Here is a 144,179-nt window from a genome sequence, read left to right on the forward strand (position 1 = left end):
TGGCACTAGGGGCATATACCTGGCACTGTGGGGGAATATCTGGCACTGGGGGCATATGTGGCACTGGGAGCATGGCCCTAGCAACAAGCACTACCCCCTAGCAACGAGCATGACACCCAGTGCATGAAACCCCTGGCAACGAGCATGACACCCTGAGCATGAAAACCCCTGGCACCTTGCATGGAACCAAGAGCATGAAACCCCTGGCAACGAGCAGGTAATTTAAAAGTAATTAGAAGCCTTACTGTAGAACTTAATGTGTAATGGGCATTATGGTGTGTGGCATAATGTATCACGGACATTGCGGTGTGAGTCATAATGTATCAGGCATTACGGTGTGTTGTATACTATATCATGGGCATTGTGGTATGTGGTATAATGTCTCAGGATCATTGTGGTGTGTGTCATACTGTGTCACAGACATTGTATGTGCTATAATGTATCAGGGGCATTGCAGTGTGTAGCATAATGTATAACGGGCATTGCGATTCCTGTCATAATGTGTCACAGGCATTACGGTGTGTGGCATAATGTGTCTGGGGCATTACAGTGTGTGCATATTGTGTCATGTGCATTATTGTGTGTGGAATAATGTCTAAGGGCCATTGCAGTATGTGGAATAATGTATACTGGGCATTACTATAAGGAGGAAAAATGACAAATAATGTAAAGGGCATGAATCAGGATTTTTTTTTCTTTCCTGTGGTGGCCAACGTCTGGGCGTGCAGGTTGCAAAACTGGGGTATAAGGTAGTCTTTTCCTGCAATGCCACGCCCTCCACGCAAAGCCACGCCCATTTCGACAAAGGCACACACCCTTTTTTTCTATCTTTGCTAGTGCCAATTACGGGGGGGGGGGGGGGGGGGGGGGGCGCCGAAGGATTTTTTGGCTTGGGGGAGAAAAATTTCTAGTTACGCCACTGCTCCGACCACACAATACGGACTCCCGGCCAGTGACAACAAATCGCCACCAAATCCGCCTTAATGGACAATATTAAATCTATGCCCTTAACTCGCCCCAAATCATTGCCTCCTAAATGCAGGACAATACAACTGGGGCAACCCCAGCGGTGCTCACGGTGAAAAAGGAGCGGCAACAAATCACCCCAAAGCATGCCCCTGACACCTAACCAATGCAACTCCCTAGACCCAAAAACATCAGCCGCCCGAAGTGCCATGGGATGCCTCGCCGCCCAAAAAATATAAGAATGGCCAACCAGCCACACATGCTCCCCAAAATCAACGACAGCTGAAAAAGAAAAACACCCTAACATCCATAGGCGTGCGCACGGGGGGTGCCTGGTGCGCACAGGCACCCCCTAATGTGCGGCACCCCCCACACGCCACGCTGTCTCCAGCACAGTGGAGTAGTGATCGCTGTGGTCCGCCGCCGAGCCCAGCTTGCTGCTCTGCCTGCACTGACTGAGGTGCCGTGCCCGTGCACCTCCTCTCCCTCTGGCCCGGATAGGCAGTTCATGTTGATCTGGAAGGGGTTTCTCTAAAAGTGGGCTTGGCCACGGGGGGTCCGTGATTAGGCCACACCCCCAACTTTCCCTGGTCTCGACGATCTGTGTGCAGCCCTGCCTTCTCCTGCTGGTGCAGGTGGATATCTAACAGCAGCCATCCCATGAAGCCAGCCAGGAAGGAGAAGGTAAGGTTCCTGTGTCCGTGTATTTGACAGTGTGTATTAGAGTGTGTGTATGTGTTTGTGTGTGTCAGCCGACCCGAAAAAATAGGGGTGCAAAGAGTACACCCGTGTTCTGAGGGGTCCCTAGGTTCTGACCCCCCCCTTTTCTATCTCTGCTGTAGCAGCCATACATGATCCATGAGGAGCATTAGTAACACTGCTCCTGGCTGGAACAGTCGTGACTGGAACCGCAGCATGACAGAAGAGCCGCAGGAGGAGGCAACCATGCACAGACTGCAAGACTGCCAATTCCACACAGCAGCTGTGGGTACCCTCCCCACTCATGAGGCAAGTGACACAGAGACAGTGGGGTAAGTGCCAGAATATTTTCACTATATTTCCATTCTCATTAAATCTCTCTCTCTCCCTATCTAATTGAATGCGCAATGGAAAATGCTGCGCTATATAAGAAACTGCTTATAAATAATATAAATATCTTTCCCTTCCCCTCTCTCATCCCCCCTTTCTCCCTCTATATCCCTCTCTTCCCCCCCCCCTCTCTCCCTCTCTCCCTCCACCTAGATATCCATATAGAGATATGTCTCTATACTCTCTCTCCCTCCCTCTCTTTCTATGGGGCCCATTTATCATGGATTACATATTGAATGTGATCTGGGCGGGATCTTACCGCCCAGGATCGCATTGCAATATGCGATCCTTTCGGGTGACCGCGATGCACTGAGGCACTTCTAGCGGAAGGTTCTCGGGGAATCCAGCCGGGTCTACTCTCCCCGATCTGTAGGCTACAATGAGCTACTGCAGTCAAATATTGCAGTAGCTGCAGGGAACAATATCGGGAATGCGAATTCCCGATATTAATACTGTACATTGGGCATGCTTTGCATTCCCGAAATTGGTACATTGGGCAGCATTGCATCCCCCCATAGAAATCTATGGGGGATGCGGCTGCGGGCAGAAATGGAGGGATCACTGTAGGTATCTCCGATACCTGCTGCGATCCCTCCTTTATACATACCAGGGAAACAGTACTTGCGGCTAACCCCCCAAAACGGGTGTTTTTCGGGGACATAGCCGGAAATATGTTTTGATGAATGGGCCCCTATGTCTCTCTCCTTCTCCGTATCCTATCCCCCCTCTTTCTCCCTCCTTTTCTCTCCCTCCCTCCTTTTCCCTCACCCCTCTCTTCTGGGGGGGGGGGGTCTCTCTCTCTCTCTCCCCCTTTCTGTCTCGGGGGTCGAGGTGCCACCTGACCTGCAGTCATTTACTTCTACCACTGTCTACCATTATGCCTACTGTGTGGCATAATATGAATTTCGGCTCATACTGTGTGGCATAATGTGAATTTTTGCTCATACCATGTGGCATAATATGAAGTTTGGTTCATACCATGTGACATAATGTGAATTTCAGCTCATACTGTGTGGCATAATGAGAATGTGGCTCATACCGTGTGGAATAATGTGATTTTGGCTCATACTGCGTGACATAATATGAATTTTGGCTCATAGTGTGTGGCATAATGTGAATTTGGCTCATACTGTGTGGCATAATGTGAATTTGGCTCATAATGTGGGGCATAATGTGAATTTGGCTCATACTGTGTTGCATAATATGAATTTCAGCTCATTCCGTGTGGCATAATGAGAATGTGGCTCATACCGTGTGGCATAATATGAATGTGTATCATACCTTTGGCATAATGTGATTTTGGCTCATACTGTGTCGCATAATATGAATTTTGGCTCATACCGTGTGGCATAATGTGAATTTTGGCTCATACTGTGTGGCATAATGTGAATTTGGCTCATACTGTGTGGCATAATATGAATTTTTGCTCATACTGTGTGGCAAAATGTGAATTTTGGCTCATACCATGTGGCATAATATCAATTTCGGCTCATACCGTGTAGCATAATGTGAATTTTGTCTCACACCGTGTGACATAATGTGCATTTCGGCTCATACCGTGTGGCATAATGTGAATTGTGGCTCATACCATGTGGCATAAAATGAATTTCGTCTCATACTGTATGGCGTAAGGTGAATTTGAATCATACTGTGTTGCGTAATGTGGATTTTGTCTCATACCGTGTGGCGTAATGTGAATTTTGGCTCATACTGTGTGGCACAATGTGAATAATGGGCACTACTGTCAGTAGCTGGTGACCATGGGGACATGTGTGACAAATGCTGTTGTCTTACAGAGGAGGAGTCTTATGGCATAGAAAGAGGCAGATGTGGCTGTGATGGCACATGTGTATATTTTAAACTGTACTTGTGTTATATTAAAACTCAAATGTTCGGCCCCCTATATCTCCTGTATTTTTCAGAATGTCCCACTCAAACTTAGGGTGTAGGTGCTTACGGGGTGCAAGAGGTGAGGGGAGCATATGCACCTAGGCGCACAACCCTCTAGTTCTGCCTCTGGGTCAGGGATAGGTTGGGGAAGTGTAAGCAGCGATAGGGTGCAGCGGCAGCTAGGACTCAAGGTTATGCCTTACCGGACAGTCAGTACCGGCCGGTGGTCGCACTATTATGTATCATTTTATTTCTCTGGAGTGTATTATATCTACTTTATTATTAGGAACTAGGGAGAAATTACATTAAGCCATGTGATTTTACTGAGAGAATGTAAAATAGTGCTTGACATGTCCCTGGGCGGTGCTAGACATGCCCAAAAGGCGGTGCTAGACACGCCCAAAAGGTGGTGCTAGACATGCCCCTCCTGCGGTGCACCCCCTAATAAAATTAGCTGCGCACGCCTATGCTAACATCAGAAATTTGAACACAAAACATAGATAAATGCAATAAACAGAAATAACCCAAGTGAAGGAGAAAACTCAAAAAACCTCCCGTGGACCTTAAGAGAACACCCAATTGAAATTAGGCCCCCTCGGAGGAAAATGTAAAAATTCATTTCACACCCTCGATTCCTGAACGGTAAGCGTTCAAAAACCGACGAGTAAACAAGTTTTTGGGTTAGCGCAACAGGCGCACCTAAATCTTATCAAAACGAACATAAGACTTATAAGAGGAAGCCTTCCAACGGCCCATCTCCCGAATAGCCGCCGGGGATGAGCCCGTAGCCGTGGCATGGGTAGCCGCCCCAATCCGAAAGGAATGGGTACCGAAGTCCGCCCCGCGCAAGCCTAGCGCCTCCAAACATTTCCTAAACACTGCAGCAAATTGAAACTTAGTCAGCGGGCCAGCGTGCGCGTGCACCAGCAACTGGTCGCCCCCCGAAGGCCTCAACCGGAGATACTCCTGCGCCAGCCGCAGTGGGCAAACACTTGCTTCCTCCCGGGCCTCCAAGGACACCCAGCGACCCCGACCTGTTTGATCTGTCTTGGACCGCACAATCCTACAGAGCAACAGGCCATCCTGCAGGCGCACATTCTCGTAAAGCATACCGGACTCACAAAATGACTTACTGCACGCCACTAACTTGCTCACTCGGAATGCCCCAAAGAAAGCTAGGGCAAAAGCACATCTAAATAGGGCCACCTCGAACGCCGAGGTCGCAATTTGAGGCAGCACATGCAGCAACTCCGTTAGAAGCTGCAACGTCACGGGTCTACGGGAGTCCGCAGGCGCCGGTCGCATCCTAGCCCATCCTTTAAGCACTCTGGAAAGGACAAAAGACCCGGTGGGGTCCGTCATCCCGAGGAGCCGAGAGTGGAAGGAAATGCCCGCAAGGGCAGAAGACATGGCCGCTTTTGACCTACCCCTTTGATAATGTTCCCAAACAAAGGCCATCAGCCGGGGACTCACCTGCCACACCGTTCCTACTTTGAAAGGCCGACCAATCACGCCAGGCCGCATCATACGCCCTGAGCGTGGAAGAAGCCAACGCACACCTGGCCAGAGCAGCTAACCCAACTCGACAATCTGCCAGACAGAAGGTGGGCATGGTAAACCCTCCGCCGCCGCTCCCGGAACCAACGTCCCGAACTTATCAAACTGGAACCGAGACAACGCATCCGCAATTCCATTGTCGATTCCGGGAACGTGTAGGGCCCTGAAATTAATATTGCGCCGCAAGCAAATTAACACCAGATGTTGCAAAAGCCGCAAAGCCTGTGGAGAGGAAGAACGCTGGTTATTTATAGCGTGCACCACTCCCAAGTTGTCGCAGCGGAACGATATGTCCCGATTCGAGAACTGGCAGGCCCACAACTCCAGGGCAACTATGATCGGGAACAACTCCAGCAAAAGGAGGTTCTAGGTGAAACCCCGTGCCACTCAAGAGGACGGCCAAGCAGCAGCGCACCATGCCCCGGCAAAAATGCCCCAAAGCCCTGACTGCCCGAGGCATCAGTGAACAACTGGAGCCAACTGTTGGAACAACAAGGTGGAGGCCACAAAACCTCCCTGTTCAAGGACACCTGGAAAGAAACCCAAATCCGCAAATCATCCCTGATCTCGCGGGAAAGGTACACGGTGTGATGCTGCCGGACCGTCCCCGCCGTGGCCCGTTCAAGTTTGTGACAGAAAACCCTACCCATGAGGATAATCCGGCACGCAAAGTTGAAAGAACCCAACAAAGACTGCACCTGCTTAAGCCGAACCCTGCGCTTGCCCAAACAATCGTGAATTAAACCCAACAGCTTACGCACTTTATCCTCGGGGAGGCGACAGCAACCCGCCACCGTGTCTATTTAAATTCCCAAATAGCTAAGACAACTGCAGGGGCCCTCACACTTGTCCTGCGCGACTGGAACCCCCAAACTTTCGAACAAGGACCTGGCCACCGACAGAATATCGCCACAGACCGAACTTCCCCCTGGGCCCATAAAGAGAAAATCGTCAAGGTAGTGAGCCACCCCGGGTTGCCCGGAGGCGGCCTTTATGCACCAGTGCAAAAACGTGCTAAATCTCTCAAAATAGGCGCAGGAGACCGAACAGCCCATGTGGAGACACCGATCCACGTAAAACTCGTCCCCCAATTTGAAACCCAGGAACCGCAGGGATTCCGGGTGCAGGGGAAGCAGCCGAAATGCCGATTCAACGTCTAATTTTGCCAACAGGCCCCCCGGACCACAGTCCCGCACCAAGCGCAGAGCGTCATCAAAAGACTGATAACACACCCTGCACACGGCCTCGGGAATGGAGTCATTAACCGAAATGCCAGGAGGATGCGACAAGTGCTGTATCAGGCGGAACTTACCCGGGGCCTTCTTGGGCACCACCCCCACGGGGGAGATGCACAAGGAGGACATAGGGGGAAAAGCGTAGGGCCCACACATGCGCCCCAAGCCGATCTCCGCGTCCACTTTCCGCCGGACCTCATGCGGGAATTCGCGAGCCAACTTCAAATTCTGTCGCGCCACCACGTGCATTGAATCCGAAATGGGCAGGCGAAAACCATGCCGAAAACCCGCCAAAAGGAACAGCGCTGCCGACTTGTCGGGGTATAAACTAAGCCAGCGCTGCAATTCGGGAACTCGAATAGGGGAGGGGGCCTTACTTACCGACTCCCCCGGCCTCGGCTGGAGCGGAGGGCTTACCGCTCGCGCCGAGGCGCAGTCTTTGGCCAGGTGACCTGCCCCCCACAACTTACATGAGTGGCGAAAACGACAATTTACGCTCCTGGTGCATTTTCCCTTGTTGTAGGCAAAACACTTGCCTTTCCCCGGTGAGCGGGTACCCGAAACCCCGGCCGCTGACCGCGGCGTCCGGAGCGGGCTTGACCTGTTGTGTGACCTCCAACCACACCTCGACATCCTTAAAACCCGCGGGCAGAATGGGGTTACCATCCTGATTACGACGGAATTTCTCGTCGTAATCCCGCCAAGCGGAACCCTTGGATTTTAAATACATGTCATGCACCAAAAACAGATATTTAACCAAACTGGGATACTCTGCGGGCCGCGATTCGGTGTAGCAAGCTGTAAAAACCAAAAACCCCGCAACCACTGGTGAAAATTACGGAAAGCACTCTCCCCAATGCCCCCCGGTTTCTTAGCTGCGTCAAAAGCCTGCCGCATCTCATCCGTAAGGGTGAAGATGTCAACGTACTTCCCCTTCCTGATTTTTTCCCGCATCCGCTTGCGAACCCCCTGGGTAATGGCCGTGTTGGCGCAATGCACCATCTCCGTATAGCGAGGGGGGTCAGGGAGAACCGCCGGCGCAGTCACCTTTCGCGATTCCTTAGCCACGCGCCGCGCAATAAGTCTAGCCAGTTTACGTGGGCGCCGCGGAGACTGCTAGAAGAGGTGGAGGAAGTGCCAGAAGAACAATGGGAAGTAATAGCGTGCTCACCTGAAGGACCCGAAACAGCATCGTCCATTGCACCCGACTCCGGTGGCGGCGGAACATCTCCTGTCGGTGCCGCGGCCCTCTCCGACCTCCGGCCCCTCCGCGACGAAGACCCGGAACTTGCCAGCACCTGAGAGGAGGAAACAGAAGGGACAACAGGCGCAGGAGAAACCAGCGCATCAACAGAAATGGGGGTAACAGGCGGGAGGGGGGGCAAAGCAAATTCGCTCGGCGGAGGGGGGATAGCGGGAAGCGGCGGGAGAGGACCCCCAACGGAGGGGGATGAAATGGCGTGGGGAATGCAGACCCGACCCCCGTCGCGCCACCAACGATGTAGGCAGGACGCCACGCGGGAGGTGGAAGGTTACCGGCCGACCCAGGAAATCCCGACGAAACAGGATGGAACGGAGTAGGTGCGGGGGGCGGCTGCCAAAAGTGGGCAAACGGGTTCGCCCCAGCCGGGGAGGATCCGGCATACGAGCCCGCAAAGGCAGGGGGGGACCGCAACCCGGGGGCCACCGACCGACCACGTGGGTTGGACGCCAACGGCCGAACCAGCAAAGTACGGTGAACAGTGTGGTGAGGACGGAACCGGGAGGCCTATAAAAGGCGTTCCGGAAGACGTGGGAAACCCCTGCGCAGGAGGCCATGGAAGGCCGCCGGGGAAAAACTGACCCCCGGCAAACCCGTGAGGCGCGGCAAATGACAAAGGAGGGCCAGGCAGATGGAAAGCCGCAGCAATGGACGACTGTGTCGCCACCAGCTGCACCGCCCCCACCGGGCCGGGGGGGGGGGTGCCTGGAGCCCGTCGCCCGGGGATGCCGATGCGGGAAGATGCGCAACGGGTGACAGTGAGCCCAGCAAAAATGCTCCCGTTGCGGGATCCCCAGCCAGGGAACCCCAGCCCCGAAACTGCATGAGGGGTGGGCACCGCAGAATTCCCAGCAATCCCCACCCCCCTGTACACCCCAGGGCCTGTCCTAACCACCCCATCCCCAACCCTATATGCGGGCGAAAACGCCCCCCCCCCCGCACGGAGGGGCCCCTCCGCATCCGCCATGGCCTGCTGAACCGAGTGCACAGGAGCACCCTGCAACCCCCCACTGATATATCCCCCTTGCAGGAGATGCCCCCCCTCCCCCACCGCAGCCCGGCCGCGGAAGCCCGGCACCACGTGGGCGCCCGCGCCGCTGTTCGGAGCCGTCGGCGGGGAGAGAAGGGGAGACACGGCGCTGACCACCGCACCAGGCGAGGGAGCCGCCCCCGGCCCACAGAGGCCGCCGGGGACGCTCGCGACCGCAGGCCCCGCCGAGCCACGCACCACAGCGGCATGTGCACTGCGGGCGCGGGCCGCAGCGGCCCGACCCTGCCGCCGCCGGAAGCAACCTCCGGGGGGCCGCACTACGGGAGCCGGGAGCGAGGGGTGCTCACGGCCTCCACGAGGCGGCGGGAGGGGGGAGCGGAGCGGTGTGGACGCGGCATAGCAGGGAGTAGCAGAAATACACAGCACAGCTTGATATCACTATATAAAGGAAGGAGCACAAGGGGGGGGGGGCAGCACAGAAACAATATAAAGGCACAATACAAAGTAACCTGTGGCAATATACTCAGCCTTCCTGGGCCATACAATAAATGGCAAGAGGAAATCGGAGGCACATGACCATGCACTATATACTATCCTGAGACCAACCCCTTAAAGCTTGACGGACAACCCTCTGATCCAATAGGAAAAAACAACCGGAAACCATGATCTACCTAGCAACTGCTTAGTCATAAAACAGCCAATCACAAAAAATTGGGCTCTTATATGGCCTCAGGCTTGTGCAGCCTTCAGCTAATCATAACAACATCACTTTGTGAGGAAATGAGAATTATAATAAAAATGTCTTATCATTTATGGAAACCATGTGACCAACTGGGCAGTTAATCATCATCATGCTGTTATGTTGATGGGCCTATTTTTATCTTGGGCCTGGAGCTGTAGCGCCATAAGCCCCATTGTTAATCTGGCCCTGACAGTATGTTAGACCTCTTGTGCTGCCTATGTTGGGATACTTCTACAAAATGTTACAGGACCACTTTTAGGGGAAAATTTACTAAGATGGAAGTTCTATTTAAGATGGGATGTTGCCCATAGTAACCAATCAAATTCCAGGTATAATCTTTTAGAAGGTGATAGATATATGAGAAGTAGAATCGTATTGGTTGCTATGGGCAGCATCCCATCTTAAATAGAACTCCCATCTTAGTAAATTTACCCCTTAGTTACCAATCCGCCCCTGGTCTTAGACACAACTGCAGCAAACAAGAGGCAAGGAAAGCCGCCATTGTGTACAATCGGCCTCTTCAACAGACCCCACCCCCTCATCAGAAAGCACCCGCATTAGGGCTGCTTCCATAAATTTCCCGGGCTGGTTTTCCATCCCAATCCGCCCCTGCCCACATGTCCCTAGTTAACGCAATATACTGGCTGATTTAGATGGATGTAGTCAGTTAGCAAAACATTCTTTTTATTTTATATAGTGCAGGAAGGAACATTTATACTGTATATAAATTGCATTTCGGCTAAGTGTGTCACACTGGTGCTGTAACTTAACTGCAGCACCTTGGTGCACAATATGGGCAACATTAACCCTTGGTGCACAGAGCACACTGGTAGTTTTTTTTTAGAGATGAGCGGGTTCGGTTCTCAGAGAACCGAACCCTACCGGACTTTGCCTTCCGAGCCCGGATCCAAGTCAGGCTCGGGTTTTCCCTCCTGACTCAGAAACCCGAAAGCGGCAAAACGTCATCATCCCGCTGTCGGATTCTCGCGGGATTTGGATTCCATATAAGGAGCCGCGCGTCGCGGCCATTTTCACTCCACTCTCGGAGAGTGTATAGAGAGGAAGTGTCCTCAGTGTTCAGTGTCTGTGTGTTGGGGCGGGAAAGTGGGGTGGCAAGTGTTGTGCTGCTCAGTCCAGTCCAGTGTAGTCACTCATTGTATTGTGCTGCATCAGTCCAGGCAGTCACAGTGTTGGTGTTCTCTGCTGCCATATATCCAGTTTAGCTGTATAAGTGGTGCTGTGTTGTGCAGACCAGTCCAGTGTAGTCAGTGTATTGTGCTGCATCAGTCCAGGCAGTCACAGTGTTGGTGTTCTCTGCTGCTATATATCCAGTGTCCTGTGTCATCAGTAATTCCAGTGATGATATACGCTGCTGCTATATGTGCACTGCTGCAGTATAACAATTATAACAACAACCTGTTGTGCTGCATCAGACCAGTGGTAGTGTCCTGTGTCATCAGTAATTCCAGTGACGATATATGCTGCTGCTATATGTCCACTGCTGCAGTATAACAATTATAACAACAACCTGTTGTGCTGCATCAGACCAGTGGTAGTGTCCTGTGTCATCAGTAATTTCAGTGACAATATACGCTGCTGCTATATGTCCACTGCTGCAGTATAACAATTATAACAACTACAACAACCTGTTGTGCTGCATCAGACCAGTGGTAGTGTCCTGTGTCATCAGTAATTTCAGTGATGATATACACTGCTGCTATATGTCCACTGCTGCAGTATAACAATTATAACAACAACCTGTTGTGCTGCATCAGACCAGTGGTAGTGTCCTGTGTCATCAGTAATTTCAGTGATGATATACGCTGCTGCTATATGTCCACTGCTGCAGTATAACAATTATAACAACAACAACAACAACCTGTTGTGCTGCATCAGACAAGTGGTAGTGTCCTGTGTCATCAGTAATTCCAGTGACGATATACGCTGCTGCTATATGTGCACTGCTGCAGTATAACAATTATAACAACAACCTGTTGTGCTGCATCAGACTAGTGGTAGTGTCCTGTGTCATCAGTAATTCCAGTGACGATATACGCTGCTGCTATATGTCCACTGCTGCAGTATAACAATAAACCTCCTAAAGATAGTGTGTGGACCCTTATTCAAAAGTAAAGCATTCAATACCTTTAATACCAAGAAATAATGACACAGAGACTTGAATTTGGCAGAAAATTGTTAGCTATTTATTGTACCCTAACCATTAGAAAAAACCTGCAAAGTAAAATTTAAGTTAACGTGCCGATTCAGCCGGCATATGGTGGCAGAAAAAAGAACGGCTATATTCAACTGACGATAACCTCAAAAAACATTAAAATCCAAACGATCGACTTCCGGTTCCGGGACCCATGGAGTGAGTCTCTCAGCGCCGGAGCTCCGTCCTGCCGCCCGCTGCAAAAAACCTTTTCAAGGCTGCTACAGCCTCCACACCGCCCAGACTGCCCCCGGCGAGACCCGCGATCACGATGGATTGCTTTGTGACACCCGTAACCGCGGCTACACAGGCCCCCGCTGGCGCACCCACGAGGCTGGAGAAGCGCCGCGCGGGAAGCAATATGGCGCCTGGCGCCGGACCTGAAGTCACCACTCCTGTCTCCAAGAAAGCTGCGGCGGAGGGGACTGAGTATGCAGGCTCACAGGTATGCAGGGATCCGGAGGCTCCGGTAACATATGGAGACGTTGTGGCAGCAATAAAAGCCACTATGGCCCCCCTGCTTTCACAGGCTGTCAGTGATATAACAACACAGCTGCAGCACTTGCAGCAGAGGGTCACACACACTGAATCTCAACTGCATGCTGCAACACATGACATAGAAGGGCTACACCACTCAGTGAAATCTCTAACTACAGAGAACTATCAGATATGGAATAAGTTAGATGATATGGAAAATCGCGCAAGAAGAAATAATATCAGACTTGTGGGACTGCCGGAATCACTTAAAGGCACGGCACTGGCTCATTTTGCCCGTGTTACCCTTCCCGCAATTTTGAATATAGAACGGGAATGCAGTGATTTAGTAATTGAAAGAATTCACCGTGTGGGTCCTATGCCCACCCCCAATAAACCGCGCCCACGTGTAACTCTGTTCCGCTGTCTGAACTACCTTCATAAATTGGCATTCTGGTACGCGTCTCGCAAAATGAGGGATATCCAATGGGAGGGTAACAAGCTTTTCATATTCCAGGACTATTCAGTGGAACTGACCCGGGCCCGCAAAGCTTTTTCCCCTATTTGCACTCAACTTGTTTCAGAGGGTCGCAAGTTTGGCCTGTTATACCCCGCCCGCTTGCGCATTTATGAAGGTACCTCCCACAAAGATTTCCTATCACCTGCTGATGCAGCGGCCTACCTCCGTAATATATCCAGAGAAGACAGCGCGGACATTTCTGATCTCCCTTCAGCGACAACTTGATCATTTCCTGCTGAATGTCCACCTGCAGTTTAGTCGCTCATTACGCATGGACTGCCTTGGTTTATTTTGTTAGAGCAACAATGACACACGGGCACTATGGTAGCTGTCACTACTTCACAATTGCTTTGCCTGTTCTTGGATGCAGTTCTGGACGATTTTCTGTTTCTTTCTTTTGAAATGTTCTTACCTACGTGCCTACTTTGCAGATACAAATTGAAAAAGCGCTATGTTGGTTGGGATATACCCCATTATGCTGCATTATCATGGTTATACAGCCGTCTCCACTACATTAGCCACAGGTTGTATACTATATACTGCTCACTGCATATTGCTTATATTATATCATAATATTATAATGCTTCTTGGAGCATTTGGTTATATAGCTCAATTACTAGGGGTTTCTGGGTGGGATTTGTTTACGTATATCGCGGTGGGGAGGGGCTCCTCCTTTCCTGCTGGTACACACCACTTAATGCCGGGGTGCGGGACCGCTACCACTGGTAGTCGCCCATGCTCGTTGACCGGACGTCACTGGTCACAGAAATATTGGCTATTTATCAAAGTATCCTCTTCTCAATTGTATGGCCTGTTATGTACTACTGCTTTCTATTTCCATCTCTTCTTTTCCCCTCCTGTTTTGTCTCTCCCCTCCCCCCTCTTTCCCACCCCCCCCATCCTCAGGCAGGTGATGATGCTCATGCCCCTTATACAGACAGTTTACAAGTCCTCTGTTTTGCCCTTTCCTCTGAACTATGCCTAATCTGATAGTGGGATCTTGGAATGTCGGGGGCTTTAACTCCCCAGCAAAGAGGCGGAAAATACTCCTATATTTAGGTAAACAGCACATAGACCTGGCATTCCTCCAAGAAACGCACCTAACTCCAGAGGAAACGGCAAAATTGAATGCTCTGAACTGGCGGGTTTTAGGTTTCAGCTCTTTCAATTCTAAAGCCAGAGGGGTTGTCATATTGGTGAAACGGTCTATGACCACTGAAATCCTGACCACAGTCACTGATCCTGAAGGTCGTTATGTGATAATGTCTGTTTAGCTTAATGGTAGAGTTTACACACTATGTAACGTATATGCACCCAACATTTATTCCAAAAATTTATTTCAATCTTTACTCGCCAAACTAACCCCCCTTCTCACAGACCCCTTAATACTCTGTGGCGATTTGAACCTTATCTCTTCCTCCTATTTAGACAGCTCCCACACACCGACAAAACCTCTTTCACTACCCAAACTTGGGGTCCCTCTATTAGCTGACAGCCTACAGACGGTAGATATCTGGAGAGCTTTACATCCCACAGAGAGGGAATACACATGTCTCTCAGCGGCCCACCACACGCTATCTAGGATAGACTATATTTTACTGTCCCATTCCCTACTACCGAACGTATCAGATTCACAAATTGAGGCAATCTCCTTATCGGACCATGCCCTAGTTACTGCAACGCTCCATTTCCCAGACATATCCCACTCTCCCAGATTGTGGAGATTCCCCTCCTATCTCGGTCACTCCCTGAAATTCCAGCAAAGATTGGAATCCTCTTGGGAGGCCTATAAAACTAACAACGCATCCCATTTAGAGGAAGATCCGATTCTATTTTGGATGACTGCAAAATCGGTTCTCCGGGGAGACATTATATCCTATGTCTCAGCCACCAATAAAAAATATGCCTCTCAATATTTAGAGTTCCAGAGACCCTTGTCGACAGCCTATCAGCAATACAAATCTTTTCCGACCCCTCAAAATCGCCTTATATACATTGAAGCCAAAGCCCACTTTGATGAATTCATGTCCTCCATGGGTAATAGGTATTCATTCTCGGTGAACTATCGGGATTGGTGCAGGAAAGAGGGGTTTGTGTTCCTGGAACACTGGGCGGACTTCTCAGTCAGGCGCCATCTCTTTTGTCGTGACGGATTGCACCTGACTGAGGAGGGGGCAGCGGTGCTGGGGGGAAGGATGGTTAGAAGGTTGGAGGAGATTTTAAACTAGGAGCCTGGGGGGAGGGTTTAGCTAGAAACTACGGGTCATGCAGTGAGAATAGTGGGGACGGCGGTAGTAAACGAAATGGGGGAGAAGTTGGGGGGAGGGTAAGAGCAGGCAGTAAGGTTACTAACATGGGTACTAAAAGGGATTTTACCAAAGCACTAACCAATGACGATTACAGGTCATCCTTGCCACATAAGGTGAAAGATGTCCCTAACGCAAGGGAAAATACTTATCTTAGTTGTATGTATGTAAACGCCAGAAGCATTACTGGTAAAAAGGGTGAACTAGAAATACTTGCAGCAAGCAAACAGTATGATATAATAGGCATTACTGAAACTTGGTGGGATGAATCTCATGATTGGACAGTCAATCTAGAGGGCTATACACTGTTTAGGAGAGACAGACTAAATAAAAAGGGTGGAGGGGTGTGTCTGTACGTAAAGCCGTTTTTAAAACCTAATATATGGGAAGATCTTCAGGAGGGGACTGTAGACACTGTTGAGACATTATGGGTAGAAATTGCATGCGGGGAAAAAGGAACAAAAAAGTTAGTATTGGGTGTATGCTATAGGCCGCCTGGTATCAACGCATCTGATGATGAATTGTTACTAAAGCAAATTGAAAAAGCAGCAGGAGTAGGAGACATAGTAGTGATGGGAGATTTTAACTATCCAGAGATAAACTGGAAAAACGATTCATGTGATACTGCTAGGGGCAGTATGTTTTTAAACACACTAAATGATAACTACCTAGTCCAACTAATTGAGGAACCAACTAGGTACAATGCAATCTTAGACCTGGTATTAACAAACAATCAGGATTTGGTATCGGGTATTATAGTAGGGGAACCCATAGGAAACAGCGACCACAATATGGTCACATTCAATATCAGTTTCTACAAACAGCCCTATACTGGCTCAACTAGGACTTTAAACTTTAGCAAAGCCAACTTTGAAATGATGAGGGTATTTTTCAGGGATATTGAATGGGAAGGTTTGTTTTTAGGAAAAAATACTACGGAGAAATGGGAGGTACTAAAATTCCTACTAGCTAAATATACACTCAAATATATTCCTATGAGTAGCAAAAAAGGGAATAAAAATCATAAACCGATGTGGCTTAACAAAAAGATTAAGGAACTTATGGGCAAGAAAAGGCGAGCATTTAAAAAATACAAATCTGACGGGGATGCAGAGTCATTTCAGCACTATAAGGAATGTAACAAAAATTGCAAAAAGGAAATAAGAGCGGCTAAAGTAGAAACTGAAAAACTAGTAGCAAAGGAAAGCAAAGCGAATCCCAAAAAATTCTTTAAATACATTAATAGCAAGAGATTAAAAAAGGAGAGTATCGGCCCTTTGAAAGACAAGTTGGGAGTCTTAAGCAAAAATGATAATGACATAGCGGACACACTAAATGAGTTTTTTTCAACAGTATTCACTAGAGAGGACCCAATTCAGGGACTGACACACAATCTCAATAATGACAATATCACACTGATAGGTACTTATTTAAGCGAGGAAGTAGTCTGTGACCGATTAAAACATTTAAAGATTAATAAATCACCAGGGCCCGATGGTATTCATCCAAGGGTTCTAATGGAGCTTCACTCTGAACTGGCAAAACCGCTATCTTTGATCTTTGAGGATTCAGTTATATCAGGTATGGTTCCCAAAGACTGGCGTATAGCGGAAGTAGTGCCTATATTCAAAAAGGGAAGTAAAGCTGAACCAGGTAATTATAGACCAGTTAGTCTTACATCTATAGTGGGGAAAGTATTGGAAGGTATTCTAAGAGATAGTATTCAGAAGTTCCTTGAAACCAATAAGGTCATTAAAAGGAATCAACATGGGTTTATGAAGGACAGATCCTGTCAAACCAACTTACTTGGCTTTTATGAAACAGTAAGCGCAAACCTAGATCAGGATAAAGACGTGGATGTAATCTTTTTAGACTTTGCCAAAGCGTTCGATACTGTACCACACATGAGACTTATATACAAGCTACAAGAATCAGGGCTAGGAAGCACAATATGCACTTGGGTCAAAAACTGGTTAGATAATAGGAAGCAGCGCGTTGTGGTTAATGGATCTTTTTCAACTTGGACTGAAGTGCTAAGTGGTGTGCCGCAAGGCTCAGTATTAGGACCGCTATTGTTCAATATTTTCATTAACGACCTAACAGAAGGTCTAGAGAGCATGGTGTCAATTTTTGCAGATGATACCAAATTATGTAAGGCTATAAATACAGAGGAGGATGCCGAGTCTCTTCAGAACGACTTAGTTAAATTAGAAGCATGGGCAGCCAAATGGAGAATGCGCTTCAACACAGACAAGTGTAAGGTAATGCACTGTGGTAACAAGAACAAAAATTACACCTACCTACTAAATGGGGTAAAATTAGGGGATTCTGTACTGGAAAAGGACTTAGGTGTCCTCATAGATAGCAAGCTAAGAAGTAGTATCCAAAGTAGGACTGCAGCAAAGAAGGCTAATAAGATATTAGCATGCATAAAACGGGGTATTGATGCTAGGGACGAGAGTATTATACTCCCGTTATATAAATCACTAGTGAGGCCACACCTTGAATACTGTGTACAGTTCTGGGCACCGTACTACAAAAAGGATATCCTGGAGCTTGAAAAGGTACAGAGGAGGGCGACCAAACTAATTAAGGGCATGGAGACGATGGAATACAAGGAAAGGCTTGAAAGACTAGGCATGTTTACATTGCAAAAGCGGAGATTAAGAGGGGATATGATCAACATCTACAAATATATAAGGGGACAATACACAGAGCTTGCGCGGGACCTGTTTTTGGTTAGATCAACACAGATGACTCGTGGACACTCGCTCAGGTTAGAGGAGAGGAGATTCCGCACAATACGGCGTAAAGGCTTTTTCACGGTAAGGACAATACGTGTTTGGAATTCCCTGCCCGAGGGAGTTGTAATGGCGGAATCTGTCAACACCTTTAAGAATGGGTTAGATAAATTCCTATTGGAAAAGGATATCCAGGGGTATGGTGCATAGTCATGCATTATAGTTACTATAAATAGGGATAAAATGCAATGGCTGACAGCAGCATCAGTCAGAAATTTTAGTCAAATCATCATGCATAGGACACCACAAATAGGTTGAACTCGATGGACAATTGTCTTTTTTCAACCTCAGATACTATGTTACTATGTTACTATGTTCTACAAATTTGGCAATAAAACGGGCAAGTTGTTGACGACACTCCTCGCGGGTTCCCGCCCTCCCATGGTCACTCATCCTTTGTATACCCCTGCTGGCACATTAACTACTAATAATCAGGAGATTTCTGATGTTATGAAAGCATTTTACAAGGACTTATATTCCTCTTCCTCAAACTCCACCCTTTCTACTCCTCCCACCCAGTCGCCATGGCCCAAGGACTTTTGGGATAACCTTTCTGCTCCCCAGCTTCATGCTTCCATGGCATCACCATTGTTGGCTCCCATCTCGTTAAAGGAAATCCGGAGTGTCATTGGACAGTTTGGCAGAGAAAAGGCACCGGGCCCTGATGGCTTTAGTGCCGACTTTTATAAAATTATTTTACCCCGGATAGGGGACACACTGGTGTCTGTCCTTAATGTGGTTCTGTCTTCTGACACTCTTCCCAAACACTTTAACACTGCCATCCTCAAAGTCCTCCCCAAACCTGGTAGAGACTTATCCCAACCAGGGTCATATCGCCCAATTTCACTCTTAAATCTTGATTACAAGCTACTTACTAAGATCTTAGCTAACCGGATTAAATTATTACTCCCTCATATCATACATAAAGATCAAACTGGGTTTATCTGGGGCAGACACTCGGAGATCAATGTAAGGAGGGTTCTTTCTGCCATTTATGCCTCCTCCTCCTCTTCAAATACCCCTTCCTCCCTTCCAGTTATTCTCTCACTCGACGCGGAAAAAGCGTTTGATATGGTGAACTGGGATCATCTTTTTTCCACACTCCTACAATTTGGCTTTCTTGCAGATTTTGCAAATCTTCTAAAACTTCTCTACACGGCCCCACAAACCCAGATATCCTGCAATGGAGTTCTCTCTTCTCCCTTCGAGATCCAGAGAGGTACCAGACAGGGGTGCCCACTATCACCCTTACTATTTGCAGTAGCACTGGAACCCCTGGCGATTGCCTTACGCCAATCGAGTGTAATTAAGGAAATTCAAATAGGAGATGTTGACCTTCGCCTTGCCCTCTTTGTCGATGATATGCTATTATTTGTTTCAGATCCATCGACCTCTATCCCAGAGATCCTTGGAATGATACAGGCATTTGGAGTTAGGGCGGGGTATAGGATCAATGTGGCCAAATCAGAACTTTTACCCTTAGGCCCCTCCTCACGTACTATTTCCACACTACTTCCGGATCTCTCATTCAAAATAGCCCTCACTAAGATTACATACCTAGGGATTCAAATCCCAGCAAACCTTTCCAGACTTTATGAATAAAATTTCACCCCTGTTCTAGCACGTATTACCGCACTATTGGATGGTTGGAAATTGTTACCTCTATCCTTGATAGGGAGAATAGCTGTGTTACAAAGTATAGTTTTCCCAAAGATATTTTACCTCATGCAGATGCTCCCAGTCCGCCTTACTAAGCATGATATTCAATATTTACGGAAAATTATGTCAAGGTTTTTATGGAAAGGCAAGAAGGCGTTCATTGCTTTGGATAAACTGATGGCACCCAAGTCCGCAGGTGGATTTGGTGTTCCTGATTACGCATCCTACTCAATGGCGTCTCTATTTAGATGTGCTGCTGACTGGCTGTTTGACAGGGAACTCTATACAGACTCCGCTCTGGATGAGGCACTATTCACTCCTTACTCCCCAGGGGCACTACTCCTGTCTAAACCCTCACTGATCCCGACCCACATCCTCGCTAACCCCCTTTTTAGGGATATCTATTATAACTGGCGCTCTTTACACAAGAAATTTAAATGCAATCCTGAGGAATCTATATGCATCCCGCTATGGGGTAATCCAGCTTTCCCCCCGTCCCTCCTTAACTCAAATTACCGACTCTGGAAAGAGAAAGGACTCTCAAACTCTTCCAAAGTATTTGACCCGGGAGGCTCCATGTACTCCTTCTCATCGCTCCAAGAGAAATATGACCTACCCCACTCTCATTTTTTCATGTATCTACAGACGCGACACTATCTAGGCTTAGCTACTCACATGTTTACTACCCCACAAGAAGCCCCCTTGTCTTCTAACCCACTACAGCTTTCGCTTAAAACACATAGAACAGGCCCAACACGCATTAGACAAATATATTCTATTCTGACATCTAGCACAACAGACTGTAGATGGGAGAGACTACTTAACCAATGGAGTAAGGATATACCTAGCCTGACAGCCCATCACCAACTCAGTGATCATTATGTTTCTAGCCTGAAAGCCCTGGCTTCACCTTACTTACAGGAGGTCCACCTCCGTACTCTACAGAGAGCCTATATTTCCCCGAGCCAACATGCTAAGTTTCACCCCACGGAAATTGGGGAATGTCCCAAATGTCATATACGTACGGCTTCCTTCTATCACATGTTCTGGGAATGTGGTCTGATTAAACGTTTTTGGAACAAACTTCTGGCTTACATTAATAAGCTTCTGAATATACATGTAACAGCAACACCCCTATCTTGTTTGTGTGCAAATTTCTCCGAATGGAATTTAGGAACTGAGAAACGGCGAACTATACCATTTCTCACTATTTTGGTAACAGTCTCAAAGAAAATTATTTTATCACACTGGTTATTACCCTCTCCCCCTACACTCGGGGAAGTTCATGGTAAACTTTTACAGATACTATACTATGATAGGAAATCGGTCCAAGTCAATATAGAGGTGGGGGTTAAAACTTTTTACAAGAAGTGGGGTCTCTATATAGAGTCACGGGATCAGTCCACACAAACCCAGATATTTAAGGTCTTTGAACAAACTGAATGGTTTCTACATAGGAAACTGTTAGAAGAATCTACCTCATAACCATTCATACCGTTTATGCTGTTCAGTCCTAGGGTTGAACTCCTCCAGACCCTGCCAGGAGATTGATATATTCACTGCTATTTTTCCTCGATTCAATTGTCGGGAGCATCTTTCCCTCCTCCCCCATTTACCCTAATGTATTTCCCTACCCCATCTTCTTTCTTCCCTTTCTGTACTTTTTTCTCATCTTCATGTGAAAACAAATAGATTTTTGAATGATGTTTTAATGGTTAGTTTTAGGGAACATCTTCCTGTGGGTTATTATGGTACAAATATTGCATACCTGAAACATGGGAATAAATGCCTTTTTTTTTTTTTATATATCTCTATACCCCTGTAACTTTGAGTACGAATTCTATTAATGATACTTCGGGCTTCAGGAGTGGTTCTTGGAGTTAGAGATTTAATGAATGTAAGATCATTAATGGCTACAAGATTGTAGAATATGATATAATCACTGGAGTATTACCTTTGTTCCCATGCTCAGATAAGATTGCATGTTTTCTTTTCGATACAGTTTGATGTACCTACCTACATGATGTAATTGTTTACTTCATCAAATGCTACCGATTTGTTCCTGTTTGACCTTATATTCTATGAAAATCAAAATAAACAGATTTAAAAAAAAAAAAAACCAAACGATCCTAATTTACCACAAACCATACATAGGTAATAGGTGCCTGACTCAGACCTCCACGCTGACTGCCCACCCGGATGGGTGATGACGCTGCCCCCTGATGGGTGATCTAGCAGCCTTAAAAGTCAATGGAGGTGAGTGCACCTAAACCACACAAATACTGTAAACAACTGCAACTAACAAGTCAAATTACAACCTGCCGTTCTTTTCCGCCAACAGCGAAAGACTCTTCCCCAGAGTCTTCGCACTGCCACCATACTCTCAACCTAACTCCTGCAACACCAGAAACAGATCCTCCAGGATAAACAGCATCCCCTCCTTGGACAGATGTACACCGTCAGGCCGAAAAAGGTGACTGTCACGAAACCGAATCCTTGGGTGGCGAACCACTTTCCCTCAGTGGGCCAACACCCACTTTGCCACCGCCGCATTCACCTTTTGCCTGGCCTCATCAATCGGGCGACCGTCCGCCACTCCTTGCCAACGCAACCTTGGCACCATCATAGAGAACACCAAAACACAATTGGGCCATGCTGCGGCCACACTGGCCAGATCCTACATCATGGCCCACCGCAGCTCCAAAGATGTCCTCTTCCCCAGATCGTTGCCACCTAAATGGACAACCAGCACCCTAGGGACTCCATGCTCGCTGACCTGACTGACCAATTTACTCTTCAGATCTTTCCACATCATCCCCCGCCAACCAAGCCAACGAACGCTATGAGCCCTAGGAAACATCTGTGCCCCCTCCGAGGCCAAAAACCTGGCTGCCCAGTAAACATAGGAGTGGCCAACCACCCAGATTGCCAAATCGTCTTCTACCCAACCTGAAGAGAAGGAAAGGAGTAAAAATCGGTTAATAAGTATCCGAACAGGAGTTTATTAAACGCATTAACCTGAAGGATCTGCCAACAGAAAAAATGGGGTTTTCGTGTCTTGCAGAAGTCACGGCCTAGTCGATCTAAACAAGCTTCCAGCCAATCGAAGCATAACATAAACACACAACGGGAAAAATCAAAATAATATAAGGAAAATAAAACAGGGGGGGGGGGGGGGGTTTAAAAATGGGAAAAACATGTAAGAACTCAGCTGGAGGTGAAAGCGTAAAAACCTGCTGAGGGACTTTGATTTGAACTGATCAGCCGAATTGTAGATTAGAATTCAGTCCGTCACGTCAGGCAAAAAATCGCAAAAGAACTCCAGACCCCCGCTGCCAGCAGCGGCGAGTAGCTAATCCCTGAGTAGGATGAACAGGGGAGGCAAACAGACACACTACACAAGGACGTACTTAACTTTACAACATGAACCTATACAACGACTAATAAAACTGAACTGTTAGTCAAACAAACAACTCATGGAACTGGGCAAATATATCGTCTGTAACTTGACGACTTCCATCGCCCCACTGCCTGGATTTCCGCAACGGAAAACCACGCCGACGCAGCCGACGTCGCCGCCCCGATTCGGAAAGAATGCGTACCGAAAGCAGCGGGTGAAAGGCCCAAGCTCGCCAGACAGCGACTCAGCATCCAACGAAACTGATATTTCGTCAAAGGTAAACCGTCATAATGCAGCAGCCACGACCCCTGCACACCGGGCCGAACTGCTGCATATTTCGATGCCAATCTCACCGGGCAAATGCTCCCCTCCAGAGACGGTACCCAAGTGACCCATCGCCCTCTACCTACTTGGTCCGTCTTAGAGCGACGCAATCTGCACAGCAAGGACCCACCACCACATCATCCAGAAGCATGCGCGAGTCTGCCCGCTTAGATGGCACTACCAGCTCCGAAACCCGAAAGGCTCCGTGGTAAGCCATGGAGAACGCCAACTGGAACAAAAGCGATTCAAAAATTGACGATGCGATACTGCCTACCGCATCGATGACAGCCGGTAGCAAGGCCGCATCGATGAGGCGTCGCCTACCAGGCGGCGTTGGCGCCACGCGCACCCACCCTTTCATCGCCTTTACCAGAAGCCCGCTCTTTGTCACGTCAGGGACACCCTTGATTTTATTAAAAAACGAAATCCCTGCTAAGTACCGGGACACCACCGCTCTAGACCTACCCGTGACAAAAAGCTGCCAAATAAAAGAAAGCATCAACCGATGCCCGCTCTTACCTTCTTGACTACGTCCGCGGACAAACTCTTCCCACTCGCTCCAAGCTTGACCATCGCTAGACCCTCCAGTCTGGTCCGATCACCTGCCAGACATAACCGGGACATTGAAACCCCCGCTCATCGGCCTCCGGTGCCTACAAACGAAACTCTCCCACTGACCGCGGGACAACGCGTCGGCAATTCCGTTCTCAAGTCCTGGCACATGCTGCGCGCGGAACCATACATTCTTATGCAAGCATGTCAGCAGCAATCGCCCAAGCACCCTCAGAACCACCAGCGACTTCGCCCTCTGGTTATTGATCGCATGCACCACGCCCAGATTGTCACATCTAAACAAAATGCTGCGATGAGCCAGACGATCGCCCCAAACCTCCAGTGCTACCATAATGGGGAAAAGCTCCAGCAGCAAAAGGTGCTCAGTGAAACCTTCGCGACGCCATTCCTCAGGCCACGAGGCCATGCCCCAAGATCCCTCTAGGTAGCAACCGAACCCAGAGGAACCCGCCGCGTCGGTAAACAGCTGTAACCTAGCAAGCCAAGTTCAAGAGGCCCAGCAAGGACTGCGCCTGCCTCAGCATGACTTTGCGCAACATCACGAACTGGCAAATAACCTTGCGGAGCTTCGCGACCTTGGCCTGAGGAAGGCGACACGAGCCTGCCACCGTGTCGATTTCAATCCCCAAGAACGACAAACAGGAAACCGGCCCCTCCGTTTTATTCTCGGCCACAGGAACGCCAAAGTGATAAAACAACGCTCGGATGCTGAACAGCAAGTCGCTGCAGCACGGCGAATTCGCCGGTTTCACACACAGGAAATCATCGAGGTAATGCGCAACTCCATGACCCCTTGAAGAAGACTCCACGCACCAATGCAAGAATGTGCTAAACCTTTCAAAAAACGAGCAGGAAACGGAACATCCCATCGGCAAACATTTGTCAATGAAATATTCCGCTCCGATCCGAAAACCCATAAAACGGAATGAGTCCGGATGCAACGGGAGCAACCGAAACGCGGACTCAACATCGATCTTAGCCATCAGAGCTCCCGGGCCGTAACTACGAACCAACTGCAGCGCCTCGTCAAACGACTGGTACACCACCAAGCAGTGTGCCGGCGGTATCGCGTCGTTGACCGGCGACCCTGATGGGTCGAAAGATGTTGAATGAGCCGAAAGGCACCCGGAGTCTTCTTGGGGACTACCCCCACTGGGGAAATGACCAAGTCATCCAATGGGGGCGAGCTAAACGGGCCCTCCATCCTACCCATTTGCACCTCTTTATCAACTTTCTCGCGCAAAACAGCCGGCAAGGCGCGAGCGGACTGAAGATTCCGGAGAGCCTTGACCGATACTTCGCACGCAACTGGCAAGCGGAAACCAAACTTAAAACCCTGAAACAAAAACTGGGCGTCCGTACTATTCGGATACCAATCCAACCATTTGGACATGGAGTCCAAATTAATTGGCGTTGGGGCCCTGTTGAGCGATCCCGCTCGCGCCGGGTTTTGCATAGCTTTGCTTTCCCCTCGCGCCTTTCCGATTTCCTTTAAAACAGTTGGAGGCCGGGTGGAAGCCGCCACATTGCAAGCACGAATGTCGAAACCGACACTGCTTGCCGAAGGAAGAGGTCGCATTATTAAATGCGAAGCACTTCCCCTTCGCGGGGGCCTGTCCTCCCCCGCGAATAGCAAACCTACCTATCCTACCCGGTCCCCCTTCCGCGCTACTCCCCTGGGCGGACGACCCTACGCGTTGCCCATCCGCCCCCGGATTCCGGGCCTCCTTTGCGGGTTGAGAAGCCCGGGTGACCTGGAGCCAGACCTCCACGTCCTTGCAACCAAAGTCAATAATCTGTAAGCAGTCCTGCTTCTCTCGGAACTTCTCATCATACATCCGCCATTCGATTCCTGACGATGTGCGCTGCATATCGTGTATCAAGTGCAGGTATCGTATGACGTTCATATGTTCCTCAGGCCCATCTTCCAGATAACACGCGGCAAAGACGCAAAAACCGGCCAGCCAGTTGTCGAAAGTACGGAAAGCTTCAGCTCCGATGCCTTTCTTAGCTGTCGCTGCCTTATACTCCTTCTTCGCGTCCTTAGTCAGCACGAACATATCCACGTAATCGCCTCTGCAGATCTTCCTACGGCAGCTATCCCGCAACCCCCTCAACACTGCCGTATAATCACAGTGGACTACTCCCGGCAAATCACGGTGCTTCTTGGCCCTGCGAGCATCCTCGCTAAGCCGCTTGCATCTCTTCCGCCTCTCCTGCTGCCCTGCCGCCCTCTTAGCGTACTTCGTCGCACGCTTTTTTGCCCTAGTCGTGCTACTGATGTCGGACGCTTGCGATGACAGGGATGAAGAAGAGGAGGAACTGAGAGAACTGGAGCGCGCACTGGAGCCCGACGCCGACTGCTCAACCTCACCTGACGCTGTCGACTGTTCGGACTGGGAGTCCTCCGGTGTGAAAACTTCGAAATCCTCCTCATCGCTCACGTCCACCTCAACCTCTCTGCGATCACCTGAAAAAGAAGACAAAGCACGGGACCCGGAAACCACTCCCGGGGCCTGCCTAGCACTCTGGGGCAAAGACGTCCCCACCTCGCGTCCACGCTCTGTCCGTACTGGACGGTGTCCCAACTGCGCCGCGGCCGCCCCCAGGTCACAGCAAGCGCGCGCTATTCGCTGAGCCGCTGACCCCGGCTGCGTACTGGATGCCCTCGCTTCTGCGCACGCGCCGGAATGCCTTGCTGCCCCCGCGGATGCGGCTGCGGCCAATGGGCCCAATGCCGCCACCACCGTCGACAGAGCCGACGCCAACTCTCCGGAAGCCTCCTGACTTCCCCAAAAGTCGCGGCCGGCACCGGCGGGAGCCCCCGCAGATGCCGGCGCACCTCTCCTGGCCCGTCGGCCGGCAGGCGCCGATAAGGGACCCAGCGGCCAATGCCCCGCCTGGCCTGCTGGTGATCCGCTGGCCCCCCTGACCACAATTGGCGTGGCCCCCCACCAATCATCTATCCTATCCTGCGCCTGCTGGCCCTCACTATCGCTGCTGTGCCTGCCACCGGCCACCCCCGTGCGTGCCCTCCCCCCGCAGGCCAGAGCTCTCTCCGTCTGCAGGGAAGGCACCTCTGCGGGGCTCAATGCTGCCGCGCCCTATCCTGGGATGCCGCTCCCCGCCGGACTCCGGCTGTAAGGGAGGCAGCAGGGGAGATGTTGAAACTGGCTAGTGATGGGTAGTTCATGAATGATTAGTTCAAAATGAACTAATCTTCAAAGTGAACTAGTTCGTTCAGTTCACAGCTTTGGCAAAGATTAGTTCATCAGGAAGGAGGAGTCAGACACAGACAGAATAGAGCCAGCAGCTGCATCAGGCCACTCACTGTCTCATTCACTTCACTGGATTTTCACTTGCTGAATCTGATGCTGTAAAATGAAAGTTAAAAGTACAACACAGCCCAGCAATACAGATCTAATAAAAACATATCCTCTGCACTGCCTAGCCAAAGTCTATGTGTGTCTGGGAGTGAGCATGTGTAGTCATGCTGCTCACCTTTCTGTGATACAATCACTGTCCTATTAGTCCAGATGTCCAAACACTTGCTGCTGCTTCTGGTACTACTGGCTCCTGAGCATACTGCTGTGCTAAACCTTCTGCTGGGTGTTGTGTATATGCTGATGCAGCAGCACTGTTGTTGTTCAGCTCTCACTCAGCAATACTCCAGCAAGGAAAACCAGCAGCAAGAGAGACCAAGCTAGGCTATACATCCCTATATATACTGATCCCTCCCCTCTCTACCATTGGCTGTACTTTTCATCACAGTTAGGTCCACCCCTCACAGGAGGTTTAACTCTCTCCATTCCTATGCTGTCATTTCGCTCTCCTTATAACAACAACCTGTTGTGCTACATCAGACCAGTGGTAGTGTCCTGTGTCATCAGTAATTCCAGTCATTCCTGTGCCGCATATTGGCCCTCATTCCGAGTTGTTCGCTCGCAAGCTGCTTTTAGTAGCATTGCACACGCTAAGCCGCCGCCTACTGGGAGTGAATCTTAGCTTAGCAAAATTGCGAACGAAAGATTCTCAAAATTGCGAATAGAAATTTCTAAGCAGTTTCTGAGTAGCTCGACACTTACTCTGCCACTGCGATCAGTTCAGTAAGTTTCGTTCCTGGTTTGACGTCACAAACACACCCAGCGTTCGCCCAGACACTCCCCCGTTTCTCCAGCCACTCCCGCGTTTTTCCCAGAAACGGCAGCGTTTTTTCACACACTCCCATAAAATGGCCGGTTTCCACCCAGAAACACCCACTTCCTGTCAATCACACAACGATCACCAGAACGAAGAAAAAACCTCGTAATGCCATGAGTAAAATACCAAACTTCTTAGCAAATTTACTTGGCGCAGCCGCAGTGCGAACATTGCGCATGCGCAGTTTGCGGAAATTCGCTGCGATGCGATGAAAAAGAACGAACAAACAACTCGGAATGAGGGCCCTTGGGCCTAATTCTGAGTTGATCGCAGCAGCAAATTTGTTAGCAGTTGGGCAAAACCATGTGCACTGCAGGGGGGACAGATATAACATGTGCAGAGAGAGGTAGATTTGGGTGGTGTGTATTCAAACTGAAATCTAAATTGCAGTGTAAAAATAAAGCAGACATTATTTACCCTGCACAGAAACAATATAACCCACCCAAATCTAACTCTCTCTGCAAATGTTATATCTGCCCTCCCTGCAGTGCACATGGTTTTGCCCAATTGCTAACAAACTTGCTGCTGCGATCAACTCAGAATTAACCCTATTGTCTCATATAACTCCCTAATGGAGAACAAGAATTTTGAGGAGAAAATAGGGTAAGATCAAGAAGAACCACTTCCTCCTAGTGCTGAAGCTGCTGCCACTAGCCATGACATAGACGATGAAATGCCATCAACGTCGTCTGCCAAGGCCGATGCCCAATGTGATAGTAGAGGGCGTGTAAAATCCAAAAAGCCAAAGTTCAGTAAAAAGAACAATTTTTTTTTTAAATCGTCTGAGGAGAAATGTAAACTTGCCAATATGCCATTTACGACGCGGAGTGGCAAGGAACGGCTGAGGCCCTCTCCTATGTTCACGGCTAGTGGTTCAGCTTCACATGATGATGGAAGCCCTCATCCTCCCGCTAGAAAAATTAAAAGAGTTAAGCTGGAAAGAGCACAGAAAAGAACTGTGTGCTCTGAGATGGTATCACAAATCCCCAAGTAGAGTCCAAGTGTGTTGGCGGTTGCGATGCCTGACCTTCCCAACACTGGACGGGAAGAGGTGGCTCCTTCCACCATTTGCACGCCCCCTGCAAGTTCTGGAAGGCGCACCCACAGTCCAGTTCCTGATATTCAAATTGAAGATGTCACTGTTGAAGTACACAAAGAAATGGATGTGCATTCACAAGGGTTGCGCAATAAAAGCAGACAAGGCAGCCTTACTAACTACACGAATAGGGACAAACACAAAATCCCTGAATACTCAATGAATACAAAAAATGTGCAGTAGTATTGGCGCTGAGTCCGTAAGATGTACCCTTATATTACTAAGGGAATATATAAATGAGATCTAGTTGATGTATGAAGTACAGTACATTTTATTGAACCTACATACACAACATAGAATGAAGTTTAAAAAATTAAAAATGCAAACTTAATGGACACGATACAGTACATATATGTGCAACTGGAGCTGGGAGACAGTGACTTGGTTAAAGTGCTGGTGCAGTAAGCAGATAGTAAGTCTCTCACCCTTTGGTGGCCCTGCGGTGGGCTAGCTTAAGGAAGCAATGCTGGTCCGGCGCTGATGTAGCCCGGCACCACCGCACAGGGCAAAAATCAGCTTCTTGGTCCTTTGCCAGGTGTTCACCGTTCCCAGGTCCAGTGTTCAATCCAGTGTAACAACGCGTTTCGGTCATTTATTTTAGACCTTTTTCAAGTTTGTGTTGAAGTACACCAGGATGAGGATATGGGTGTTGCTGGCGCTGAGGAGGAAGTTGACGATGAGGATTCTGATGGTGATGTAACATAGTAATTAAGGTTGAAAAAAGACAATTGTCCATCGAGTACAACCTATTTGTGGTCTCCTACGCAGTCTTATTATAGGACTAGTTATTTTTATGTTAGGACTAGTGTCAAAGTCAAAAATATTACATATAGAGAACATACAAACTACACACATTTAAGTCGCTATACTTGCAAATATGCGCAGCGAGCACAGCAATATATGGTAACACACGCATTTGCTCGGACATGGCACGTAGATGGATTCGGCGCTTGTTTCATACAGTACATGGTTATAATAATGTCGGGCACCAGACATCATGGAGATTTAGAATTGGCTGATGAATTGATGTCATGAATGTGTATTATTTGAACAGAACCAGATGCGCCCGTCATGTTTGGTATTGAAGCAAACAGATTGATGTGTGGGTTAGTTTGATGCTTGTTGTGAAGTTGTGGGACATTGCAGCGGATAGATATGATTATATGTATAAAAGCTAAGATCACTTTGTTAGAACAATGAATGATCAAGCCAACCCTTTTGCCAGTTTTCAGGGCTGAACCTGATCAGCATATACAAAGCAAGAGCGACCCCTCCCCCAGGGACTGGTCAAACAGGAAGGGAGTGGCTGGCCAAAAAGAGAGTTCAGTGGGCAGTTTGCTTGGGGCCTCTGAGGACAGATATACTGTAACTCACTCACACAGCTACCTTACACACAGCAAGCATGGCTGGATCATCACCAGGCTCCTTACAAAAGGCTAAGTATCATAATCTCAATATCTCATGGCTGATTGGCATAGAATAGTTTTAAATATGTGTTTGTGGTAAAGTAGTTGTAGAATGATTGGCATAGATTAGTTAGTTTGGAGATACAAATGGCTTAAGGTTAACGAGGTTTGGGCAGTTGTGTGATTGTTGGGTGTTTGTGTTGATACTCTGTGAAGTCTGTGATGAATTGGAACAGTAGACAATCTGTAGCATAGTATTTGTGGTATTTGTTTGCCTATGGTGATTTAAAATAGATTGTGCTGGTTTGTTATAATATATCTTGTTAATCATGATTACCACCATGCAGTACTTTTGAATATGTGCTTGTAGCAATGGCAGGCTGATACTTGTGGGTACCTGGTGGTCTGGTCTTGTGATAGCTCATATGCTCTGGTTATTGAGATACTGTGTTTGCTTGAAATTGTGAAAGGTGATTTAGATGGTTTGGAATTGTAAAATCAGAACATATGCATTGTTTTGAGGCTTGGACATTTTGGAATAAAATGGAGTCTCGTGTCTTCTGCTATGTGATTGTGGTGTAGCAGAGAGTGCCATGTGTTTGGACCTGCAAATCTAAAATGGCTGCTGCCAGGTGTTTTCCCCTCCCCCTTTCAACCATGTGTTGCAGTCTTTGGAATCATGGGAGTTTTCTCAAAATGGAGTCTAGCTTCCATCCCATGCGGTATTCAGCATTGACTAACTGCACAGCGATTGTCTCTCACATGTGTAGTTTTATCTGCAACCATATTGTCTCTTATTTAATGTTATAAGCCATTCTCTCTCTCTCCTTCCCCTTTTAAAAGTAATTGTGTCTTTATTGTATTTTATGTGTAGTAACTTGGTTAGATATTCTATGTTATTTTGGTAGTGTATAGCTTGTATTGTATTATTCTTTTTGAATGTTCATTCTCTCACTAAAGGCGTTAGAACCTTAGACCGGTATTTGATTGGTTATTATAAATGCATAAAGGTTTCTCAGAGCGTCATAGTCGCACATACAGCTTTTAAGCTAACAAGGTTACACTGCATTACATCTACACATTGTCACTGCACAAATGTTTACAGTATAAGTACATTCCTTAGATATAGTTAAGGGAGTACCCTTGCGGTACTTTTTGCGCCAATTGCCTACTGTGTTCTTTAACCTTTAACGTGTTTTTAATAGGACAAATATTATATACATTATCAATTGGCGGCTCCTCCGGTCTTCACATATCTGCACTAGGTAACTTCAGCAGACATTATCGGTCAGCAAAGAGTGGAAGGTAGTATCCCTCGTTAAACCGTTTGGAGGTCGGGGATACTGCAGTGCTGACCAGTTAATTGTCTGCTTCACTTGGTAAGAAGTGCTGAGGGAATTCGGGAACTGGAAGGTAGGAACAGTACGTTATTGTCTTTGAAAATCTGTTTTTTTTTTAATTTCTATTTGGTGCCAACTACACACGCAGATTGGATGGTTTGTCTGTTTAAATAGGTTTAAAATTATTTTTAATCGCTCTGCATAGCCTTGATATAGTTTTTTTTTTTAAAAACTCAGGCCTAGAATAACTTTAGGAGTTTGAATGATGACTTTCTTTGTGACAAGAAGCAGCATGGTCTGTCCACCATTTTGTGTGACCCTCATGGAGGTGAAAGGGGGAGGAGCAGCGGCCATTTTGGGAAGGTCAAAAAAATTTTTTTTTTCTTTCTCTCCCCTAAGCGGCTGATTTTCAGTTGACTCAGGAAATAATCAGCCATCCACTGTCAAAAAGAAATCATCATTTAATTAGTTTTTTTTATGCTTTTATTTAATCTATATCATAGTCAATCATAAGTAATAGTGATTGGTACTTATATGTAAAATCTATATGCGTGTGCTTACATCAATGTATGTTATTAGATTAAATTTAGAATTGCATGTTCATTTGTGTAAGTTTCACATCTCACCTTCCTGTTTGCCATTTGCATTGATAACGTGCTAAGAAAGATTTGTTGCTATTTGTAGTTAAAAAGATAAAAAGTAATATTTAAGGGTATAATTGTAAAAAGCACACACGCAGCTCTACCTAAAGGTACAAGGAGAGATTGGTGTGGTGCTCGGTAGACGATCGAGGATCATCTACATTGATAAACGTGTTAGTTGTGTTACGATGGATAAAAGACTGGTGTACACGTGTCTCTAACAAAGGGTGAGACTCGCGTGCGCAAAGGCCAACGCACGCAGCGTAAATTACGCAACGGAGCGTCTGGGTACGCCCAAGTAACTCAAGTCACACGATAGTGTTATTTTAGCAGGCGAAGAGGTGGCAACGCGATAAATAGCGCAAGTCGATTTTAGTGTCCGAAATTTAAATTAACAGATCCTTCTCCAAATTTACAACACATCTGGTGTAAAGGAAATTTCTGCGCAGAAATAGAAATAGAAACAAAAGTGTACATGTGTTGAGTGAGTGTTTGCATATAAGTTTTTTTACAATATTGGGGATTGAACCAAAGAAATCATCGAGTTCTCGTGAAGGTACATACGTATAAGTGACATACGTGGTGGCTAGGGAGGCATCTCTGGTAAACATAAAATTTGAGCATTAGAGTGTAGCGGACCAGGAGGTATAGCAGACCTGGAGGTCAGACCAGGAGGTCTTATAACAGACCAGGAGGTCTAGGTACAAAGAAGTCCGCTATAGAGACAAGGCACAACACCAAGAAGGGTTGGTGCAACACCCATATAGGCCATAAAAGCTCAGGCTGAAGGAATTTGCAGCTGCTGAATGTCGATTCCGTTGGTCGCTCCGTACATAAGATTAGTTGCTTATGTACTGAACGATTGTACCGCACGTAATTGTGTACATTAGTTAGTAATCTGACCTAGTACCATTAGAGTAAAGGGGTCACAAACGCTATTTGTACATTCTAACGTGATTTGTGTAATTTTTTATTTTCTCAAGAAGGGAAGTTCGCTGGTCACTCAGGAACTATCTGACAACCCCACAGTTACTGGAAAGGGTTAATGCTCTGCGGATCACACTCACATGTTCCAGTAAACAAAGGTTCATAGGGGCCCTGGGTCGAGTACGCCAGCACTATATCAGTGTGAACAGGTCGTATTGGTCGGCGTGGGCAGAGTGAGTAAGGTGCTCGGTAAACCTTACCGTCAACCTATCTTTGAATATTTTGTTTTTTTGTACGGGTTCGCTGAAGACCCTGATATAAAGGTCAGAGGTAGAGCAAGCAACACCTGCAAATTATGGGGGCCAGTTGTTCAGGAAGGGGGCGATCAACCTCGGTTCGGGTTGATTCAGTGAACCGACCAGTCGGGTCGGCAAGGTACGTAATGTGTGAAAAATACGGGTCACACACAGAAGTTTTATGTGATGAATGGGAGAGAATGACTGTACATGACGGGGAGAAATCCCCAAGAGTAGGCAGCTTTAGCCCAGAAGTGTTACAGAACCTAAGGAGAAGGATAGGTCTCATTAAATCAGTAAAGAGACGGATCAAACATTATGATTGTTTAAAATTGTGGCAACAGGAAAGTGAAATGCAAAGAGAGTTAACTGACATATCTGACCCTCATCTTGGGAGGAGAGACATGGCAATGGAGAGGATTATGGTTGCGGAGAAAGGCACAATGTAGTACAATAAAAATGCACTTAGCAACTGTATTATAGATGATAAGAATAATTGTAATAAACATAACAATGATAATTGTAATACTGTTAAATGTACAACTATTAACCTATGCAAGTTGCACCCCATGTTAAACTTCCCTCAGGAATACAAGCAAGAAAGTGAGCTCAGCATGATGTCGGCACCTCTTCCAGCAGCCATCACACAAGACATCCAGGTGGACGCGACCAAATCGGTAAAGGCAATAATCAAACCCCCTAACGGAGGGTCAGGTGAGGTCGTGTCCACAGGTACGTACGGTGTTATATATCACGCGCAAACAAATGTACCCTATATTGTAAGACCAACACAAGGTGATGTAATTGAATTTAGTCCTGTCAGGGTGATCACAGTCCCCAATGGGAAGACTGACGATCAGGGAATCATTCCCGTCAAGGACAGTGCAATGCGCTGTCCCTGGTCCCGGACCGAATTGAGATCAATCATGTCTGATTTCCCAGATCCTAGGAAAGACCTAAGTGTATGATCAAAGATTCACAGAAGGTATATCAACTCCCTAGACAACGACATAATCATGGTATCCAAGGAATCAGGGAGGTACAGGTAAAGCGGTTGATGGTGATGAGCATCCAAGCGTTTGAGGAGGCATCAAATCAACCAAGACCCCATTTCACTGACACTTGGAGGAAGCCCAGGGTTTGTGATCTTTGCAAAAGAGAAGGGCATTATGCCAGTAACTGCAACAGCCCACATAAAGTCAGACCCCCTAGACATGAATATGAGCATGAATATGACACACCAAATTATAATCAGGGATCATATAGGAAGAATTTTGGGCCACACCCATAATATGTAGTCAAGAAAGGTGATCACTAGGACGGATGGTAAGCCTGAGGTAACAGTTAATAAATTGGGAGGTCATTCCCTGAAGACACAGGAATGACCGGGTGAAACGTTGTAAATGTATCTGTGAAATGTTTCTTTTCTCTCCCCATCTCTGACGATTATTGATAGGACTCAAACATTGCATATCTACTTGGTCTTTGCAGAAGTCTACCAAACCCCAGCATGACCTATCCGCATCAATGTATTCTGGCCAGATACAGAGGGTGGAGTATGGAGGTGCTGGTGGGAGGGACTGCGCAAGGAAACCATTGGACATGTAGATATGACAGCCTGATGATCTGACAATGTTTTAAAATGTTTGAAAAATGTTTTTTTTCCCCTGTTGTTGTTCTCTGTTGATTTATGTGATATATATATATATATATATATATATATATATATATATATATATATGAACGGTTCTCTCTCTCTCGTTGTTTTTTTCTCTCTCTTTCTTCTTTCTCATGTTCTCATAACGTTACAGATGGTATGTCACACAGTAGTTAGACAAATGGTAATGCCAGATTTTTGCTTCTTACAGAAAGATCGCTGGTTGGGAAGGAATATTGTATCACTAGAATGTTCGTTTGGAAGACTGAGAGACAACACCTTTGAGATGACAGCAGAACAAGAAGAACAACAAGACTAGAGAACTAATTATCGTAACAAGTTTCTCTCCCCCTCAAACTGTTTTCCTGTACCCCCATTACAAATTTCTCCTTTTCTCCTCCTGTAAGATGGACTCGCCTCAAGAGACTGTGATCCGTGTTTTCATGTTGACCCTGATGTTGACCAGAGCAGTCTGTTTCGGTGAGAGTACCAGTGAGGTCGAGAAAGGATCCAGAATGGGTTTCTGATGACTGAGACGGAGGTGTAAATTTCCAATAGCAACACAACCACCAAGCAAAGGCGAGTACCGGAAACGATCTAGCAGCCATGTTATTTGTAAACATTGTGAAGGATTGTTAGCTGAAAAGGGAACTGTATCTGTAGACTCTGTGACAGTGTAGTAGAGGATGGGTGCATTAAGAAATGCCAATCCAGTTTTAACATCCACATGGACCGGCATCCATTGAGTGACTATCACTCCTTAGTGGGTAGTGTGTTAAATCAAACAGATTGTTGGGTATGCTCTCAAGTACCTCAAGGTCATAGCAAATCAGGGCTAGTACCATTTCCTTTAACGGTAGGGGAGGTACTTGAGCTAAAGGGTGGGAGACCGGTGGACAGGAGGTTTAATATCTCCAGCCCTCCTAGTTTGAAGCTCCACCAATATCATGTGGATAAGTCCCTAATATGTTTTAACATTTCCAATCCCCGAAAGCCGGGAAATTGGGAAGTGTCATGGAGTAACCAAACCATGACCTTTTCATATAGAGCAGATAGAATGCCAACAGATACAGAGCTTATACGCCACATAGCCGGTAAGGAAAAATCTTTCCGATATAGGTATACCCTAGGAAATAGGATCACGAGAGTTGGAGAGGTATCTCTAGGATACAGTGCACAGATCGTACAAACTGATAGGTGTACTAAACAGATGGGAGAATTAGGGTTAGGAGATTTCACATGGAAGATGTGTAATATGGTTATGTCATACTCTGTCCCATATGTTCTCCCCGATGATGCATATTTCATATGCGGGAGGAAGGCGTATAAGTGGCTTGCCCCAAACTCTGAAGGATTGTGTTATATTGGAAAAGTACTGCCTGAAGTAATGACTGTATCACATGCCAAAATGAAAGATATACACCGTGGTGCCCAAGCTCCTTATACTCACACTCATTACGAGCACGTCGTTAAAAGGCAACTGACAGAAAGGACAGAGCATCCGGCCTCTGATCTAATCCATGAATCCACCGGGATTCAGGTTCTACTTGCGCTAGATTTCACTCACACCGCTAGAGGAGTGATGAACTATAGATACATATCTGCGCTTGCAAATTTGTTAGACAATATCACAGAAATGTATGATGACACGTTTAGGTATACTGGAAGAGAACTTCAAGCTTACAAAACAGAACTGGTTCAGCATAGAATGGTTCTTAATTATCTCACAGCAGTGACAGGTGGATATTGTGTCACACTGGCAACGCAGTACGGCGTGAAATGTTGCACATTTATTACAAATAGTACAGAGGATCCGGTCGAGGTCATAGACCAAAAGATGGACGATATTCTCCAACTAAAGTGGGAATTTCGCAGGAGACACAATCTCACTCTTGCTGCTGTAGGTAATAAGCTGACTGGTTGGGTGTCATGGTTGAACCCGCGAAATTGGTTCTCTGGTTTAGGAGAATGGGCTCAAGGAGTCATAATGGATGTTGGGAAGTTTCTTCTATGTATCTTAGGTGTTGTCATATCCATTGGCTTGATATTTAGATGCGGTCAGGCTTTAATGAAGTGCAAACGAAGTACCAGGGTGATGAGTTTAAGGAGTGAGGAAACTGTAATTCCAATGGATTTGATTTATGACCCAAATGTAGAAACAATGATGTGATGAAAATGCGATTTCTACGATCCGTTTCTTTCACCTGTTTTTCTGGTTTTTCCAAGGTAAAAAGACCCACTTTTGACGAGGAATTTGATGATCCGGTATACAGACAACTGATGTATTAAAGAAGAAGTTTTGACAACCTTATACACAGATATTTGATGAACAATGCCATAGACCCCCAGTTTCCCTAGAAATTTTAAAATTACGCTAGCCCAACACTTTTGTAAGCCTATGGACATTGACAAAGCTTTTTGCCCACACGCCTTTTGGCAAAAGCACAAAGAAGACTGCATTCAACAGACACCGAACAAGACTTCAACCGACAAATGTTCATTAACCTGACATAGAATACCACTGCATTCACCGTAATTATGTCTTTTCTTCATCTCTACAACCTTCAGGTAATTACACACATAGGCGATAGGGAATACAGGCACAGATATCAGCAATCACATATTTCCCCATTCATGTATCATCAACTAAAATGTGCTCCCCCATTTTGTTGTAACCACAGCCGAAAAGAGCTCGGTAAAGTTTGACAGCCCATCCACAGACCCGTACCACGGGATAAGAAGGAATTCAAATGTATACTTTGCAATACCTCGAAGCTTGATTTAAAACACGTACGGCACGACGATACATGACCCCCCAAACATGGATTCATACACACATGCTTCTACTAACCCACTAGGTCATACCCTCTTCACACCTTCTCCTCTCTCCTCCCTTACCCAACCATGGAAATGTATTAACCCCTGACATATATTTTTCTCGTTTTGAAATGTTTTAGGAAGTGGCAGTTATTGTTGACTGCCAAAGGGTGGACTGTCAAAGTCAAAAATATTACATAGAGAGAACATACAAACTATACACATTTAAGTCGCTATACTTGCAAATATGCGCAGCGAGCACAGCAATATATGGTAACACACGCATTTGCTCGGACATGGCACGTAGATGGATTCGGCGCTTGTTTCATACAGTACATGGTTATAATAATGTCGGGCACCAGACATCATGGAGATTTAGAATTGGCTGATGAATTGATGTCATGAATGTGTATTATTTGAACAGAACCAGATGCGCCCGTCATGTTTGGTATTGAAGCAAACAGATTGATGTGTGGGTTAGTTTGATGCTTGTTGTGAAGTTGTGGGACATTGCAGCGGATAGATATGATTATATGTATAAAAGCTAAGATCACTTTGTTAGAACAATGAATGATCAAGCCAACCCTTTTGCCAGTTTTCAGGGCTGAACCTGATCAGCATATACAAAGTAAGAGCGACCCCTCCCCCAGGGACTGGTCAAACAGGAAGGGAGTGGCTGGCCAAAAAGAGAGTTCAGTGGGCAGTTTGCTTGGGGCCTCTGAGGACAGATATACTGTAACTCACTCACACAGCTACCTTACACACAGCAAGCATGGCTGGATCATCACCAGGCTCCTTACAAAAGGCTAAGTATCATAATCTCAATATCTCATGGCTGATTGGCATAGAATAGTTTTAAATATGTGTTTGTGGTAAAGTAGTTGTAGAATGATTGGCATAGATTAGTTAGTTTGGAGATACAAATGGCTTAAGGTTAACGAGGTTTGGGCAGTTGTGTGATTGTTGGGTGTTTGTGTTGATACTCTGTGAAGTCTGTGATGAATTGGAACAGTAGACAATCTGTAGCATAGTATTTGTGGTATTTGTTTGCCTATGGTGATTTAAAATAGATTGTGCTGGTTTGTTATAATATATCTTGTTAATCATGATTACCACCATGCAGTACTTTTGAATATGTGCTTGTAGCAATGGCAGGCTAATACTTGTGGGTACCTGGTGGTCTGGTCTTGTGATAGCTCATATGCTCTGGTTATTGAGATACTGTGTTTGCTTGAAATTGTGAAAGGTGATTTAGATGGTTTGGAATTGTAAAATCAGAACATATGCATTGTTTTGAGGCTTGGACATTTTGGAATAAAATGGAGTCTTGTGTCTTCTGCTATGTGATTGTGGTGTAGCAGAGAGTGCCATGTGTTTGGACCTGCAAATCTAAAATGGCTGCTGCCGGGTGTTTTCCCCTCCCCCTTTCAACCATGTGTTGCAGTCTTTGGAATCATGGGAGTTTTCTCAAAATGGAGTCTAGCTTCCATCCCATGCGGTATTCAGCATTGACTAACTGCACAGCGATTGTCTCTCACATGTGTAGTTTTATCTGCAACCATATTGTCTCATTTTTAATGTTATAAGCCATTCTCTCTCTCTCCTTCCCCTTTTAAAAGTAATTGTGTCTTTATTGTATTTTATGTGTAGTAACTTGGTTAGATATTCTATGTTATTTTGGTAGTGTATAGCTTGTATTGTATTATTCTTTTTGAACGTTCATTCTCTCACTAAAGGCGTTAGAACCTTAGACCGGTATTTGATTGGTTATTATAAATGCATAAAGGTTTCTCAGAGCGTCATAGTCGCACATACAGCTTTTAAGCTAACAAGGTTACACTGCATTACATCTACACATTGTCACTGCACAAATGTTTACAGTATAAGTACATTCCTTAAGGTATAGTTAAGGGAGTACCCTTGCGGTACTTTTTGCGCCAATTGCGTACTGTGTTCTTTAACCTTTAACGTGTTTTTAATAGGACAAATATTATATACATTATCACTAGTTATATTAACTATAATGCGTGCCTACGCACCATAACCCTGAATATCTTTATCCAATAGGAATTTATCTAACCCATTCTTAAAGCTGTTGTCTGAGTCCGCAGTTACTAGTCTCTCAGGCAGGGAATTCCAAACACGTATTGTCCTTACTGTGAAAAAACCTTTTCGCCTCAATGTGCGGAAACTCCTCTCCTCTAACCTAAGTGAGTGACCAGGTGTCCTCTGTGCTGATCTTATAGAAAACAGGTCCCTCCCAAGCTCTGTGTATTGACCCCTTATATATTTGTAGATGTTGATCATGTCCCCTCTTAGTCGCCTCTTTTCCAATGTAAACATGCCTAGCCTTGCAAGCCTTTCCTCGTATTCCAGCGTCTCCATGCCCTTGATTAGTTTGGTCGCCCGCCTCTGAACCTTTTCTAGCTACAGGATATCCTTTTTGTAATATGGTGCCCAAAATTGCACACAGTATTCAAGATGAGGCCTCACTAGTGATTTATATAATGGGAGTATAATACTCTCGTCCCTTGCATCAATTCCCCGTTTTATGCATGCTAATATCTTATTAGCCTTCTTTGCTGCACTCCTACTTTGGGTACTGCTGCTTAGTTTGTTATCTATGTGAACCCCTAAGTCTTTTTCCAGTACAGAATCTCCTAATTTTACCCCATTTAGTATGTAGGTGCTATTTTTGGTCTTGCCCCCACAGTGCATTACCTTACACTTGTCTGTGTTGAATCTCATTCTCCATTTTGCTGCTCATGCTTCCAGTTTAGTTAAGTCATTCTGAAGAGACTCAGCATCCCCCTCCGTATTTATAACCTTACACAATTTGGTATCGTCTGCGAAAATTGATACCATGCTCTCTAGACCTACTGTTGGGTCGTTGATGATAATATTGAACAAAAGTGGTCCAAGTACAGACCCTTGTGGCACACCACTTAGTACTTTAGTCCAATTTGAAAATGATCCATTGACCACACTGCGCTGCTCCCTATTATCTAACCAATTACTGACCCAAGTGCATATTGTGCTCCCTAGCACTATTTCTTGTAGCTTGTAGATAAGATGCATGTGTGGTACAGTGTCGAAAGCTTTGACAAAGTCTAAAAAGATTATATCCACCTCCTTACCCTGATCCAGGTTCGCACTTACTGTTTCATAAATGCCAAGTAAGTTGGTCTGACATGATCTGTCCTTCACAAATCCATGTTGGTTCCTTTTAATGACCTTATTTGCTTCAAGGAACTTTTGAATACTGTCCCTTAGAATACCTTCCAATACTTTCCCCACTATAGATGTAAGACTAACTGGTCTATAATTACCTGGTTCAGCTTTGCTCCCCTTTTTAAATATCGGCACTACCTCCGCTATATGCCAGTCTTTGGGAACCATACCTGATTTAACCGAATCCATGAAAATCAAAAATAAAGGTCTTGCTAGTTCAGCGTGCAGCTCCATAAGAACCCTCGGGTGAATTCCATCGGAACCAGGTGACTTATTAATCTTTAACTTTTTTAATTGGTCACAGACTACCTCCTCACATAAATAAGCATTTAGCAGTGGGACATTATCTTTGTTGAGATTTTGTGTTAGACCCAGCATTTGGTCCTCTATGGTAAATACAGTTGAAAAAAACTTGTTAAGTTTGTTTGCTATGTCATTATCATTTTTGATCAAGACTCCCCTCTTGTCCTTTAAAGGGCCTATACTCTCCTTCTTTAGTTTCTTGCTGTTGGTGTACTTAAAAAAAATTGGGGATTCGCTTTGCTTTCCTTTGCTACTAGTTTTTCAGTTTCTACTTTAGCCGCTCTTATTCCTTTTTTGCATATTTTGTTACAGTCCTTATAGTGTTGAAATGACTCCGCATCCCCCTCAGATTTGTATTTTTTAAATGCTCATCTTTTTTTGTCCATTAATTCCTTTATATTTTTATTAAACCACATTGGTTTGGGATTTGTATTTCTTTATTGCCGCTGGTGGGAATAAATTTACGAGTATTATTAATTAACAGTGATTTTAATACATCCCATTTCACTGTAGTATTTTTTCCTTGAAACAGAATTTCCCATTCAATGTCCCTTAACGCTTCCTTCATCATGTCAAAGTTGGCTTTGCTAAAGTTTAGCATACTAGTTGAGCCAGTATAGGACTGCTTATGAAAACTGATATATAATGTGACCATATTGTGGTCGCTGTTACCTATGGGCTCTCCTACTTCAATATTTGATACCAATTCCCCATTGTTAGTTAATACCAGGTCTAAGATTGTATTGTACCTAGTTGGTTCCTTGATTAATTGAACTAACTAATTATCATTTAGCGTGTTTAAAAATATATTGCCCCTAGCAGTATCACATGAATTGATTTTCCAGTTTATCTCGGGATAGTTAAAGTCTCCCATCATTACTATGTCACCTACTCCTGATGCTCTTTCTATTTGGTTCAGTAACAATTTCTCGTCAGACACATTAATACCAGGTGGCCTGTGGCATAACCCCAATAATAACTTCTTTATTCCTTTACCCCGCATGCAATTTCTACCCATAACGTCTCAATAGTATTTACAGTCACTTCTTGAATATCTTCCCGTATAACAGGTTTTAGAAATGGCTTTACGTAAAGACTTACCCCTCCACCCCGTTTATTTAGTCTGTCTCTCCTGTACAGCGTGTAACCCTCTAGATTGACTGTCCAATCGTGAGATTCGTCCCACCACGTTTCAGTAATGCCTATAATATCATATTCCCTGCTTGCTGCGAGGATTTCTAGTTCCACCTTTTTACCTGTAAGGCTTCTAGCATTTACATACATACAATTGAGATATGTATTTCCCCTTATGGTAGGGACATCATAATTCTTATGCTGTAAAGATGACCTGTTATCATCGTTGGATACTGTTATTCTAAAACCCTTTTTAGTTCCCATATTACTACCCTTGCCGCCTGCTCTATTCCTCCCCCCTACTCCTCCCCCGTTTTGTTCACTAACGCCACCCCTGCTATTCTTACTGAATGACCCGTAATTTCTTGCTAAACCCTCCCCCCAGGCACCTAGTTTAAAATCTCCTCCAACCTTCTAACCATCCTTCCCCCCAGCACCGCTGCCCTCCTCATTCAGGTGCAATCCATCACAACAAAAAAGATGGCGGCTGACTGAGAAGTCCGCCCAGTGTTCTAGGAACACAAACCCTTCTTTCCTGCACCAATCCTTAAGCCACACATTTACCTCCCTAATCTCCCTCTGTCTCCCTGGGCTAGCGTGTGGCTTGGTTAATAATTCGGAGAATATTACCTTAGATGCCCTTGCCTTAAGTTTCTTGCCTAATTCCCTATTGTCTTTGTTAAGGACATCCCACCTTACACTAACTTTGTCATTGGTGCCAACATGCACCAAGACCGCTGGATCATTCCCAGCCCCTCCCAACAATCTATCTACCCGATCCGCGATGTGCCGCACCCGAGCACCCGGGAGACAACAGACCGTACGGTGATCATGGTCCCGGTAGCAGATTGCCCTATCTGTCTTCCTAATAATGGAATCTCCTACCACCACAATCTGACTAGGTACCTTACTAATTTTTATCCCAACTGCGCCAGAGGGACCGCTCCTCTGGTTGCTAGATGGAACAGTCTTCTCCGGCACCATCATTTCCTCACTATCATCCTCCAATTCCTCGTCCAGTCGTGCAAATTTATTCGGGTTTGATAGTTCAGAGATGTCGAGCCTCCCCCTCTTAACGGTTTGCTCTAGATCAGTTACCTGAGCTTCCAAGGGCAACCATTCACACACACCTCATGCAGATGTACTCACACTGGGACGGTTGCTCCAGGTGTGCGTACATCTTGCACAATATGCACTGAGTGAAATCGCCAATCCCAGCCCCACCCATATTTTTGTAAGGTCTAACTCCCTGTTACCCAAGAAGAAATAGAGAAGCAAAACAATCTAGGCAAAACACTCACTATACAATAATGAAGTTGGGCTTATACTTATCTATCCTTTGCGTCCCCTAGTCCTTTGCTTTTATGCAGCAGTAGTCACCGGTTCCTTCGCTTTTATTCAGCAGTCTCCATCCCCTTCCGTCCTCTCCTCTGATGTCTGCAGCAGCAGTCTTCCTTGCCCCCCTTGTGCAGCTCAGCAGTGGATTCAGACCCCGCAGGCCAATTGTGGGTCCCTTGTAGTGCCTGCTGGCAGCAGCAGTAGGCTCTTTCCCCACCGGCAGCATCCCTGGGCAGTACCTAGTATGCTCACACACAAAATAGAACAAAAACAAAAACAGAAACAAAGGCAGCCCTATACCCTCAAAATATCTGCCCCTCACACACGAAACAATCACAGTCCCTCTGCTACTCCAAATTAGAGACCCTTTCACTCACTCACAAGGTCAGCCCCTTGCGGCCTCACCAGAGACTTAATGGTATTGCAAATATTTGTGTTCCTGATTGCGTATTATAAAACTCACCTTTTTCTGTATTCTAACTCACACTTAAAAATCCAAGCTATCACTTTAGAATGCAAGCCTCCTTACAATGAGCAAGCTCAACTGAGTCTGTTCGCTGATGTGGTTTGCTTAAGCCAGGCATCGGGGGAGACACCTGTTGTCCTTGGGACGAAGAAGCCCATTGTGATGCCTGGGCAAACTACTAAAAAAGCTACCTCTTCGGTGTGGAATTATTTCTCCACAAATCCGGACAACATGTGTCAAGCCATCTGTTGCCTCTGTCAATCTGTAATAAGTAGGGGTAAGGATGTTAACCACCTAGGAACATCCTCCCTTATACGTCACCTGCTGCGCATTCATCAGAAGTCACTGTCAAGTTCAGAAACTTTGGGTAAGAGCGTAAGCAGTCCACCGGCACCTAAATCCCTTCTTCCTCCTGTACCCAAGCTCCTGCAAGCCGCACCAACAACTCCCTCAACGTCAACTTCCTCCCCAGTCAGGGACATCCGTAGTCCTGCAGGCCATGTCACTGTCAAGACTTAGGAGTCCTCTCATATCCGGGATTCCTCCGTAGGATACTTGAGTGTTACGCCTGCTGTTGCTGCCGCTGCTGTTGTTGCTGCTGGGAGTCGATCGTCATCCCAGAGGGGAAGTTGGAAGACCACTTGTACTACTTCCAGTAAGCAATTGACTGTCCAACAGTCCTTTGTGAGAAGATGAAATATGACAGCAGTCATCCTTTTGCAAAGCAGATAACTGAGGCCTTGACAGCTATGTTGGTGTTAGAGGTGCGTCCCGTATCCACCATTAGTTCAGTGGCACTTAGAGATTTAATAGAGATAGTGTGTCCCCGGTATCAAATCCCATCTAGGTTCCACTTCTCTAGGCAGGTGATACCGAGAATGTACACAGACGTCAGAAAAGGAGTCACCAGTGTCCTACAAAATGCGGTTGTATCCAGTGTCCACTTAACCACGGAAATGTGGACAAGTGGAACAGGGCAGACTAAGGACTATATGACTGTAACAGCCCACTTGGTAGATGTACGGCCTCCCACAGCGGCACCAGTAGCAGCATCTTGCAAATGCGAACTCGTTCCAAGGCAGGCTACGCTATGTATCACTGCTTTCCATAAGAGGCACACAGCTGACAACCTCTTACGGAAACTAAGGAACATCATCGCAAAATGGCTTACCCCAATTGGACTCTCCTAGGGATTTGTGACATCGGACAACGCCACCAATATTGTGCGTGCATTACATCTGGGCAAATTCCAGCATGTCCCATGTTTTGCACATACAATTAATTTGGTGGTGCAGAATTTTTTGAAAAATGAGAAGGGTGTGCAGGAGATGCTGTCGGTTACCCGAAAAATTGCGGGCCACTTTCGGCATTCTGCCACTACATACCAAAGACTGGAGCGCCAGCAAACACTCCTGAACCTGTCCCGCCATCAACTGAAGCAAGAGGTGGTAACGAGGTGGAATTCAACACTCTATATGCTTCAGAGGATGGAGGAGCAGCAAAAGGCCATTCAAGCCTATACATCCACCTATGATATAGGCAAAGGAGGGGTAATGCACCTGACTCAAGCGCAGTGGAGAATGATTTCCGTCTTGTGCAAGGTTCTCCAACCCTTCGAACTTGCCACATGTGAAGTCAGTTCAGACACTGCCAGCTTGAGTGAGGTCATTCCCCTCATCAGGCTTTTGCAGAAGCAGCTGGATAAATTGAAGGAGGAGCTAAGACAGAACGATTCCAAAAAGTATGTGGGACTTGTGGATGGAGCCCTTCATTCACTTTGCCAGGATTCAAGGGTGGTCAATCTGTTGAAATCAGAGAACTACATTTTGGCCACCATGCTCGATCCTAGGTTTAAAGCCTACGTTGTATCTCTCTTTCCAGCAGACACAAGTGTGCAGAGGTGCAAAGACCTGCTGGTTAGTAAATTGTCAACTCAAGCGGAACGTGACCCGTCAACAGCTCCTCCTTCAATTTCTCCCGCCTCTGTTGCTGCAAGGAAAAGGATAACATTTCCTAGCCCATCCGCTGGCGGTGATGCAGGGCAGTCAGGAGCGAAAGCTGACATCTAGTCCAGACTGAAGGACCTGCCAATGATTATTGACATGTCTACTGTCACTGCATATGATTCTGTCACCATTGAAAGAATGGTGGAGGATTATATGAGTGACAGCATCCAAGTAGGCATGACAGACAGTCCGTATGTATACTGGCAGGAAAAAGAGGCAATTTGGAGGCCCTTGCACAAACTGGCTTTATTTTACCTAAGTTGCCCCCCCTCCAGTGTGTACTCCGAAAGAGTGTTTCAGTGCAGCCGGTAACCTTGTCAGCAATCGGCATAGGAGGTTACTTCCACAAAATGTGGAGAAGATGATGTTCATCAAAATGAATTATAAAGTCCTCCGGGAATACCTTTACCAGCAATTGCCTCCAGAAAGTACACAGGGACCTGTGATGGTGGATTCCACTGGGGACAAATTATTACTCAATGAGGAATCAGTGAGGAATCGGAGGATGATGATGAGGTGGACATCTTGCCTCTGTAGAGCCAGTTTGTGCAAGGAGAGATTGATTGCTTCTTTTTTGGTGGGGGCCCAAACAAACCAGTCATTTCAGCCACAGTCATGTGGCAGACCCTGTCGCTGAAATGATTGGTTTGTTAAAGTGTGCATGTCCTGTTTATACAACATAAGGGTGGGTGGGAGGGCCCAAGGACAAGTCCATCTTGCACCTCTTTTTCTTCTTTGCATCATGTGCTGTTTTGGGACTAGTTTTTTTAAGGGCCATCCTATCTGTAACTGCAGTGCCACTCCTAGATGGGCCAGGTGTTTGTGCCTCACACTTGTGTCGCTTAGCTTGGCCATCAAGCCACCTCCTTGCACCTCTTTTTCTTCTTTGCATCCTGTGCTGTTTGGGGCCTATTTTTTAAATCTGCCATCCTGTCTGCCACTGCAGTGCCACTCCAAGATGGGCCAGGTGTTTGTGCCGCACATTTATGTTGCTTAGCTTAGTCATACAGCTTCCTCATTGCACCTCTTTTTCTTCTTTGCATCACGTGCTGTTTGGGGCCTATTTTTTAAATCTGCCATCCTGTCTGTAACTGCAGTGCCACTCCTAGATGGGCCAGGTGTTTGTGCCGCACACTTGTGTCGCTTAGCTTAGTCATACAGCCACCTCAGTGCATCTTTTAGGCCTAAAAACAATATTGTGAGGTGTGAGGTGTTCAGAATATACTGGAAATGAGTGGAAATGATTGTTATTGAGGTTAATAATACTGTAGGAGCAAAATGACCCCCAAATTCTGTGATTTTAGCTGTTTTTATGTTTTTCCCCCCAAAAATCATCCATATCCAAAACCAAAACCAAAACATCAAAGGGTGGTTTTGGCAAAACCAAGCCAAAACCAAAACACAAAAATGGAATTAGAACCAAAACCAAAACACAAAACACGAAAAGTGCCCGCCGCACATCTCTAGGTTTTTTTTGGTCACTGCACAGAATGCAGCCCAGAGGTCATAATACAGGGGAAGCAATAACCCTTGGTGCACAGTGCGCACTGGTGTTTTGTTTTTCTTTGTTGTCATGGCCCTGAATTGCAGCCTAGAGGTTGTCATAATACAGGGGCAACATTAACCCTTGATGTACAGTTCACAGTTTGTTTGTTTTTGGTCGCTGCTCGAAGTGCAGCCCAGACTTTGTCCTACTACAGGACGCAATGGGGCTAATTGGGGCTAACGATGTCACACGCAGCTGCTGCGACCCGGGTACCGACGAGTAGCTCCCTGCCAGTGCGCAGGAGCTGCACTGGCTGTGAGCTACTCCTACAGTACAAAAGCATCGCCGCTGTGCTATGCTTTTGTACCTGTATGACAGAGTAGGGCCTGACATGCGGGGCAGACTAGCCCTGTGCTGAGCATCCCCCCGCATGTCAGGGAAGCTGATCTAAATTTAGCACATCTATGATCAGGTCTGAATAAACCCCATTAATCCTTGGTGCACAGTGGTGTTTTTTTGTCACTACCCTCAGTGCAGCATTAATTCTTTGTTGTTGCAGACTGGTACATGCCACCATTACTATAATTATACAAGTGCAGTGATTCACAGCAATGTGTAAAAAAAAATAATGTGTGTTTTCAGGGCCAGGCTGTGATCAGCTGTGTTAATAAATACAATCACTGTGAGTCTGCAGTTTGAGTTGTCATTTGTGAAAAAAGTTAAACAAAACTTGTGTGTGTTCCATAAAGCTCAGTAGGTGTTGTGACATTGCATTAATAAATATAAGCACTGAGAGTCCACTTTTTGAATATGTCAAAAAAATATTTATTTTTGTACACATTTTTGCATTCAATAAAGCTTAGTAGGTGCTATGTAAGTCTGTAGTGTGAATTAGTCATTTGTGAAAAAAAATTTTTATTTGTACAACTTGTGCATTCAATAAAGCCCAATATGTGCTGTGCCCAATTGCATTAAAAAATATAAGCACAAGTTGATATAGATCATGATCAGTCAATAGAAGAGCAGGAGCAGCAACCAAGTACTAGTTCTGTGGCTGCTGCCAGTCATGATAGTACTACAGCATCTACTAAAGGTTGTCCAGATGGTAGAAAGTTTAGGAAAGGGCATCTGAAATCAAAATCTTTCACAATGTTAAAAAAAGGATAAAGGTGTCACATTTAAAACAGATGAATTAGTGGCCAAAATAAAAAGAATAGGTCTGAAAACAAACTGTGTGTTCAGAAATCCCTGAGAGTCTAGGGGTGTCCATGCTAGCTATGTGTGAGTCTGACATTTCTCACACTGTACTCACAGAGAAGTCTCCTTCCACCATTTCTGCACCATCTGCAAATGTGGGGATGAGCAGCACAAGTAAAGGTGGTGGTGACATAATAGAAATTGAAGATGCTAGTGTGGAAGTGCAACAGGAGGATGATGGGGATATTTGTGTACTATCTGACGCTAATATGGATGTTGATGATGAGGATGTTGTTTGTGTAAGTCATCCAACAGTGGCACCTGTTCTTGATCACGATAAAAAGAAAGCCATTGTCATGCATGGGCATAAGACCAGTAAATCAAAATTTTGGGTGTGGAATTATCTTTACCCAAATCCTGACAATATTTGTCAAGGCATCTGTTCCATTTGTGAGGCCAAATATAGTAGATGTAGGGACATTAACCATCTAGGCAGCTCCTCCATTTTGCGGTAAGTTCATGAAATTTATTGCACAAAATTATAATAATGTGTAAAATAATAACAAGCAGTTCAGTATCAGATACCAGCAGTTTGGACCAGTCCATACAATCTCCACCACCAACATCCTCATCATCAACCTCCTCATTAGTGATCCTTCCAAAAAATTGGTTCGGGGGGGCCAAACAAACCAAGCACTTCAGCCACAAAAGTGGCAGTCCTTGTAGCTGAAGTGCTTGGTTTGTTAAACTGTGTGTCTCCTTTTTAATATCCAATGAAACGACAGGTGGGAGGGCCCAAGGACAATTCCATCTTGCAGTGCTTTTCTTTTCTGCCACTGCTGTGTTGCAATGCTTCACAGATATATTATAAACTGCCATGTGTTTGTGCTGCTGCTCTGTCACTTAATAACCAACCATTTCGCTGCAGCCTTTAGCCAATATTGATAAAAACATGAGGTGGTCAAAATTTACTAGAAATAAGTTAAAGGGAATGTTATTGAGGTTAATAACATTGTAGGAACAAAAAGAAAGCCCAAATTATATAATTTTAGCTGTTTTTATAATTTTAAAAAATAATAATATCCAGAGCCAATACTTTTGAGGGCGCTTTTGGCAAAACCAAAACCCGACGACTGCAATATAATATGGCAGTGCATAAGGGGGCTGGTACCTCTGCCATACTGACGTGGTACAATGATGGTTAGCACAAACTCTACATATTATATCCATGTTATGAATATAAAATAAATATTTGTTCAAGTGTATGTACTTTGTCCCTGTCAAATGATGGTGTCTACAAAGCCTGGACATTACATTAAACTGCTGTTTATGGATACAAAGGCGTTAACCTTTTCCTTCCTGTGGAGGTGCAAAAATATTAATAATCCCACATAATTACAGTACACATGGTTGTAATAAATTGTAAGCTAATTTCTGTTTTCTGCTTATTGTTAGACTTGGTCCCTGCTCTTCACACCTGGCTGGCAAGGTGAAGTAGCAGCATTAACACTATTACACTTGACTGTTTCCATAGCAATACCTAATTTAGAAGGTTCCATGAATGGGAAGGTATTTAGTATGAGGAGGGGAGATGAGAATCAATGCATTATTGTTCTTCTCTGGCCAGCTTACACATTTTTCTTTTGTTTTAACTACAGCAATGTCGCTGTGACCAACTAGAGTACAGAGACTTCCATCACTTTGCTGAACCGTGCCTACATTCTGTGGCTAAAGGTGCCTATTAACCAAATTATTTTCTGTAAATAATAGGCTTGTGTCTTCTTTTATTATAAGCCTTTTACTGTTTTCAAACTGGCTTTATTTTTTTCTTTATTTTGCACAAATGGCTCTCTTGGTCATGTTGCAAAATCTAACTTACAATAGGAACCCATCACATTTGCTCACCCACACAACATATAATTTTTTCATTATTGCCTACTGTACCTGTTATGCACACCAGTGCCTGCAGGAAAGTACTGGTGTCAGGACTGTTATGCACTCCAGTGCCTGCAGGAATGTACTGGTGTTTGAACTGTTATGCAAAACACATGGACTCACAGACAAACTAGGGAATATGACATAACGTACACAGAAGGTGGAAGGGTAACAAAATACACACAACGTGAACAGAGAAGCCCAGAGGCTAAGGAACAGGGTATCTCCCTTGTATTAGAACTGCTCAGATGTGAAAAGCAAGATGTTGTGTTTTTAATACATAGAAAACCCGAAATGCTGTTGCTAAGGGCAACAGCAAAACCCTAAAGGGTTACCAACGGGTGTGGCAGTAAACTCCTTGGTCAGAGATGGAATGATAGACACAAGGAGATTCTCCACAATCCTAATTCTCACTTGCAGTGCACAGGTTCGGTTTACTGCCACTAAACTGACCCCTGACACCTAGCACAGTGAGACAGGATTAGACAGGCAAGTCTTAGAATACAGCCGCAAACTTGCTAAGTTCACAGAGTAGTAACAGAACCCCAGCAAGCTGAACGACTGACTCCAGTCTTACTGCTAGGTCTGGATTGGCAGAGTGTAATACCAAATCCCCAGGCCTATTTGCAGTAAGCAACAAACAAATACAAAGCTACACAGTACTGGCTAACTTTCAGAAACTGACTAACCAACAAAGATTCAGCAGCATCTGCTTACCCTGAAAAGAGGCCTTATAAAGCAGGTGCTGTCCACGCCCCACTCAGACCTCACAGACTGTGAGCACAAAAACCAGCACCGGATCCCCTGCCATGCACAGAGCCTATAACCACTGCACAGCAAAAGACCCGAACCGGAGTATCAGCTGCGCTCAGGTTACTCCGCTAGCACTTGTCTCCCGGTTGCCATGACGACGTGGCAGCACAGGGCAGGAGACCCTAACAGTACCCCCCCTCTGACGAGGGGTCAATGAACCCCTACCACCGGGTTTATCGGGGAACTGCGAGAAGAAAGAGCGTATCAGTCTGGGGGCATGAAGATCACAACTGCGCACCCACGACCGCTCCTCCGGGCCATACCCCTTCCAGTGCACCAAAAATGACAGCCGACCCCGAACCACCTTGGAGTCAAGAATCCTTTCAACAACAAACTCCCTCTGGCCACGTATCAGAAGAGGGGAAGGTCTTCCACTGGAAGAAGGATTACTAATCGCCCGTTTTAAAAGGGAACAATGAAATGTTTTATTGATACCCAAAGAACGGGGCAGATCTAACTGAAATGCCACCGGATTGATAACCCTGGTGATCTTATAAGGGCCGATGAACCGGGGGCCTAACTTATGAGATGGCTGTCTCAACTTCAAATTCTTGGTAGACAACCAGACGAAGTCTCCTAATTTGAAGCTGCAGGGTCTTTTCCGCTTATCAAAAACCCTTTTGGTCACTAATGACACAGACACAAGGGCTTTCTTCACTTTCCGCCAAATACCTCTAAGGACCGAAACCACAGAGGAACCACCAGGCGTGGAGTCCAGGGGGTCAAAAGAATTGGCCTTAGGATGATGCCCATACACACAAAGGAAGGGAGAGATCCCTGTAGCAGAGTGAGCCGCGTTGTTATAGGCAAACTCCGCCATGGACAGATGAGCAACCCAGTCAGTCTGACACTTGGAGACATAACACCTGAGGAACTGCTCCAAGGACTGGTTCACCCTTTCAGTCTGCCCATTAGACTGCGGATGGTAGCCCGACGACAAGCTGACAGAAATCTGGAGATCGGAACAAAATGCCCTCCAGAATTTGGCCACAAACTGGGATCCGCGGTCAGAGACCACATCAAGTGGCAACCCGTGGAGACGCACAACATGCAGCATAAATAATTCAGACAGGCGTCTGGCCGATGGCAGCCCAACCAGTGGAACGAAGTGCGCCATCTTCGAAAACCTGTCAACGACAACCCAGATGGCTGTCATCCCCAAGGATTTGGGCAAGTCCACCACAAAATCCATTGAAATGTGGGTCCATGGCTTAGATGGGATAGAGAGTGGATGTAGTGGGCCAACAGGAACCCCTCTAGGAGTCTTATTTCGGGCACAGATGTCACATGCCCGAACCCACTGATCCACATCCTTAGCCACCGAGGGCCACCACACCGCCCTAGATAGCAACTCCCGAGTTCTGGCAATACCCGGGTGACCTGCCGACTTCTTGGCATGGATTTCCAGGAACACTCGCTGTCTTAACCTAGGAGGCACAAACAAAAGACCTACCGGAAGGTCTGGAGGAGCCTGCTCCTGTGCTCTAAGGACTAATGATAAGAGGTCCTGGGTAATGCCCACTTTAATACATGATGGGGAAACAATGGGCAACGGCTCCTCGGTGGTCTCCTGGATTGGAGCAAAACTCCGCGAGAGCGCATCAGCCTTGATGTTTTTTGACCCAGGGCGATATGTTATCAAAAAATTAAAGCGAGCAAAAAACAAAGCCCATCGTGCCTGCCTGGCATTGAGACGCTTCGCTGACTCTAAATATGCCAGATTCTTATGGTCAGTGAGAATTGAGACCACAAACTTAGCCCCCTCAAGCCAGTGTCTCCACTCCTCGAGTGCATCCTTAATAGCCAATAATTCCCGGTTACCCACGTCATAATTCATCTCGGCAGGCGAAAATTTACGGGAAAAGTAAGCACAGGGATGAAGGCGATTATCTGACACTCCCATCTGAGAAAGCACTGCCCCAATACCCATCTCAGAGGCATCCACCTCCACCACAAAAAGACGCTCTGGATCTGGGTGTCGCAGCACCTTGGCCGAAACAAATGCCCTTTTGAGACGGGCAAAAGCCGCTTTAGCCTCACAAGACCAGTGAGCAACATCCGCCCCTTTCTTAGTGAGTGCCACCAAGGGCGCCACTATAGACGAAAATCCAGCGATAAATCGTCTATAAAAATTCGCAAAGCCCAGGAAACGCTGAAGCGCCTTCAAACTAGTGGGCTGCACCCAATCCAGGACTGCCTGTACCTTGGAACCCTCCATTTGGAAACCTTCTGGGGAGATAATATATCCTAGAAATGCGATTTGCTGAACTTCAAATTCGCACTTCTCCAGCTTCGCCCCAAGCCGGTGGTCTCTGAGTTTCTGGAGGACTAAGCGTACATGCTTCCGATGTTCCTCCAGGGAATGGGAGAAGATTAGGATGTCATCTAAGTATACAACTAAGAATCTATCCAAATATTCCCTGAGCACATCATTCATGAAATCCTGGAAGACTGCCGGGGCATTACAGAGCCCAAAAGGCATCACCAAATATTCATAATGCCCCGAGTGGGTATTAAAGGCAGTCTTCCATTCATCCCCCTCTCTTATTCGGATTAGATTGTACGCACCGCGTAGGTCAATCTTAGAAAAAATGGTGGCAGTACGAAGCTGGTCAAACAAGACCGAAATGAGAGGCAGTGGGTATGAGTTTTTAATCGTGATACGGTTCAATTCCCTGAAGTCGATGCAGGGTCGCAACGAACCGTCCTTTTTACCCACGAAGAAGAACCCCGACCCAACTGGAGACTGTGAAGGTCTGATAAATCCCTTAGCCAAGTTCTCCTGAATGTACTCTGCCATAGCCTGAGTCTCAGGACGTGACAGGGAGTACAACCTGCTCTTGGGAAGCTTAGCATTTGGCAACAAATCAATGGCACAGTCATAGGAGCGATGGGGAGGTAGTACCTCTGCAACTTTTTTGGAGAACACGTCCGCAAAATCTGCATAACACCCTGGCAATCCTGGCAAACTTAGCTGCGAGAACCTGACTGGAAGGCTCAAGCAACTCCTGAAACAATCAGTACTCCAACTAAGAATCTCCCCAGAGACCCAGTCAAATTGAGGATTGTGGGCCCTTAACCAGGGTAACCCCAACACCAATGGGGCAAAAGTACAGACAGTCACATAAAAGGACAATTTTTCAGAGTGTGTGGCTCCAATAAACAAAGAAATCTGGCTAGTGCAAGAGGTAATTTTACCTTGGGATAATGGTTCCCCGTTTAACCCACAAATCTCAATTTCCGATGCCAAGGGTACTAAGGGAACAGAGTGTTTCAGGGCGAATTGGCGGTCCATAAAAACCCCGTCGGCCCCACTGTCCACAAAGGCCTCTGTCTTGACAGTTTGACCGAGGATCTTCAAGGTCACCGGAATGATAAAAGTCTTCTTGGGAAATTCTGACTTCTGGCCTGACAGGATATTTCCCATCACCCTCAGGCCCTGAAGTTTTCCGGCTTTTCTGGGCATGATACTACCACATGACCTTTATTCCCACAGTACAAACACAACCCCTGCTGTCTCCTCCGCATCTTCTCACGCGAGGAGAGGCGGGTAGCCCCAATCTGCATAGACTCCTCGGAAAATTCCTCAGAGTCTGAGGTTCCCTTGGGAAGGAAGGAAATCTCAGTCTCCCTTTCAAGCCTACGCTCTCTCAGCCGTCTATCCACCCGGATGGATAACTGCATGAGCTGATCCAAGCTATCAGGCAAGGGATGTTGTACCAGTTGGTCCTTTATCTGGTTAGAAAGACCTCTTCGGTACTGGTGTCTCAGGGCTGGGTCATTCCACTGGGTATCATGGGCCAACCTCCGAAACTCCGTACAGTAAACCTCAACTGGCCTTCGCCCTTGCTTAAGGATCGAAATCTGAGCCTCGGCTGAGGCCGTCTTGTCAGGGTCATCATACAACATGCCCAGTGCCGTAAAAAAAGCATCAACACTTTTAAGCGACGGACAGTCAGGCTGCAACCCATATGCCCAGACCTGTGGGTCTCCTTGTAGCAAGGAAATCACTATGCCCACCCGCTGAATCTCCGACCCAGAAGACTGAGGCCTAAGCCGGAAGTATAGCTTGCAGCTCTCCTTGAAACAAAAGAACTGCGAGCGATCTCCAGAAAAACGATCCGGGAGATTTACTTTCGGCTCCTTAACCCCTGCAGGTGCTGCTGCTGCGGGAGCTCCGCCAGCAGCCAGGGAGGTGTGCATTTTAATGGACAAATCATTACATTTTTGAGTCAGGACCTGCACCTGATCAACCACCTGTTGCAACGTATTTTGAGGGGTATGCTCCATATTCCCACAAAATTTCAACAGGAGTATTGGGCTGCTGAATATGTTATGCACACCAGTGCCTGCAGGAAAGTACTGGTGTCAGGACTGTTATGCACTCCAGTGCCTGCAGGAATGTACTGGTGTTTGAACTGTTATGCATAACACATGGACTCACAGACAGACTAGGGAATATGACATAACGTACACAGAAGGTGGAAGGGTAACAAAATACACACAACGTGAACAGAGAAGCCCAGAGGCTAAGGAACAGGGTATCTCCCTTGTATTAGAACTGCTCAGATGTGAAAAGCAAGATGTTGTGTTTTTAATACATAGAAAACCCGAAATGCTGTTGCTAAGGGCAACAGCAAAACCCTAAAGGGTTACCAACGGGTGTGGCAGTAAACTCCTTGGTCAGAGATGGAATGATAGACACAAGGAGATTCTCCACAATCCTAATTCTCACTTGCAGTGCACAGGTTCGGTTTACTGCCACTAAACTGACCCCTGACACCTAGCACAGTGAGACAGGATTAGACAGGCAAGTCTTAGAATACAGCCGCAAACTTGCTAAGTTCACAGAGTAGTAACAGAACCCCAGCAAGCTGAACGACTGACTCCAGTCTTACTGCTAGGTCTGGATTGGCAGAGTGTAATACCAAATCCCCAGGCCTATTTGCAGTAAGCAACAAACAAATACAAAGCTACACAGTACTGGCTAACTTTCAGAAACTGACTAACCAACAAAGATTCAGCAGCATCTGCTTACCCTGAAAAGAGGCCTTATAAAGCAGGTGCTGTCCACGCCCCACTCAGACCTCACAGACTGTGAGCACAAAAACCAGCACCGGATCCCCTGCCATGCACAGAGCCTATAACCACTGCACAGCAAAAGACCCGAACCGGAGTATCAGCTGCGCTCAGGTTACTCCGCTAGCACTTGTCTCCCGGTTGCCATGACGACGTGGCAGCACAGGGCAGGAGACCCTAACAGTACCTTTCTGACAGCAACCACTTTAGAAAATAATAACAGCTTTAAAAGTAACGTGGGTACTTATTTGTTTATAAGTAGAGAGAACAAAAGGCTACTCTAAGCTCCGGCAGCATATCAGTCAGAGATGAATCCCAGGGTCTATGGGCCCAGTAGATATTGCTTTAGCTCCTAATGTTATGCCGCTACTTTGCTGTAACTACAGTATAATTTGTTACAGGTCAGCTTCTTCAGAAGAACAGTAAGTGGTCCATGGACTTGTACCACTATCCTACATGTCTAGAATAACAGGAGGAATGTGGCTGTAACAAGTGGTGTGCTGATAGCTTTATTGTCTTGTTGAAGACTGTACCTAGACCACTATGAACTTTTAAATAAATATGACAGCTGGTATGAGCAAGTCACATACAGTCAGTAGGTGTTATGTAGTTTACTGTTCTGCTACATGCAACACTGAAGGAACTCCTCACTACTTTCAATGTCAGTCCTCATTAGAGATGTGCGGCGGGCACTTTTCGTGTTTTGTGTTTTTGTTTTGGTTCTGGTTCCATGCTCGTGTTTTGGATCTGGATTGGTTTTGCCAAAACCACCCTTTCGTGTTTTGGTTTTGGATCTGGATGATTTTTGAAAAAAACATAAAAACAGCTAAAATTATAGAATTTGGGGGTAATTTTGATCCTACGGTATTATTGACCTCAATAACATTCATTTCCACTCATTTCCAGTCTATTCTGATCACCTCACACCGCACAATATTGTTTTTAGGCCAAAATGTTGCACCAAGGTGGCTGGGTGGCTAAGCTAAGCGACACAAGTGTGCGGCACAAACACCTGACCCATCTAGGAGTGGCACTGCAATGGCAGACAGGATGGCACTAAAAAAAAACTAGGCCCCAAACAGCACATCATGCAAAGAAGAAAAAGAGGTGCAACGAGGTAGCTGTATGGCTAAGCTAAGCGACACAAGTGTGCGGCACAAACACCTGGCCTATCTAGGAGTGGCACTGCAGTTGCAGACAGGATGGCACTTAAAAAAACAAGGCCCCAAACAGCACATCATGCAAAGAAGAAAAAGATGTGCAATGAAGTAGCTGTATGACTAAACTAAGCGACACAAGTGTGTGGTACAAACAACATGGGACGTGCTTGAATTTGCCCAGATGTAATACACACACAATATTGGTGGCACAGGAGAGCGTACCCACACACACACTCGGCAAAGCCTGTAAAATGAATTTGGATAACAATAACCCTTTTACTTGGAGCTATTATAATAATATGCAGCACAGGCGAGCGTACCCCTACACCACACAGGGCAAACCCTATAAAAATTATTTGGATAATAATATTAATGTATATAACCCTTTTATGTGGAGTAAATAATATACAGCACAGGACACCACCACTGAACTTATGGCAGCACAAGACACCACCACTGGACTGATGCAGCACAAGATAGCACCAATGGCCGGGACTTATACGGCAGTACCCCTGGACAGAGGCGGAACTACTACCTGTGCAAGCAGTGCCTTGCACTGGGGCCCACCGCTGTCAAGGGGCCCAAAGCCAGCGGCATTTTACCTCTTCAGTGGCATGGAAGTGAAGAGGTGAAATGCAGCTGGCTTTAAGCCCTTTGACAGTGGTAGGCATCTCTCCCCCTCCCTCCCTCCTCCTCCTTACTCCGCTCGGCCTGCCCGGTGAATGACGCGTTCGCGTCATGACGCGATCGCGTCATTCCGGAAAACTCCACCAGCCGCGGGGAGTACAGGGGAGGAGGGGGGGTAGGGGAGAGAAGCCCACCGCTGTCAAGGAGGAGGAAGAGGGTACGGGGAGAGCATTATAGGGCTGGCGGGCTAGTTCCCACCAGTAAATGCAAATGCTAGGGATGGCCATTGGTGGGTTATCCATCGATGGTCACCATCAATGGATAACATCAATGGTCAGTGGCCATCCCTAGCTACCCCTAGACAGCGAGCATTCCCTAGGCAACGAGCATTCCTCATGGCAACGAGCATGGATTCCAGAGCATAAAACCCCTGGGAACAAGCATGACACAAAATGTAAAACCGCTGGCAACGCGCATGAAACCCCTGGCAATGCACAGGTAAAAATATCTAAACTGGCACTGTGGGGCATATCTAGCACTATGAGGGGCATATCTGGCACTATGAGGGCATATCTGGCACCGCGGGGGCATGTGTATCTGGCAATGTGGGGCATATCTGGCAATGTGGGGGAATATGTGTATCTAGCACTGTGGGGGCATACTGTGGGGGCATGTGTATTTGGCAATGTGGGGACATATCTGGCAACGTGAGGGAATATGTGTATCTGGCACAGTGGGGGCATATCTAGCACTGTGGGGGCATGTGTATTTGGCAATGTGGGGGCATATCTGGCACTATGAGGGCATATCTGGCACCGTGGGGGAATATGTGTATCTGGCACTGTGGGGGCATAACTAGCACTGTGGGGGCATGTGTATTTGGCAATGTGGGGACATATCTGGCAACGTGGGAGAATATGTGTATCTGGCATAGTGGGGGCATATCTAGCACTGTCGGAGCATGTGTATTTGGCAATGTAGGGGCATATCTGGCACGATGAGGGCATATCTGGCACCGTGGGGGAATATGTGTATCTGGCACTGTGCGGGCATATCTGGCACTGTGGGGATACATGTGTATCTGGCAGTGCACTATTTGGGTCATATATGTATTACACCCCCATTTTCACTGACCACGCCCCATGTGGCCACACCCATTTTTTAACATATGCGCGCCTTCGGGAGAATGCAAAGAATCTCTCATTTGGAGTTCGGGGGGAGGGGTGAACTTGGACGGGATGATGAGGTGGGCCCAAAACATTTTGTTGCACCTGGGCCCACCGCTCGCTAGTTCCACCAGTACCCCAGGACTTATACGGCAGTACCCCTGAAGTTGTATGGCAGTGTCAGACAGGATGGCACGTTAAAAAACCAGCCCCCAAACAGCACATGATGCAAAGAAGAAAAAGAGGTGCAAGATGACATTGTCCTTGGGCCCAACCACCCACCCTTATGTTGTATAAACAGGACATGCACACTTTAACAAATCAATCATTTCAGCGACAGGGTCTGCCACACAACTGTGGCTGAAATGACTGGTTTGTTTGGGCCCCCACCAAAAAAGAAGCAATCAATCTCTCCTTGCACATACTGGCTCTACAGAGGCAAGATGTCGACCTCATCCTCGTCCTCCGATTCCTCACCCCTATCAGTGTGTACATCCTCCTCACAGAGTATTAATTCGTTCCCACTGGAATCCACAATCACAGGTCCCTGTGTGCTTTCTGGAGGCAATTGCTGGTAAATGTCTTCCCGGAGGTATTTATAATTAATTTTGATGAACATCATCTTCTCCACATTTTGTGGAAGTAACCTCCTACGGTGATCGCTGACAAGGTTACCAACTGCACTAAACACTGGAAGGGGGGGGGGGGTTACTTAGGTAAAATAAAGCCAGTTTGTGCAAGGGCATCCAAATTGCCTTTTTTTTCCTGCCAGTATACGTACGGACTGTCTGACATGCCTTCTTGGATGCTGTCACTCATATAATCCTCCACCATTCTCTCAATGGTGACAGAATCATATGCAGTGACAGTAGACATGTCAGTAATCGTTGGCAGGTCCTGCAGTCCGGACCAGATGTCAGCACTCACTCCTGACTGCCCTACATCACTACCAGTGGTTGGGCTAGGAAATCTTATCCTTTTCCTCGCAGCCCCAGTTGTGGGAGATAATGAAGGTGGAGCTGTTGACAGGTCACGTTCCGCTTGAGTTGACAATTTTCTTACCTGCTGGTCTTTGAACCTCTGCAGACTTGTGTCTGCCGGAAAGAGAGATACAATGTAGGCTTTAAACCTAGGATTGAGCATGGTGGACAAAATGTAGTGCTCTGATTTCAACAGATTGACCACCCTTGAATCCTGGCAAAGCGAATGAAGGGCTCCATCCACAAGTCCCACATACTTTGCGGAATCGCTCCATCTTAGCATCTCCTTCAATTTCTCCAGCTGCTTCTGCAAAAGCATGATGAGGGGAATGACCTGACTTAAGGTGGCAGTGTCTGAATTGACTTCATGCGTGGCAAGTTCGAAGGGTTAGAGAACCTTGCTCAAGACGGAAATCATTCTCCACTGCGCTTGAGTCAGGTGCATTCCCCCTCCTTTGCCTATATCGTAGGCTGATTTATAGGCTTGAATGGCCTTTTGCTGCTCCTCCATCCTCTGAAGCATATAGAGGGTTGAATTCCACCTCGTTATCACCTCTTGCTTCAGTTGATGGCATGGCAGGTTCAGGAGTGTTTGCTGGTGCTCCAGTCTTCGGCACGCGGTGGCTGAATGCCGATAGTGGCCCGCAATTCTTTGGGCCACCGACAGCATCTCCTGCACGCCCCTGTCGTTTTTTAAAAAATTCTGCACCACCAAATTCAATGTATGTGCAAAACATGGGACATGCTGGAATTTGCCCACATGTAATGCACGCACAATATTAGTATCGTTGTCCGATGTCACAAATCCCCAGGAAAGTCCAATTGGGGTAAGCCATTCTGCGATGATGTTCCTCAGTTTCCCTAAGAGGTTGTCAGCTGTGTGCCTCTTATGGAAAGCGGTGATACATAGCGTAGCCTGCCTAGGAATGAGTTGGCGTTTGCGAGATGCTGCTACTGGTGCCGCCGCTGCTGTTCTTGCTGCGGGAGGCAATACATCTACCCAGTGGCCTGTCACAGTCATATAGTCCTGAGTCTGCCCTGCTCCACTTGTCCACATGTCCGTGGTTAAGTGGACATTGGGTACAACTGCATTTTTTAGGACACTGGTGACTCTTTTTCTGATGTCTTTGTACATTCTCGGTATCGCCTGCCTAGAGAAGTGGAACCTAGATGGTATTTGGTACCGGGGACACAGTACCTCAATAAATTCTCTAATTCCCTGTGAATTAACGGTGGATACCGGACACACGTATAACACCAACACAGCTGCCAAGGCCTGAGTTATCCGCTTTGCAGCAGGATGACTGCTGTGATATTTCATCTTCCTCGCAAAGGACTGTTGGACAGTCAATTGCTTACTGGAAGTAGTACAAGTGGTCTTCCGACTTCCCCTCTGGGATGACAATCGACTCCCAGTAGCAACAACAGCAGCGCCAGCAGCAGTAGGCATTCCACTCAAGGATCCATTGGAGGAATCCTAGTTAGGAGAGGACTCATCAGACTTGCCAGTGACATGGCCTGCAGGACTATTGGTGTTCCTGTCTAAGGAGGAAATTGACACTGAGGGAGTTGGTGGTGTGGTTTGCAGTGGGAGCTTGGTTACAAGAGGAAGGGATTTAGTTGTCAGTGGACTGCTTCCGCTGTCACCCAAAGTTTTTGAACTTGTCAATGACTTCTGATGAATGCGCTCCAGGTGACGTATAAGGGAGGATGTTCTTAGGTGGTTAACATCCTTACCCCTACTTATTACAGCTTGACAAAGGTAACACACGGCTTGACACCTGTTGTCCGCATTTCTGTTAAAATAATTCCACACCGAAGAGGTGATTTTTTTGTAATTTGACCAGGCATGTCAATGGCCATATTCATCCCACGGACAACAGGTGTCTCCCCGGGTGCCTGACTTAAACAAATCACCATCAGAATCCTCCTTGTCAATTTCCTCCTCAGCGCCAGCAAAACCCATATCCTCATCCTGGTGTACTTCAACAGTGACATCTTCAATTTGACTATCAGAAACTGGACTGTGGGTGCTCCTTCCAGCACTTGCAGGGGGCGTGCAAATGGTGGAAGGAGCCACCTCTTTCCGTCCAGTGTTGGGAAGGTCAGGCATCGCAACCGACACAATTGGACTCTACTTGGGGATTTGTGATTTAGAAGAACGCACAGTTCTTTGCTGTGCTTTTGCCATCTTAACTCTTTTCAGTTTTCTAGCGGGAGGATAAGTGCTTCCATCCTCATGTGAAGCTGAACCACTAGCGCCATGAACATAGGCCATGCCCTCAGCCGTTCCTTGCCACTCTGTGTCGTAAATGGCACATTGGCAAGTTTACGCTTCTCAGACGATTTTAATTAAGATTTTTGGGTCATTTTACTGCACTTTAGTTTTTTGGATTTTACATGCTCTCTACTATGACATTGGGCATCGGCCTTGGCAGACGACGTTGATGTCATTTCATCATCTCGGCCATGACTAGAGGCAGCAGCTTCAGCATGAGGTGGAAGTGGATCTTGATCTTTCCCTATTTTACCCTCCACATTTTTGTTCTCCATTTTTTAATGTGTGGAATTATATGCCAGTAATATATCAATAGCAATGGCCTACTGTACTGTACTACATATGTATACTGCTGGTCACCAAAATGCTGCACTGTCCTACTATATACTGCTCACAATAATGCAGCACAGAGATAGTATACTTGACACAGAGCTGCAAGATACACAGCAATGGCCTACTGTACTGTACTATATATGTGTACTGCTGGTCACCAAAATGCTGCACTATCCTACTATATACTGCTCACCAATAATGCAGCACAGAGATAGTATACTTGACACAGAGCTGCAAGATACACAGCAATGGCCTACTGTACTGTACTATATATGTATACTGCTGGTCACCAAAATGCTGCACTGTCCAACTATATACTGCTCACAACAATGCAGCACAGAGATAGTATACTTGACACAGAGCTGCAAGATACACAGCAATGGCCTACTGTACTGTACTATATATGTATACTGCTGGTCACCAAAATGCTGCACTGTCCTACTATAAACTGCTCACAATAATGCAGCACAGAGATAGTATACTTGACACAGAGCTGCAAGATACACAGCAGTGGCCTACTGTACTGTACTATATATGTATACTGCTGGTCACCAAAATGCTGCACTGTGCTACTATATACTGCTCACAATAATGCAGCACAGAGATAGTATACTTGACACAGAGCTGCAAGATACACAGCAATGGCCTACTGTACTGTACTACTATAATACTGGTGGTCCCCAGTCCCCACAATGCAGCACACTGAGCACAGATATTTGCAGCACACCGAGCACAGATATGGAGCGTTTTCAGGCAGAAACCGTATATATTTTCAGCACACTGAGCACAGATATTTGCAGCACACTGAGTACAGATATTTGCAGCACACTGAGCACAGATTACAGAGCTTTTCAGTGAGAGAACGCAGCCACGTCCTCTCCGTTCAATCTTCAATGCACGAGAGGAAAATGGCGGCGACACGCGGCTCTTTATATAAAATACGAATCCCGCGAGAATCGACAGCGGGATGATGATGTTCGGCCGCGTTCGGGTTAACCGAGCAAGGCTGGAAGATACGAGGCTGCCTCGGACCCGTGTAAAATAGGTGAAGTCCGGGGGGGTTCGGATCTTGACGAACCGAACCTGCTCATCTCTATACAGTAGCAGTGAGAATGATGGTTTGGATGCGCATTGACAGAAGACATTGAGAAAGAGAGGGAAGTTCATCTCTTGGCGTATTTCTTAAATTGAGGAGCACCATAAACACAGCAGAAACATTTCTATAACATTTGTCTAACATGTGCTTTGGAGAACATACAGTACTGCCCTTTCTGCTAGTCCATTGGACTGTGGATAGCAATGACTGCTGGTGACATGTAAGATGTCCCATTAGCTGGTAAAAGTCTGGAACTCAGCATTCATGAATTGCATGGCATTGTCAGTAAGTAGCTTGCATGGTATCCTATCTTCAGAAAAGTATCTTATAATTTTGTTAATGACTGAGGCACTTGTCAGTTTAGGAAGATAATCTGTCTGAAACCAATGAGAATATAAATACACTAATACAAGCTTTTCTTTTCCCCTCAATTCAAAGAGATCTGCAGCAACGATGGACCAAGGGAGGTCAGGAGCCTCTTGGGGAGTGAGCAATTCCTTGATATGATGGGGCAGTAAAACATTGCAGGGGACACAGGCAGAGACAACCTGCTTAATGTCAGCTGTCATAGAGGTCCAAAACAGTGCATCCTTCATTTGGTGTATGGTGGCCTTACGCCCGGGGTACCCCTGGGGGAGGCTTTCTGAGCATAGGAAACATGAAGGATATAAGGTTTCACAAAACGCTGACCATGCAGAATGCCATCTGAGAAGGTTAATTCATCGCAGAAGGTGAGGAAAGACTTGAGGTCACGAAACAGTTCCCTGGAGGAATAAAGCTAGCCATGCAAGAAAACATGAGACAACCACTGGCAGAGCTCATCCCTGAGTGTTGCATCATGGAGCTCCTCCATGCACCTGCAGGAGAGGTCATCAAACTCCATAACATCCAGGTCCTCATCAGCATCAGCGACATCTGAGGTGAGCATGTGATGAGGCATCAGTGACATGGAGGTTCTTCCCATGTTTGTACTCTACACCCAGATGATACTCTTGGAGCTTGAGCCAGCACTGTTACGCTGCAAGTAGACAGCACCAAGACCACCCTGAGAGGCATCAGCAAAGATCACAATAGGAACATGCACATACAGAAACACCGCACTAGTTGTGAGCATAGCCTTGAGGTGAGAAATAGCAGCTACATGGCAGTCCAACCAACACCATTCAATGTCATTGTGCAAAAGCTGGTGAAAGCTAATTAGTCATACACAAAAAGCACTGCAGACTCAACTTATCTGTTGGGGTAGGCAAGTGTTGGATAGCCTGTGCCTTAGCAGGATCTGGCTCAACATCCTCTGAGGTTAGGAGATGGCCAACATACAAGACCCCAGTGACACTGTGGAGGCACATGTTGTGTTCTTCCATGTTGCGACCCTAAATGAGTATATCATCCACAATGGTCGTACAAGGGTATCCCTCAAAGAGATGATCCATGCAATCTTGGAAAACTTCACTGCCAGTGCATATGCATTCGGAGGAAGGTGTTCCTGCCCACAGGCATCATGAATGTGGTAAGCATGGATGATTTTTTGTCCACATTTGGCATCCGCATACAGAGTGCTAAATATCTTTGCATTAGGCATATCAGCTATTGCTTGCTCCACAGTCCTGAGGGGTTGTAGTATCTTCATCAGAGCTTTGTTCAGATGCACAGGGTAAATACAGATGCTTACGGAACCATTTGTTTTTATGCAGCAACCACAGGGTGGCTACTACCACTGGAGCAATGATCCCCAATGCTGTCAATGCAATTTAACTACACTATCACTATTGTCCTTCATGGCCAGAGGCACACATCTGAGAGCAGAAACTATGGGAGAAACAGTGTCATCTAAACGCATGTGATAAGTGACTGGAAGTTTCCCAATGGTATTACAATTGTACAGATCAGCAAAGTTTTTTATCTCCAGAGCTTAATGTTGAATTACATGCACATCAGCACTTAAAGTTATTAACCCCAGTTTTATACTGCACAGCAAACCTAGAAAAGGTTTGACATTACTGTCCACTATACAAAACTGCAGCAGGAAATTTGTGGATTGCAGAGTGGCCACGCCTATGGTCTTTATTATCTGGCCAATGTGAGTGCTGAAACTTGGAAAAAGCTACTGTGCAGTCTCCATTATGTTCCTTCAGGAAAATATCAAGTTGCATAACAGAATTATGCTGTTCATAACACAGTAACTATAAAATGTATACCTTATTTATACTATTTTACATTTTCAATAAACTTCATTAATAAATTGGCTTGCGCTAGGAGCTCCATTTACACATTAACATTTGGAATCAGTGCTCCAGACAACTGCTTAGTTAGCTGTTGTTAACCTGTTCTCCTTGTGAAACTACACCTGAGATCTGCCTTGTTTGACCATTGTCCTGCTTACTCATTTTCTACTGTACTACCTTCCATCTTCACACAGCTAGTCAAGTTAGGGAAGCCGCTGGAGTGCCACTATCTGAGGTCATCCGGTGGCATAGTCCAAACCATCATATTGTGGTACTTGGTGAAGACAAGTAGTTTCGTTAGACTCATTTTGACACTGCCAGTTCAAACTATGGAATGGCATTATAATTTGATCAGCAAGTCCACCAGTATTTTATTTGCTGATTATTGTTAGGATTCGCAGATGATGCCACTGAGGTCAGAGCTGTTACTTAGCAGTGGCTACTGACTTCATCCACACTGGTGCCACCAGTCTCCAAGTTGTCAGCGCTGGTTGCCTAGTGGCCAGTTAAGCATCATTCCTCCCTTCTCTGTTCAGGGGCTGCTGACTGATTATCCTTCCCGATGAGTCATGTGTTTTCTGCTCTCCTACTGTAACTTCTGTGCTTGTTGCTAGACCACATATTGTGCTTGAAATGGAGTCCATACAAACTATCAGAAGTTACTGAAAAAATAAAATAAAGCGTATACTCACTGGCTAAAAAAATAATAAAAATAATAATATATATATATATATATATATATATATATATACACATACATATATATTAGAGATGAGCGGGTTCGGTTCTCAGAGAATCAAACCCTACCGAACTTCACTGCCCGATCCCGGAACCGAGTCTGGCTCGGGTTTTCCCGCCTGACTCGGAAACCGGAACGAGGCAAAACGTCATCATCCCGCTGTCAGATTCTCGCAGGGTTTGGATACCATATAAGGAGCCACGCATCGCGCCATTTTCACTCCAGTCCTGGAGAGTGTACTGAGAGGACGTGTTTCTGTCCTCAGTGTCTGTGCGGGTGGGAAAGTGGGATGGCAATTATAGTGCTTTCTTGTTCTGCTCAGTCCAGTGTAGTCAGTGTCTTAGCTGCATCAGTCAGTCCAGTGACCAGTCACAGTGGTGGTGTCCTCTGCTGCCATATGTCAAGTGCTGCTGCATAAGTCCCTCACAGTGTTGCTGTGTTGTCCTGCATCAGACCAGTGGTAGTATCATGTGCATCAGTCAGTCCAGTGACCAGTCACAGTGGTGTCCTCTGCTGCCATATGTCCAGTGCTGCTGTATAATAAGTCCCTTACAGTGTCGCTGTGTTGTCCTGCATCAGACCAGTGGTAGTGTCCTGTGCATCAGTCAGTCCAGTGACCAGTCACAGTGGTGGTGTCCTCTGCTGCCATATATCCAGTGCTGCTGTATAAGAAGTCCCTTACAGTGTTGCTGTGTTGTCTTGCATCATACCAGTGGTAGTGTCCTGTGCATCAGTTAGTCCAGTGACCAGTCACAGTGGTGGTGTCCTCTGCTGCCATATGTCCAGTGCTGCTGTATAATAATTCCCTTACAGTGTTGCTGTCTTGCCCTGCATCAGACCAGTGGTAGTGTCCTGTGCATCAGTAAGTCCAGTGACCAGTCACAGTGGTGGTATTCTCTGCTGCCATATGTCCAGTGCTGCTGTATAATAAGTCCCTTAAAGTGTCGCTGTGTTGTCCTGCATAAGACCAGTGGTAGTGTCCTGTGCATCAGTCAGTCCAGTGACCAGTCACAGTGGTGGTGTCCTCTGCTGCCATGTGTCCAGTGCTGCTGTATACAGTGTCGCTGTGTTGTGCTGCATCAGACAAGTGGTAGTGTCCTGTGCATCAGTCAGTCCAGTGACCAGTCACAGTGATGGTGTCCTCTGCTGCCATGTGTCCAGTGCTGCTGTATAAGAAGTCCCTTACAGTGTCGCTGTGTTGTCCTACATCATACCAGTGGTAGTGTCCTGTGCATCAGTTAGTCCAGTGACCAGTCACAGTGGTAGTGTCCTCTGCTGCCATATGTCCAGTGCTGCTGTATAAGAAGTCCCTTACAGTGTTGCTGTGTTGTCCTGCATCAGACCAGTGGTAGTGTCCTGTGCATCAGTCAGTCCAGTGACCAGTCACAGTGGTGGTGTCCTCTGCTGTCATATGTCCAGTGCTGCTGTATAATAAGTCCCTTACAGTGTTGCTGTGTTGTCCTGCATCAGACCAGTGGTAGTGTCCTGTGCATCAGTCAGTCCAGTGAGTAGTCACAGTGGTGGTGTCCTCTGCTGCCATATGTCCAGTGCTGCTGTATAATAATTCCCTTACAGTGTTGCTGTGTTGTCCTGCATCAGACCAGTGGTAGTGTCCTGTGCATCAGTCAGTCCAGTGACCAGTCACAGTGGTGGTGTCCTCTGCTGCCATATGTCCAGTGCTGCTGTATAATAAGTCCTTTACAGTGTCGCTGTGTTGTCCTGCATCAGATCAGTGGCAGTGTCCTGTGCATCAGTCAGTCCAGTGCCAGTCTCAGTGGTGGTGTTCTCTGCTGCCATATGTCCAGTCATGCTGTATAAGAAGTCCCTTACAGTGTTGCTGTGTTGTCCTGCATCAGACCAGTGGTAGTGTCCTGTGCATCAGTCAGTCCAGTGACCAGTCACAGTGGTGGTGTCCTCTGCTGCCATATGTCCAGTGCTGCTGTATATGAAGTCCCTTACAGTGTTGCTGTGTTGTCCTGCATCAGACCAGTGGTAGTGTCCTGTGCATCAGACCGTCCAGTGACCAGTCACAGTGGTGGTGTCCTCTGCTGCCATATGTCAAGTGCTGCTGCTTATGTCCCTTATAGTGTTGCTGTGTTGTCTGCATAAGACCAGTGGTAGGGCCCTGTGCATCAGTCAGTCCAGTGACCAGTCACAGTGGTGGTGTCCTCTGCTGCCATATGTCAAGTGCTGCTGCATAAGTCCCTCACAGTGTTGCTGTGTTGTCCTGCATCAGACCAGTGGTAGTATCATGTGCATCAGTCAGTCCAGTGACCAGTCACAGTGGTGTCCTCTGCTGCCATATGTCCAGTGCTGCTGTATAATAAGTCCCTTACAGTGTCGCTGTGTTGTCCTGCATCAGACCAGTGGTAGTGTCCTGTGCATCAGTCAGTCCAGTGACCAGTCACAGTGGTGGTGTCCTCTGCTGCCATATGTCCAGTGCTGCTGTATAATAAGTCCCTTACAGTGTTGCTGTCTTGCCCTGCATCAGACCAGTGGTAGTGTCCTGTGCATCAGTAAGTCCAGTGACCAGTCACAGTGGTGGTGTTCTCTGCTGCCATATGTCCAGTGCTGCTGTATAATAAGTCCCTTAAAGTGTCGCTGTGTTGTCCTGCATAAGACCAGTGGTAGTGTCCTGTGCATCAGTCAGTCCAGTGACCAGTCACAGTGGTGGTGTCCTCTGCTGCCATATGTCCAGTGCTGCTGTATACAGTGTCGCTGTGTTGTGCTGCATCAGACCAGTGGTAGTGTCCTGTGCATCAGTCAGTCCAGTGACCAGTCACAGTGATGGTGTCCTCTGCTGCCATGTGTCCAGTGCTGCTGTATAAGAAGTCCCTTACAGTGTCGCTGTGTTGTCCTACATCATACCAGTGGTAGTGTCCTGTGCATCAGTTAGTCCAGTGACCAGTCACAGTGGTAGTGTCCTCTGCTGCCATATGTCCAGTGCTGCTGTATAATAAGTCCCTTACAGTGTTGCTGTGTTGTCCTGCATCAGACCAGTGGTAGTGTCCTGTGCATCAGTCAGTCCAGTGACCAGTCACAGTGGTGGTGTCCTCTGCTGTCATATGTCCAGTGCTGCTGTATAATAAGTCCTTTACAGTGTTGCTGTGTTGTCCTGCATCAGACCAGTGGTAGTGTCCTGTGCATCAGTCAGTCCAGTGACCAGTCACAGTGGTGGTGTCCTCTGCTGCCATATGTCCAGTGCTGCTGTATAATAATTCCCTTACTGTGTTGCTGTGTTGTCCTGCATCAGACCAGTGGTAGTGTCCTGTGCATCAGTCAGTCCAGTGACCAGTCACAGTGGTGGTGTCCTCTGCTGCCATATGTCCAGTGCTGCTGTATAATAAGTCCTTTACAGTGTTGCTGTGTTGTCCTGCATCAGATCAGTGGCAGTGTCCTGTGCATCAGTCAGTCCAGTGCCAGTCACAGTGGTGGTGTTCTCTGCTGCCATATGTCCAGTCATGCTGTATAAGAAGTCCCTTACAGGGTTGCTGTGTTGACCTGCATCAGACCAGTGGTAGTGTCCTGTGCATCAGTCAGTCCAGTGACCAGTCACAGTGGTGGTGTCCTCTGCTGCCATATGTCCAGTGCTGCTGTATATGAAGTCCCTTACAGTGTTGCTGTGTTGTCCTGCATCAGACCAGTGGTAGTGTCCTGTGCATCAGACCGTCCAGTGACCAGTCACAGTGGTGGTGTCCTCTGCTGCCATATGCCCAGTGCTGCTGTATATGAAGTCCCTTACAGTGTTGCTGTGTTGTCCTGCATCAGACCAGTGGTAGTGTCCTGTGCATCAGACAGTCCAGTGACCAGTCACAGTGGTGGTGTCCTCTGCTGCCATATGCCCACTGCTGCTGTATAAATAAGTCCCTTATAGTGTTGCTGTGTTGTCCTGCATCAGACCAGTGGTAGTGTCCTGTGCATCAGTCAGTCCAGTGACCAGTCACAGTGGTGGTGTCCTCTGCTGCCATATGTCCAGTGCTGCTGTATAAGAAGTCCCTTACAGTGTCGCTGTGTTGTCCTGCATCATACTAGTGGTAGTGTCCTGTGCATTGGTCAGTCCAGTGACCAGTAACAGTGGTGGTGTCCTCTGATGCCATATGTCCAGTGCTGCTGTATAATAAGTCCCTTACAGTGTCGCTGTGTTGTCCTGCATCAGATCAGTGGCAGTGTCCTGTGCATCAGTCAGTCCAGTGACCAGTCACAGTGGTGGTGTCCTCTGCTGCCATATGTCCAGTGCTGCTGTATAATAATTCCCTTACAGTGTTGCTGTGTTGTCCTGCATCAGACCAGTGGTAGTGTCCTGTGCATCAGTCAGTCCAGTGACCAGTCACAGTGGTGGTGTCCTCTGCTGCCATATGTCCAGTGCTGCTGTATAATAAGTCCTTTACAGTGTCGCTGTGTTGTCCTGCATCAGATCAGTGGCAGTGTCCTGTGCATCAGTCAGTCCAGTGCCAGTCACAGTGGTGGTGTTCTCTGCTGCCATATGTCCAGTCATGCTGTATAAGAAGTCCCTTACAGTGTTGCTGTGTTGTCCTGCATCAGACCAGTGGTAGTGTCCTGTGCATCAGTCAGTCCAGTGACCAGTCACAGTGGTGGTGTCCTCTGCTGCCATATGTCCAGTGCTGCTGTATATGAAGTCCCTTACAGTGTTGCTGTGTTGTCCTGCATCAGACCAGTGGTAGTGTCCTGTGCATCAGACCGTCCAGTGACCAGTCACAGTGGTGGTGTCCTCTGCTGCCATATGCCCAGTGCTGCTGTATATGAAGTCCCTTACAGTGTTGCTGTGTTGTCCTGCATCAGACCAGTGGTAGTGTCCTGTGCATCAGACAGTCCAGTGACCAGTCACAGTGGTGGTGTCCTCTGCTGCCATATGCCCACTGCTGCTGTATAATAAGTCCCTTATAGTGTTGCTGTGTTGTCCTGCATCAGACCAGTGGTAGTGTCCTGTGCATCAGTCAGTCCAGTGACCAGTCACAGTGGTGGTGTCCTCTGCTGCCATATGTCCAGTGCTGCTGTATAAGAAGTCCCTTACAGTGTCGCTGTGTTGTCCTGCATCATACTAGTGGTAGTGTCCTGTGCATTGGTCAGTCCAGTGACCAGTAACAGTGGTGGTGTCCTCTGATGCCATATGTCCAGTGCTGCTGCTGTATAATAAGTCCCTTACAGTGTCGCTGTGTTGTCCTGCATCAGATCAGTGGCAGTGTCCTGTGCATCAGTCAGTCCAGTGACCAGTCACAGTGGTGGTGTTCTCTGCTGCCATATGTCCAGTGCTGCTGTATGATAAGTCCCTTACAGTGTCGCTGTGTTGTCCTGCATCAGACCAGTGGTAGTGTCCTGTGCATCAGTCAGTCCAGTGACCAGTCACAGTGGTGGTGTCCTCTGCTGCCATATGTCCAGTGCTGCTGTATAATAAGTCCCTTACAGTGTCGCTGTGTTGTCCTGCATCAGACCAGTAGTAGTGTCCTGTGCATCAGTCATTCCAGTGACCAGTCACAGTGGTGGTGTCCTCTGCTGCCATATGTCCAGTGCTGCTGTAGAATAAGTCCCTTATATTGTTGCTGTGTTGTCCTGCATCAGACCAGTGGTAGTGTCCTGTGCATCAGTCAGTCCAGTGACCAGTCACAGTGGTGGTGTCCTCTGCTGCCATGTGTCCAGTGCTGCTGTTTAATAAGTCCCTTACAGTGTTGCTGTGTTGTCCTGCATCAGACCAGTGGTAGTGTCCTGTGCATCAGTCAGTCCAGTGACCAGTCACAGTGGTTGTGTCCTCTGCCTCCATATGTCCAGTGCTGCTGTATAATAAGTCCCTTACAGTGTCGCTGTGTTGTCCTGCATCATACCAGTGATAGTGTCCTGTGCATCAGTCAGTCCAGTGACCAGTCACAGTGGTGGTGTCCTCTGCAGCCATATGTACAGTGCTGCTGTATAATAAGTCCCTTACAGTGTCGCTGTGTTGTCCTGCATCAGACCACTGGTAGTGTCCTGTACTGTATATTATTTACTCCAAATAAAGGGGTTATTAACATTTAATCCAAATATAATTTTTACAGGGTTTGCCCTATGTGGTGTAGGGGTATGCTCGCCGCTGCTGCATATTATTATAATAACACTAAATAAAAGGGATATTATTATCCAAATTAATTTTACAGGCTTTGCCGTGTGCATGTGTGTGTGTGGTTTAGGGGTGCACTCTCCTGTGCCACCAATATTGTGTGTGTATTACATCTGGGCAAATTCCAGCACGTCCCATGTTGTTTGTGCCGCACACTTGTGTCGCTTAGCTTAGTCATACAGCTACCTCATTACACCTCTTTTTCTTCTTTGCATGATGTGCTGTTTGGGGCCTACTTTTTTTAAGTGCCATCCTGTCTGCAACTGCAATGCCACTCCTAGATGGGCCAGTTGTTTGTGCCGCACAGTTGTGTCGCTTAGATTAGTTATACAGCTACCTCATTGCGCCTCTTTTTCCTCTTTGCATGATGTACTGTTTGGGGCCTATTTTTTAAACTACCTTCCGGACTGACACTGCAGTGCCACTCCTAGATGGGCCAGGTGTTTGTGCTGCACTCTTGTGCCGCTTAGCTTAGTCATCCAGCCACCTCGGTGCAACCTTTTGGCCTAAAGACAATATTGTGAGGTGTTCAGAATAGACTGGAAATGAGTGGAAATGAATGTTTTTGAGGTTAATAATACCGTAGGATCAAAACTACCCCCAAATTCTGTGATTTTAGCTGTTTTTATGTTTTGTTTCAAAAATCATCCAGATCCAAAATCAAAACCAAAACAAGAAAGGCTGGTTTTGGCAAAACCAATCCAGATCCAAAACACGAGCATGGAACCAGAACCAAAACACAAAACACTAAAAGTGCCCGCTGCACATATCTAATATATATATATATATATATATATATACACACACATTTTTGCATACTTTCATGAGTAATCTTGTTTAAGGCTTCATTGTGTTGAACTAATTGATCCCTATGGAAGAGCATATTGGGGGTCATTCTGAGATGATCGTTCGCTAGCTACTTTTAGCAGCCATGCAAACGCATAGTCGTCGCCCACTGGGGAGTGTATTTTCGCTTTGTAAGTGTGCGAACGCCTTTGCAGCCGAGCGCAGCAAAAACATTTTGTGCAGTTTCAGAGTAGCCCTGGACTTACTTAGCCCTTGCGATCACTTCAGTCATTTTGGTGCCGGAACTGACGTCAGACACCCGTCCTGCAAATGCCTGGACATGCCTGCACTTTCCCAAACACTCCCAGAAAACGGTCAGTTGACACCCATAAACGCCCTCTTTCTGTCAATCACCTTGCGATCGGCTGTGCGAATGTGATTCTTCACTAAATCCATCGCCCAGCATGATCCTCCTTGTACCCGTACGACACGCCTGCGCATTGCGGTGCATATGCATGTGCAGTTTTGCCATTTTTGAACCTGATTGCTGCGCTGTGAAAATCGGCAGTGAGCGATCAACTCGGAATGACCCCCATTGTGTGGACAAGTGCTAACTCTAACACAAGTAAAACCTAATGTACTTTACTTTCTTCTTTCCTTGGTTTATTATGCAATATTATTATTATTATTATCCTTTATTTATATGGCGCCACAAGGGTTCCGCACCACCCAATTACAGAGTACATAAACAAATAATCAAACAGGAAAACAGCAACTTTTAGTTGATGACAGTATAGGACAAGTACAGGGTAAATAAACATAGTTACATCAGCAGATGACACTGGATTAAGTATCAGGTGGCAGAAGACTGCTGGATTTAATGCAGTTGAAAATTATTAAAGTAAGAAAGGATAAGCACATGAGGGAAGAGGGCCCTGCTCGTGAGAGCTTACATTCTAAAGGGGAGGGGTAGACAGACGGGGGTGACACAGATGGTGAACATAGAGAGCGTGGAACAGCGGGTTAGGATTAGATTTGGCTGGGTTTGGTAAAGAAGTGGGTCTTGAGAGCCCGTTTGAAGTTTTGTAGAGAGGTGGAGAGTCTGAGGGGGAGAGGTAGGGAATTCCAGAGAAGTGGTGCAGCACGTGAAAAATCTTGGAGGTAGGAGTGGGAGGAAGTAATCCGTAGGCAGGAGAGTCGGCGTGCATTAGCAGAGCGAAGAGGATGGGTGGGAGTGTAAAGGGAGATAAGGTCAGAGATGTAAATGGGAGAGGAGTGGGTGAGGGCTTTGTAAGCGAGTGTGAGAAGCTTGAAATGGATTCTGAAAGGGAAGGGGAGCCAGTGAAGATCTAGTAAGAGAGGAGAGGTGGACGTAGTGCGTTTGGTGAGGAAGATGAGCCGGGCAGCAGCATTGAGGATAGATTGGAGTGGAGAGAGGTATTTGTCAGGAATGCCAGTCAGGAGGAGATTACAGTAGTCCAGTCTGGAGATGACCAGTGAGTGGATAAGAGTCTTAGTAGCATCATGGGTCAGAAAGGGTCTGATCCTGGAAATATTTTTTTAGATGAAAACGGCAGGTTTGTGAGAGGTGCTGAATGTGTGGTTTGAAGGAGAGGGAGGAGTCAATGATTACTCCAAGACAGCGCACTTGGGGGCTAGAGGAGATAGTAGTACCATCAATAGATAATGAGATTGTAGGAGGTGAGGTTATGCGGGAGTGAGGGAAGATGATCAGCTCAGTCTTAGACATGTTAAGTTTAAGAAAGCGCTGGGACATCCAGGAAGAGGTAGCAGAGAGACAGTTGGAGATACGAGTGAGGAGAGCAGGGGAGAGGTAGCAGAGAGGAAAGATAGATTTGGGTGTCATCAGCATAGAGATGATATGGAAACCAAAAGAACTAATGAGCTTACCTAGTGAGGACGTATAGAGAGAGAAGAGGTCCAAAGACAGAACCTTGGGGTACCCCTACAGTTAGTGGAAGTGAGGGGGAGGTGGAGTCATGAGAGGAGACAGAGAATGAATGGTCAGAAAGGTAGGAAGACAGCCAAGAGAGGGCAGTGTCACGCAGACCAATGGAGTGAAGGATTTGCAGTAGGAGAGGATGGTCCACAGTGTCAAAAGCAGCAGAGAGATCAAGTAGAATAAGTAGAGAGTAGTGTCCCTTAGATTTAGCAGCATGGAGGTCATTGCATACTTTTGTAAGGGCAGTTTCAGTGGAGTGGAGAGGACAGAAGCCAGGCTGGAATGGGTCAAGCAGTAAGTGTGAGGAAAGAAAGGAAGTAAGTCAGTTGTAGACGATACACTCAAGGAGTTTGGAGGCAAAAGGGAGGAGAGAGATGGGTCGGTAGTTGGAGAGAGTGTTTGGATCAAGGGTAGGTTTTTTAAGAATAGGAGAGATGAGTGCATGCTTGAAGGTAGAGGGGACAGTGCCTGATGAGAGGGAGAGATTGAGAAGGTGGGAAAGATGGGAACAAGCAGAAGGAGAGAGGTAGCGGATGAGGCGGGAGGGGATAGGGTCAAGTGGGGAGGTGGTGAGGGGACAGGAACGAATGAGGGCCATGACTTCCTCTCCAGATGCATGGGAGAAAGAAGTCAGAGTAGGTGCGAGGGATGGGGAGGGTTGGTAAGGTATGGGAGAAGGCTGGTTACTGATGGTCTGGTGTGATGAGATGTCCTGACGTATGGAGTCAATTTTATTTATTTTTTTTAAATGTATTTATTCAAATTTTTCAATAATAAACATACACTTTTAAAAGGTACATTCTCCATAGCACTATCATTTGTAGCCACATAATACTCCCAGAAATGGAGAAATAATACAATATACACATCCAATACTTAATAAACAAGATATTCAAACGACAAGACAAAGACAGGGGGGGGGGGGGAAGGGATATGCATACTTTGAATCAGGCTACACATTTCCCTCCAGGAAGGCTACATAACAAAGCGCGCCATGGCCAATAGCTCCATCGAGTTGGAGCTCTAGTGGTGTTAAGGTTAACGAAAATCACAAAATATATCAATCCAGCTAGGGTCTTATATAGTGGGTTGTGGGGGGGTGCATATCTCTCTCAGGGTCGTTCTTTTCAGCGAGTCAAAAAATTTAAGGATATGAGACCTAAGCATGGGATCCAGTACTTCAATAAACGGTTCCCACTTATTATAGAACAAATGAGCATGCTTGTCCACATCGTATAGGGCAGATTGTCTATCATAATACATAGTCGACTTCACCATACACAGAAGTTGCTCTAGTCTGGGGGGGGATCTATGGATCCATTGCGTCAGAATAGCCTTCTTTGCCAGTGTGAGAAACACGTAGAGGAAGGGGCGTAGGGGGAGGGTCTCAGCCGGTAAATCCCCATAAGAGAGATGCAAACCCAGCAGTGCCTTAGGTGATAAGGGGAGACGCAACCCAAATTTACTGTTTAAATACCATAGAATTTTATTCCAAAATCTTTGTATCTTGGGGCAGCTCCAAAATACATGCATCAGGGTTGCATGGGGTTCTCTGCATTTAAGACATTGTCCGGAATCCAAAGGCACCATATGACTCCTCTGACTAGGGGATATATATGCTCGGTTTAAAAATTTTACATGGATCTCCTGTAGGTTCGAAGAGTGTAGAGCTTTAAAAATACCGGGTAGAGGGCAGAAAAAATCAGTTATGGACCCTTGCATAGAGAAGTCTACCTACCATTTTTCGAACAGCTGTCTCCATAACCTATTCACAACACTAGGGAGAAGGTCCCAATATAGCCATTTTGTTTTATAGGGTAGCTTAGTAGTTCGAGTGAGTAAGGAGGTGAGGGAGTCAGAACCACCAGGGTGGAGCAATGCGTCGGGTAGGGATTGTACATAATGCCTAACTTGGAGATACATGAAGAACTCTGATCGATGTACACCATACCTCTCCACCAGCCCAGAAAAAGAATACACCAAACCTCCAGGATCAAAAACATCTCTGATGCTACTGATTCCCTTAGCTCGCCACACTTCGAATTTTGCATTCTCCAAGGGAGGGGTAAAACAAGGATTCCCACAGATAGGAATAAAATCAGAATGGCCAAAATTCCTGTGCAGTGCTTTATTTATTATTTTGCAAGCAATATAAGCGTCCCAAAATAAGAGATTAGTTTTCGCTTGTGAGGGGAGCAGGGTGAGCGGAGTGTGTAACAAGGCCTTCAAGTCATAAGGTGACACTAAAGCCTGCTCAATGTGGTAATTCGTGTATGTGGTTTTTGCCGTAAGCCATTCATTTATATATCTGAAAGCCACCGCCCTAGAGAAAGTAAGCAGATCCGGGATCGCAAGACCCCCCTCCTCCCTCCGCAACTTAAGTTTAGCTAATGCTATTCTTGTTTTTTTGTTTGCCCACAGGAATTTTGTGCACATTTTATCATAAACAAGAGCATCCGCTCTGGAGATTTTTAGGGGCAATAACTGGAGCAAATAAGACATTTTGGGGAAAATAATGCTCTTGAGGACCGCCGCGCGGCCTAGCAAAGACAGATGGAGCGCTGACCACGATTGGAGCTGGGTAGAAATAGCCTGTAGTATGGGTGTAAAGTTCATCTTCTACAGATCCGATAACTTGGGCGGTAAATAAATCCCAAGATACTTCAACTTGGTTTTGTTAACAGTAAATTGGGAGAGGAGAGGGAGGGAGGACATATTAAATGCTGTCTGAGTTAAAGGGAGTAATTCAGATTTTAAGGAATTCACCTTACTGTATATCCAGCAAAGAGACCGAATTCTCGAATTTTTTCCATTATGGCTGGGATGGATACTTCAGGGCGGGATATAAAGAGTAACATATCATCTGCAAATAAGTTTATTTTTAGTTCCTGGTCAAAAATTGAAATACCTGAGAATGAAGGGAGCCCTCGCAACGCCAGAGCTAAAGGTTCTACAGCCAGCGCAAATAATAGGGGCGATAATGGGCAACCTTGCCTGGTGCCCCTTCCCAACCGTACTGGATCCGAGAGCAATCCATTACATAGGATACGAGAACTAGAATTGGAGTTTAAAGCCCGCAGCACACTGGCTAGGCCCGACGGGAACCCAAACTTCGCTAGAGTGGTATATAAATGATCCCAGCTCACCAGATCAAAGGCCTTTTCGGCATCCAGCGAGAAGAAAATGTGGGTCCACATTCCCCGTGTGGTCCAGCCAGTGCGCCGCAGCCAGCATCTTACGAATATTACTAGTGGAGTGTCTCCCAGAGATAAATCCCATTTGGTCGGGGTGGACTACAGAAGGGAGGAGGGGTTTCAGTCTGTCCGCGAGAATCTTAGTAAACAATTTATAGTCTACATTTAAGAGCGAAATCGGTCTATAGGACACAGGGAGTTGTAAATCTTTGCTTGGTTTAGGTAAGAGACGTATAAAGGCATCATTAAAATATGAGGGTATTTTATGAGATATTAGGATGACATTAAAAAGGGAAGTAAGGGGGGGGGATCAATTTTGCAGAAAGCAGTCGATAATATTCCCCAGAGAAGCCATCCGGCCCCGGGGATTTTAAGGGCTTCAGGTGTTTAATAGCCTTCTCAACCTCAGACTCTGTTATGAGTGAGCAAAGACGTTCTGCCAAAGAAGAATCCACCCGAGGCGGAGAAATAGAATCCCAGAATGACTGTTTAGCATTCTCATTAACAGGGGAGGTTTCATAAACAGTAGTGTAAAAATCAGAAAGGACCTTCGCTATGTCTTTAGATTTGGAAGCCAGAGCTCCATCTGATTGTTTAAGTGGATGAATGAGAGAATTAGAAGTAGACCCTTTCAATAAGTGCGATAACAATTTGCCTGTCTTGTTACCAAAACAGTAAAATCTATGGTTCTTATGAAACGTGTGTTTGTCCCCCAACGCCTGCAGAACTGCGTTAAAAGCCACTTTAGCATCCAAATATTGATTCTTTATAGCGGGGGAGGGGTTCTGTTTGAATCTCTGATAGGCTTCAGTCAGTCTCTGTTGTGAGTTCTTAAAATTAGAAGCAAATGTCTTTTTCCTTCGGGAGACATATTCAATGAGACGTCCCCTAATGACCGCTTTGGAGGCCTGCCAGAAAACCAAAGGATCGTCTCGCGCCATTTGGGCATTAGTGGCGGAATAATCATCCCAAAATGACTCCAGGTCCTTACGAAATTCTATAGAGAAGGAGAAATCTGTGGGAAAACGCCAGCGCTTAAAGGAACCCACATCTACCTTAGTGGACATGGAAGCCCAAACAACAGAGTGGTCCGACAACGCCATTGGTTCAATAGAAGAATCAAGGGCATGTAGAACCAGGGAGTCAGAGACCATCAAGTAGTCGATCCTGGATAGGGAATGATGGGCAGCGGAGAGGCAGGTGTACTCCCTATCCGTGGGGTGTAAAAATCTCCAAATATCTGTTACCTGGAGCTGTTGCTCCATATAAGGAATACCAAATTTAGGGGGATTACGGGCAGAGGTGGAGGACTGAACAACATCCATGTACTTTGAAGCAATAACATTTAAATCACCCCCTATAATCAGGGGTAAGGTAGAATAAGGATATAAGGCAGTAAGCAGAGAACGGAAAAAGGCTTTTGAATACTGATTTGGAGCATAAACCGTACACAGCACATATCTAGCATCCCAAATGGTCACTTCTAAGATAAGATACCTGCCTGCCGGGTCCACCACAGAAGAGACCACCTCCAGTCCCAAGGAGCACTTAGCCAGGACAAGGACTCCTCTGGCCTTCGAAGAGTAGGGAGCATCAGCCACAACATGCTAGCCGAGCGTGCCTAATTTCTGAGCTTCTGGGGAGAGGAGGTGAGTCTCCTGCAAGAAAACCAGATCTAAATGCAGTTAATTAAGATACAAGAGTATTTTCTTCCTCTGTTGGGGGGTTGGAAAAGGTACATTCCGGGCCACAAGTCTAGCATCAGGATAGGAATCCGGACACGCAGTTCAAAGGCCTAAGTCGACAGGCATTCAGGGCATGACAGCTAAATATATATAGATTAGTTCCCTTCTTCTATCATCCTGTCATTTCCCACCGATAGGAAACTCTCAGCATCCGCAGGTGTGGAGAAATCTTTAAAAGAGTTTCCATCAAAGATTCGTAAGCGTGCAGGGTACAACAGCGCAAATTTACGACCGGCCGACACCAGTGATGAACATATGGGTGTAAAAGCTTTCCGCAGTCATGTTAATTCCGGAGAGTAGTCCTGGAACAGTAGCAGTTTATTCCCATCCCACGAGATATCCCTGAGGTGACGAGATGCCGACCACAGCACTTCCTTATGGAGGAAGTTGAGCCACTTAAACAGGACCGCACGTGGTCTGGAACTGGAGCCCGAGGGCCTGGAAGGGCCTGTTCTATGAGCACGTTCTACGACTAAGTCTGCGCACCCTTCCTGTACATCCAAGAGTTCAGGCAACGTGTGACGCAAGAATTTGTACAACTCCGTGAATGGACTCTGGTAAGCCGATGAGGCGTAGATTACATCTGCGCGAGCGATTCTCCAAATCATCTAGCTTCGCCCAAACCTGCGTATCAGATTTCTGCAGACCGGCCACAGTGTCTTTTAAATCAGCTACATCCTGAAAATTAGAGCCTGCAGTTTGTTCCACATGTGCCAGTCTCTTAGTAAGTTGCTTATATTGGCTTTTTATATCTAGCACTGCTTGCTGTAATGCAGCTGCCTGTGATTGAGCTTGCTCCTGCAATAAAGGTTGCACTGTCTCCTTAACAGCCTGCATAATATCAGCATAGGATAAGGCAGGGTTTAGTGTGGCACTTGGTGCTGCGTCTATAGCAGGAACCTTGTGAGGTTGTTTTTGTACCTGTAGTTCCACGGAATGAGCAGTGTCTGGATGTCCAGGATTAGGAGCAGCTGCGTGGCCATCTTGGATGTTGCATTTCTGTCCCCGTCCCTTCCCGATTTCTGCTGCTTCTGAGGCATGCTGCCGGCCAGGTACCTCTCCATATAGAGAAGGGGGGACCCCAAAAAGGCTTGAGGGGGAAATTGGTTGTGGTGGGGTTGCCTAAGGAAGCAATATGCCGGGTATAGAAGCGGCGGGAACCGGAGCTTGAGAGGAGCGCTGCTACTCCATGCGCCGCCGGAACCGGAAGTCCTCGTATGGAGTCAATTTTGGATGTGAAGTAAGTGGCAAAGTCAAGAGCAGAGAGTGAGGAAGGGAGACGAGGTGGAGGTGGGCAAAGGAGTGAGTTGAGAGTGTCAAAGAGGCGCCGGGGGTTGGAAGACTGGGAGGAGATGAGGTTCTTGAAGTATGACTGTTAGCAAGAGAAAGGGCAGCACTGAAGGATAAGAGCATAAGTTTGAAATGGAGGAAGTCTGCCTTAGAGCGAGATTTCTTCCAGTGTTGCTCAGCAGTACGTGAGCATTTTTGCAGATATCTGATGCATTTGGTGTGCCAGGGTTGAGGTGTTAATTTGCAAGGGTGAATAGTGGTTGGTGGAGCAACAGAGTCAAGAGCAGAAGTAAGGGATGCATTGTATGTGGAAGTGGCTTGTTCAGGGCATGAGAGAGAATAGGAGAGAGAAGTGAGTCAAACAGGGAGGATAGGAATGTGGTGTCAATAGCTTCAATGTTATGCTTAGTGATGGTAGCCTTAGGAGGTAGAGATGGGGAAGTCGAGAGAGATAGGTTAAAGGAGAGCAGGTGGTGGTCAGGAGGGAAATGGGGAGTTGGAAAAATCAGAAATATCACAGCGGTGAGTGAAGACCAGATCCAGTGAGCTCCCATTCACATGGGAGGGTGAGGAGGTCCACTGGGAGAGACCAAGTGAAGAGGTGAGGTTAAGGAGTTTAGAGGCAGGGGATTGTGTGGGGATGTCAATAGGGATGTTGAAATCGCCTAGGATAATGGAGGGAATGTCAGAAGAGAGGAAGTGAGGAAGCCAGGAAGCAAAGTTGTCGATGAATTTGGAAGCAGTGCCAGGGGGGCAGTAAATGACAGCTACTCTAAGATGGACTGGTTGGAAGAGGCGTATGGCATGGACCTCAAATGTAGAGAATGTAAGGGATGGTTCTGGTGGTATGAGTTGGTAGGAGTAACTAGAAGGTAAAAGGACCCCAACACCACCCTCATGGCGACCCCCAGGTCCGTGTGTGTGTGTGAATGTGAGGCCCCCAGCAGAGAGAGCAGCAGGAGAAGTAGTGTCAGAGGGCGTAATCCAAGTTTCAGTAATGGCTAGTAGGTGGAGGGAGCTGGAAATGAAAAGGTCATGAGTGTGGACCAGTTTGTGACGATGCTGCTGGCCAATTCCACAAATAAGCCAATTTGAGAATTGCCACACGCGCCGTACGGGGGTCACTTTTGACACATGGAATTACTTAACTACCTTCAGCTGCCAGCAGCAAAGACTTTTCAACGTATTACGGACGTTGCAGGCATCTTTAGCTTTACCTGTCACACACACACTGCAATACTTAGAAAAATAGGTAGGTGTGACCCACACAGGCTTTGAGTTCATAAGAACAACAGAATCAAAACTAAAATTAGGATTTTAATTTCAATAATACTTCAGAGCTTTGGTTACAAAAAGGTTGCAAAGATGATTAATTATATTTTAAAAACACACACAGAATACAGCAATCTCAATAAATGACAGGAAATAAAAAATACAGAAACCCTACTTCACTTACTCAAGTGAATTTTAGATATTTCTGCCGTGGGGGACTTCACAGAATAACTCAGGTCATCTCCAGCATGTACCAGCTGTGTCCCCAAGAGATGTTGTGTTCTGCTGGAAATCCTTAGTCCAAATAAAGGATCAATTACTATGCTCTGTCCACCTTATGCAAACCGATTGCTACATGCAGAGAGAGGACATTTACTGAGATGGATGGGAAATGGTGGTATGCTCAGCCAGAAGGTTTGTAACACATCTGCATTAAATTAAAACCATCATAAACTCCATTGCCATTCCTTTGTTGGTAACATTGCCGCTATACATCTACAGCTGCAGCTGCTTAGCACCATCATGTCATTTAAACTAAAGACAATTGAGTCCTTATAAAGCAATTCTCCATATGTATAATACATTATACTATTCACAAAGCTCATTTAAGTATTCTTTAAATCATAGATATTGTGACATTCCTGCCAATCTTCATCCAATTCTTATGAAATTAGTTAATCTGTTATGAATAAGGCATGAATAAGATATGGATTAACTATTGCTATAGAATCAAATTAAGCTAGTTTCTGAAGCACTGTTTGTGCTCTGTTTTGTTGCTTACAATTTATTAACATTTATTTATTTAGCTCCAGAATATTCTGCTGGGCTTCACAGTTGGGAGCAAAACAGTAATAAAATGAGACAGGGTAATAACAGATAGGCAGCGAGGTAAGAGGGCCTTGCTCACAAGCTTACAATCTATAGGACACTAGATTTATTAATAAATTATATCCCGGATCAGGTCCGCTACCACTCCGCTATACTTACCCTGAGCTGGGAACCGTTGCAGGAGGGCGCACCGTAGCACATGATGGAGATGGGACAGGTCATTTATGTTTATAATATAGATATGTGGACTCCGCACTTACACACCTATTTGAGAAGTATATTAATGGGAGAAGAGCCCTGTTGACAACACAGACAGGTGCTTTCACTGGCGATAGGGCATGTTATTGCATATGCAAAGGGTTAATGCTGGGAGTAGCATTGTTGTTATTAGTAATAACCGTGCTGGCTTTAAATTAAAGAAGCTATTAGCGAGTTTCACAAACAGCGTGACCTCAGGATGGTGATAACAAATCATGCTGTATTCTGCAAAGCCATTTTTTGCAATTCAAAATTCTTTAAACACTGTATATTTTAAATAAATTAACTCTTTAAACTATTTTAATTTAACTTCTATTGAACATGCACGAGCCCCAAGCCAGTTCACACTAGAACACTGCCTCTGAGACATTTTTAAATTATATTATGTCAATAACTGTTTCTAATTGCAGACAATAGTGGTGATTAAAAAATCCAGATTTTCGCCATGATAGAATTTTTAATAATACTTAGGCCCCCGAGTGGCTTTTTCTCTGCACCAAACCAAGTGGCATTAACTATACGCAGAATAGCCCATGCTGCTGTTATGAGGCCATACACTGTACAGCTCACTTGAGAGTTGAGACATAAACATCTTGCTCCACTTTCTACCTGCAGTCTATCTGTACTAGATGAATACACAGCAGCTAGCTCACTGCCAACTTCCAGTACTGTTACAGGACCAGGTTTTAAAAATAAGTCCCAGGAAATTTTCAGTTTTGACCAGCTGCTCTGTACAACATTCCAATTCTGTATATTTAACTAAATTCTGACTGACTGTGGGCTTTATGTATAACCTTACATTTTTTTTAAATTGCAGTACAACCAAATTTATAGTTGCAATGAAGCTTTCCTAGTCAGCTGAAGTACAGGTGCCACTGGAAGCCATTATAAATGTTAGAAACTATGGGTGATGATCGCTAGCTGCCGTTGTTCACTGCATAGCGATCAGTGGAAAAAACGGCTAATCTGCGCATGCGTATGCACCGCAATGCGCACGCGCGACGTACGGGTACAAAGAGCATTGTGGTTTTGCACAGGTTCTAGCGACGCTTTCAGTCGCACAGGCGATCACAAGGAGATTGACAGGAAGAGGGCGTTTCTGGGTGTCAACTGACCGTTTTCTGGGAGTGGCAGGAAAAATGCAGGCGTGGCCGGCCGTTTGCTGGGCGGGTATCTGACGTCTTTACCGTGTCACTCGTCGCAGCATTCATCGCACAGGATAAGTATCTACAGGGCTGGTCTTGTTTTGCACAAAAGGTGTTGGCAGGTGCTCTGCTGCACAGGCGTCCGCACTTCTGCAAAGCGAAAATACACTCCCTCGTGGGCGGCGACTATGCGTTTGCACGTCTGCTAAAAACTGCTAGCGAGCGATCAACTCGGAAAGAGCCCCAATGTGACCACACCATTGTTTCATATAGATTTCTCAGTGGTTCTATCCTCCCACCAGCAGATGACAGTGTCCAATAGAACAAGTATGGTGCATGTATATATTGCGTTAGTGCATTGTTTGGTCTGCCAAAATAGATCATATTAATCGAATTGGCTATCGATTTCCTTGTGGATGGTACTCATTAATGTATTCTGGGCATCATTTTTCTTTAGAAATTGTTTGTGCCATGTATATGCTCTTTGAAGTACTAATTCTGGTTCTGGTTCTGGAACATCAAAGATGGCTCATCCTCGGGGATTTCAATGCATGGGTGGGTGATGAGCTCTCACGCCTTAGCCAAGACCTCCTGTGCACAATGAATGGTCTGGGCTTCACACAGGTCATTCCTTCTGCCACACATAAAAGTGGTCACACTCTTGATCTTGTCTTTCAGATTGGATTAGAAGTCACTGACCTAAAAATAAACCCAGTCATCTGGTCAGACCACCACTCCCTTTGGTTCTCAGTTGCAACCCCTCAAATATGATCTCTGCCCGTGGAGTTGACCAGATATCGTCCAAAGAGGGGTATGACTCCCCAGGCTCTAGCAGCAAATCTGGATCTCTCTGCTATACTGGGTGCCTGTGAAGATCCCTGTTCCCTAGTCCGTTATTATAATAGGGATGTTATGGCTGCAAATGATATTATCGCCCCTGTGCATATAAGACCTCGTAAATCACAACATCAAGCTCCCTGGTTCGACAACAGTGTTAGTGAGCTCAAGAAAAGGGGGCATAGACTGGAAAGATGATGGAGGAAAACTAACCTAGTGGATGAAAAAATAATACTAATAAAGCATAACGAAGAATATCAATTGACAATCACCCGTAAGAAATCACAGTTCCTGTCAAATGAGATCACGGCAGCAAACAATAGGTCAGCTCAATTTTTCCGCACAGTGGAGATGCTTTGCAAGCCAGCATGCCTGCAGACTGATGAAACCATCTCCCGGGCAAGATACAACGAGTTTGCAAACTTCATTGCAGATAAAATATATACCATCCGGGCTGGAATCTCCACAGTGCCATCAAAGGAGTGCCAAACTACAAAGCCTGCCAATATAAGCCACCTGCCTTCATGGACCAGCTTTAACCCAGTGGATATAAAGGACATTGCTGAAATTGCTCAGATTTTGCGTCCCACCACCTGTGATCTGGACCCTGCCTCAACCAAGCTTCTAATAGGTTGTATGGATATAATTGGTCCTGTCTTTGAAAAAATTGTTCACTGCTCTTTGCAGACAGGCATTTCTCTGACGTCCTAGTGGATGCTGGGGACTCCGTAAGGACCATGGGGATATAGCGGCTCCGCAGGAGACAGGGCACAATAATAAAAGCTTTAGGATCAGGTGGTGTGCACTGGCTCCTCCCCCTATGACCCTCCTCCAAGCCTCAGTTAGATTTTTGTGCCCGGCCGAGAAGGGTGCAATCTAGGTGGCTCTCCTGAGCTGCTTAGAATAAAAGTTTAAGTTAGGTTTTTTTCTTTCAGTGAGACCTGCTGGCAACAGGCTCACTGCTACGAGGGACTTAGGGGAGAGAAGTAAACTCACCTGCGTGCAGGATGGATTTGCTTCTTAGGCTACTGGACACCATTAGCTCCAGAGGGAGTCGGAACACAGGTCTCACCCTGGGGTTCGTCCCGGAGCCGTGCCGCCGACCCCCCTTGCAGATGCCGAAGTTGAAGAGGTCCAGAGTCCAGAAACAGGCGGCAGAAGACTTTCAGTCTTCATAAGGTAGCGCACAGCACTGCAGCTGTGCGCCATTGTTGTCACACTTCACCAACAGTCACCAACTGTCACTGAGGGTGCAGGGCGCTGGGGGGGGCGCCCTGGGCAGCAATGTATAATACCTTTTTATGGCTAAAATACATCACATATAGCCCTTGAGGCTATATGGATGTATTTAACCCCTGCCAGATCTCACAAACTCCGGGAGAAGAGCCCGCCGAAAAGGGGGCGGGGCCTATTCTCCTCAGCACACGGCGCCATTTTCCTGCTCAGCTCTGCTGTGAGGAAGGCTCCCAGGCTCTCCCCTGCACTGCACTACAGAAACAGGGTTAAAACAGAGAGGGGGGGCACTTATTTGGCGATATGATTACATATATAAAAATGCTATAAGGGAAAACACTTGTATAAGGGGTTGTCCCTGTATAATTATAGCGTTTTTGGTGTGTGCTGGCAAACTCTCCCTCTGTCTCCCCAAAGGGCTAGTGGGGTCCTGTCCTCTATCAGAGCATTCCCTGTGTGTGTGCTGTGTGTCGGTACGTGTGTGTCGACATGTAGGAGGACGATGTTGGCTGAGGAGGCAGAGCAAATTGCCTGTATTGGTGATGTCACTCTCTAGGGAGTCGACACTGGAATGGATGGCTTATTTAGGAATTACGTGATAATGTCAACACGCTGCAAGGTCGGTTGACGACATGAGACGGCCGGCAAACAAATTAGTACCTGTCCAGGCGTCTCAGACACCGTCAGGGGCTTGTAAAAACGCCCATTTACCTCAGTCGGTTGACACAGACACGGACACTGACTCCAGTGTCGACGGTGAATAAACAAACGTATTTTCCTTTAGGGCCACACGTTTCATGTTAAGGGCAATGAAGGAGGTGTTACATATTTCTGATACTACAAGTACCACAAATAAGGGTATTATGTAGGGTGTGAATAAACTACTTGTAGTTTTTCCTGAATCAGATAAATTAAATGAAGTGTGTGATGATACGTGGGTTTCCTCCGATAGAAAATTATTGGCGGTATACCCTTTCCCGCCAGAAGTTAGGGCGAGTTGGGAAACACACCTTAGGGTGGATAAGGCGCTCACACGCTTATAAAAACAAGGGGCGTTACCGTCTCCAGATACGGCAGCCCTCAAGGAGCCAGCTGATAGGAAGCTGAAAAATATCCTAAAAGTATATACACACATACTGGTGTTATACTACGACCAGCAATCGCCTCAGCCTGGATGTGCAGCGCTGAGGGGGCTTGGTCGGATTTCCTGACTGAAAATATTGATACCCTTGACAGGGACAAGATTTTATTGACTATAGATGCATTTCTATATATGCGAGATGCGCAGAGGGATATTTGCATTCTGGCATCAAGAGTAAATGTGATGTCCATATCTGCCAGACGAAGACACGACAGTGGTCAGGTGATGCAGATTCCAGACGGCACATGGAAGTATTGCCGTATAAAGGGGCGGTCCATCGGACCTGGTGGCCATGGCAACAGCTGAAAAATCCACCTTTTGTTACCCCAAGTCACATCTCAGCAGAAAAGGACACAGTCTTTTCAGTCTCAGTCCTTTCGTCCCCATAAGGGCAGGCGGGCAAAAGGGCCAGTCATATCTGCCCAGGGGTAGAGGAAAGGGAAGAAGACTGCAGCAGGCAGCCCATTCCCAGGAACAGAAGCCCTCCACAGCTTCTGCCAAGTCCGCAGCATGACGCTGGGGCAGTACAAGCGGACTCAGGTGCGGTAGGGGGTCATCTCAAGAGTTTCAGCACGCAGGGGGCTCACTCACAAGTGGACTCCTGGATCCTACACGTAGTATCCCAGGTGTACATTGGAAATTCGAGACGTCTCCCCCTCACAAGTTCCTGAAGTCTGCTTTACCAACGTCTCCCTCCGACAGGGAGGCAGTATTGGGAACAATTCACAGGCTGTATTCCCAGCAGGTGATAATCAAAGTACCCCTTCTACAACAAGGGAAGGGGTATTATTCCACACTATATTGTGGTACTGAAGCCAGACGGCTCGGTGAGATCTGAAATATTTGAACACTTACATACAAGCGTTCAAATCAAGATGGAGTCACTCAGAGTAGTGATAGCGAACCAGGAAGAAGGGGACGATATGGTGTCACTGGATATCAGGGACGCTTACCTACATGTCCAAATTTGCCTTCTCACCAAGGGTACCTCAGGTTCGTGGTACAGAACTGTCACTATCAGTTCAGACGCTGCCGTTTGGATTGTCCACGGCACCCCGGGTCTTTACCAAGGTAATGGCCGAAATGATGATTCTTCTTAAAAGAAATATGGACGCTTTCCTGATAAAGGCAAGGTCCAGAGAACAGTTGGAGGTCGGAGTAGCACTATCTTAAGTAGTTCTACGACAGCACGAGTGGATTCTAAATATTCCAAAATCGCAGTTTTTTCCGACGACACGTCTACTGTTCCTAGGGATGATTCTGGACACAGTCCAGAAAAGGATGTTTTCTCCCGGAGAAGAAAGCCAGGGAGTTATCCGAGCTAGTCAGGAACCTCCTAAAACCAGGAAAAGTATCAGTGCATCATTGCACAAGGATCCTGTGAAAAATGGTGGTTTCTTACAAAGCGATCCCATTCGGTAGATTTCACGCAAGAACCTTTCCGTGGGATCTGCTGGAAAAATGGTCCGGATCGCATCTTCAGATGCATCAGCGGATAACCCTGTCTCCAAGGACAAGGGTGTTTCTTCTGCGGTGGCTGCAGAGTGCTCATCTATGAAAGGGCCGCAGATTCGGCATTCAGGACTGGGTCCTGGTGACCACGGATGCCAGCCTGAGTGGCTGGGGAGCAGTCACACAAGGAAAAAATTTCCAGAGAGTGTGATCAAGTCTGGAGACTTCTCTCCACATAAATATACTGGAGCTAAGGGCAATTTACAATGCTCTAAGCTTAGCAAGACCTCTGCTTCAAGGTCAGCCGGTATTGATCCAGTGGGACAACATCACGGCAGTCGCCCACGTAAACAGGGCGGCACAAGAAGCAGGAGGGAAATGGCAGAAACTACAAGGATTCTTCGCTGGGCGAAAAATCATGTGATAACACTCTCAGCAGTGTTCATTCCGGGAGTGGAAAACTGGGAAGCAGACTTCCTCAGCAGGCATGACCTCTACCCGGGAGAGTGGGGACTTCATCGGGAAGTCTTCCACATGATTGTAAACCGTTGGGAAAAACCAAAGGTGGACATGATGGCGTCCCGCCTGAACAAAAAACTAGACAGATATTGCGCCAGGTCAAGGGACCCTCAGGCAATAGCGGTGGACGCTCTGGTAACACTGTGGGTGTACCAGTCAGAGTATGTGTTCCCTCCTATGCCTCTCATACCAAAAGTACTGAGAATCATGAGAGGGAGATGAGTAAGAACGATACTCGTGGTTCCGGATTGGCCAAGAAGGACTTGGTACCCGAAACTTCAAGAGATGTTCACGGAAGACCCGTGGCCTCTACCTTTAAGAAAGGACCTGCTCCAGCAGGGGCCTTGTCTGTTCCAAGACTTACCGCGACCGCGTTTGACGGCATGGCGGTTGAACGCCGGATCCTGAAAGGGCATTCCAGATGAAGTCATCCCTACCCTGGTCAAAGACAGGAAGGATGTAACCGCAAAACATTTTCACCGCATTTGGTGAAGATATGTTGCGTGGTGTGAGGCCAAGAAGGCCCCTACAGAGGAATTCCAACTGGGTCGTTTCCTACATTTCCTGAAAACAGGACTGTCTATGGGCCTAAAATTAGGGTCCATTAAGGTTCAAATTTCGGCCCTGTCGAATTTCTTCCAGAAAGAACTGGCTTTAGTGCCTGACGTTCAGATGTTTGTAAAAGGGGTACTGCATATACAGCCTCATTTTGTGCCCCAGTGGCACCTTGGGATCTCAATGTTGTTTTGAGTTTCCTAAAGTCACATTGGTTTGAACCACTCACCACTGTGGACTTAAAATATCTCACATGGAAGGTGACGATGCTATTAGCCCTGGCTTCAGCCAGGCGTGTGTCAGAATTGGCGGCTTTATCATATATAAAGCCCTTACTTAATTTTTCATTCTGACAGGGCAGAATTGAGGACTCGTCCTTAATTTCTCCTTAAGGTGTTTTCTGTTTTTCACATGAACCAACCTATTGTGGTACCTGCGGGTACTAGGGACTTGGAGGACTCCAAGTTACTTGACGTTGTCAGGGCCCTGAAAAATATGTTTCCAGGACGGCTGGAGTCAGAAAATCTGACTCGCTGTTTAGCCTGTATGCACCCAACAAGATGGGTGCTCCTGCTTCTAAGCAGACGATTGCTCGCTGGATTTGTAATACAATTCAGTTTACACATTCTGTGGCAGGCCTGCCACAGCCAAAATCTGTAAAAGCCCATTCCAAAAGGAAGGGGGCTCATCTTGGGCGACTGCCCGAGGGGTCTCGGCTTTACAACTTTGCCGAGCAGTTACTTGGTCAGGGGCAAACACGTTTGCTAAATTCTACAAATTTGATACCCTGGCTGAGGAGGACATGGAGTCTCTCATTCGGTGCTGCAGGGTCATCCGCACTCTCCCGCCCGTTTGGGAGCTTTGGTATAATCCCCATGGTCCTTACGGAGTCCCCAGCATCCACTAGGACGTCAGAGAAAATAAGATTTTACTTACCGATAAATCTATTTCTCGTAGTCCGTAGTGGATGCTGGGCGCCCATCCCAAGTGCGGATTGTCTGCAATACTTGTACATAGTTATTGTTACAAAAATCGGGTTATTCTTGTTGTGAGCCATCTTGTCAGAGGCTCCTTCGTTGTTATCATACTGTTAACTGGGTTCAGATCACAGGTTGTACGGTGTGATTGGTGTGGCTGGTATGAGTCTTACCCGGGATTCAATATCCTTCCTTATTATGCACGCTCGTCCGGGCACAGTATCCTAACTGAGGCTTGGAGGAGGGTCATAGGGGGAGGAGCCAGTGCACACCACCTGATCCTAAAGCTTTTATTATTGTGCCCTGTCTCCTGCGGAGCCGCTATATCCCCATGGTCCTTACGGAGTCCCCAGCATCCACTACGGACTACGAGAAATAGATTTATCGGTAAGTAAAATCTTATTTTTTCCTGGACCCCTAAAGGAAGCAATTGTTAGACCTCTTCTTAAAAAACCTAATTGAGATACAGACTGCATGACCAACTACAGACCGGTATCAAACCTTCCTTTTCTAGGAAAGGTTATTGAGAAAGTGGTTGCAAAGCAACTGGAAACCCGCCTGACAACCCATGATATCTATGATCCATTCCAAACAGGATTCAGGAGAAGACATAGCACTGAAACAGCTCTGGTGTGTATGTTAAATGATCTTCTGATGGCAAGAGACAGAGGTGACTGCTCAATATTAATCCTTCTGGATCTCTCTGCAGCATTTGATACCATGGACCATGGGCTTCTGATTGAGCGACTGATACATTTTTGTGGACTGGATGGCACAGTCCTAAGCTGGTTCAAATCATTTCTCATGGGCAGGTCACAGAGAGTATCATCTGGATTATACTCATCACCATCAGTGCCTTTGCCATGTGGTGTCCCACAAGGTTCCATACTATCCCCCATGCTTTTTGTAGTATACATGCTCCCGCTGGATGAAATAATCAGGCGCCATGGGCGCCATTGCTATGCAGATGATACACAACTGTACTTGTCCTTTGTTCCGGGAACTGATAACACAATAGCGACCCTAAATGGCTGTCTGACTGAACTCAAGGAGTGGATGAGTGCCAGTTGGCTGCGACTGAACGGGGAGAAAACAGAGGTCCTTATGATAGAACCGCAACATCAAAGGACAAGACTGCAGCATAGCCAACCAACTGGACTTACACTCTGGGATTCAGAAATACAAACCACTGATTGTGTGCGGAATCTTGGCGTTGTCCTGGATGGCGGCTTGACACTTAAACATCAGATATCAGCCACAATCAAATCCTTATTCTTTCACCTGAGGAACATAGCCAGAATCAAGCACTAAATTCCCTCAGATGATCTGCCAAAAGTCATCCATGCATTTGTATCATCTCAATTAGACTACTGTAATGCCCTCTACATTGATCTGTCAGCAATAGAATTGTAACACTTACAGCTGGTGCAAAACACAGCTGCCATGCTGTTAACCAACCAGCCCCATTCTAGCCACATAACACTCATACTCTACTCCCTTTGCTGGCTGCCTGTAAGATGGCGAATCATCTTCAAGATTGGCTTACTGAGTTTCAAAGCACTACATGACCAGGGCCCAAGGTACCTGAAGCAGCTTCTGACCCCATACTGCCCCACTCGATTACTGCGATCTGTAGATGAAGGACTTTTAGCAGTGCCTAGAATCTGCTGTAATTCATCTGGGGGTCGAGCTTTTAGTCATGCGGCTCCGACTCTATGGAACTCACTTCCCCGCACAGTGCGAGAGGCCCAATTATAGAATCCTTCAAAAGTAGACTCAAGACCTTCCTGTTTACTCAAGCATTCCCATAATGTCCCTTTAGTATCTACATGCTTTTGTATTTTATGAAAAGCTTTTCTGTACTTCATTATTTTCTGTACTATATTATGCTATGTATCTGTTAAGCGCCTTGAGTCCTATTGGAGAAAGAGCACTATATAAATAAAATTATTATTATTATTATTATTATTATTATTATTATAATTTGCCACTAAAGATTATGATGTGGGTAGGGGGTTCAGTTCCTGTCAAAATATACAAAGAGGACCTAACTCAGATTTGTACATAAACTCGATCGTTTACATACAAATCCGATAGAGTGGGGTTTACGCAGGTGTAAAACCTGTTCGGTGCATGTACAGAATACAGTAGGTCTTGCAATATTGCTTGCAGCCCCCTGTAAGCTGCAGCATGATTGACTGCAGCATTTTAGAGGTGGCACCTGGCACCTTTCTACAAAATGGGGGGCATGTCACTCTCGTTTTGTAGATGTGACGAGTCCCAGTTCTGTGTCTTTGGAAGCAGACTTTCTGGACCCGGGTGTCAGGATCCGACAGCAAACCTGCATAAGCTTCAGCTTACACAGGCTCACTGGTGACTAAAAATATTGTGAGCAGCACTGTGATCCCGCAAACGCATGCGGGAGTCGTCAGGAGTCTACAGATGCCTCCTGCCGCCTTTGCATTTTAATTACATGGAATTGCACAGACACTTCCTTTCATCTAAGCAATTCCTTGCAAACAAAAATTTTTAGTGTGTACCAGTGAAGTCACTGTAGCCGCTTTAACCACACACAATAGATCTGGAACCTGCAGGAAAACATGGCATCTGTGTCTGCTCTAGCTGCTTATTACTTTAAATTACAGATGTGTGGTGGGCACTTTTTCGTGTTTTGTGTTTTGGTTTTGGTCTAATTCCCCGCTTGTTTTTTGGTTTTGGATTGGTTTTGCCAAAAACACCCTTTTGTGTTTTGGTTTTGGATCTGGATGATTTTTTAAAAAAACATAGAAAAAAACTAAAATCACAGAATTTGGGGGTAATTTTGATCCTACGGTATTATTAACCTCAATAACATTCATTTCCAATCATTTCCAGTCTATTCTGAACACTGAACACCTCACAATATTGTCTTTAGGTCAAAAGGTTGCACCCAGGTGGCTGTATGACTAAGCTAAGCGACACAAGTGTGCGGCACAAACACTTGGCCCATCTAGGAGTGGCACTGCAGTGGCAGACAGGATAGCACTTAAAAAAACTAGTCCCCAAACAGCACATGATGCAAAGAAGAAAAAGAGGAGCAAGATTGAATTGTCCTTGGGCCCTCCCACCCACCCTTATGTTGTATAAACAGGACATGCACACTTTAACAAACCAATCATTTCAGCGACAGGGTCTGCCACATGACTGTGGCTGAAATGACTGGTTTGTTTGGGCCCCCACCAAAAAAGAAGCAATCAATCTCTCCTTGCACAACCTGGCTCTGCAGAGGCAAGATGTCGACCTCATCCTCATCCTCCGATTCCTCACTCCTTTCACTGTGTACATCCTCCTCACAGAGTATTAATTCATCCCCACTGGAATCCACCATCCCAGGTCACTATGTACCTTCTGGAGGCAATTGCTGGTCAAAGTCTTCCCGGAGAAATGTATCATTCATTTTGATGAACATCATCTTCTCCACATTTTGTGGAAGTAACCTCCTATGCCGATCGCTGACAAGGTTACCGGCTGCACTAAACACTCTTTTGGAGTACACACTGGAGGGGGGGCAACTTAGGTAAAATAAAGCCAGTTTGTGCAAGGGCATCCAAATTGCCTCTTTTTCCTGCCAGTATACGTGCGGACTGTCTGACATGCCTACTTGTGTGCTGTCACTCATATAATCCTCCACCATTCTTTCAATGGTGACAAAATCATATGCAGTGACAGTAGACATGTCAGTAATCGTTGGCAGGTCCTTCAGTCTGGACCAGATGTCAGCACTCGCTCCTGACTGCCCTGCATCACCGCCAGCGGGAGGGCTAGGAAATCTTATCCTTTTCCTTGCAGCCCCAGTTGCGGGTGAAAATGAAGGAAGAGCTGTTGATGAGGCACGTTCCGCTTGAGTTGACAATTTTCTCACCAGCAGGTCTTTGAACCTCTGCAGACTTGTGTCTGCTGGAAAGAGAGATACAATGTAGGCTTTAAACTTAGGATCGAGCACGGTGGCCAAAATGTAGTGCTCTGATTTCAACAGATTGACCACCCTTGAATCCTGGCAAAGCGAAAGAAGGGCTCCATCCACAAGTCCCACATACTTTGCAGAATCGCTCCATCTTAGCTTCTCCTTCAATTTCTCCAGCTGCTTCTGCAAAAGCCTGATGAGGGGAATGACCTGACTCAAGCAGGCAGTGTCTGAACTGACTTCACATGTGGCAAGTTCGAATGGTTGGAGAAACTTGCACAAGACGGAAATCATTCTCCACTGCGATTGAGTGAGGTGCATTCCCCCTTCATTTGCCTATATCATAGGTGGATGTATAGGCTTGAATGACCTTTTGCTGCTCCTCCATCCTCTGAAGAATATAGAGTGTTGAATTCCACCTCTTTACCACCTCTTGCTTTAGGTGATGACAGGGCAGGTTCAGGAGTGTTTGATGGAGCTTCAGTCTTCGGCACGCGGAAGCTGAATGCCGAAAGTGGCCCGCAATTTTTCAGGCCACTGACAGCATCTCCTGCACGCCCCTGTCATTTTTCACAAAATTCTGCACCACAAAATTAATTGTATGTGCAAAACATGGAAAGTGCTGGAATTTGCCCAAATGTAATGCATGCACAATATTGGCGGTGTTGTCCGATATCACAAATCCCCAGGAGAGTCTAATTGGGGTAAGCCATTGTGCAATGATGTCCATCAGTTTCCGTAAGAGGTTGCAGCGGTGTGCCTCTTACGAAATGCGGTGATACATAGCGTAGCCTGCCTAGGAACGAGTTGGCATTTGTGAGATGCTGCTACTGGTGCCGCTGCTGTTGTTGCTGCGGGAGGCTATACATCTACCCAGTGGGCTGTCACAGTCATATAGTCCTTAGTCTGCCGTGTTCCACTTGTCCACATGTCCGTGGTTAAGTGGAAAGTGGGCACAACTACATTTTTTAGGACACTGAGGACACTTTTTCTGACGTCTCTGAACATTCTCGGTATCGCATGCCTAGTGAAGTGGAACCTAGATGGGATTTGATACCGGGGACACAGTACCTCAAACAATTCTCTAAGTCCCACTGACCTAATGGCGGATACCCGGACACACGTCTAACACCAACATAGCTGTCAAGGCCTCAGTTATCCGCTTTGCAACAGGATGACTGCTGTCATATTTCATCTTCCTCACAAAGGACTGTTGGACAGTCAATTTCTTAGTTGAAGTAGTACAAGTGGTCTTCCGACTTCCCATCTGGGATGACGATTGACTCCCAGCAGCAACAACAGCAGCGGCAGCAACAGCAGGCATACCACTCAAGTATCCTCCGGAGAAATCCCGGTTAGGAGAAGACTCCTCAGTCTTTCCAGTGACATGGCCTGCAGGACTACTGACATTCCTGACTGAGGAGGAAGTTGATGTTGAGGGAGTTTGTGGTGTGGCTTGCAGGAGCTTGGGTACAAGAGGAAGAAGGGATTTAGGTGTCAGTGGACTGCTCATGCTCTTACCCAAAGTTTCACAACTTGACACTGACTTCTGATGAATGCGCAGCAGGTGATGTATAAGGGAGGATGTTCCGAGGTGGTTAACGTCCTTACCCCTACTTATTACAGCTTGACAAAGGCAACACACGGCTTGACACCTGTTGTCCGCATTTGTGTTGAAATAATTCAACACCGAAGAGGTGATTTTTTTTGTATTTTGACCAGGCATGTCAATGGCCATATTCGTCCCACGGACAACAGGTGTCTCCCCGGGTGCCTGACTTAAACAAACCACCTCACCATCATAATCCTCCTTGTCAATTTCCTCCCCAGCGCCAGCAACACCCATATCCTCATCCTGGTGTACTTCAACAGTGACATCTTCAATTTGAATATCAGAAACTGGACTGTGGGTGCTACTTCCAGCACTTGCAGAGGGCGTGCAAATGGTGGAAGAAGCCACCTCTTCCTGTCCAGTGTTGGGAAGGTCAGGCATCACAACCGCTGACACACTTGGACTCTCCTTGGGGATTTGTGATACCATCTTAGAATGCACAGTTCTTTGCTGTGCTTTTTCCAGCTTAACTCTTATCAATTTTCTAGTGGGAGGATGAGGACTTCCATCGTCATGTGAATCTGAACCACTAGTCATGAACATATGCCAGGGCCTTAACCGTTCCTTGCCACTCCGTGTCGTAAATGGCATATTGGCAAGTTTACGTTTCTCCACAGACCATTTCAATGTATTTTTTGGGTCTTTTTACTGAACTTTGGCTTTTTGGATTTTACATGCCCTCTACTATCACATTGGGTATCGGCCTTGGCAGAGGACGTTGATGGCATTTCATCATCTATGTCATGACTAGTGGCTGCAGCTTCAGCACTAGGAGGAAGTGGTTCTTGATCTTTCCCTATTTTACCGTCCAAATTTTTGTTCTCCATTTTTTTTTCTGGAGTTATATAACAATATGCGGTACAGGAAAGCGTACCTCTACACCACTCAGGGAAAACCCTGTGAAAATTATTTGGATTAAGTATTAATAACCCCTTTATTTGGAGTAAATAATACACAGCACAGGATAGCACCACTGAACTGATATGGCAGCACCACTGGACTGGACTTATACGGCATTATATTGACATATACATCAGTATAACTGGACATATACGGCAGTATCAATGGACATATATGGCAGTATCACTGGACTGGACTAATACACTAGTACCACTGGAATTATACGGCAGGATAACTGGACTTATACGCCAGTACCACTGGAATTATACGGCAGAATCACTGAAATTATACGGCAGGATCACTGGATTTATACGCAGTACCGCTGGACATATATGGCAGTATCACTGGACATATACGGCACTATCACTGGACTGGATTTATACGCCAGTACCACTGGAATTATATGGTAGGATCACTGCAATTATATGGTAGGATCACTGGAATTATACGGCAGGATCACTGGATTTATATTGCAGTACCACTGGACATATACGGCAGTATCAATGTACATATACGGCAGTATCACTGGACATATACGGCAGTATCACTGGACATATACGGCAGTATCACTGGACTGGATTTATACGCCAGTACCACTGGAATTATACGGCAGGATCACTGGACTTATACACCATTACCACTGGAATTATACGACAGGATCACTGGAATTATACGGCAGGATCACTGGATTTATATGGCAGTACCGCTGGACGTATACGGCAGTATCACTGGACTGTACTTATACGCCAATACCACTGGAATAATACGGCAGGATCACTGGACATATACACCAGTACCACTGGAATTATATGGCAGGATCACTGGAATTATACGGCAGGATCACTGGATTTATATGGCAGTACCGCTGGACATATACGGCAGTATCAATGGGCATATACGGCAGTATTACTGGACATATACGGCAGTATCACTGGACTGGACTTATTCGCCAGTACCACTTGAATTATATGGCAGGATGACTGTGTCACGATCCAGGTAATTTCTTATCAGTATTTACCTTCCAAATGCCTCCTGAGACTGTCCCAGCGTTCCAAGCCTGGATTCCATCTGCACTGTCTGTGGCCCTCATTCCGAGTTGTTCGCTCGGTATTTTTCATCGCATCGCAGTGAAAATCCGCTTAGTACGCATGCGCAATGTTCGCACTGCGACTGCGCCAAGTAACTTTACTATGAAGAAAGTATTTTTACTCACGGCTTTTTCTTCGCTCCGGCGATCGTAATGTGATTGACAGGAAATGGGTGTTACTGGGCGGATACACGGCGTTTCAGGGGCGTGTGGCTGAAAACGCTACCGTTTCCGGAAAAAACGCAGGAGTGGCCGGGGAAACGGTGGGAGTGCCTGGGCGAACGCTGGGTGTGTTTGTGACGTCAACCAGGAACGACAAGCACTGAAATGATCGCACAGGCAGAGTAAGTCTGGAGCTACTCTGAAACTGCTAACTCGTTTGTAATCGCAATATTGCGCGTACGTCGGTCGCAATTTTAAGAAGCTAAGATTCACTCCCAGTAGGCGGCGGCTTAGCGTGTGTAACTCTGCTACATTCGCCTTGCGAGCGAACAACTCGGAATGAGGGCCTGTGTGCAGCACGCTGCATCTCATTGTTTCTAATCTCTTTATTGTGATTCTGGCAGCATCAGGGTTAAGTTTCACATGCAAGTTACAAACAATCTTTCCCTCCAAGTTCAAACATGGGCGCAGCCATGTTTGTTTTCATCACATGTTGCTTTTCAGCCTATCAGCTGCACTCTGCTCTCAGCCTGACTACCCAGCAGCTGCACTCTGGTCTCTGGTTAATCAGCCAGCCAATCCCTGTTTCCCAGCTGGTATAAATATCTTGTTCCTGGGGTGGAAAGAGGTCAGTGCTTCAATTGTCTTCAGTGAAACCAGTGTGCAGTCCTCCCATGGACTTTCTCTGCAGTACAGCCTGACTCTGCAGTGTCTCATCATTGCATCCTGTGACTGGCAGTTACCGACACCAGCTTCCAGCAGTGCTCTGCCCTGCCAGTAACCATCGGTGTTCCACCATCGATCTCCAGTGACCATCGGTGTTCCGTCATCGATCCCAAGTATTTATCTGAACTGTGATTCCTGTTACCTGTACCAAGTCATCAGTATTCCTCTGAACTGTGTTTAATAAACCTTTGAACTTTCCTTAGTTGTCTTGGTCACGACTTCGGGCATTTGTTCTAAAGATTCCCTGCATGTCTAAGAACCCTGTACTGCCTCCCAGGTACACATATACCTCAGCCCCTACAACTGAGGCTTCCCCCTGGTCAGCACCAGCCCTCAGTTGTGACAGTAAGCACTGACCTAATGGATCCGGCCGGAGACCAGGTCCAAGCGACCAGGCCGATGCGAGAACTTGCAGCCTGCCTTGAACGTCAGGAGACTGCACAGGGACATGTGATCCGCTGTCTCCAGGACCTCTCCTCTCGGCTGGATGGAATACAAGTAACCCTCCGTGGTTCAGGGGCGTCCAGTGTGCCGACTGCAGTACCTTTGGTGGTATCCCCACCCACCATTCCTGTTTCTGCTCCTTGTCTCCATTTACCGACACCTGCCAAGTTTGATGGTTCCCCAAAAGTCTGTCGGGGTTTCCTAAAGCAGTGTGAGATAAATTTCGAGTTACAACCTGGCAGTTTCCCAACTGACCGCACCAAGGTTGCTTACATCATCTCCCTCCTCAGTGGCTCCGCCCTCGATTGGGTATCACCTCTATGGGAGAAGTCTGATGCCCTGCTCTCTTCATATGCAGACTTCGTGGCAACCTTCAGGTGCATCTTTGACGAACCAGGTCGTGTGACCTCTGCCTCCTCTGATATCCTCAGGCTACGTCAGGTGACACGAACAGTCGGTAAATATCTGGTACAGTACCAGATCCTAGCGTCCGAACTTTCCTGGAATGATGACGCTCTTTACTCAGCCCAAGATGGGGCGTCTGTGTCTACAGCCCAAGATGGGGCGTCTGTGTCTACAGCCCAAGAAGGGGCGTCTGTGTCTACAGCCCAAGAAGGGGCGTCTGTGTCTACAACCCCAGGAGGGGTATCCAATGTTCAAGCTCTAGTAGGGGCATATGAGTCTTCTCAAAAAGGAGTTTCTGATCTGTCAACCCCAGTAGGGGTGCTGGAGAAAACAACCCTGAGAGAGGTGTCTGATTCGTCAACCCCAGGAGGGGTCACCAAAGTTTCAGCCCCAAGGGAAGTATCCAGAGCCAAGTTCCCAGATGGAAATTTTTGTGCTACAGATGCAGTTATGAACTCCTGTTTGCCGTCTTCAGAGAGCACCACCCTGTTGGCATCCAGCATGGACCATGTCCAGGATGGTCTAACTGAACACTCAGATACCACTCATTCCGATTCTAACCGGATTCAGACTCCTTCAGTTCCAGCTGATTCGAATGTCAATCCAAAGACTCCTCCGGTCCCAGCCGGTTCAAGCTTTTCTGGACCCAATCCGGTTCCATCCGTAGGTCCAAAGACTACTTCAGTTCCAGCTGATTCAACGGTCTCCAAACTCAATCCTGTCCTATCCGTCGGCCCAAAGTCTCCGCCGGTCTCAGCCGGTTCAAGTTTGTCTGGACTCAATCTGGTCTCGTCCATAGGTCCAGTACAGTCTCATCTGGTTCCAGCCAGTTCAAGTTCATCAGGATTCAATCTAGATTCTTCCGTTTGTTCAGGTAAATAATTTATAAGAAGTGTCCTGGGGCCACTCCTAAAGGAGGGGGTGCTGTCACGATCCAGGTAATTTCTTATCAGTATTTACCTTCCAAATGCCTCCTGAGACTGTCCCAGCGTTCCAAGCCTGGATTCCATCTGCACTGTCTGTGTGCAGCACGCTGCATCTCATTGTTTCTAATCTCTTTACTGTGATTCTGGCAGCATCAGGGTTAAGTTTCACATGCAAGTTACAAACAATCTTTCCCTCCAAGTTCAAACATGGGCGCAGCCATGTTTGTTTTCATCACATGTTGCTTTTCAGCCTATCAGCTGCACTCTGCTCTCAGCCTGATTACCCAGCAGCTGCACTCTGGTCTCTGGTTAATCAGCCAGCCAATCCCTGTTTCCCAGCTGGTATAAATATCTTGTTCCTGGGGTGGAAAGAGGTCAGTGCTTCAATTGTCTTCAGTGAAACCAGTGTGCAGTCCTCCCATGGACTTTCTCTGCAGTACAGCCTGACTCTGCAGTGTCTCATCATTGCATCCTGTGACTGGCAGTTACCAACACCAGCTTCCAGCAGTGCTCTGCCCTGCCAGTAACCATCGGTGTTCCACCATCGATCTCCAGTGACCATCGGTGTTCCGTCATCGATCCCAAGTATTTATCTGAACTGTGATTCCTGTTACCTGTACCAAGTCATCAGTATTCCTCTGAACTGTGTTTAATAAACCTTTGAACTTTCCTTCGTTGTCTTGGTCACGCCTTCGGGCATTTGTTCTAAAGGTTCCCTGCATGTCTAAGAACCCTGTACTGCCGCCCAGGTACACATATACCTCAGCCCCTACAACTGAGGCTTCCCCCTGGTCAGCACCAGCCCTCAGTTGTGACAGACTGGACTTATACGCCAGTACAACTGGAATTATACATCAGGATCACTGGAATTATACGGCAGGATCACTGGAATTATACGGCAGGATCACTGGATTTATACAGCAGTACCGCTTGACATATACGGCAGTATCAATGGACATATACGGCAGTACCACTGGACATATACAGCAGCACAGGGACACCACCACTGGAATGATGTAGGACAACACAGCACCACTGCAATGGACTGGACTTATACAGCAGCACTGGACATATGGCAGCAGAGGACACCACCACTGTGACTGGACTGATGCAGCACATAACACCACCACTGGACTGATGCAGCACAACACAGCACCACTGGACTGGACTTATACAGAAGCACTGGACATATGGCAGCAGAGGACACCTCCACTGTGACTTGACCGATGCATCACAAGACACCACCACTGGACTGATGCAGCACAACACAGCACCACTGGACTGGACTTATACAGCAGCACTGGACATATGGCAGCAGAGGACACCACCACTGTGACTGGACTGATGCAGCACAAGACACCACCACTGGGCTGATGCAGCACAACACAGCACCACTGGACTGGACTTATACAGCAGCACTGGACATATGGCAGCAGAGGACACAACCACTGTGACTGGAAAGATGCAGCAGAAGACACTACCACTGAGGACACTGAGGACGGAGACACATCCTCTCTCTACACTTTCCAATGCCAGAGTGAAAATGGCGAGGACGTGCAGCTCCTTATATGGACTCCAAACCCCGCGAGTATCCGATAGCGGGATGATGACGTTTTGCCGTGTTCTGGTTTCCAAGTCAGGTGGGAAAACCTGAGCCTGACTCGGATCCGGGCTCGTGACGTGAAGCCTGGGGGGGTTCGGTTCTCTCAGAACCAAACCCGCTCTTCTCTTCTTTAAATGAAAAATAATACTTTGTACATACATGCAGGATAGAAAAAAAGGAATGCAGTTAGTTCAGACACCTGTGTGCAATATTTTTACTGAGGATTTTGCTTGTATTCTTATTATGTACTATTTATATTGTAAGGTTACTGACCTTACCCAGTTTACTAACTCAGTTTTATTCTTGCTTTCTTACATTCTAATCTGTCATGGTGCCCTCATAATAGAGATGATATTAGTACACTACTTCTGCTTTGTGAACGACATACCCGCAAAGCAATATAGACTTGATATGTTCTCATTCTACCGAAAATAATGTATTTGGCCTCTCCAAAATATACAGCACAGAACTTAGCATCAGAAACTACTACTGTAATAAGACAATGGTATCACAAGTTTATCCTACAATCATACAAAGAATTGTTGGAAAAGCCAAACCTATCCCATTTTACTGTTAGAACTGTTACAAAATAATTTTTTAAAGCAGAACTCAATTATGTTTAAAACGCTAAACTGTGTGGTAGGATTTCCCAAACAAATCTGAATCACAGGGGTTAAACATCTTCCCACAGTCCCTTTTTCTTCCCCTCCTAAAATCCCCATTTTTCAATCATATTGTACCCTCCTGAGCTAGTCTTTTGTTTAAGTAATTATTAGCTTCACTTTCCGTTCAAAGCTAAACGCTTTGTGTTCTCTGCTTACAAGCTCTACTCTAATTATCTCCCTCCCAATTAAGCAGCCTCAAATAATCGTGTTCTGTTTTCTCGAGGGCTTTTTGTATTCCCCTAAGAGAGTTCGGAAAATCGGTAACCCCTTTAGTGCCAAAAGGTGACCTATTATGTGGCTTTTGGAGACTTATTGAATTTAACACCCTGTGTAGGTCTCTCTCCCTCTTGCTTGTTATCTCCATTCAATGTACACACTTGTTTGTTATCAAATTCATATTTAAGTACCCTTTATACAAAATATCTTGTGGAATGTATCCTGAGATGTCTAATATGGAAGGTTTATACAGAAAATAAATACCTCATTTTCTGCAAAACCCCTTTACCAATTCTCATCTACTGCTTGTTAGCTATTAGCTTAATTGGTCACCCAGGAATGTTGAATTACCTATCTTTCTAGGGTTATGTTTTCATTACCCAAAGCTTAATTCTCTGAAGAGGTTCTATGTTGCCTGTGTATCAAAAAAAGGGGAACCAAAGTAGTTTTAAGACAGAGTGAATAGTCAATATTTATCATTATCACCACACTAACTGATCCCTCTACCCCCCCCAATTACACCTAGTTTAGAAATATTGCTCTTCGCCATTGCTTGGTAAAGCAACCTGACCAGCTGGGCCTGATCTTATTATAGATGTACCTAACTACATAAGGAATACAGGCTATTTTGTAAAACCTCTGCAGTATAGAAACCTAAAACCTGGGTTTTATATCCATCTTGCTGACTGTACTCTACAAAGAGTCACTGTTGGAAGTGGCCCAGAAGTGAATGTGTACTTGAATTACTTAAATCAGTACGCACTTTGCTATGAAGACTCTTTCCTTGCCCTTACATTAAAATATATAAATTCAGAAGACCTACAAGACAATGAAGGGGAGGAATATAGTAAGCGACACAATAGTGACAATAGCAGCTTCTCAATATCGTGTCATATTTTTTGGAACAATGGCAAGCAGACTACAGATGCTGGGAACACTGCATACCCTCTAATTGCTGGTTACTGGGAAAAAAAAAACAATGGTAGAGTCCAGTGTCCCCTTAGTTTATAGCCTGAGCAAATTGGAGGGCAGCATGACAGTAATTATAGAGAACACGTACGGAGCAATAGGCGGCAGCGCCAGAGTATGAGGCAGAGTAAACCTCATAAATATTAGGAAGTGAATGAGAAGCTTTGTCGCTGGTGGACTCTTTTGCATTGGTCCAAAGTCAACATTTCCTCCCGTGGCCTCTGCTCCCACAGAAACCCCCTCCATCCTAAACTGGCAATTTACATTCTTCACAGCTGCTCCCAAATATGTGTTAATCTCTCAATCCCTCCTGTATTCCAGGGAAGTGGGTTACCTAATGAAGGAGCCTCTCAGCAGGCTGTCACAGCTCCATGCAGAGGCTGCATATACAGCTCACACAGCATAAATACATCTTGCAGGCGTAATAAAAGAAAATAGAACATTAAATAGCCGGATCTCCTGCGATGCTCCATTAAGACACACAGGCCCCTGTTCTGCCTCCCCACTAGTCCCAGTGATGTTATTTTAATCACCTGCAGGGCTGTTCAAGCTACTTTCTGACATGGTGTCATAGACTGGTTATATTGTAACACTAACTGGGAACATTATGAACATGACTGGTTCCTATAGGCTGCTCTTATAAGTGAGAACTTTTAAAGATCCCATTAACTGAAATTTTCAGATTGAAATCATAAAGCTAAAATACACTGTTATTAACAAATTAATTAGTACGAACATTTATATAGTGCTTTACAGAGAATCCTTAATTATGCAAGCTTTGTCCAGTAGAGCTTACAACTTGTATCTCATACCAAATGGACACACACATGGGTTTATTATTTTTAGAAGCCAATAAACCTGATAGTATGTGCAGTATTTAGGATATGCAAGGAAACTTATACAAGCATAGGAGGAACATATAAACTCAACACATATATGGCACTGGCTGGAACTGAACCCACAACCCAACACTTTAAGGTTGAGTGCGATTGGTCAACAGTCTAGATGGATGATATGTTGACATGATGAACTGTCGACAAATGATCCCTGGTGGTCTAGCAGTGTCTTTCCTTGTCCCAGCAACTGCAGTAGCTCCAGCATCTTTTTCTGAGTCCCAGCAGTCATGTAAGAATCAGTTCCTTCAGTGTTGTCTCAGCAGCAGAGTTCCTGTATTTTCCCTATTATCCTTAATTATAATCCCTTATTTACCCCAACCCTCCCCCGAGTGCCTAACCCTAAAATCCCCCTCACACACATATACACTCACCACCACCGCCACTGTAAAGTTTTGAAAAAGTTTTGAATTCTGATAAACTACGTGGTATATATATAGTTAAATGTACACAATGCAGATATGTCATACATGCATTTCAGGTCAGTAATACACTCCCATAAATATATTCTTATTAAAGAGGATGGCAAGAGTCTCAAATAGCTTTAAGTGGTTTATTTAGTGTAGGTCAAATTTCATACTTTTTTTTATTTATTTAAAATTGATGGAAATCGATCTCAATCGATGTTTAGTTTCAGGGGCTGAAACATACATTTATTAAGACATCATTTTTAATTTTCATTTGTAAATAATAGTGAAGGTGTGTCTAAGCACTGAGTGTACAACATCAATTTAGATTAATTTCCATTGATTTAAAATCTATAAAAAATGATGGAAATTGACCTTTAGTAAATATAACTCTAAGACTCTGCGTTCTCGGCAGAGGCAGCTTCAACCTTGCCAACTCTCCCGAGATGTTTCATTTTAGGAAGCTCTAAAAGGGGCCAATTCTGAGTTCGGAGCAAAATGAAAAATGTAGAGATGTGCGGCGGGCACTTTTTGTGTTTTGGTTCTGGTTCCATGCTCGTATTTTGGATCTGGATTGGTTTTGCCAAAACCACTGTTTCGTGTTTTGGTTTTGGATCTGGATGATTTTAGAAAAAAAACATAAATACAGCTAAAATCACAGAATTTGGGGGTAATTTTGATCCTACGGTATTATTAACCTCAATAACATTCATTTCCAGTTTATTCTGAACACCTCACACCTCACAATATTGTCTTTAGGCCAAAAGGATGCAAAGTAGTGGCTGGATGACTAAGTTAAGTGACACAAGTGTGCGGCACAAACACCTGGCCCATCTAGGAGTGGCACTGCAGTGGCAGACAGGATGGCAGATTTAAAAAAAAATAGGCCCCAAACAGCACATGATGAAAAGAAGAAAAAGAGGTGCAATGAGGTAGCTGGTTAGCCAAGCTAAGCGACACAAGTATGCGGCACAAACACATGGCACATCTAGGAGTGGCACTTCAATGGCAGACAGGATAGCACTTAAAAAAATTAGGCCCCAAATAGCACATCATGCAAAGAAGAAAAAGAGGTGCAATGAGGTAGCTGTATGACTAAGCTAAGCGACACAAGTGTGCGGCACAAACAGCTGGCCCATCTAGGAGTGGCACTGCAATGGCAGACAGGATGGCACTTAAAAAAAACTAGGCCCCAAACAGCACATCATGCAAAGAAGAAAAAGAGGTGCAATGAGGTAGCTGTATGACTAAGCTAAGCGACACAAGTGTGCGGCACAAACAATATGGGACGTGCTGGAATTTACCCAGATGTAATACATGCACAATATTGGTGGCACAGGAGAGCGTACCCCTAACCCCCTCCCCCCGCCCCTCCCCCCGCCCACACACACACACACACACACACACACACACACACACAGCAAAGCCTGTAAAATTAATTTGGATGATAATAACCCTCTTATTTGGAGCTATTATAATAATATGCAGCACAGGCGAGCGTACCCCTACATCACAAAGGGCAAACCCTGTAAAATTGATTTGGATAATAATATAAGTAATGTACTGTATATAAGCCTTTTATTTGGGCTAAATAATATACAGTACAGGACACCACCACTGGACTTATGGCAGCACAAGTCACCACCACCACTGGGCTGATGCAACAGAAGACAGCACCACTGGACTGGACACAGACGGCAGTACCCCTGGAGTTGTACAGCAGTACCCCTGGAGTTGTACGGCAGTTTCAAACAGGATGTCACTTTAAAAAACTAGTCCACAAACAGCACATGATGCAAAGAAGAAAAAGAGGTGCAAGATGGAATTGGCCCTCCCACTTACCCTTATGTTACATAAACAGGACATGCACACTTTAAAAAAACCAGTCATTTCAGCGACAGGGTCTGCCACACGACTGTGGCTGAAATGACTGGTTTGTTTGGGCTCCCACCAAAAAAGAAGCAATCAATCTCTCCTTGCACAAACTGGCTCTACAGAGGCAAGATGTCGACCTCATCCTCTGATTCCTCACCCCTTTCAGTGTGTACATCGTCCTCACAGAGTATTAAATCGTCTCCACTGGAATCCACCATCACAGGTCCCTGTGTACTTTCTGTAGGCAATTGCTGGTAAAGGTCTTTCTGGTGGAATTTATAATTAATTTTGATGAACATCATCTTCTCCACATTTTGCGGAAGTAACTTCCTACGCTGATCGCTGACAAGGTTACCGGCTGCACTAAACAGTCTTTCGGAGTACACACTGGAGGGGGGGGGGGCGACGACTTAGGTAAAATAAAGCCAGTTTGTGCAAGGGCATCCAAATTGCCTCTTTTCCCTGCCAGTAAACATACGGACTGTCTGACATGCTGTCACTCATATAATCCTCCATCATTCTTTCAATGGTGACAGAATCATATGCAGTGACAGTAGACATGTCAGTAATCGTTGGTAGGTCCTTCAGTCCGGACCAGATGTCAGCACTCGCACCTCACTGCCCTACATCACCGCCAGCGGGTGGGCTAGGAAATCTTATCCTTTTCCTCGCAGCTCCAGTTTTGGGAGAAAATGAAGGAGGAGCTGTTGATGGTTCATGTTCCGCTTGAGTTTACACTTTTCTCAACAGCAGGTCTTTGAACCTCTGCAGACTTATGTCTGCCGAAAAGAGAGATACAATGTAGCTTTAAACCTAGGATCGAGCACGGTGGCCAAAATGTAGCGCTCTGATTTCAACAGATTGACCACCCTTGAATCCTGGCAAAGTGAATGAAGGGCTCCATCCACAAGTCCCACATACTTTGCGGAATCGCTCCATCTTGTAAACGTCGATTTACATACAGGACTTAAAGCAACACTCTGTCAACTAAAAAAAGAAACAATTAAAAAATGAAACAAGGAAAAAGACTCCACCTATCCAAGTTACTGTTAACAGCAACTTGGATAGGTGGAGTCTTTTTAGTTGACAGATGTGACCATAATGTTTGATTATTGTCTATATTAATCTATGCATGTTTCTTTGTTTATTTTAATATTGTTTCATATAGAGGTTGTTATAGTACTGGGACTGTTCCCATATCCACTCTGATGCTCCTCTTTTATAGTTGCAACAATGAAGCATATTATGTCTATAAAATATACAATTATATTCATTCAAATTGTAATACACTAGGCTGTATTTGTAGTTTAACTGTGGCATCTGCCCCCTGTTCAGCGCCGCGGATCGTGGAGCTTAAGGCTTTTCTCATATTTGCCCCCTGTTCAGCGCCGCTGATTGTGGAGCTTAAGGTATTTCCTGTATTTGCGTTCCACCGTGAGTGGAACGCTTGTGACCTCTGGCCGCGTCACTTCCGTTTTCGGAGGTTGTGTCTCATTGCAGTTGGCGTGCGTTCCACTGACTGTGGAACGCACAGCACTTCCTGGTTCCGTTTTGGGCGCGGGCATTAATTAATATGTTTATGGCTTATTTACACACCTTTGGGTTTGTTTAGTGAGTCGTGCTATTTTCTCATGTTGACCATATGTTGTAAGTTTCAGGCATTACTATTTATGTAACTTTTTGTGCTTCATTAGTGTTATATGTCCCATGATGCATCAGATTGCACAGAGTGTTTATGGGTAATGATCCAGTGTTTAAATACCTCAATGTTATGGAACACAGTTCATTCTGCTTTTTGCTGAGCTACCCTAAGGATGTTCTGTTGCTTGTCCTGAAGATGGTCCTTAATGGACCAAAACGTCGACTTTATACATATGCATCTTCTGCTATGTAGTTTATTGTGAGTATTTGCCTACCAATAAAGAACTTTTTATTTATTAATTGGTGAGTGCGCAATTCAAATATTCTTTATTCTTGGATTCAATAATCTATATTGGAGCACTCCGCTGTTGAATTTCCTGTTATATGGAGTGCGGACATTGTAGTCTATGTTGTTGGAAGTTTCCAGTTTCTGGACATTTTCTTTAGTCTGGCACCCTTTTTATATTTTTGTCTTCTTATACAATTTTTTGATCAGCCCTAGCAGGATTTTTTCTGTGTTCATGACCTTAGTTGGTTATTTTTAAAAATTTAGTTTTTCTGTTACATTTTTGGTTATTTTTGGTCACCTCTGTCTTGGCCAATTGTTGTGTCTTGTTCGCTGGTACCTAGCCTATGATCATTAGTATTTGATTTTGCGTGCTGATAATTGTTACAGTATGACTCAACGTCAGGCACAAGATTTAGATGACATTGCTTTTCAAGCTATTGAATCTAACATTATTCTCTCACTGATGATGCCGAAAAAGTGTTATTTGAACAAATTGAATTTCTGAAGCTACCTGATGAAACTCTGGCCGACCTCTTTCACAAAATCATGAGGTTACGTAGACGTGAGGTTGAGTTTATGCTTCACGGCCAATTACTTTCAGATTACTTTAGGAATAAAAAAATTCCCAGGGGGTTTCGTGTGCGAAACATACCCACGTTTGGCCGTAACAACATTGCATTTTGCACCAAATGGTGCGGTGTGCTTAATAAGTGCTCTTTAGACCTCATGGTTTTGGTGATTGAGAAGGTCGGAGTTGAACTCGCTAAGATCAGGAAGGATATTGCTGTGTTTAATGAAACTCTTCTACCGTCTCTCAATGTTGATAAATCAATTAACTGGTGTGAACGGATGACTGAGCAGATCACCAAGTTTCAGCAGGATCTCACAGTTTTCAAACGTAAAAAATTGAGTACAGTTAATTACGATTATACCAATCACCAAGTCTACCCCTGGCTTAAAGGTGAATCTGCTAATTATAGACGCAGACGGCTTAATTATTGTCAATGCAATACACAAGATGTTGATTTTTCCTCATCTTCTCAATAGAGATGAGCGGGTTCGGTTCCTCGGAATCCGAACCCGCCCGAACTTCAGCTTTTTTTACACGGATCCGAGCGACTCGGATCTTCCCGCCTTGCTCGGTTAACCCGAGCGCGCCCGAACGTCATCATGACGCTGTCGGATTCTCGCGAGGCTCGGATTCTATCGCGAGACTCAGATTTTATATAAGGAGCCGCGCGTCGCCGCCATTTTCACACGTGCATTGAGATTGATAGGGAGAGGACGTGGCTGGCGTCCTCTCCATTTAGATTATAAGAGAGAGAGATTTACTGGAGCTTAGGACTAGGAGGAGTACTGTAGAAGTGTAGAGAGTGCAGAGAGTTTACTAGTGAGTGACCACCAGACAGTGCAGTTTATTTAATATATCCGTTCTCTGCCTGAAAAAAGCGATACACACAGTGACTCAGTCACATACCATATCTGTGTGCACTGCTCAGGCTCAGCCCAGTGTGCTGCATCATCTATATATATTATATATCTGTCTGACTGCTCAGCTCACACAGCTTATAATTGTGGGGGAGACTGGGGAGCACTGCAGTGCCAGTTATAGGTTATAGCAGGAGCCAGGAGTACATAATATTATATAGTGAGTGACCACCAGACAGTGCAGTTTATTTAATATATCCGTTCTCTGCCTGAAAAAAGCGATACACACAGTGACTCAGTCACATACCATATCTGTGTGCACTGCTCAGGCTCAGCCTAGTGTGCTGCATCATCTATATATATTATATATCTGTCTGACTGCTCAGCTCACACAGCTTATAATTGTGGGGGAGACTGGGGAGCACTGCAGTGCCAGTTATAGGTTATAGCAGGAGCCAGGAGTACATAATATTATATTAAAATTAAACAGTGCACACTTTTGCTGCAGGAGTGCCACTGCCAGTGTGACTGACCAGTGACCTGACCACACTGACCACCAGTATAGTTAGTAGTATACTTATATTGTGATTGCCTGAAAAAGTTAAACACTCGTCGTGTGACTTCACTTGTGTGTTGTTGTTTTTTTTATTCTATAAAAATAAAACTCATTCTGCTGACAGACAGTGTCCAGCAGGTCCGTCATTATATAATATATAATATATACCTGTCCGGCTGCAGTAGTGATATATATATATTTTTTATATCATTTATCATCCAGTCGCAGCAGACACAGTACGGTAGTTCACGGCTGTGGCTACCTCTGTGTCTGCACTCGGCAGGCAGTCCGTCCATAATTGTATACCACCTAACCGTGTTTTTTTTTTCTTTCTTCTTTATACATACATAGTTACATAGACATCTCTTTATCAACCAGTCTATATTAGCAGCAGACACAGTACAGTACGGTAGTTCACGGCTGTGGCTACCTCTGTGTCTGCACTCGGCAGGCAGTCCATAATTGTATACTAGTATCCATCTCCATTGTTTACCTGAGGTGCCTTTTAGTTGTGCCTATTAAAATATGGAGAACAAAAATGTTGAGGTTCCAAAATTAGGGAAAGATCAAGATCCACTTCCACCTCGTGCTGAAGCTGCTGCCACTAGTCATGGCCGAGACGATGAAATGCCAGCAACGTCGTCTGCCAAGGCCGATGCCCAATGTCATAGTACAGAGCATGTCAAATCCAAAACACCAAATATCAGAAAAAAAAGGACTCCAAAACCTAAAATAAAATTGTCGGAGGAGAAGCGTAAACTTGCCAATATGCCATTTACGACACGGAGTGGCAAGGAACGGCTGAGGCCCTGGCCTATGTTCATGGCTAGTGGTTCAGCTTCACATGAGGATGGAAGCACTCAGCCTCTCGCTAGAAAAATGAAAAGACTCAAGCTGGCAAAAGCAGCACAGCAAAGAACTGTGCATTCTTCGAAATCCCAAATCCACAAGGAGAGTCCAATTGTGTCGGTTGCGATGCCTGACCTTCCCAACACTGGACGTGAAGAGCATGCGCCTTCCACCATTTGCACTCCCCCTGCAAGTGCTGGAAGGAGCACCCGCAGTCCAGTTCCTGATAGTCAGATTGAAGATGTCAGTGTTGAAGTACACCAGGATGAGGAGGATATGGGTGTTGCTGGCGCTGGGGAGGAAATTGACCAGGAGGATTCTGATGGTGAGGTGGTTTGTTTAAGTCAGGCACCCGGGGAGACACCTGTTGTCCGTGGGAGGAATATGGCCGTTGACGTGCCAGGTGAAAATACCAAAAAAATCAGCTCTTCGGTGTGGAGGTATTTCACCAGAAATGCGGACAACAGGTGTCAAGCCGTGTGTTCCCTTTGTCAAGCTGTAATAAGTAGGGGTAAGGACGTTAACCACCTCGGAACATCCTCCCTTATACGTCACCTGCAGCGCATTCATAATAAGTCAGTGACAAGTTCAAAAACTTTGGGTGACAGCGGAAGCAGTCCACTGACCAGTAAATCCCTTCCTCTTGTAACCAAGCTCACGCAAACCACCCCACCAACTCCCTCAGTGTCAATTTCCTCCTTCCCCAGGAATGCCAATAGTCCTGCAGGCCATGTCACTGGCAATTCTGACGATTCCTCTCCTGCCTGGGATTCCTCCGATGCATCCTTGCGTGTAATGCCTACTGCTGCTGGCGCTGCTGTTGTTGCTGCTGGGAGTCGATGGTCATCCCAGAGGGGAAGTCGTAAGCCCACTTGTACTACTTCCAGTAAGCAATTGACTGTTCAACAGTCCTTTGCGAGGAAGATGAAATATCACAGCAGTCATCCTGCTGCAAAGCGGATAACTGAGGCCTTGACAACTATGTTGGTGTTAGACGTGCGTCCGGTATCCGCCGTTAGTTCACAGGGAACTAGACAATTTATTGAGGCAGTGTGCCCCCGTTACCAAATACCATCTAGGTTCCACTTCTCTAGGCAGGCGATACCGAGAATGTACACGGACGTCAGAAAAAGACTCACCAGTGTCCTAAAAAATGCAGTTGTACCCAATGTCCACTTAACCACGGACATGTGGACAAGTGGAGCAGGGCAGGGTCAGGACTATATGACTGTGACAGCCCACTGGGTAGATGTATGGACTCCCGCCGCAAGAACAGCAGCGGCGGCACCAGTAGCAGCATCTCGCAAACGCCAACTCTTTCCTAGGCAAGCTACGCTTTGTATCACCGCTTTCCAGAATACGCACACAGCTGAAAACCTCTTACGGCAACTGAGGAAGATCATCGCGGAATGGCTTACCCCAATTGGACTCTCCTGTGGATTTGTGGCATCGGACAACGCCAGCAATATTGTGTGTGCATTAAATATGGGCAAATTCCAGCACGTCCCATGTTTTGCACATACCTTGAATTTGGTGGTGCAGAATTTTTTAAAAAACGACAGGGGCGTGCAAGAGATGCTGTCGGTGGCCAGAAGAATTGCGGGACACTTTCGGCGTACAGGCACCACGTACAGAAGACTGGAGCACCACCAAAAACTACTGAACCTGCCCTGCCATCATCTGAAGCAAGAAGTGGTAACGAGGTGGAATTCGACCCTCTATATGCTTCAGAGGTTGGAGGAGCAGCAAAAGGCCATTCAAGCCTATACAATTGAGCACGATATAGTAGGTGGAATGCACCTGTCTCAAGCGCAGTGGAGAATGATTTCAACGTTGTGCAAGGTTCTGATGCCCTTTGAACTTGCCATACGTGAAGTCAGTTCAGACACTGCCAGCCTGAGTCAGGTCATTCCCCTCATCAGGCTTTTGCAGAAGAAGCTGGAGACATTGAAGGAGGAGCTAACACGGAGCGATTCCGCTAGGCATGTGGGACTTGTGGATGGAGCCCTTAATTCGCTTAACAAGGATTCACGGGTGGTCAATCTGTTGAAATCAGAGCACTACATTTTGGCCACCGTGCTCGATCCTAGATTTAAAGCCTACCTTGGATCTCTCTTTCCGGCAGACACAAGTCTGCTGGGGTTGAAAGACCTGCTGGTGACAAAATTGTCAAGTCAAGCGGAACGCGACCTGTCAACATCTCCTCCTTCACATTCTCCCGCAACTGGGGGTGCGAGGAAAAGGCTCAGAATTCCGAGCCCACCCGCTGGCGGTGATGCAGGGCAGTCTGGAGCGACTGCTGATGCTGACATCTGGTCCGGACTGAAGGACCTGACAACGATTACGGACATGTCGTCTACTGTCACTGCATATGATTCTCTCAACATTGATAGAATGGTGGAGGATTATATGAGTGACCGCATCCAAGTAGGCACGTCACACAGTCCGTACTTATACTGGCAGGAAAAAGAGGCAATTTGGAGGCCCTTGCACAAACTGGCTTTATTCTACCTAAGTTGCCCTCCCACAAGTGTGTACTCCGAAAGAGTGTTTAGTGCCGCCGCTCACCTTGTCAGCAATCGGCGTACGAGGTTACATCCAGAAAATGTGGAGAAGATGATGTTCATTAAAATGAATTATAATCAATTCCTCCGCGGAGACATTGACCAGCAGCAATTGCCTCCACAAAGTACACAGGGAGCTGAGATGGTGGATTCCAGTGGGGACGAATTGATAATCTGTGAGGAGGGGGATGTACACGGTGATATATCGGAGGGTGATGATGAGGTGGACATCTTGCCTCTGTAGAGCCAGTTTGTGCAAGGAGAGATTAATTGCTTCTTTTTTGGGGGGGGTCCAAACCAACCCGTCATATCAGTCACAGTCGTGTGGCAGACCCTGTCACTGAAATGATGGGTTGGTTAAAGTGTGCATGTCCTGTTTTGTTTATACAACATAAGGGTGGGTGGGAGGGCCCAAGGACAATTCCATCTTGCACCTCTTTTTTCTTTTCTTTTTCTTTGCATCATGTGCTGATTGGGGAGGGTTTTTTGGAAGGGACATCCTGCGTGACACTGCAGTGCCACTCCTAAATGGGCCCGGTGTTTGTGTCGGCCACTAGGGTCGCTAATCTTACTCACACAGTCAGCTACCTCATTGCGCCTCTTTTTTTCTTTGCGTCATGTGCTGTTTGGGGAGGGTTTTTTGGAAGGGACATCCTGCGTGACACTGCAGTGCCACTCCTAGATGGGCCCGGTGTTTGTGTCGGCCACTAGGGTCGCTAATCTTACTCACACAGCTACCTCATTGCGCCTCTTTTTTTCTTTGCGTCATGTGCTGTTTGGGGAGGGTTTTTTGGAAGGGACATCCTGCGTGACACTGCAGTGCCACTCCTAGATGGGCCCGGTGTTTGTGTCGGCCACTAGGGTCGCTAATCTTACTCACACAGCTACCTCATTGCGCCTCTTTTTTTCTTTGCGTCATGTGCTGTTTGGGGAGGGTTTTTTGGAAGGGCCATCCTGCGTGACACTGCAGTGCCACTCCTAGATGGGCCCGGTGTTTGTGTCGGCCACTAGGGTCGCTAATCTTACTCACACAGCTACCTCATTGCGCCTCTTTTTTTCTTTGCGTCATGTGCTGTTTGGGGAGGGTTTTTTGGAAGGGACATCCTGCGTGACACTGCAGTGCCACTCCTAGATGGGCCCGGTGTTTGTGTCGGCCACTAGGGTCGCTTATCTTACTCACACAGCGACCTCGGTGCAAATTTTAGGACTAAAAATAATATTGTGAGGTGTGAGGTATTCAGAATAGACTGAAAATGAGTGTAAATTATGGTTTTTGAGGTTAATAATACTTTGGGATCAAAATGACCCCCAAATTCTATGATTTAAGCTGTTTTTTAGTGTTTTTTGAAAAAAACACCCGAATCCAAAACACACCCGAATCCGACAAAAAAAATTCGGTGAGGTTTTGCCAAAACGCGTTCGAACCCAAAACACGGCCGCGGAACCGAACCCAAAACCAAAACACAAAACCCGAAAAATTTCAGGCGCTCATCTCTACTTCTCAATCACAATCAGAAACAGATCCTGCTGACATTAGTGATACTAATTATGTTGATCAAAGATCACCGAGTGGGACAATTTTTTAGGCACCAGGGCGGCCACTGGCAGAGGCAGAGGCCGAGGAGCAGGTACCCCACGAGGAGGGCGGAGTACAAGAAGTAGTGATGAGCGGGTTCGGTTCCTCGGAAACCGAACCCCCTGAACTTCACCCATTTAACACGGATCCGAGGCATACTCGGATTCTCCCGTATGGCTCGGTTAACCCGAGCGCGCCCGAACGTCATCATCCCGCTGTCGGATTCTCGCGAGATTCGGATTCTATATAAGCAGCCGCGCGTCGCCGCCATTTTCACTCGTGCATTGGAAATGATAGGGAGAGGACGTGGCTGGCGTCCTCTCCGTTTATTAATCTTTATGCAAAAATATTTGTGCTTATTCCTTAATTGTGGGGACTGGGGAGCAGCTGTATTATATAGGAGGAGTACAGTGCAGAGTTTTGCTGACAGTGACCACCAGTATACGTTGTCTGCCTGAAAAACACTCCATATCTGTGCTCAGTGTGCTGCATATATCTGTGCTCACACTGCTTAATTGAGGGGACTGGGGAGCAGCAGTATTATATAGGAGGAGTACAGTGCAGAGTTTTGCTGACAGTGACCACCAGTATACGTTGTCTGCCTGAAAAACACTCCATATCTGTGCTCAGTGTGCTGCATATATCTGTGCTCACACTGCTTTATTGTGGGCACTGGGGACCACCAGTATATTATATAGGAGGAGAACAGTGCAGAGTTTTGCTTACCAGTGACCACTAGTATACGTTGTCTGCCTGAAAAACACTCCATATCTGTACTCAGTGTGCTGCATATATCTGTGCTCACACTGCTTTATTGTGGGCACTGGGAACCACCAGTATATTATATAGGAGGAGTACAGTGCAGAGTTTTGCTGACCAGTGACCACCAGTATACGTTGTCTGCCTGAAAAACACTCCATATCTGTGCTCAGTGTGCTGCATATATCTGTGCTCACACTGTTTTATTGTGGGCACTGGGGACCACCAGTATATTATATAGGAGGAGTACAGTGCAGAGTTTTGCTGACCAGTGACCACCAGTATACGTTGTCTGCTTGAAAAACACTCCATATCTGTGCTCAGTGTGCTGCATATATCTGTGCTCACACTGCTTTATTGTGGGCACTGGGGACCACCAGTATATTATATAGGAGTAGAACAGTGCAGAGTTTTGCTGACCAGTGAACACCAGCATACGTTGTCTGCCTGAAAAACACTCCATATCTGTGCTCAGTGTGCTGCATATATCTGTGCTCACACTGCTTTATTGTGGGCACTGGGGACCACCAGTATATTATATAGGAGGAGTACAGTGCAGAGTTTTGCTGACCTGTGACCACCAGTATACGTTGTCTACCTTAAAAACACTCCATATCTGTGCTCAGTGTGCTGCCTATATCTGTGCTCACACTGCTTTATTGTGGGTACTGGGGACCACCAGTATATTATATAGGAGGAGTACAGTGCGGAGTTTTGCTGACCAATGACCACCAGTATAAAATGTATGCCTGAAAAACACTCCATATCTGTGCTCAGTGTGCTGCATATATCTGTGCTCACACTGCTTTATTGTGGGCACTGGGGACCACCAGTATATTATGTAGGAGGAGTACAGTGCAGAGTTTTGCTGACCAGTGACCACCAGTATACGTAGTCTGCCTGAAAAACACTCCATATCTGTGCTCAGTGTGCTGCATATATCTGTGCTCACACTGCTTTATTGTGGGCACTGGGGACCACCAGTATATTATATAGGAGGAGTACAGTGCAGAGTTTTGCTGACCAGTGACCACCAGTATACGTTGTCTGCCTGAAAAATACTCCATATCTGTGCTCAGTGTGCTGCATATATCTGTGCTCACACTGCTTTATTGTGGGCACTGGGAACCACCAGTATATTATATAGGAGGAGAACAGTGCAGAGTTTTGCTGACCAGTGACCACCAGTATACGTTGTCTGCCTGAAAAACACTCCATATCTGTGCTCAGTGTGCTGCATATATCTGTGCTCACACTGCTTTATTGTGGGCACTGGGGACCACCAGTATATTATTTAGGAGGAGTACAGTGCAGAGTTTTGCTGACCAGTGAACACCAGTATACGTTGTCTGCCTGAAAAACACTCCATATCTGTGCTCAGTGTGCTGCATATATCTGTGCTCACACTGCTTTATTGTGGGCACTGGGGACCACCAGTATATTATATAGGAGGAGTACAGTGCAGAGTTTTGCTGACCAGTGACCACCAGTATACGTTGTCTGCCTGAAAAACACTCCATATCTGTGCTCAGTGTGCTGCATATATCTGTGCTCACACTGCTTTATTGTGGGCACTGGGGACCACCAGTATATTATATAGGAGGAGTACAGTGCAGAGTTTTGCTGACCAGTGAACACCAGTATACGTTGTCTGCCTGAAAAACACTCCATATCTGTGCTCAGTGTGCTGCATATATCTGTGCTCACACTGCTTTATTGTGGGCACTGGGGACCACCAGTATATTATATAGGAGGAGTACAGTGCAGAGTTTTGCTGACCAGTGACCACCAGTATACGTTGTCTGCCTGAAAAACACTCCATATCTGTGCTCAGTGTGCTGCATATATCTGTGCTCACACTGCTTTATTGTGGGCACTGGGGACCACCAGTATATTATATAGGAGGAGTACAGTGCAGAGTTTTGCTGACCAGTGACCACCAGTATACGTTGTCTGCCTGAAAAACACTCCATATCTGTGCTCAGTGTGCTGCATATATCTGTGCTCACACTGCTTTATTGTGGGCACTGGGGACCACCAGTATATTATATAGGAGGAGTACAGTGCAGAATTTTGCTGACCTGTGACCACCAGTATACGTTGTCTGCCTGAAAAACACTCCATATCTGTGCTCAGTGTGCTGCATATATCTGTGCTCACACTGCTGTATTGTGGGCACTGGGGACCACCAGTATAGTATGTAGGAGGAGTACAGTGCAGAGTTTTGCTGACCAGTGACCACCTGTTTACGATGTCTGCCTGAAAAACACTCCATATCTGTGCTCAGTGTGCTGCATATATCTGTGCTCACACTGCTTTATTGTGGGCACTAGGGACCACCAGTATATTATATAGGAGGAGTACAGTGCAGAGTTTTGCTGACCAGTGACCACCTGTATACGTTGTCTGCCTGAAAAACACTCCATATCTGTGCTCAGTGTGCTGCATATATCTGTGCTCACACTGCTTTATTGTGGGCACTGGGGACCACCAGTATATTATATAGGAGGAGTACAGTGCAGAATTTTGCTGACCTGTGACCACCAGTATACGTTGTCTGCCTGAAAAACACTCCATATCTGTGCTCAGTGTGCTGCATATATCTGTGCTCACACTGCTGTATTGTGGGCACTGGGGACCACCAGTATAGTATGTAGGAGGAGTACAGTGCAGAGTTTTGCTGACCAGTGACCACCTGTTTACGATGTCTGCCTGAAAAACACTCCATATCTGTGCTCAGTGTGCTGCATATATCTGTGCTCACACTGCTTTATTGTGGGCACTAGGGACCACCAGTATATTATATAGGAGGAGTACAGTGCAGAGTTTTGCTGACCAGTGACCACCTGTATACGTTGTCTGCCTGAAAAACACTCCATATCTGTGCTCAGTGTGCTGCATATATCTGTGCTCACACTGCTTTATTGTGGGCACTGGGGACCACCAGTATATTATATAGGAGGAGTACAGTGCAGAGTTTTGCTGACCAGTGACCACCAGTATACGTTGTCTGCCTGAAAAATACTCCATATCTGTGCTCAGTGTGCTGCATATATCTGTGCTCACACTGCTTTATTGTGGGCACTAGGGACCACCAGTATATTATATAGGAGGAGTACAGTGCAGAGTTTTGCTGACCAGTGACCACCTGTATACGTTGTCTGCCTGAAAAACACTCCATATCTGTGCTCAGTGTGCTGCATATATCTGTGCTCACACTGCTTTATTGTGGGCACTGGGGACCACCAGTATATTATATAGGAGGAGTACAGTGCAGAGTTTTGCTGACCAGTGACCACCAGTATACGTTGTCTGCCTGAAAAATACTCCATATCTGTGCTCAGTGTGCTGCATATATCTGTGCTCACACTGCTTTATTGTGGGCACTAGGGACCACCAGTATATTATATAGGAGGAGTACAGTGCAGAGTTTTGCTGACCAGTGACCACCTGTATACGTTGTCTGCCTGAAAAACACTCCATATCTGTGCTCAGTGTGCTGCATATATCTGTGCTCACACTGCTTTATTGTGGGCACTGGGGACCACCAGTATATTATGTAGGAGGAGTACAGTGCAGAGTTTTGCTGACAGTGACCACTAGTTTATATAGCAGTACGGTACGGAAGGCCACTGCTCTACCTACCTCTATGTCGTCAAGTATACTATCCATCCATACCTCTGGTGCATTTCAGTTGTGCGCAGTATATATAGTAGTAGGCCATTGCTATTGATACTGGCATATAATTCCACACATTAAAAAACAGAGAACAAAAATGCGGAGGTTAAAATAGGGAAAGATCAAGATCCACTTCCACCTCGTGCTGAAGCTGCTCCCACTAGTCATGGCCGAGACGATGAAATGCCATCAACGTCGTCTGCCAAGGCCATGCCCAATGTCATAGTAGAGAGCATGTAAAATCCAAAAAACAAAAGTTCAGTAAAATGACCCAAAAATCAAAATTGAAAGCGTCTGATGAGAAGCGTAACCTTGCCAATATGCCATTTACGACACGGAGTGGCAAGGAACGGCTGAGGCCCTGGCCTATGTTCATGGCTAGTGGTTCAGATTCACATGAAGATGGAAGCACTCATCCTCCCGCTAGAAAAATGAAAAGACTTAAGCTGGCAAAAGCACAGCAAAGAACTGTGCGTTCTTCTAAATCACAAATCCCCAAGGAGAGTCCAATTGTGTCGGTTGCGATGCCTGACCTTCCCAACACTGGACGGGAAGAGCTTGCGCCTTCCACCATTTGCACGCCCCCTGCAAGTGCTGGAAGGAGCACCCGCAGTCCAGTTCCTGATAGTCAAATTGAAGATGTCACTGTTGAAGTACACCAGGATGAGGATATGGGTGTTGCTAGCGCTGGGGAGGAAATTGACAAGGAGGATTCTGAAGGTGAGGTGGTTTGTTTAAGTCAGGCACCCGGGGAGACACCTGTTGTCCGTGGGACGAATATGGCCATTGACATGCCTGGTCAAAATACAAAAAAAATCACCTCTTCGGTGTTGAATTATTTCAACACAAATGCGGACAACAGGTGTCAAGCCGTGTGTTGCCTTTGTCAAGCTGTAATAAGTAGGGGTAAGGACGTTAACCACCTCAGAACATCCTCCCTTATACGTCACCTGCAGCGCATTCATCATAAGTCAGTGACAAGTTCAAAAACTTTGGATGACAGCGGAAGCAGTCCACTGACAACTAAATCCCTTCCTCTTGTAAGCAAGCTCCTGCAAACCACACCACCAACTCCCTCAGTGTCAATTTCCACCTTACACAGGAAAGCCAATAGTCCTGCAGGCCATGTCACTGGCAAGTCTGACGAGTCCTCTCCTGCCTGGGATTCCTCCGATGCATCCTTGAGTGTAACGCCTACTGCTGCTGGCGCTGCTGCTGTTGTTGCTGCTGGGAGTCGATCGTCATCCCAGAGGGGAAGTCGGAAGACCACTTGTACTACTTCTAGTAAGTAATTGACTGTCCAACAGTCCTTTGCGAGGAAGATGAAATATCACAGCAGTCATCCTGCTGCAAAGCGGATAACTCAGGCCTTGGCAGCCTGGGCGGTGAGAAACGTGGTTCCGGTATCCACCGTTAATTCAGAGGCAACTAGAGACTTGATTGAGGTACTGTGTCCGCAGTACCAAATACCATCTAGGTTCCATTTCTCTAGGCAGGCGATACCGAAAATTTACACAGACGTCAGAAAAAGAGTCACCAGTGTCCTAAAAAATGCAGTTGTACCCAATGTCCACTTAACCACGGACATGTGGACAAGTGGAGCAGGGCAGACTCAGGACTATATGACTGTGACAGCCCACTGGGTAGATGTATTGCCTCCCATAGCAAGAACTGCAGCGGCGGCACCAGTAGCAGCATCTCGCAAACGCCAACTCGTTCCTAGGCAGGCTACGCTTTGTGTCACCGCTTTCCATAAGAGGCACACAGCTGACAACCTCTTACGGAAACTGAGGAACATCATCGCAGAATGGCTTACCCCAATTGGACTCTCCTCGGGATTTGTGACATCGGACAACGCCAGCAATATTGTGCGTGCATTACATCTGGGCAAATTCCAGCACGTCCCATGTTTTGCACATACATTGAATTTGGTGGTGCAGAATTATTTAAAAAACGACAGGGGCGTGCAAGAGAAGCTGTCGGTGGCCCGAAGAATTGCGGGCCACTTACGGCATTCAGCCACCGCGTGCCGAAGACTGGAGCACCACCAAACAGTCCTGAACCTGCCCTGCCATCATCTGAAGCAAGAGGTGGTAACGAGGTGGAATTCTACCCTCTATATGCTTCAGAGGATGGAGGAGCAGCAAAAGGCCATTCAAGCCTATACATCTGCCCACGATATAGGCAAAGGAGGGGGAATGCACCTGACTCAAGCGCAGTGGAGAATGATTTCAACGTTGTGCAAGGTTCTGCAACCCTTTGAACTTGCCACACGTGAAGTCAGTTCAGACACTGCCAGCCTGAGTCAGGTCATTCCCTTCATCAGGCTTTTGCAGAAGAAGCTGGAGACATTGAAGGAGGAGCTAAAACAGAGCGATTCTGCTTTGCATGTGGGACTTGTGGATGGAGCCCTTAATTCGCTTAACCAGGATTCACGGGTGGTCAATCTGTTGAAATCAGAGCACTACATTTTGGCCACCGTGCTCGATCCTAGATTTAAAACCTACGTTGTATCTCTCTTTACGGCAGACACAAGTCTGCAGAGGTTCAAAGACCTGCTGGTAAGAAAATTGTCAAGTCAAGCGGAACGTGACCCGTCAACAGCTCCTCCTTCACATTCTCCCGCAACTGGGGGTGCGAGGAAAAGGCTAAGAATTCCGAGCCCACCCGCTGGCGGTGATGCCGGGCAGTCTTGAGAGAGTGCTGACATCTGGTCCGGACTGTAGGACTTGGCAACGATTACTGACATGTCGTCTACTGTCACAGCATATGATTCTGTCACCATTGAAAGAATGGTGGAGGATTAAATGAGTGACCGCATCCAAGTAGGCACGTCAGACAGTCCGTACGTATACTGGCAGGAAAAAGAGGCAATTTGGAGGCCCTTGCACAAACTGGCTGTATTTTACCTAAGTTGCCCACCCTCCAGTGTGTACTCCGAAACAGTGTCGAGTGCAGCCGCTCACATTGTCAGCAATCGGCGTACGAGGTTATTTCCACAAAATGTGGAGAAGATGATGTTAATCAAAATGAATTATAATAATTTCCTCCGTGGAGACATTCACCAGCAATTGCCTCCAGAAAGTACACAGGGACCTGAGATGGTGGATTCCAGTGGGGACGAATTAATAATCTGTGAGGAGGGGGATGTACACAGTGAAAGGGGTGAGGAATCGAGGATGATGATGAGGTGGACATCTTGCCTCTGTAGAGCCAGTTTGTGCAAGGAGAGATTGATTGCTTCTTTTTTGGTGGGGGCCCAAACCAACCAGTCATTTCAGTCACAGTCGTGTGGCAGACCCTGTCGCTGAAATGATGGGTTCGTTAAAGTGTGCATGTCCTGTTTATACAACATAAGGGTGTGTGGGAGGGCCCAAGGACAATTCCATCTTGCACCTCTTTTTTCTTTCATTTTTCTTTGCATCATGTGCTGTTTGGGGGCAATTTTTTTGAAGTGCCATCCTGCCTGACACTGCAGTGCCACTCCTAGATGGGCCAGGTGTTTGTGTCGGCCACTTGTGTCGCTTAGCTTAGCCATCCAGCGACCTTGGTGCACCTCATTTTTTCTTTGCATCATGTGCTGTTTGGGGACAATTTTTTTGAAGTACCATCCTGCCTGACACTGCAGTGCCACTCCTAGACGGGCCAGGTGTTTGTGTCGGCCACTTGTGTCGCTTAGCTTAGTCACACAGCGACGTTGGTGCGCCTCTTTTTTTCTTTGCATCATGTGCTGTTTGGGGACAATTTATTTGAAGTGCCATCCTGCCTGACACTGCAGTGCCACTCCTAGATGGGCCAGGTGTTTGTGTCGGCCACTTGTGTCGCTTAGCTTAGTCACACAGCGACCTTGGTGCGCCTCTTTTTTCTTTGCATCATGTGCTGTTTGGGGACAATTTTTTTGAAGTGCCATTTTGCCTGACACTGCAGTGCCACTCCTAGATGGGCCAGGTGTTTGTGTCGGCCACTAGTGTCGCTTAGCTTAGTCACACAGCGACCTTGGTGCGCCTCTTTTTTTCTTTGCATCATGTGCTGTTTGGGGACAATTTTTTTGAAGTGCCATCCTGCCTGACACTGCAGTGCCACTCCTAGATGGGCCAGGTGTTTGTGTCGGCCACTTGTGTCGCTTAGCTTAGCCATCCAGCGACCTTGGTGCACCTCTTTTTTTCTTTGCATCATGTGCTGTTTGGGGACTATTTTTTTGAAGTGCCATCCTGTCTGACACTGCAGTGCCACTCCTAGATGGGCCAGGTGTTTGTGTCGGCCACTTGTGTCGCTTAGCTTAGCCATCCAGCGACCTCGGTGCAAATTTTAGGACTAAAAATAATATTGTGAGGTGTGAGGTGTTCAGAATAGACTGAAAATGAGTGGAAATTATGGTTATTGAGGTTAATAATACTATGGGATCAAAATGACCCCCCAAATTCTATGATTTAAGCTGTTTTTGCGGGTTTTTTGTAAAAAAACACCCAAATCCAAAACACACCTGAATCCGACAAAAAATTTTCAGGGAGGTTTTGCCAAAACGCTTCCGAATCCAAAACACGGCCGCGGACCCGAATCCAAAACCAAAACACAAAACCCAAAAAATTTCCGGTGCACATCACTAACAAGAAGAAGAGCGGGACAAACAAACCGCTATTAGATACTGTGTTCAATTTGTCTCAACCTACATTGACGGCCTCTGAAAATGAGGTTCTGGCACTTGGTCTTTCATTTGTTTCCACATGCACACATGACAACTTCCGTTGGTCGGTAGACCATTTCAAATTGGGACGCAAACTACGTTTGCGCAAATTTTTTGGTAATAATGAAGTTGTTCCTTCTCGTTCTCATATTCTTAAAGCACCCAGTCAATTTGATCCACAGAGTTCTAATGCTAGTCTTAAGACCTTTTTAAGGGTGGTAGAAAGTTATATGACCAAGACAACACACAAACCTAGGTATGACAATCTTTCCCCTAGGCAAAGATCAGCCTTAAAGGGATTTAATTAATAATGATCAGATAGTCATTCGTCAGGCAGATAAGGGGGGCGCAGTTGTCTTGCAAGATTGGTCTAAATATAATAACGAGATACTCTGACAATTGGGTGATTCCAATACATATCGTAGAGTAAGTGACAATCCTATGCCCAGCCTTAAACGTGTCATTGACAGGACATTAGACATGGCTCTAACTCAGGGTTGGATTGAGGCTGATATGATGGGTTTCCTAAAAGTGGAACATCCGATCTGCCCTATTCTTTACACCTTGCCTAAGATCCACAAAACCCTTGTGGATCCACCAGGGTGACCCATCAAATCAGCCCATGGATCTCTGTTACAACCATAAGCACAGTTTGATGATGCTTTTCTTCAACCTATTGTAACTTCTCTCCCTAGTTACTTGAGAGACATTGGTCATTTCCTCGATGGGATAGCTGAGTTGGGTTCCTTACCGCAGAATGTATTATTAGCAACTCTCGATGTCAATTCCCTATATACTGTTATCCCACATGATGAGGGATTGGCCTCAGTGGCTTCTGCATTAAGGTCATTTCCACCAAAAGGCCCACCATCTAAATTTCTCTTAGATCTTACGCATTTAGTTTTTACTAATAACCATTTCCTCTATGGCGGTGCCTATTATATGCAAACTACGGGCACCGCTATGGGGTCAAATTTTGCGCTGGCTTACACCAACCTCTATATGGCAAGTTACGAACAAAAATAAATTTTGTCTTTTTTTGGAACTTCGATATTGTACTACAAAAGGTTTATTGAATATTTATTTGTACTTTGGCTTGGTACTGGCGAACAATTTACCACAATGGTCAGTTATCTTAATTCTTTAGACACTCCTATTAGGTTCACAAGTAATGTTGATTTGACCAGCATCAACTTTCTAGATGTCACCCTTTTTCTACAAGGTGACAAATTGGTCACTACACTATATAGGAAAGACACAAATCATAATACACTCTTGTTCTCATCAAGTCATCATCCAAGTCCTTTGAAGGAACGACTCCCCATTTCCCAATTTTTGAGGATCCTGAGGATCAATTCAGACCCACATCGAGCTGAAGAACAGATCAGTGAAAAGTCACAACGCTTTCTTATGCGAGGTTACACCCATAAAACCATCAACAGATGTCTTCTAAAAGCACGCAATAAATTCTCTGGCAATACTCACATTAAACATTTTGATAATAGTCGTATTATTTTTACGAGCACTTATGATTGCATGGCCCATCAAGCTAAAAAGGCTATTACACAACATTGGGCGATTGTGTCAAGTGATCCAAGCCTGGGCAGTCTTGGGGCGACTCCACCTTTGTGTACTTATCGACGAGGTCCCAATTTAAGGAATATGCTTATGCGTCCCCTACTACAGCCACAGAAGAACCAGGGAACTTGGTTACCAGGTAGGAGGACCGGCTGCTTCAGATGTGCTGACTGCACGACTTGTCGCTCAATGCTTACAGGGTCAATTTTTCACTCATCCACATAGTGGTAAAAAAATATGCATTAAACATTACCTTCCCTGCCAAATGAGTTTTGTCATCTACCTTCTTGTCTGCCCCTGTGGACTGATGTACGTGGGCATGACTAAACGCAACTTCAGGGACCGCATGGCCAACCACAGATCCTCGATAAGAGCGGCCCTTGATACTGGAGTGTCGGATAGACCAGTAGCAAGACACTGTTTGGAAGCCACACATTCAATTGCTAGCATCAGATGTATGCTCATTGATCACGTACCGATTGACATCAGAGGTGGAGATCGACTTACGAAATTGAGAGAACGTGAAGCACGTTGGATATACACACTCGACACCCTTCAGCCACATGGGCTTAATGAACATAATCCCTATAATGTTTTGCTCTAATTAATAGCAACTTGGATAGGTGGAGTCTTTTTCCTTGTTTCATTTTTTATTTTTTTATTTCTTTAGTTGACAGAGGTGTCCATAATGTTTGATTATTGTCTATATTAGTCTATGCATGTTTGTTTGTTTATTTTAATATTGTTTCATAAAGAGGTTGTTATAGTACTGGGACTGTTCCCATATCCACTCTGATGCTCCTATTTTATAGTTGCAACAATGAAGAATATTATGTCTATTAAATATACAATTATATTCATTCAAATTGTAATACACTAGGCTGTATTTGCAGTTTAACTGTGGCATCTGCCCCCTGTTCAGCGCCGCGGATCGTGGAGCTTAAGGCTTTTCTCATATTTGCCCCCTGTTCAGCGCCGCTGATTGTGGAGCTTAAGGCATTTCCTGTATTTGTGTTCCACCGTGAGTCGAACGTTTGTGACCTCCGGCCGCATCACTTCCGTTTTCGGAGGTTGTTTCTCATTGCAGTTGGCGGAACGCATGACACTTCCTGGTTCCGTTTTGGGCGCGGGCATTAATTAATATGTTTATGGCTTATTTACACACCTTTGGGTTTGTTTAGTGAGTCATGCGCTATTTTCTCATGTTGGCCATATGTTGTAAGTTTCAGGCATTACTATTTATGTAACTTTTTGTGCTTCATTAGTGTTATATGTCCCATGATGCATCAGATTGCACAGAGTGTTTATGTGTAATGATCCAGTGTTTAAATACCTCAATGTTATGGAACACAGTTCATTATGCTTTTTGCTGAGCTACCTAAAGGATGTTCTGTTGCTTGTCCTGAAGATGGTCTTTAATGGACCGAAACGTCGACTTTATACATATGCATCTTCTGCTATGCAGTTTTTTGTGAGTATTTGCCTATCAATAAAGAACTTTTTATTCATTAATTGGTGAGTGCGCAATTCAAAAATTATATATATATATATATACACATACACACACACTCCTGCTATTACAATTCGTTAGGAAATATATATATATATATTTACATATATATATATATATATATATATATATATATCTCCAAGAGTTTAGACTATGAATGGTATTACCTCAGATTTCTAAATGTCTGGTTTGTAATTTGTTAGCTATTGCTAATTGAGTTTCTCTTCAGTCAACCTAGGTTCCTGGATATTGTCTTTCTTGTTTGTCCGATCTTTAGATAAGACAATAACAATCCAGTATTTATTGTCTTCGATAGATACTGGACAACTCCAGAACAATAGGGGTAACCAAAGGTATTTGCCTTCTTCATAGGATTTCAAAGCTTTGTGTAAATAAGGCCATCTGGTATATTGTATTTGAGTCTCTGGGAGGATAATTTATGTGCGAACCATCTTCATGCTATTAGAAGAGCGAGCAGACTGTGGGTGATTTATGCAATATATGGATTAAATATATGATATGTCTTTGTGGCTTTTCCATGCGAGTACAAATGCCTCCGTAATTACTCATACCACGAGCTAACACGCACGACTGCGTGAGCGATCATACGCAATTTGCGAATATGTGCACGCACAGCTGAATTAGTACGTGCACGGAGGCCATCTATGTGGTGTTTGTACATGATGTGTGTACTGTAATATTTTCCGACTTCAACAGTCCACCCTTTGGCAGTCATCAATAACTGCCACTAACTAATCAATAAACAGAAAAAATATTACCTAAAAATACAATATATACAAAAGCTTGGATGATCGGGGAGAGATGTAGGTGGGAAATGTATAGCCTAGTGGGATATAAAAAGCATGTACAGTATGTATGAATCAATGTCTGAGGGGCATGTATCATCGTGCCGTATATGTTCTAAATAAGCTTCGAAGTATTGCGAAGTATACATTATATCCTTCTCATCACATATTAAGGGTCTGTAAATGGGCCAACAAACACTACCGAGATCTTTTCGGATTCTTGTTCCAACAAATGGGGTGCACATTTAGTTGATGATACATGGAGGGGGAACATATGTGAGTGCTAGTATATGTGGATATCACCTGTCGACTATGTGTGCTATTAACTGGAGGTTGCAGAGATGAAGATAAGACACATATATAAAAATACATTCACATAAACACTTTTGGTAGGGCTGACGTCTTTTCCGGTTGGATGTATCTGTCACGGCTGTGATGTAATTAAGGACCATCCTGTGCTGGATAAATTCCTTCTTGTAGGCTTGTAACTCCCTTCCCGTATACATGAAGGTGTCATCATACATCTCAGTGATATTATCATCAAGTTCGCTAGCGCATGGGTATACCTATAATTTATAGTTCCTCTGGCAGTACAGGTGATGTCTAATGCGAGAAGGAACTGAATCCTGGTGGATTCGTGGATCAAATCAGAGGCTGCATGCTCTGCCCTATCTATGAGGTGTCTCTTGATGATGTGTTCATAGTGAGTATGAGTATAAGGAGTCTGAGCACTGCAGTGAACGCCTTTTATTTTATCGTGGGCTATGGTCATGACCTCCGGTAGTGCTCTCCCAATATAACACAATCCCTCAGAGTTCGGGGCAAGCCACTTGTACGCTTTCCTCCCACATATGAAATAGGCATCATCTGGGAGAACATATGGGACAAATGTAACATCACCATATTGCAAACTTTCCAAGTAAAGAAACCAATCCCTAGTTCTCTCATTTGTTCAGTACAAGTATCGGGCTGGATGATATGGGCACAATACCCTGACGATACTTTTCCAACCCACATGGTCTTGCTTCCACGGGTATACCTATACCGAAAATACCTCCCACTGTTGGCTATCTGGCGTACAAGTTCAGAGTCTATGGGTATCTTATCAGCTCTGTGTGAAAAGGTCATTGTCTGGTTATTCCACGTCACTTCCCAATTTCCTGGTTTTCGGTAATTGGAAATATTAAAACACAATAAGGACCTGTCTACATGCTACTTGTGGAGCTTCAAGCTAGGGGGCCTGGAGATATTGAATTTCTTGTCCACCAGTCTCCCACCCCATAATTCGAGTACCTCATCTATTGCTAAAGGGTATGGTACTAATCCTAAATTACTCTGACCTTGAGGTACCTGTGAGCACACCCAGCATTCTGTCTGGTTAAAGACCATACCCACTAATGAGTGGTAATCACTCAACGGATGGCGGTCCATGTCGATTTTAAAGTTGGACTGACATCTCTGGATGCACCCATCCTCGACTATATTCTGTCAATTTTTACAAATACAATATTCATCAGACAATAACCCTTCACAGTGCCTCCGAGCTCCATGACTACCAGAGCGCTTACTGATACCAGCCTTTACTCGAGTGATGTGCTGCTCCTGAGATCCTTCAAATTCGTACTCGCCATCAGAACCTATTCCAGATCCCTGCTCGACCTCTCTGGGACCCTCACCAAAACAAATTGTCCTGATCAAAAACAGAATTACTAGCAGAACCCGAAACGCAGTCTCTTGTGATAGATCCATTTCATTAGGGGAAAGAAGGAAAATAAGGAGGAGAAAAAGAAAGGAAAATGCAGGGGGGGGGGGGAATGAAAAAAGAAAATGGTGCGACAACCGTCCTAGATCTTGTTGCTCTCCGTGCTCAGGTGCCTTTCAACAGTCCTGCCTCTCAACTTTCCCGGAACAAACACTCTAGTGAAACGAGGTTCTCTACACCCTGCTCTTTGTCACAAGTTCTCTCCGGGTCAGCGACCTTCTTGCAGTGGGATGAGTGGACCCAAGTCTCTCTTTCGGCGACCTTCAATGCTGTTATGCTGGTTAACAAGACTTGGTATGGTCCTTCCCACCTGTCTATGAGGCAACCTGAGCGTAAGAAATTTTGAATCATCACATAATCCCCAGGCTAATTGTCATGACAATTACTGTTCGGTAGGTCGGGAATCACCAGCTTTAGATTTCTTTGTTGATTTCTCAGCTGCTGGCTCATCCCAACCAAATATTCCACAGTCACTTCATTATTGCATTTCAAATCATCCTGTTGGTCAATCATTACATGAGGTTGTCGACCAAAAAGAATTTCAAAAGGTGATAAGTTAAGTGGAGACCTGGGAGTGATTCTGATGTTGTACAACACTAGTGGTAAAGCTTCTGGCCACAACAATCCAGTTTCAGCCATCACTTTGCTCAGCTTGTTCTTAATAGTGCTGTTCACTCTCTCTACCTTTGCACTCGCCTGTGGCCGGTACGGATTATGCAGCTTGCTATTAATTCCCATCAGTTTGCACATGACCTGAAAGACTTCACCTGTAAAATGGGTACCCCTATCACTATCAATTATTCTAGGGACACCATATCTACACACAAATTCCTGCACAATTTTCTTTGCAGTGAACGTAGCAGTATTTGTGGCAGCAGGGAACGCTTCTACCCAGTTGGAAAATACATCAATACATACTAACACATATTTCAAATACCTACAGGGTGGTAACTGTATGAAATCGATTGGTATTACCTGAAAAGGTCCGTCTGTCGGAGGGATATGGGATGGCTCTGTTGGTATTGTCTTATCAATATTCTTCCTCAAGCAAGTAAAACATGTCATTGCTCTCTTACCTGCATGAGAAGAGAATCCTGGCGCACACCAGTAGGCTCTTACCAGCTTGCACATACCCTCTTTGCCCAGATGAGTCATACCGTGTGCCGCCTCAGTTAGACTTGGAAGATATGCTCTGGGGGCCACTGGCTTACTGTGTCCATCCTGTCCAAAGTCCTGAGGACTCCTGGCCATTCCCCTTGACCTCCAGACCGCCCTTTCCTGTGGGGAACACAAATTTTGCATTTTAATTTACTATCGTGTGTTATCAGTTGTGTGAAGTAAATCGTCTCTGGATGAGAGAAGAGAGGGGAGAAATAGTTAATAAAAAAGAAAATGTTAGGTTTGGCATTCAACAACAGGCTGTCACACCATCATGCATATTGGTGTCTGTACACAGTCTCCCTTCACCAGTATTCTCATTCTCTACCCTTTGTGCATTAATACTGGTGTCCTTATGCTGGTGAGATATACTGGATTTGGGCAGAACTCTGAAGGACCGAGTAGGCATGTGGCATTTGAACTGTAATCGGGTCCATGTATTGTACCCTCCTGTCGGTGAACGTAAGAGATGAGGAGGAAACTTTGAAGAAAAATCACATAGAGGTTAGTAACAAATAAGTTTGTAGAGGCAAAGAGGATTTTATAAAATTTGACAACTGGATTGGGCACTATGGGGAATGACTTTTCTACTAGGTCTGCTCCCCTTAAAAAAAATTCTATGTGTGTCGTATCTCTACTCGGACTATCCCAGCAATCCAGTGTCCTGTCCATCCTAAGTTCATAGCGAACCCGGTATCTGTGAGATAATTTCCTCTTCCTGTGATGGACATGCATCTAGAACAGTGAAATGCAACATTAGTCTTCGTGGGTATCCAACAAACTTCCTGGGCGGGAGCACGCTATATGTATACCATCTCTAACAAAACTCCTGTTAAGTTAATCAGGGGCCATTTCTGCTAGAGAAAGAAGCAAAAGTTTAGAGGCCTCATCTTAACCCCAGCAAGTTTTGTCAAAAGGGTAAAGTTGCATTTATTCCGTTCTTCCCATTAACCGAATCTGTGTTTTCTATATGGCTCGTGATTCGTAACTATATGTCCCTTGATCCCGTCTATGTGTTTAATAATGTGGCTTGTTTTCTCTGTCTAGGGGTCTATATTGACTATGTGTTCTACTAATCCTACAATTTCTAGCAAAATGTCCTTTATTTCTGCAAATGTAACATATTCTTGTTCTTTTCCAAACAACAGGGGTCTGGGGTTTGGGCTGATGAGGCTTTTCTGTCAGAGCCTGTAGACTTGTTGTCATCAGTTTATCCTCCTGTTGTTCCCTGCACCTAGCAATATTCTTGTGGTGTTTAATTGCGCACTCTCTAAGACAAGCTACTGTGACCCCTCTACAATTAGGCAAAGATGTTTGTACCCTATCCCTTACTGTCTTATTGAGCCCGTCCTTTAGCACAGAGATAGCCACCTCCCTGTAATTCGCATCGTTCCCTATATCCGATACCCCAATGTATCTATCCATTATTTGCAGAGCCCGATGGAAATATTCAGATGTCATTTCATTTTCCCTCTGATTTATGGAGAAAATTCTTCTCATCTTAACAGTAGTGGGGAAATACAACTCTAGTTGCCTGTTAATTCGTACCACATTCTCCTGATTGTTTTCATCAGTCATAGGACTATCCGACTCTAATCTACAATCAGTGATACATTTTTGGGTGTCAATATTAGGGGGTAGGCACGCTTTCAAAAATATCTTCCAATCTTTGTTAGCTGGTTCATGAGCATTACCCAGATCTCTGATAAACTTCTGACATCTGGCTAAATGCTTCCGGGAATCAGGGAATTCTGAAATGATTGACCGCAGCTCAGCTCTGGACCACGGGCAATACATTGCATTATTCCTGGTGAGGATTTCTCCCTGACTATCGGTTCCCCCATTGGGAGTTACTATTTCCAAGACAGGATGTAATCCTACCATTCCGTTCCTAATCTGTTTGCTGTAAGGTGTTGTTGTCTCTGTGCAATGACCCGTCTCACACTTACTGGTAGCTGTGACCTCACCAGTTCTTTCAGGGGGGAATATTGTTACTGCTCTAACTGGATGGACAGGCCCAACTTGAGTTTCCTGCAAGGTGACTGCCTGAATGAGAGCTGCGATTTGGCTGGGTCCTTCACCTTCCTGTGACCTATAATCTTAGAGAGACTTCAAAACAGGATACAACTTGCAAAAATTAGGGTTAATACATTTCTCTTGCATTCTACTATCATTTACAGATATACCATTGACTGTAGCCATCTCTTCCCCTTTAACTTGTGTCGATAATGGTGTGTCCGTGCCCTCATTCCTGCTAGGTTTGGAACTTGCTTTGCGAGTTTGTTCCCTTTGCACCTCCCCCTCTTGTTGCCACAGGTTTAAACAATCGTTATGTCTGATCCTTTGTTTTCTGGATTTAATTAGACATATTTTACTACCTACATTCTGCAGTACCTCTGGTTCAAAGCTGCCCACCCTAGGGAATGATACCCTATCTTTGTCAGTCATACGTACCCACTCATTGCAAAAAACTTCCGTGTGTGAACCATATTTTTCACACATGATAAACCTTGTGGACCCCTTGGGCCGCGATTCTTCTGCCTGAAGCCTGGCTACCATACGTCTCTTAGTTGAGCAACTGGCTCCCATAATTGTGGGCCTTTTCCCACAAACACCAAAATACTCAATATAAGCCGTCAGTGAAAGTTCTTAGAGCGCTTTCACCCACTCCTGCCCATGTTGGCAGGTACTATGATACACTGTTGATAGCGGATTGCAATGTACCCAACTTAGAGCCCTTAATTGACCTATATTAACTGGAAGTTTTTAGGAGTGACTTACCTTTTCCAGTAAATGTCTGTCATTGGAGATTTTCCCGAGAGAGACCAGCGAAAATTCCCTTTATGCACTTGTACACAAATTACGCTTGCGTATGCTCTATACAGCGATAATGATACCGTGATTTTACGCAAAAGCTCGTAAAGGGGTATCAAGTTGCGCTATGTATCGCACAAACAAACGCGCGGTCCAATCGCACAGCGTATAGGTACTTGTTACCTATCCGCCCTACGACCACTGGAATCGAATCACAAGCTGCGGAACCTCAGCCGGAGCGTATCAAAAAATCTATAGGGGTCACAATCACAATTCACAATTCCCTACCACGCTCCTGTGTAAGTCTCCTCACGACTTACGTATTCCAATCTATACTAACGTGAGTCAGCCGCCTCACGCCGCCAAGCCTCCACTCACTTGGTGTACCAAACGACGGGATCCCGAATTCCAGGGTTTAATACGTTCACTCCTACTTTCACTCACTCAAATATGCTTTGTTTTTCTGTACAGAAAATTTCCACTCGATCTGATGGGCAGCTTTTCCCCCAGAGGCAATACAGTTTAAACAAAAGTTTTGTACTAATCTGCTTTTGAAACCGGATAGTTATGTGCTATTGTAGCATGGCTACTATCCCACCTCTTTTTTGAACAAAACTATCGTGTAATTTGTACTTAGCGTCCGCACTCTTACGCACTTTGCGTAGCCACGCGACCAGCGTGCCTTTTACGCTGCGTGCGCGGCCCTGTATTTTGTCTGAGCCACGTGTACAAAACGTGCAACCGCAATAATACAAATCCCACGACCTCTATAAATGTGAGCAATACTAACTATAATCACTCACAAGCACAATCCACGCTTGTTCTGTGTAACCCTTTATGACTGGGCCAGACCTGCGTTTTGTGCTTTATACTTACTTCCTTAAATACTTTTATTTCAAATTTAACTATATAGCAACAAATGTATCTGATTTCTCACAGATCTAAACAAATCTAGCAATCTAAACCTTGCGGCAACAATGTGAGAGGGTATGCAAAGTATCTGTGCCCTTTGTGTACGCTTTTGGCGCCCAAAAAAATTCACAGATTTTTAAATAGCTTTTTTCCTGTTTATGGGTTCTATCAGCACCTCTGCAGACCAGACAGAGCAGACGCAATCTAACAGCACACAAATAGGGTTTTTAGAACATCCACCAACCAGGAAAAGCTTACGTAAGATAACTTTCCACCCTTTGCTGATAGATTGAGTCTGCTATGACCTGCTAGGCTGTGAGCATGTGAAAACTGGATTGAGCCCCCAATTGTAAATGTCAACTTACACACAGGACTAAAAGCAACACTTTAAAAAGACATTGAATACACTTTAAATGGAGCCGCTGCAGCCGCTGTAATCAATCCTTAGCCTACGTACTTTTTACACCATTAGCGTACAAAGCCCCGTACCATGTACGCACTTTGCGTACTAACGCCGCTCTGGCTGTACAAAGTACACACAGTGCGTACACACCCAAAGACATGCCGTGAGCACTCTGCAGCTACACGTGTGACTGAAATACACTTATAACCTTAGCAGGGAAAGGAGACATGACACCAGATTGTATTTAAAATGCCAGGTTCCGACACACCAACATATAATTACTGAAAGGGGGTTACAATAACAATACAATACAATACAATACAATAGAAAAATGGCTACAGTCAATGGTACATACGTTTTTGGTTTCGCCTGCGCTTCCCGGCTGGTCCTCAGTCATCAAGGGAGATGACCTTCAGAGTCTGTGATAGTGACCTGGCCTGCAGCTGGCTTTTTATACAGTGGATCAAAACATAATACAATAGACACTGTGTGCTCTTCTTCCATTGGTTTGGGGGTGGGACATATCCTGTGCACCGGAGATCATTGGTCAGTTCAAGAGGTGGGCGATGGCTAAGACTTGAGATGTGATTTCTGTTGTTTGCATCTGAGTTCCCGTCCCATGACCAGTTAAACCCATCACATTAATCATACATAAATCTGGTATTATTAATAACTTAATGTTGCAATATATGATAATATTCTTATACCCACCAGATTAATGGTTACATGACTCTGAACAATATGATCCCACACATGATATGATTATCTATTTCCATCCTCAAGATAGATAGATAGATATATATATATATATATATATATATCTATATACATATATATATATATATATATATATATATACATACACACACTCCTGCTATTACAATTTGTTAGGAAATATATATATATATATATATATATATATATATCCAAGAGTTTAGCCTATGAATGTTATTACTTCAGATTTCTAAATGTCTGGTTTGTAATTTGTTAGCTATTGCTAATTGAGTTTCTCTTCAGTCAAGCTAGGTTCCTGGATATTGTCTTTCTTGTTTGTCCTTTCTTCAGATAAGACAATGACAATCCAGTATTTATTGTCTTCGATAGATACTGGACAACTCCAGAACAATAGGGGTAACCAAAGGTATTTGCCTTCTTCATAGGATTTCAAAGCTTTGTGTAAATAAGGCCATCTGGTATATTGTATTTGAGTCTCTGGGAGGATAATTTATGTGGGAACCATCTTCATGCTATTAGAAGAGTGAGCAGACAGTGGGTGATTTATGCAATATATGGATTAAATATATGATATGTCTTTGTGGCTTTTCCATGCGAGTACAAATGCCTCCGTATTTACTCATACCACGCGCTAACATGCACGACCATGTGAGCGATAATACGCAATTTGCGAATATGTACGCACACGGAGGCCATCTATGTGGTGTTTGTACGTGATGTGTGTACTGTAATATTTTCTGACTTCGACAGTCTTAGCTTCTCCTTCAATTTCCCCAGCTGCTTCTGCAAAAGCCTGATGAGGGGAATGACCTGACTCAAGCTAGCAGTGTCTGAACTGACTTCACGTGTGGCAAGTTCAAAGGGTTGGAGATCCTTGCATAAGACGGAAATCATTCTCCACTGCGCTTGAGTCAGGTGCATTCCCGCTACTTTGCCTTGTATCATAGGTGGATGTATAGGCTTGAATAGCCTTTTGCTGTCTTTCATCCTCTAAAGCATATAGTATGTTTAATTCGACCTCGTTACCACCTCTTGCTTCAGGTGATGGCAGGGCAGGATCAGGAGTGTTTGATGGTGCTCCAGTCTTCGGCACGCGGAGGCTGAATGCAAAAAGTGGCCCACAATTTTTTTGGTCACCGACAGCATCTCCTGCACGCCCCTGTCATTTTTCGAAAACTTCTGCACCACCAAATTAATTGTATGTGCAAAACATGGGACGTGCTGGAATTTGCCCAGATGTAATGCACGCACAATATTGGTGGCGTTGTCCAATATCACAAATCCTCAGGAGAGTCTTATTGGAGTAATCCACTGTGCGATGATGTCCCTCAGTTTCTGTAAGAGGTTGTCAGCAGTGTGCCTCTTACGGAAAGCGGTGATACATAGCGTAGCCTGCCTAGGAACAAGTTGGCGTTTGCGAGATGCCGCTACTGGTGCCGCTGCTGTTGATACTGCGGGAGGCAATACATCTACCCAGTGGGCTGTCACAGTCATATAGTACTTAGTATGCCCTGTTCCACTTGTCCACATGTCCATGGTTAAGTGGATAGTGGGTACAACTGCATTTTTAGGACACTGAGGACACTTTTTCTGACATCTCTGTACATTCTCGGTATCGCCTTCCTAGTGAAGTGGTACCTAGATGGGATTTGGTTCCGGGTACACAGTACCTCAAACAATTCTCTAAGTCCCACTGAAGTAATGGCGGATACTGGATGCTCGTGTAACACCAACATAGCTGTCAAGGCCTCAGTTATCCGCTTTGCAACAGGGTGACTGCTGTCATATTTCATCTTCCTCACAAAGGACTGTTTGACTGACTGCTTACTGGAAGTAGTACAAGTGGTCTTCCAACTACCCCTCTGGGATGACGATCGACTCCCAGCAGCAACAACAGCAGGGTCAGCAACAGTAGCAGTAGGGGTACCACTCATGGATCTTCCGGAGGAATCCTGGTTAGGAGAGGACCCCTCAGTTTTGCCAGTGACATAGCCTGCAGGACTACTGACGTTCCTGACTGAGGAGGAAGTTGACATTGAGGGAGTTGGTGGTGTGGCTTGCAGGAGCTTGGTTACAAGAGGAAGAAGGGATTTAGGTGTCAGTGGACTGCTTACGCTCTTCCCCAAAGTTTCACAACTTGACACTGACTTCTGATGAATGCGCTGCAGGTGACGAATAAGGGAGAATATTCTTAGGTGGTTAACGTCCTTACCCCTTGTTATTACAGATTGACAGAGGCAACACACGGCTTGACACCTGTTTTCCGGATTTGTGGAGAAATAATTCCACACCGAAGAGGTGGCATTTTTGGTAGTTTGCCCAGGCATCATCATGGGCTTATTCATCCCACGGAAAACGAGCGTCTCCCCCGGTGCCTGATTTAAACAAACCACATCACCATCAGAATCCTCATCATCAACTTCCTCCTCAGAGCCAGCATCACCCATATCTTCATCCTGGTGTATTTCAACAATGACATCTTCAATTTGAATATCAGAAACTGGACTGTGGGTGCTCTTTCCAGCACTTGCAGAGGGCATTCAAATGGTGGAAGGAGCCACCTCTTCCCATCCAGTGTTGGGAAGGTGAGGCATCGCAACCGCCAACACACTTGGACTCTCCTTGGGGATTTGTGATACCATCTTAGAACGCACAGTTCTTTTCTGTGCTTTTGCCAACTTAACTCTTATCATTTTTCTAGCGAGAGGATGAGGGCTTCCATCGTCATGTGAAACTGAACCACTAGTCATGAACACAGGCCAGGGCCTTAGCCGTTATTTGCCACTCCGTGTCGTAAATGGCATACAGTATTGGCAAGTTTACGTTTCTCCTCAAACCATTTAAATGTATTATTTTGAGTCATTTTATTAAACTTTTGCTTTTTGGATTTGACATGCCCCCTACTGTGACATTGGGCATCTGCCTTGTCAGACGACGTTGATGGCATTTCATCGTCTATGTCATGACTAGTGGCAGCAGCTTCAGCACTAGGAGGAAGTGGTTCTTGATCTTTCCCTATTTTATCCTCCAAATTTTTGTTCTCCATTAGTTTTTCTGGAGTTATATAACACAATATGCGGCACAGGAGAGTTTACCCCTACAATACATAGGGCAAACCCTGTAAAAATTATATTTGGATTAAATATTAATAACCCCTTTATTTGGAGTAAATAATATACAGCACAGGACACTACCACTGGTCTGATGCAGGACAACACAGCGACACTGTAAGGGACTTATTATACAGCAGCACTGGACATATGGCAGCAGAGGACACCACCACTGTGACTGGTCACTGGACTGACTGATGCACAGGACACTACCACTGGTCTGATGCAGGACAACACAGCAACACTGTAAGGGACTTATTATACAGCAATACTGGACATATGGCAGCAGAGGACACCACCACTGTGACTGGTCACTGGACTGACTGATGCACAGGACACTACCACTGGTCTGATGCAGGACAACACAGCGACAGTGTAAGGGACTTATTATACAGCAGCACTGGACATATGGCAGCAGAGGACACCACCACTCTGATTGGTCACTGGACTGACTGATGCACAGGACAGTACCACTGGTCTGATGCAGGACAACACAGCAAAACTGTAAGAGTCTTATTATACAGCAGCAATGGACATATGGCAGCAGAGGACTCCACAACTGTGACTGGTCACTTGACTGACTGATGCACAGTACACTACCACTGGTCTGATGCAGGACAACACAGCGACACTGTAAGGGACTTATTATACAGCAGCACTGGACATATGGCCGCAGAGGACACCACCACTGTGACTGGTCACTGGACTGACTGATGCCCAGGACACTACCACTGGTCTGATGCAGGACAACACAGCGACACTGTAAGGGACTTATACAGCAGCACTGAACATATGGCAGCAGGGGACACAACCACTGTGACTGGTCACTGGACCGACTGATGCAGCTAAGACACTACACTGGACTGAGCAGCACAAGACAGCACTATAATCGACACCCCACTTTCCCACCCGCACAGACACTGAGGACGGAGACACGTACTCTCACTACACTCTCCCGGACTGGAGTGAAAATGGTGGCGACGCACGGCTCATTATTTGGTATCCAATCCCAGCTAGAATCCGACAGCGGGATGATGACGTTTCGCCTCGTTCTGGTTTCCGTGTCAGGCAGGAAAACCCGAGCCGGACTCGGATCCGGGCTCGGGTAGTGAAGTTCGGTAAGGTTCGGTTCTATGAGAAACGAACCCGCTCATCTCTAGAAAAAAGCAAATAACTTTACAACTTGGCAAAACCATATTGCACTGCAGGAGGGACAGATTTTTGTGGATTATCCCCTGCTTCACTGGAATGTCAACTG

This window comes from Pseudophryne corroboree, chromosome 8, assembly GCF_028390025.1.
Source record: "Pseudophryne corroboree isolate aPseCor3 chromosome 8, aPseCor3.hap2, whole genome shotgun sequence".
Lineage (NCBI taxonomy): Eukaryota > Metazoa > Chordata > Amphibia > Anura > Myobatrachidae > Pseudophryne > Pseudophryne corroboree.